Genomic DNA, 141,540 nt, shown 5'->3' on the forward strand with positions numbered 1-141,540 from the left:
GTTTCCCCATGATCCCCATACTGAAATAGTGGCAGGGTTAAAAAATAAATGAGGACCGCAAGGTGGTGCAGCAGTTAACAGTGCTTCTTCACATCTCCTAAAAACTAGGTTAAAATAACAGGTTGGGCATTAGCTGTGAGATGTTTTGGGTTCCCCTTCCTTTTCTGTCTGGGTTTCTTTGGGCAGTCCATGTTAATCTCCAAAAATCTCAAAGATGTCAGGATGATTGGAAAGTCTAAGTTGGCCTGGTATGGTTTAGTGGAGGTGCAGGATGCTCTCGTCTGTCCTATGATGGACTGGCACTCTGTCTACATCTATTATTTAATGCTGTGGGCATTGTTCCCAGTTCTTCACAACTACAGCACCGGAAATAGGCAGGTTCAGCCAAGAGAAGCAATGGGTGATGAATGAAAGATTTGTCTTCTTTGTCTGGTTTCCTCCTGCTGTACAAAAGTACATTATTGTGCAAAATTTGGACTGCTGTTCTTCATTTTGGCAGCTGATGTCACTGTTGCATCTAGTTAGGTCTGTTCCAAAGTGGATTTACTTGTCTGAAGGACACCAGCGTTTACCTCCAGGAGTAACAGTTGTGTCAAATTGTTTTAATATTTAAAACTTAACAAAGCCTTCAACAAACTTAAAGAATTTAATTTTTCTCCACTGGTACCCGGTTTCTGTATTGGTGTCTGCTGATAACAGAATTATTTTTTTATTTACAGATTTTCGGATGTCAAAGAAAACAGAAAGCCCCTTTCAGTAAGGTAGGCTTTTTCTATGTTTTGTTCTGAACTTTGTCTTTTTTTAGCCAAAATGAGGAGTCCGAAATGCATGTTTCCCTGCTCTGGTTAAACATGAAAGAGTTCCCTCCTTTCAATATTCCACCAGACAGTCGCTGGGGGGATTTGGTCACGCACCATTGTGGGTTACAGCGCAGTTTAACCATTTTGGACACTTCAGCTGCTTGCATTTGGTGCCTTTCACAATTATTCAGGCATCTCAAATCTCACATTTCACACTGTGTCCACGGGTGTTTTTTACCTTGGGATTTTAATTAACCGCAGTTTTGCTTTCTGTTTGGCAACTTGGTGTAGCTCACCTTATTTTCATTGACTTTATATTATCATTTATTTATATTGCCATCTTCAAAAGCCTCAAGAGGCTGAATAAATGCAAACACAAACTCACAGGGTACATAAGAATAGTCCGTATTTATATTTGTATTTTTCTATAGCATGCTCTTGTTCCATTTGAATACTTCATTACAAACTCCATTTGGGATCAGAGATCTTTTCACTGCTTCAAAGAAGAACCGAGGCAGCTTTAACAGGCAAATGGGACTTTTCCAACTGCCATTAAACTTTAAATTTAACTGTACAGCTTTTCCCAAGATGCCGCTGATCTTGGACTGTTATTGCTAACCATGACTGTCCTGCTGCTCAGTTAGGCTGATGGTCTAATATAGTTAACAAATGGGTGGCATATGCTGAAGCTTTAAGTCTGTAATATGAGTTTCCGTATCCTTACGGGTGTCTGAGTGTGAAATTTCTTTGTAGTTTTTCTGAAAGCTCCTTTATCTTGGCGGCTGCTTGAAATTATGAAATACATTATGATACACTGTACATAATAGGGATGTTTGTTCAGAAATGATGTAATCAGGCATTATTGCCTATGGTGTGACTGATTTATTGCCATCCTTTGAGCTGCTTGGATTATTTAGGCTTGCTAAGGCGCAGAAGACGTATACGCATTGCAGGCAGTGTGGAGTAGGGGCTGAGGCACGACGCTTTAAACAACAGGGACGCTGGTTCAGTTCCCACTTGTGGCATACTGTGTGATCATCTGCGCAAATCACTCAATCTGCCTGCGTTTTGAACATTTATAAAAATTGTATAAACGGCTCAAATGCTTAGAATAGAAATAATTAGAAATACACAACCACTAAAATTCATTTGGACTTTAGAACTTTGTGCCTTGTTAATTCCAGATATGTGACAGACATTAAAATTCTTTGAGAAGGTACATCATGTTTTTGCATGACTCAGTGTGTTTTATGTGTGGCACTACATTGTATCTGTTATATATTACAGTATACTGTACCGTACTGCCAACCAGTATCTTTACTGAAATCTTATACTGTGAGAAAAGGCACATAAAGAGACACGTGGATCTGCTCTTTGTCTTAATCACGACCTTTCCTTGCAATTCTGTGTTTGCAGGAGGACTGCCTTAAGAGCATAACAAGTGACATACTGATTTACAAAGAAGAAATAAAGAACAATGTGGAATTCATTCCAAATGACTTTAAATTGACAGACAAACTGGATGAACTTGTAAAGGTATGAGATTTTTTTTTTTTTAATATTCATGATAATGTTGCCTTTGTGCTGTTGTTACAACCAATTATTTTTTAATTGTCAACCCTCAGTTGCATATCTGTAAAATATAATAATACACCTTTGGTCCAGTATGTAAAGAAATAAGTACTTGTTTCCAATTATTTATTTAGATGTCATTCAGATATTAAAGTAAATTCACGGTATTCATATCTGTTTCCAAAACTTTTCTGTAGCACAATTCTGGTGCCACACGGCAGAAACAATTCAGAATGTTAGGGTTGAACTGGACTTTTTGTGTTTCACAAAGCAAAGCCTTGATCACCAGGTTGCATATTCAGAATACACCCTTACTCAGGGGATCTTGGAAGATCAGGATGTGTTAGTTATTCATATCCTCTCACAATTTAGGCAAAGAGGGCTTAAATGACTTAGTCAGGGTCACATAGGAAGTATGTGCTGGAGACTAAACCAAAGTTCTTATTGTAAGAAGTCCAATGCCTTGGCAGCAACACCACACTGCCTGCTAAGAACGTGATCTGTTTGAAATAAGAATATGTGAATGAGCTTGTCCCAGTCTTGATCATTAAACCACAGTCTAAAATCCAGCTACATTTAGGAGTCTAACAGAAATGCTCTTTATCATTTGCAGGCTTTGGGAATCTCTACTGCGGCAAAAATTCCCCAAAAAGAGGAAACGGATGAAAACTCTTTCAGCAAAAGGTGGAACTTTTGTAAGGTCCTGCAGTCTTTCAAACTTCGGATCATAACTGTTAGTCGAGCACTGAACTACATCAAAGCTACGTCATAAATCTGGAGTTTGTACTCTTAGCCTTGGGTTGGAGGGTCATATTCCACAAGAGTTAATGTTTGGATACTCAACTGTCTAAAATAAGCTAATATTCACAAGTTAAAAAAAAAAACAATAATGATGCTATATTTATTTTTTATTGGATAAATTATTTTATTTATTCAGCATATGCTGAGATTAAGTTATTTATTATTTATTTTTTACTTCTTTGATTTGTTTTGAAAGTTTGATGTCATGTGAAGTACTCTAAAAGACAGATTGCTAGACAACTTATGTTCTTAATGCAATTATGTTTATTTAAAAAAATGCACTGTGTCTGAAATATTGTTTGTAAGATTAGTTTGTAGTCCACATTTATTAAATTACTGTTGTTCAAAATGCACAGTGAATTATGGACTAAACTGACAAATCATGTATTTATTTATAAATTGTATGGCTAATTTATTAAACCTTTTAAAAAACAAACTATACTGCTTTCCCCCCTGTATTTCTTTATTAATACATTACTTTTGTACTATGTACGTATATACATTATAACAAACATTAAGCTGTGTGTTGTGCAATCAGTTAACTTGGTGGAAATGTTGAGTAGCTGGTCAGCTTGCACTTGAATGTATCTACTGTACAGCTAGTGGCAAAGGAGACAAGCCAGCATCCACAGTTCAAAGGACTCAGTTCTACTCAAGCTTGTTTTACTCTAGAAACCCAAGAAGAGGAGTATTATCATAATGACATTGGGGTCATATACAAACAAACAACAATGGCCATATACGAGTAATAAAAACCAGTGACACATACAATATATAAATACTTGGTGTAGGCTTCAGTAATGCGGAGACAAATTAATTTCTGGGGTACTGTGCAAGGATATGATGCTTTTTGAAAAGATAGTATGAATGCTCATTTAACTTGAATCATGGCACCATATAAGGAATGAAGTAGACAAAAAACAGTCAGTGCAGTTTATTTACTTTGTCCTAAAATAACACTCTTTTAAAATCACTTTTTTCAAATGAGTCCCACCTTAAATAATACAATAGTAATTCAAACAGTTCAACATATCAGTTTTCTTTTAACTGTTCAATAATAAAGTATTCCTAAAAATGGGAGCACTATTTGAGTTGAACTCTCCAATTTAAACTATATAATACTACTAACTGACATTATGCTGAATGTCTACAGCTTGCCACAAACTTGGGTATTTTCTGATGTTCTTACATCACCTCAGTGGTCCTGTCCTTCACACTACCAGCAGATTGATATTTATCGACCACTTTATTAAAGTTTGGTTACAAGAAGGAATCCTTCCTCACTCAGGCACATTAAATGTCAAGCAAAATCATCTTTGCACCTCTATTACAGATTTGGGTTCAACAGATACCATAACAGCAAACACACAATGAGGCACCGACCAGTTGTCCATGGCCACTGAAACTGCTTTTACTGTACAACATACAGTGCATCCGGAAAGTATTCACAGCGCATCACTTTTTCCACATTTTGTTATGTTACAGCCTCATTCCAAAATGGATTAAATTCATTTTTTTCCTCAGAATTCTACACACAACACCCCATAATGACAACATGAAAAAAGTTTACTTGAGGATTTTGCAAATTTATTTAAAATAAAAAAATTGAGAAATCACATGTACATAAGTATTCACAGCCTTTGCTCAATACTTTGTTGATGCACCTTTGGCAGCAATTACAGCCTCAAGTCTTTTTGAATATGATGCCACAAGCTTGGCACACCTATCCTTGGCCAGTTTTGCCCATTCCTCTTTGCAGCACCTCTCAAGCTCCATCAGGTTGGATGGGAAGCGTCGGTGCTCAGCCATTTTAAGATTTCTCCAGAGATGTTCAATCAGATTCAAGCCTGGGCTCTGGCTGCGCCACTCAAGGACATTCACAGAGTTGTCCTGAAGCCACTCCTTTGTTATCTTGGCTGTGTGCTTAGGGTCGTTGTCCTGCTGAAAGATGAACCGTCGCCCCAGTCTGAGGTCAAGAGCACTCTGGAGCAGGTTTTCATCCAGGATGTCTCTGTACATTGCTGCTGTCATCTTTCTCTTTATCCTGACTAGTCTCCCAGTTCCTGCCGCTGAAAAACATCCCCACAGCATGATGCTGCCACCACCATGCTTCACTGTAGGGATGGTATTGGCCTGGTGATGAGCGGTGCCTGGTTTTCTCCAAACGTGACGCCTGGCATTCACACCAAAATGTTCAATCTTTGTCTCATCAGACAAGAGAATTTTGTTTCTCATGGTCTGAGAGTCCTTCAGGTGCCTTTTGGCAAACTCCAGGCGGGCTGCCATGTGCCTTTTACTAAGGAGTGGCTTCCGTCTGGCCACTCTACCATATAGGCCTGATTGGTGGATTGCTGCAGAGAAGGTTGTCCTTCTGGAAGGTTCTCCTCTCTCCACAGAGGACCTCTGGAACTCTGACAGGGTGACCATCGGGTTCTTGGTCACCTCCCTGACTAAGGCCCTTCTCCCTCGATCGCTCAGTTTAGATGGCCGGCCAGCTCTAGGAAGAGTCCTGGTGGTTTCGAACTTTTTCCACTTATGGATGATGGATGCCACTGTACTCATTGGGACCTTCAAAGCAGCAGATTTTTTTCTGTAACCATCCCCAGATTTGTGCCTCGAGACAATCCTGTCTCGGAGTTCTACAGGCAATTCCTTTGACTTCATGCTTGGTTTGTGCTCTGACATGAACTGTCAACTGTGGGACCTTATATAGACAGGTGTGTGCCTTTCCAAATCATGTCTAATCAACTGAACTTACCACAGGTGGACTCCCAATTAAGCTGCAGAAACATCTCAATGATGATCAGGGGAAACAGGATGCACCTGAGCTCAATTTTGGGTTTCATGGCAAAAGGTGTGAATACTTATGTACATGTGATTTCTCAGTTTTTTTATTTTTAATAAATTTGCAAAAACCTCAAGTAAACTTTTTTCACGTTGTCATTATGGGGTGTTGTGTGTAGAATTCTGAGTAAAAAATGAATTTACTCCATTCTGGAATAAGGGTGTAACATAACAAAATGTGGAAAAAGTGATGCGCTGTGAATACTTTCCGGATGTACTTTATACCCCAACTCTATTCACTTGCCTTTCATAATGTCCTGAAAATTGTGCCACAACCATTAATTTTTCTTTGACATTTTAAACTAGTGCCTTTGTCTTCACTTCATAAGTTCAACTGTCTCTCCCTCCTCTCTGCTATTTTTTATAGTTTTGTGCCATAGAAACAAAACTTTTCTGTGCTGTGTCAACAATGTTCTTTCACATACTACCACAATAAATAGCATGATAAATAGTTGGCAGTGTATCACTCACCACAGAATTCAGGTTTAGATTAACTAGGCTAAATTTACTGCACGATCCATCACATACATATCTGAGACTCAATTTGGGTCCCAAGCCTTAGTTTAAGAAATTCTGCTCTAGACACTTCTGACACACCTTAATATAAGAGTAAGTGTTTGTGTGTGTGTGTCTGTTTGTCCATCTGGTTGCAATGTCCCTGTCATTCCAATACATGGCACAGCACAAACATTAACACTGCTTTTGAGAATCCTATACTAAAATGGCATATTATAAATACATTTTATGCAAACTTAATTAGGTTATAAAGAATGACCTCAAGAAAAAAAAAAAGTTAGTCTCATTTCAAAAAAGGGATGTACCAAAGTATGCTTTTGTTAAAAGTAATGTAGGAGCATATACAGAAGGCAGGCTGACAGGAATTTATCTGGGGCGACTCTGTGGGATCACATTGTATTTCTTCAGATTTACCCAGTATGTCCTGTATTTTCTATTCTATTCTTCCAGTTTATTTATCTTCTCGTTATTTTAAGCATATACCACAACAATATCATTTTGTAAGCATTTAAGGATGTGTCACTTTTTTGGTTCCACCCTGAAATGCTGGTTTATACATTTAGTTATCTTGTACAGGGAGACTGAAAATTAGAATTACAAAAATATGTTACCCTACTATGTTTAGCCTTTAAAAAAAAATATTAAAAAAATCAGTATTTTTAGAAGTATGTCAGAACTGAAGATATTGCATTTTCATGGTTTCTTTATTGCAAAAAGTTACACAGGAGGCACACATTTGCAACCATTTAAAATAATTAATGCATAAAGGAAAGGCCATTTTTCAAACTAATCATGCACTTTGGATATCAAACCATTTGTGCATCACACTACTTACAAGAGCACCATATTTAGCTTCCTTTGGAGGGAACAGAAGAAATGTACAGAATGTCCTTTTATTTATTTATTTATTATCTACACTTGTGTTTCTCAAACTCGGCCCTGGGGACCCCCTGTGGCTGCAGGTTTTTGTTCCAACCAGATTCCTAATCAGTGACAACACCTCATAACACTGAGCTCATCTAATTAGCTGTTTTTTTTTTTCTTTTATTCGACATTCAGAAAAGCATAGCAGCATGATTTTTACATTTATAAGACATTTAGAAATATTTCTGCCTTTGCTATAGATTTAAATGCCTAACTTTCTTTTGTTGATTTCATTATACTTTGCCCTTTCTCTGTGCAGTTGTATCTTAATTATGACAACTTAAAAGGAGCAGATCAGACACCCAGGCAAACACCACTGAATAATCAAAGGTTGCAACTACTTTAGCGTCAGACCCACTAATTAGTAAAAATTGGATTAATTAATCAATTAGAACACCTTGAAAAGTAGAATGAAAATCAAGATGAAAATACTGTTAAAAAGAAAAAAAAAGGCATTATTTCTATATAAATGCTTGGTACATTTTAATATTTGTTTTTTTTTTTTTTAGCAAGTTTAGTTAATATATTGTTCCCTAAACACAGAACTTGGGAAATATCAGTTCACTTAATTAGCCCAGGAGTTCAATTAAAACCAGAAGCTGGCTGGGACAAAAACCTGCAGCGACGGGGGGTCCCCAGGGCCGACCGACGTTGAGAACCCCTGTCCTAGATAATGGCAATGGGGTGTTAGTGTTCTTCCTGAATACAGTACCTTAATCAGCACTGAACAAAACTCTACAATACTACAAGAAACACTGGACACAATTTTTTTATTGATTCCACAAAAACCAAATTCACATAAAGAACTCAAGTGTTAAGTTTTTAGATTGTTCAAGTATAAAAATATATTTTGTCAGAACTGAACATAAAAGGTTGAATTGCTACATTTGCAACATTCTTGTCTGAGCAGGAGCTGCAAGTGATTCTAAATAAACTCATCTTCCTAGATTCCAGATAAGAAAACAATATTTTCAATGAATATATGAACAATAACAAGTTAACATTAATTTCATCTTTCATGTGGAACAGGGCAGTTATACAAGTTGCAAAAAGCCAACTTGTGAATAAAAGTCAAACCTGGTTTTAAAGTGCTGATAAACACTTTTTCACAGCTTCACCAATTTAAAGAATATTCCTTTTTGTAAAGTTCAATTAATACAAGTATCTATTAAGCTAATTAAAGAAATGATCCTCTGCACAACATTAAACAACACAAAATGAAACTGCACAGAGCGTCTCATGTTTATTATTACCAGGGCAAGGAACAAGTTCAACAAATAAGTAAAAATGTCTGAAAACAGTGTAAAGTGAAAGTATTTCCTGAGGATAAAGACATAAAATTCACCAACAAATTTCCAGAAATCCAGCAGTTTTAATGCTTCGCATTGTCCTTTGTGTTTTTCAACATATCTGTAAAATATACAAAGAATTCACAAAGAATTAAAATAAAATGTAAAAAAGAAACAAAGACACAATTAATAAAAAATACTACATGTGTATTGCTGTAAAATTCAAGATGGATTCAAATGTAATTTTGTATATCATCGCTCTGATTATCAGTCACTATTGAGAAATACTTAACCCAGTTCAGGGTTGGATGGTGCGGGGTCAAACCTTCTTCCAACAACATGTGGCCCAAGGCAGGAACCAACCATGGAAGGAGCACTACTCCATCATAAGGCACATTCTTACAGTATAAATACCCACTGTAAGCTGGGGGCTGATCGCACCATCAGAGAATACAGACGTTCCTGAGAAAACCCCTGAAAAATATTGACAGACTACCATCACATTGCACCTTACTTTATTTGGCTCTGTCGCATGATAAACCTCTCGCGCGGTACTCCGCATACTTAAAAAGCATGTACAGCACCTGTCAGAATTGGGATTGATGGTTTGCTTCTTTCTCTCTCTCTGTCCTTTCTATTTTGTCATGGAGAGTATGTTTAAACATTTGAAAAAGAGACATTTGCAGTGTTTGTATAAGATTCCTGTCTCCAACCTCCTGTGTTTCTATGCAAATCTGTGACCCAAGTGTGACACCACGCTCACTCATAATGGACAAAGTGGGATGTGCTGATTGTGTTTGGAAAACTTGAGTACCCACACAGAAATGAGAAAAATATTTATACACCACAAAGGCATGGATTGGACTGGGATTTAAAACCGGAACTTAGTGACACTACTCCTTTAAAATGTGCAGTTGTCTTGTTATAACTGCCTCCATTTTCTAAAATTTATCAAAAGCAATGAATCGTTCATATTTGGTGTAAGGTGTACAGAGTCATCTGTGAAGCATCTCTGAATTACTCCCAGAAACTGCACTAAAAGTCTGACTAGGTGTTTTTGGGTGTGAAGTGTCACATTCAGAAGTACTAAGGTTCTTTTTATATTGGTGGGAAAATTAATACTGAAAATGCCTAAATTATTACCCTTGATTTACATATACAACCCATGAGATACATCCATCACTTATATCTCAAGCACACAAATCAAATCAAGCAATATGGCCAAGGCTAGTGACCTTAGCTTCAAAACAGAGCAAGCAAGAATACCTATACAGAGGCAAAAGGGAGGCACGTCCCCTGAAAAGGCTGCACAAATCAAACAAAGTAAAAGAGCAGAGGTTGGCAAACTTGGTTCTGAAATACCTTACAAGGGTTCAGAGAGATGATTAGTTCCTTTAGCTGAAAGGACTGCATAAATCAAACAAAGCAATCGAAGCTGGCAACCCCGGTTTCAAAACATTAAGTAAGGGTTAGAACCAGGCTACTTCATAACTCCTGAAAGGTCTGCACAATTCGAAGACTGAGCACGACTTGCTCCTTTAAAAATATCAAAAAACACACTCCGACAAGCCCAGATTGCTACCTTTTAAAGAACTACACAAATAAATCAATTAAACAATCACACTGGGTTCAGATGATCTCAATAAACAAGGCAAGTTTCAATTACGGCTGAACATACTGTACATCTGTGTCTCACAAATACGTGCTTTCTTTTATACCGTGGTTTGGTAGCTTATTTTTAATAACTGACATTAGCCAGAAATTGGATGAGTGGAAATTTACCCTTGGATTTTCTGTCAACCTGAAATTACTTTGAGATAATTAGGAGGCACAAGTTAAATAACAAAGTCCCCAAAGCCCCCATTTCACATTCCTTTACAGACATATACGTTCTGGTTAGTTTATCTTTTCTGTTCAGGAATTAACAAAATACATTGAATCAAAAAATCAAAATGTGAGCTTAAATACAACCGGTAAACAATTCTTCCTAAAGTTTGCTTTATATCTGTATATTTCTCCCAAAGCTCTCTGTATTAGCATAACTATTTGTATCCCAGAATTACCGTGTTAAAATACATTTTAATTCCCTTCAATTTGTTTAGCTGATGGGTTAAAAAGAATAACAGATCTAGTGGATCCCTTTTCTAAAGTACTCTCATAAATGGCCCACTCTGTCTTCTGAAACTTTTAACTGTTTTAGTAGCCCCCAGAATACTTGTCTTCATTCACCTGTATTTGCTCCCTCCTCCCTCAAGCTGTTCCTGTCAGTATGATGTCATTCTTGAGCTAAATCGCCTGCTTGTCAGAATTTCGTGTCCTACATACCCTTTTGCTAAAATCTTTGTTAAATCCACACAATTAAAAAGCAAAGCTAGTCTTCCCTTATAAGCCCTATAGTATAGCTATAGTCTTGGTCACACAGTTGATTCACTTAAAAGCTACATGGTATTTAAATAAAACATGCAAATTAAATATTATGAGTCCTATTTAACAAACTATTGGACCCCATTACACTAGTATAAAAATTAGTCCTACCCAAGAGTACGGCTGGAGAAGCAGAGCAGTTTTGCATCCTACTACCTACTTCCAGCTAGGAGTTTCAGTCAAATCAGCGTCATTTTTACGAGTTCATTGTTCAAAAACATTCAGCCTTTCCCAGAATGTGTGTATTGGTCTCTGCCTAAACGCCATCTTCTGCCAGCTCCTAGTTAGTTAGGATAGTTCACAAGATCTCCTAAATTCTGCTGAAGTTAAGAGAAGTTTCCTAAATTAGGAAAATTGATAAAATGCTTTTACTCCTATTCCAAATTTGCATCTCTCTGAGATATTTGAGCCAGTTAGAGCTTGATAAATATGAGCACTTGTTTCTTTTCTTTGCAGTGTTTGCAAGTCCTGACAATCCCAATATTATGTTAACTGATTGGTGAAACCATTTTGGCATTGTCTAACAATAACTGCATGCTGTAACCAAAAGGGCAAACAGTTTGTCTGGCAAGCTGAGAAAGGCTTAGCAGTACAGCACACAGCTACAAATCCAAACAGCCAAGCAAACTCTTCAAAAGTATCTGCAGTTTACGGTAATTTAGTCTCACTGCTCTTGCCATCACATAAGGTTAAACCTCTGATAACAACTGGCACCAAACTCTGAAGCAGAGAAGGTCCCAGAAATGTCTGGACTACTAGGCTCTAACAATAAATGAAACCTTTAAGATATCCTCGGTTATATTTTGGTTTGCCCCCCTTGCTTTTAGACAAAACAACACATCTTACCGGTCTTTACTCTTTCAGAAGTCTCATACTATGCTGGAAACCGGCCATTGGCTAGGGAGCTGTGGTTGCCTATGGGAAACAATCTCCATTGTGAAGCACCACTGTCCCGTTTGCTGTGGCAGTGTAAATAAAAATATCTATAGCCTCTGCGATCCATGTTTTGAGAGTAAAATGAAGTGTGAAATTGCATGCATGCATTGCATTGCACTTTCTGAAGTGTTTTAAGCACCACAGAACCCAATGTATTAATAAAATATAATTGAGCCCTAAAATTAAAATTCTAAATTAAACATGGGCAGGAGGTAAATAAGTATAAGCAAAGACATTTGTGAAAAAAAAGATGCAACAAAATTCAAAAATTATAGGAATAATGAAACTATGAATATCAAAGATTTAAAGATTGGTCTCTGAGGGATGGCCAAGGGACAATTCAAATAATGTATTAGATGTGTTTAAATAAGCCTCAGGTAACATCCTGCATCAGCAACAAGTAACAAGTAGGAGGCAGGACTAGAGACTAACAGCAGGCAGATGGTGAGATAGAACCCATGGTATTGTAAGTGTCTGAAGGTATAATCTGAGCAAAGTGAATCAGAGATGTAGAATAAAAACACGTATCCATGTTTCCATACCTTCGAGAAAGTTATTTAGCTCAACTGGAATTTCAGACTCTCGCAGAGACTTGGACAGGTTTCTTAATGTTGCATCATTTTTTTTCTTATTTCTCCATTCATCAAGCATCAAAAACTTTTGCATTGTAAGATCATCTTCCTCCCCTTGAATCCTGTCAATGTCCTTTTTTGAAAGATTAAGGCAAGTTATGGCAATCTCTTTCCATTTTTTGTCAAGTCGCTGGGCAATTGCCATAATCTGCTTGTCTGTTACACATGCATTAGTGCTTCTCTGTTGTCCATCTGTAAAGAACATATTACATATCTATGTTAACACAAAAGTCAAATGGTAACAGTTACCAAGTGCTGTTAAACTTCTGTATTTCTAACATACAATACATAAACCCTGTCCTATGCTATACTTGGACAATCAAATGAAGTAAACTCTCTTTAGAGTTTGCAATCTAGTCCTAAGTCACAAAATAACAACCATAATAACATCAAGTTAATGAACTGACTGTAGATTAAATTAAAAAAATCCACCTTATAATAATTTTAATTATCAAGCATTAATTTGACTTACAATATATGATAAAAAATTACAATACAATATAATATGAATCAGACAGTGTGAAGAGCCATACAGAAATCCTCAACAGACAAAGAAATGAGTGGCATAAACAAGGTTTCAAACGGTGAGATTACATTCAATAAGTGTTCAAAGAGAAGCAGTGACTCATTGTACCTGCAAAAAGTTTAATTGTCCTTCAAAGATCTAGGCTGTCCTGCAGTGTTTAACATAACTGTGGCCTAATTAAGTTTTAAAGAGTTTCAAGCAAAGTGACTTTGATTTTTTTTAACTTGTAGCACACCGTTTTTCTACTGCGTTATTGAAGGTGAGTTAGGATATTTCTAGTTAAGTAAGATAAAATGACATGATAACAATGTCGTGCAGGTCAGGAGACAGGCATAATGTATAATTTTGATTTAAAGAAGACTGTGCTTCTCACAAATTGATAATGCAGGTTGGAACATTTGGCCATGTTTCCTTATGTAAAAAGTATGGAACATGCATGTAGTGAAAGGAATTTTTTAAGTGTCATGTCTGGGGCAGAATTACTCACAAGGATGTTAACATTTTGTAAATAAAAAAAGAAAATCTATGAATGTCCCCAAACCAAGCACCTTCTACATGTTCAAATTGTGTAGTTTAAAGATGGTGAAAACACACAATTCTCTTGTAAGTGAACAACTGAAAAGTACAGCTCAACCTCAAAATGCTTCCTGCATACCTTATTTTCAGTAAATACTGAACCACTGGTGTGCTGCTTAGCTGTAGATAGTTAGGGATAAATGTGGCACAAAGTAAAACACTCAGGGATGAATGAGGGTTGGATTGCCTCTATAGAGCTTGGACTATTATATTTCTATTCCTTTCTCATTTCTTCCATAGTCTCAAACTGCATATATTTGCAATCAAATATGACAGTTGAAATTTAGGTAGCACCATGTAGGCTTGTGCTGATTGTTAATTGGCTAAATGTGGTGACACATCCTTTATTTGTGTAAAATATGACTCACTTTGATTAATAAATCAGTGCTTTCAGCATTGGTTGATTACATAATCATGCAGTAGCAAATAAAATGTTAATTTAAAAAATTAGCAGGAGTATTAAAAGATTAGTTCAGTATCTTTCAAGTTTAAGTTATTTCTTCACAATCATGGTATATGTTAATTTGCCACATAGAACTGAGTTCTTAAGTGAATCACATTTTATAAATTTATAAAAATAACTAACCCACATTTGTGTTGTATAATGGAGCTAATGGAAACTGGGATTACATTGTGAGAACCCTTAAATACTTAATATGTCCACTCTGAAGTAGGTTTTTCGATTTAAGAAAACGTGCCTTCTGTTTTTTTTGAAGCATGCTGTTGACAACAAAAGTAAACTGGAAATAATTAATTACCTTCCTGATTCTTAGTACTGTTTTCTCAAGATATGTTTCTTTGTTACTTCTCTTGTCACTGTGAGTGTTATGGGTGTTGAGTTAGACATTTTAAAAGCAATACTATGCTTATTATTTTAGTTTTGATTCTGTAATTCTGTTTCTTCAGCAGTTATGGTCTGCCTTCGCTTGTCATAACATAGAAATTCTTACACAAAGCATACAATTACTTTTTTTAAATGGTTCCTACTTTCACCTATTACATTCTGTGTAGTTATTTTACATAGTAAATGGAGTGAGACTGAAAAGAGCAAAATGAGTTTCCTTGTACAGTACTTTGTACTGATAATAGTACATTTGAACTGAACTGATTACACTTTTTTTAAAAGCCTTAGATTTTTGAAAGAGCCAAGCCACCTGCACTTTCCATGGCATGATAAAAACAATATTTAGAAAATGAAAAAGACAGAGTGTGCAATAGAGCAGGTTGAACCACCACAGACCTACTTATCAATAGCACCTGATGACCCTGACTCTTTCGATACACTAACACAATGTCTTACTGGTATTTCTGAATGGATGAATAGTAATTTTCTCAAACTAAATAAAGAGAAAACTGAAATTTTAGTAATTGGCAATAATGGATTCAGTGAGGTTATCAGAAATAAACTTGATGCACTAGGATTAAAAGTTAAGACAGAAGTAAAAAATTTAGGGGTAACCATTGACTGTAATCTGAATTTTAAATCGCGTATTTATCAGACCACTAGGACAGCATTTTTTCACTTAAGAAACATAGCTAAAGTTAGACCTCTTATATCATTGAAAGATGCGGAGAAATTAATTCACGCTTTTGTTTTCAGTAGACTAGATTACTGTAATGCACTCCTCTCAGGACTACCCAAAAAATACATCAATCACTTGCAACGAGTGCAGAATGCAGCTGCTAGAATCCTAACTAGGAAAAGAAAATCTGAACACATGATGTCACTACACTGGTTACCTGTGTCTTTCAGGGTTGACTTTAAAATACTGCTTATGGTTTATAAAGCCTTAAATAATCGCGCTCCATCTTATATATCGGAATGCCTGACACGTTATATTCCAAATCGTAACCTTAGATCTTCAAATGAGTGTCTCCTTATAATTCCAAAAGCTAAACTTAAAAGAAGTGGTGAGGCGGCCTTCTGCTGTTATGCACCTAAAATCTGGAATAGCCTGCCAATAGGAATTTGCCAGGCTAATACAGTAGAGCACTTTAAAACACTGCTGAAAACACATTACTTTAACATGGCCTTTTTATAACTTCACTTTAACTTAATACTGATACTCTGTATGTTCAATTCATCATAATAACTATTCACAGTGGCTCCAAAATCCATATTGACCCCTACTCTCTCTTCTGTTTCTTTTTCCGGTTTCTTTGTGGTGGCGGCCTGCGCCACCACCACCTACTCAGAGCATCATGATGCACCAACATTGATGGACTGAAAGCCAGAAGTCTACGTGACCATCATCATCAGGTCCTTCCATGAAAACCCTAAATACAAAGAGGACTGTTTGACTTATGTTAGGTAGATTGCCCAGAGGGACTGGCGGTCTCTTGGTCTGGAACCCCTACAGATTTTATTTTTTTCTCCAGCCTTTGGAGTTTTTTTTGTTTTGTTCTGTCCACCCTGGCCATCGGACCTTACTCTTATTCTATGTTAATTAATGTTGACTTATGTTTATTTTTTATTGTGTCTTCTATTTTTCTATTCATTTTGTAAAGCACTTTGAGCTACATTTTTTTTGTATGAATATGTGCTATATAAATAAATGCTGATTGAAACCAATTATCGAATTTTTGGATGCATAATGATTTGCCTTTGCTGTGGATATGGTAATGAAAGAAAACTGAGGACAATGTTTTTGAGTGAAGACTCACAGGCTCTCATTGATGCCGATTAATCCATAAATACTCTGGGAAAATAGGCAGACACCATATAGAAGATGATGCTGTGAAGCAAGAATGAAAGCTCTGTGCTACCACTCTGCCTATGCTAAAAACTGTACTAAACTTACTGAGCTTCAGCCTAAATAAACCTCAGGTGATTGGTGTTGCTAAAGAAGCCATTGTGTGTTTGTGTTTGCCCAGTGACAGCCTACCGTGCTATCTGGGAATTGTTCCAGCCATGTGCCCAATGCTTGCTTTGATAACCTCAAGCTGTCCTGTGAACCTGCCCTTAGGAAGATGGATGGTTAGGAAGTAGGATGCCCAATGTCTGTTCTATTCTTTTTAGAACATTGGAACACTATAAACAAGAACAGGTCTTTCAGCCCAATAAAGCTTGCAAGTCCTATCCACTTAATTCTTCTAAAAAACATCAAGTCTAGTTCTAAAAGTCGCTAACACCTTACTGTCTACCACACTAATTGGTAGCTTATTCCAAGTGTCTATGTTTGTCTGTGTAAAGAAAGACTAACTTTCATATCGATAATCAGGGTGACCTGAAAGCAAAAGAATTCATGAGCCTCCTGCACGTTTTTGATCTGAGCCAGCACATTAGCCAGCCAACACACATTTGGGGCACACAATGAATTTAGTGATTACTAAAGGATTAAAAGTTGATGTGAGGCAGTAACCTACCTTTCTTGAATAAAATTCTAAAAAAGACAGTCATTACACAACTAAATGATCACTAATAAACATTCTATTCTTAACAAGTTTCAATCAGGTTTTAGAACAAATCACAGTACAGAAACTGCACACATTAAAGTAGTAAATGACTTGTGGGTAAATGCAGACAGTGGGCATTTATCTGTTCTCATCCTTGTAGAACTGTGTGCCACATTTAATACCATTGATCACAATATTCTTATAAATTGCCTTAGTCAATGGGTTGGCCTCACTGGCAGTGTCTTAATTTGGTTTGATTCTTATTTAACAAGCAGAAATATCTTTGTTAGTTGTGGTAATTATACCTTAAAGACACGTGATAAGGTCAGATTATCTCAAGGCATAATGTGAGCTACCACAGCTATGTTTTTGACACACAACTATATTTATCAATAGCACCTGATGTTTAACTTGTGTTTCAGAGTGGATGAGTAGTAATTTTCTTAAACTAAATAAGGAGAAAACATAAATCTTAGTTATTGGCAAAAATGGATATAGTGAGAGTATTAGAAATAAACTTGATCCATGAGGCTTAAAAGTCAAGACGGAGGTAAAGAATTTAGGGGTAATTAGTGACTCTGACCTAAATTTTAAATCATATACTAATTAGATTACCATGACAGCATTTTTTCACTTAAGGAATATAGCAAAAAATAGGTCCCTTATAACTTTGCAAGATGCTGAAAAATTACTTCACACTTTTGTTTTTAATCAACTTGATTACTGTAATGCACTCCTTCCAGGACTACCCAAAATAGGTTGCAACTAGTGCAGAATGCAGCTGCCAGAATCTTAACTAGGAAAAGAAAATCCGATCACATCTCTCCAATTTGATGTCATTACATTGGTTGACTTTAAAATACTGCTTATGGATTACAAAACCTTAAATAATCTCGCTCCATCCCATATTTTGGAATGCCTGTTACCTTATACTTTAAAACGTAACCTTAGATCTTCGATTGAGTGTCTGCTTTAATTCAAAGAGCTAGACTTAAAAGAAGTGGTGAGGCAGCCTTCTGTTGTTATGCACCTAAAATCTGTAATACCTTTCTGGCAGAAATTTACCAGGCTACTGCAGTGGAGCAGTTTAAAGAACTGTTAAATGAAATTATTTTCAAAAGGCTTTCTCATAGCTACATTTTAGCGTAATCCTGATAAACTACATATGCATTGAATTATCATTTTTATTATGTCTCCGCAATCCATACTAATCCCTACTTTTCTCTGCCTTTGTTTTTCCATTTTTTTCTGTGGTGGCAATCTGCGCCACCACCACCTGATCAAGGCACCATGCAGTCCCCACATTGATGGTTTGAAGGCAGTACCCCTGATGTCCACATGCCCATCATCATCTAATTCATTCACGTGAAGCCTGAAAACCATGAGGACTGTTTTAAATCATTTATGTTAGGTAGAATGCCCAGTGGGAGCTGTCTTGTGGCCTTGGAACCCATGCAGATTTACAGGTAGTTTTTTATTCCAACCTCCTAGAGTTTTTTTTTGGTTTTTTCCTGTCCTCCCATCCTTTGGACCTTATTTTATTATATGTTATTTAGTATTGACTACACTTATTTTTATTTTTATAAACATTTCTTTCTTCATCTTGTAAAGCATTTTGAGCCACACCATTTGTATGAAAAAGTGTAATAAAAAAAAAAAATGTTGTTGGTGTTTCACATTATAAAGCAAAATGACAAATAAAGAACATAAAGACACTGGTAGAGCCTTTAGGAAAACTAATAAAAACACTTAAGGCATTTTAAAAACTACATTGTTTAATTTCTTATGTATTAACATTACCAAAGAAAAAAATGCAACTAATTCAGAAATAACAAAACATAAGAATAAGCCTCTAAAAATGTGTAAAGTACACGCAATACACTTCTCACACTTGCATAACAATTAAAAAAAACTGAACATCCTTTGCTGACAGAAAAAAAATATAGATCTTGCTATTTTGTATTACTGAACTACATAATCTATAATTAAAACTAAAGGCAGCTTTAAATCATGTATTGTATCTTTGATTACTCCTCGAAGATAACAGTTACTTGGTAACAGATTCTGATAACAATTTAGATGGTCTATGGATTTGAATTTGGAAGTAGAATTTCATTTTTATTTTCTGTGTTATGGCACAAATTGGTGGAAAAGTGATTAGCACTATTGCCCTACAACTCTAAGTATGAATATGCTTTAGACAACTGCCAATATGGAAGTTGCACAGTAACAATGTATTATATGCTGCTCTTATAGGATTAAGTGTGCTCTTAAAAATATATTTAAATGTATCATCAAATGTATTTAAATGTATCATATTTGCAACAAGGTATGTCCGTAAAACAGTACTACCTGTCATATCATTCCATTTGGGACTTTTAAAATTATTGTCTTCTTCATCAGATGTGTTGCTAGAGCGTCTCCTTTTAATCCCTGCGAATAAAAGGCTGCGTCAATGGACAATACTCACAACACTAATAATAAGGTAAATATCTTCCTTGAAAATGTGCTAAGCATCTTACTAAATATTTCAAGCAATTATTCATATGTTACAAATATCTATATACTATAAGAAAAACAAAACACATTTATTGTAACTCTATACTACCAAAATTAAAAACAGAAATAAAAAACCGGAAGTAGTCTCCCATATACTTTCTTGTATACTCAGATATGGGGATGGATATTTGATTATATTTTTATATTATGTACATTAAAGAACCATTAACAACAAATCAAACCAAATTAACAATATATTGAACAACTATTATAAAAGTATAGTTGAATAAATTGGACTATACCACTTCCAGTTAACGGAAATAGCCGAAAAGTTGATAGATATCTACGTTTTGTGCATAATACTTGTATGCAAATTTTGGTTGACCTAAAAGCGTACTCAAGTTACATAATTAAGTTACATAATTCCAAAAATGGTATTTTTAGACTCGGGGAGGTCTAAAACAATGAGATTCATCAAAATCTCGACATCAAATCTTTGGATGATGATTTGGATAAATAGATCAAGAACAATCCTATCAACACAAATCACTCACTTGTCCTAATACCAATCTGTCTCTCTGTCTTGGGCTCTTTCACAAAGTAGTTGAGGAAGTGAAGAGGTGCCCTATCTCTGCTCTATTTTCTTGGCTAGACTTAATAAACCTTGAATGTAAGGTGGATCTAAATCCAATGTTAGGATCACTTCTGACAAAGCCTTAGAATCTAAAGTGGCCCTGATTTTGTTAAAAAGAAAAGAGCTCTTTCTAGAGGCTTCTGGTGTTTCTGCCCCCACGGCCTTTAGTTGTCCCCTAAAGAGTAAAGTGTCCCTGGCAGAACTTCAGCTGCCTTTTACTTAAAAGGACAGCACATTTTTTATACTAAAGTATGCTTTTCAGTAGATGAATATGGCTGCTAATAATCACTGAATTTGTCCCAAAGGTAAGCAGTCTAGCACCTGCTTTCCTAGGCAGCAGCCATGTGCTTGCAATTGCCTACTATCTGTCCTTGCCTCATGACAAACTGTCCTACAAAATTGTATCCATTTCAGTGTCATCCTGATGATGCCCTTACCCAGGGCAATTATTTGTCAGATAAGCATCTCTTCAAAATATTTTACATAATTACAAAATATTATATATACACACACACAGTACTGAGCAAAAGTGTTAGACCAGCTTGTGAAAACACTCTACAACATCACAATAAATTTAATACAATGAAAAGAATTTCATGTGTTTTCCAAAAAACAATGATATATTTAAGATAACTAGAACATGTCAAGTCAAATGTTTACTCAGCATTTGGCAGAGTTTATTTGGTACCAAAGTACACACTTTGACTGTATGAAGAAGTCTTAAAAATATATTCTTGTAAGGTTTCAGCTGCATGGCATACCATAAAGCAACAAGCAACAGCCAATGGCAGAATCTTTTATGAAGTGATGAGTATAAATCTGATTTTTTTATTTTGCAAAGATGCTAGTATGACTGAACTGATAATGTATACACTTTATGACTGTCTATAATGCACAGTAGCACCTATGTCATGGTGTATATATACAGTGCATCCGGAAAGTATTCACAGCACTTCACTTTTTCCACATTTTGTTATGTTACAGCCTTATTTCAAAATGGATTAAATTAATTTTTTCCCTCAGAATTCTACACACAACACCCCATAATGACAACATGAAAAAGGTTTACTTGAGGTTTTTGCAAATTTATTAAAAATAAAAAAACTGAGAAATCACCTCAATACTTTGTCGATGAACCTTTGGCAGCAATTACAGCCTCAAGTCTTTTTGAATATGATGCCACAAGCTTGGTACACCTATCCTTGGCCAGTTTTGCCCATTCCTCTTTGCAGCACCTCTCAAGCTCCATCAGGTTGGATGGAAAGCGTCAGTGCACAGCCATTTTAAGATCTCCCCAGAGATGTTCAATCGGATTCAAGTTTGGGCTCTGGCTGGGCCACTCAAGGACATTCACAGAGTTGTCCTGAAGCCACTCCTTTGATATCTTGGCTGTGTGCTTAGGGTCGTTGTCCTGTTGAAAGATGAACTGTCGCCCCAGTCTGAGGTCAAGAGCGCTCTGGAGCAGGTTTTCATCCAGGATGTCTCTGTACATTGCTGCAGTCATCTTTCCTTTTATCCTGACTAGTCTCCCAGTTCCTGCGCTGAAAAACATCCCCACAGCATGATGCTGCCACCACCATGCTTCACTGTAGGGATGGTATTGGCCTGGTGATGAGTGGTGCCTGCCTTCCTCCAAACGTGACGCCTGGCATTCACACCAAAGAGTTCAATCTTTGTCTCATCAGACCAGAGAATTTTGTTTCTAATGGTCTGAGAGTCCTTCAGGTGCCTTTTGGCAAACTCCAGGCGGGCTGCCATGTGCCTTTTACTAAGGAGTGGCTTCCGTCTGGCCACTCTACCATACAGGCCTGATTGGTGGATTGCTGCAGAGATGGTTGTCCTTCTGGAAGGTTCTCCTCTCTCCACAGAGGACCTCTGGAGCTCTGACAGAGTGACCATTGGGTTCTTGATCACCTCCCTGACTAAGGCCCTTCTCCCCCAATCGCTCAGTTTAGATGGCCGGACAGCTCTAGGAAGAGTCCTGGTGGTTTCGAACTTTTTCCACTTACGGATGATGGAGGCCACTGTGCTCATTGGGACCTTCAAAGCAGCAGAAATTTTTCTGTAACCTCCCCCAGATTTGTACCTCAAGACAATCCTGTCTCGGAGGTCTACAGACAATTCCTTTGGCTTCATGCTTGGTTTGTGCTCTGACATGAACTGTCAACTGTGGGACCTTATATAGACAGGTGTGTGCCTTCCCAAATCATGTCCAATCAACTAAATCTACCACAGGTGGACTCCAATTAAGCTGCAGAAACATCTCAAGGATGATCAGGGGAAACAGAATGCACCTGAGCTCAATTTTGAGCTTCATGGCAAAGGCTGTGAATACTTATGTACATGTGCTTTCTCAGTTTTTTTATTTTTAATAAATTTGCAAAAATCTCAAGTAAACGTTTTTCACATTGTCATTATGGGGTGTTGTGTGTAGAATTCTGAGGAAAAAAATGAATTTAATCCATTTTGGAATAAGGCTGTAACATAACAAAATGTGGAAAAAGTGATGCGCTGTGAATACTTTCCGGATGCACTGTACATTTCAGCCAGTGGTGAAGGTAATCCGGTAAAACAAATTCATTGAATAATGATTGTTGAGATGGTGACTCATTACGTTGTACCTTCAGGTAAATGATTTAATGACAAAAATGTTGCCTTTCACCAGGATAATATACACCATAAACACAATTAAGAACTAATTAGAGTGGAAGTCTACAGATGGAACATTATTAATATTATACTCCAACTACAAGTCCCAAAACTGTATAGAATCTATGAATGCAATGATTCACAAAATTGTTCAATTGATTAGATACATTACTGTCACCAATCAATACATTAACACTAAGCCAACCTACTAATGTGGCGAGCCAACATAAATAAGGTCAAAACGCCCTGTAAAGATCACCTCACCCACAGCAAATCTGGTCATTGACTTGTTTGTCTCATGTGCCATGAACAGTTCCCCAAACAGCTCAGGCATGGCAGGCATATTCTACTTAGTGTTCACAGTTTATCTGGTTAGGACACAATATTGTTTTCTGATCATTCAAAGAAGATGAGCAATGCAGCTCACTTCTCAGCTAGAATAATAACATATGCGAAACATCCTGTTTGTGGCCTCAAAACATAAATCACTACAGTATTCCCAGTATTTCTGGCATTGTCAATGATCACAGAATAATCATATTTGCTCTTTCTAGTTTCCACGGTGTTACTGCCTCCATTAGCTCTATGTGGTTTTTCATTGGTATGACTCTCAGGGTAACATGTCTGATGTGCCAGGTTTTTTTGTTGTACTACTGTATTGTACTGACTACTGTAAGGCAGAGTGCCATTATAATCAGGTAATTCTCTGTAGCCCTGGATGTCAAACGTCTGTAGGTAGAACAAAAGCACATATTTCTGAAAATTCACTTTCAAGAGAAGCTTTTGTCTTTCTGTACAATGCAGGAATTATAGTTGTAATAAAATATTTGTAAGATGGAATAGTGTAATATGGTCCAAGCTTATGAAACATATTCTTTAATCATATATTCTTGACAAGTGCAATATCATATGTAGCATGACAACCATGTCACCATCTGTTATAGTGATTTCTTTAGTGCTGATTGAATCATCTGAGAAAGGCTGCCAAAATGCTGGGTGGAGACTTTTATTGTTGCTTTGTGCTTCCTTAGTTTCATCCATCTTGGGTGAGGTCTGCACAGGAAAGTCAATATGTTTTTGTTATTAGTGTTATTAACATATTTGGTACACTGTAATTTGTTGACTCAATGGTCATCAGGCCGTAATAATGCTGAGAAAAGCAAAACTGCTGCTAAATACACTGCAGTCTTCAATGACACAAACTATACTTGCCACTCAGAGCATGTTTTTCTCCTTCTGCATCCTGTTGTGCAGTAAAAGGAAAAATATTTTTTTTTCAAGGTGACATGGGCTATTATAGACTTTCTTGTATACTTTTTAATACACCTAATGTAATTAAAGTAGCACTTCATTTTATTAATGAATACTGAATGATGAGACACAATACTGTGCATTGTTAGACACCTAGTGAGATCACCTGGAAAGGAAAGAGAACTATAAGTAAGAAGAAGAATTACAGTAAATCCTGCAACATATTTGAAAGAATATGGCACAAGACTACTTGAAAAAAATTAAGAGCGCAACCAAAGTAAATTGCTTAAGTTTTGCATTCTAAGGAACATCACAGAAAATACTGATTCATTTTTAAAACACAAGGCATTTTTGTTACATTTAAATGTATCAACATTCATTTGTGTTTATTCTAGTGTTACTGTAAACAGTGTTTTCACAAGCAAAAAAAAACACTTAATATAAGTTCAAATTCTATGCCCAGTCACTGTTGAATCTGGTAGTAGCACAATATAGTTTAAATTCTTGTAATTACATTAGTTACTTGACTTTACATAATATATAAATAAGTGATGTTCCTCACAAGATTAGTGCCTGACCTGCTGTTCTTTTTAATATATACTTAAGTAATCCTAATAAGACATGTTACTTATATATACAGTATACAGTATATCAGGTAAAGAAGACAGGATTGAGATTAAGTATTGCAATATACTGTTTGCAATGGTATAATAAATATTTTCAGAGTTGTTTTAAGGCAGGATTATTGTGAACAAGAAACAAAACCCGGATAAAAGACATAGCCAGGACAGGCAGGAGTGTAATCTGGGAGACAATAAACAGCTGGCAAGCCAACAACAGAAGGAAAAGATATGAATCAAGAATCAGCAACCAGATAGTTGTAACCAAAACTAACACTAGGGCGGACTTGGAAATGAGGCTAACTGTACTAAAAGTTTCAAATATATTTATGCCACAGAGGAAAACCAAATACTGAAATCAAGTCGTTACTATGATAATCGTGATTATATGATGCATTCACCATGTGTCATGTAAACATGGTAAAATAAAATGGAATAAAATTAAATTTTCATCATAAAAAATATAAACTCAAATTAAACATCAGGAACAGAACCTTTTTAATAAAAAGGCAACAAAATACACATATAAAAATATAATTTCACAATTATATTCATTAATCACAGCAACAGACAATGGTAAAATTTTGCACATTGATTACTGTATGCAAGTGAGAATTTCACTGTACGCTGTATACGAGGCAATAATTACCCTATAAATGTTATAAATGTCTTGAAAGGGCTGGCTACTCCATATTTGCAAGTATTCAAGTGGTTAAGTCAATTTTAGTTTTAAACATTAAGATTTATTTTTTGATTAAGGATTCTTTTTGTAAACTAAATGCCTCTGTTTTTTAGTTGGTATGTTTGATATGGCACGATGCTAAAGAAAATCATGTAGCTTACATTCACTGTTAATTCCTCCTTATAAAATACTAAAAGAACATTTGAATGTCATTCTTATATTTTCCAATCGGTGTAAATTTGAATGGGTTTTTGAGAGTAGTTTAGAGGTTGTCTTAAAAGTAAAAGGAAATAATAAGTAATTCCATAACAATTTGAGACAAGTCATTTTTGATGGATTACTTTCTTTTAATAACTCTCCAATTCTGATCACTGTACATGTGGAGTTTGTACGTTCTGCCCATGTCTGTGTAGGTTTTCCTCCAACATCCCAAAAGACTTTTTTTGTTAGGATAACTGTTGATTCCAAATTACCCCTTGTGTAACCCTGATTGTGGATGTGCATGAGTGGATCATGCAACAGACTGATACCTTGTGGGCAATGCTGCTGGGATAGTAGCTCCCATGATCCAGAACTGAATTGAGAGAGAACTGAGAACATTGTCATACTGTGAAAGTGTGTCTATCTTAAGGGATGCCCATTTATATCTCTACCCAAGGTTTAGGAATTTAATATATTCTTCCTTCTTTATACAGTATGTTTTGGCCTCTCTCTCGTAAAGGTTACTGCTATACATTATCTAAAGTTGCCCTGCATTACCTTGGTGAGAAACAGCAAATATAAAAAGTTATTAAAAATTATATAACACCAAACTTCATTACCCTTAAAATTGTTGCATTTAGTACAATAATGTTAGAATTTTGTATTCAATATTTGGAGAACCCAATAAATAACTGCAGACACAATATGGCCACATCTGGGTTGGCATGAGGTCATGACAGAAATACAGGGAAATGGTTGATTAAAGCAAAAGTTGAATATGATGAGCGGGATTTCTTGGTTAAAAGTGTTTCAACCACCACATCACCATGACCACCAGCAGAGCACTCTTTTTCTGTCAAAAGATGCTGTAATCTGCCTTACCACTCACTTTGACTCTAAGCCACCCCTGCTGCCCTCCAAGGACAACATTTTAAGGCAAAACCTGAGATATAGTGAAAACTACATGTATGCCAAATTGCAAGACTGTGGCTAGAAAAACAAACCTGTGCAGAGAAAATAAACAAACAGTCTGTGATTTATAGATAGAAAAGAAGATTAAAATTAATATAACAGAAAAGAATAACTAGCTAGATATTGATTTCTGTTTGTCTGGTTCAGAGGGTTCGTTCACTTTCCCTCCAAAGTACTACAAAACCACAACAAAGTCTCTCTCTCCATCTCACACCAGTCAAATGCTTACCTTTACTACCTTTTACAGGGGAAATGTGATCACTGCTTTCAATGTCTAGGACCATATCTTGCCCTGTCTCATCTCTGAAGGTACAGTATAACCTTCTCCCTGCCCTCGGTCAACTACATCTGAAGGGTAGGTATCCCAAAAAAAGGTTTTCAGTTACTTGCATGTGCTAGACTTGTCAAACACTTAGATGCTGGTCCCTGACAACAATATTAAGTGACAACAGAATAACAACAACAAAAAATTCAAGGTTTCAGTAAAAATAAATACGAACTGATGAAAACATTGAATCCAAACATCTCACAACACCATTCTTTGCTATCAAACATGCTGAGACTGTGACAGAAAGTGTGAACTCAAACTCTTTAATTTATAAAATTATCTAGATTGATCATTCAAGCTGTGATTACTACAAACATAAAGAAGCAATCATTTGTAATTACCATGATCTACAATGATTGGAATTAAAACCTTTAAAAGATAGTATAATTATTTATTACATAACTTTACTAGCACCTGCCAATTTTAATGGACTAGACAAATCATATTAAAAATTATCATATGAAGTAACAAGAAAATGTTACATAGGCTTGTTATCTAATAAATACAAAACCGAAAACGCGTTCAGGAGTAGTGTGAAAGTTAATAAAGATGGCAAATGCAAATTTAAAAATGACCTTCCTTATGCTTGATCCACATACCTTTTAGATAACGTTGATCAAAATCATCTGGGGAAAAATGCAAAGAACATGTTAAAGCACTTATGGAAATATATTTACATGAGTATTTACTGGATATTTTTATATACAATTACACAGTGGAAAATTAGAATACAGTATGCACAGAAAATAGAATGTATAATATGATTAAGCACTTATTTCAATTATGCATTTGTTTTACTATATGTTTCAGCATCTTATAATATATTATTGTTTTCAAAGTATATTGTAATCTCACCAACAGAGTTTAAGTACTGTTAAGCATTGAATTGCACTGAGCCTTAGATAGTTAAAACACTGGATTGCACTGATATACACTGAGACTTACATGTAACTACTCCAACAATATAAAATGACAACCTAAAAGCTGATGCCAAGGACCGTGTTGAGGATTTACATAATGAATAATTGGCACGAAGAAGCATAACATAACATAAAACCGAGCAAAACTGAAAGTTACAGGACAAAGATTGCAAAATACCAAAAGGTGTTGGATAACAGAATAATAAACAATGGAACGGCGTAACCTAATGAAAAGTGGACTTGACTGAAAGGTGATTGGACAAAGGTGGGAAAAAACAATTAGATGTTGTCCGATACCATAAGCATTAATGTCAAAGCATCTTATCTAGGTTAAGCTATGTATAAAAATGTCTTTGAGCCCAGGAATTGCATATTTCTCCACAGACACAGCACAGTTTTATTACAAGTTAATATAGTGACTGAAAACAATGGCTCCTGACTATACTTGATTTTCCTTACTTTGGATATTAGTGGTTTGGAATTTTACTCTGCAACACAGTAAGCAGATGAAAATGTCAATATCAATGTTTCTTTTTCTTTTTATAACAAAGTTTTCAGAATTTATCTGTACTAGATAAATACAAAAGCTGTTGAAACTGAGAAATTATTCATATTTGCATACTCAATCAAAATAAAAAAAAAATAAGAAACCAATACATTGTATAAAAATCTCTAACAGAACATTTATAGAAAACATTGGTCATTTATTCTGTGGGAAAAATGAAATGAAATCACTGTGTATTTTACTACTATGGCCAACACGATGGCAAAGCCCATTGCTTCCGTTCCTGGTAAATGGCTTCACTGCAGATTATAAATATACAGTATAAGCAACAGAAAGCAAAATGAGGTGGCCTTATGAATTAAGTTATTTGAAAATATTATGTCCCTATCTCACTATTATGTGCTGTAAAATGAGCAGTAGTTACAGACAAGTTTAAAATCTATAAATAGTTCAGATAAAAAAGAAAATATTATGAATTATAAAATGAAAACACAATACTGTACACCTAACAAGTTATGAGAAAACACTTTCTTTAATCAGCAAAAAACATGAGTACTTTCAGACAACAGTAGGTGACTGTTTTATTTTAGTGGTAGAAAAAAATCTCTCCATCCATTTTTGAACCCACTAACACTATTAAGAGTGTGGGGGGCCACAGTCAATTCCAGGTATATTAGGCAAGAACCAACCTTGCAAAAGCTCACCAGTGAGGTTCTGGGCATACTCAGGCAGACATTAACATAAGGGCAATAAGGACTTACCATCCAACCTAACATGTGTGTCTTTCAGATGTGGATAATATGGTACATCCAGAGAGAAAACTTGCTAGATTCAAGGAGAATATTCAAACTCCATACAGACAATGACAGGGCCAGGATTTAAACCATAATCCCAGTACTTATAGGGAAAAGCTCTGGACAGTACACCAGTGATAGAAAAAATAGTCCAGTAAAAATGTTCTTACCCTCTCTTAGTGCTGTTGTCCAGATAACCTGGTCAGAATCAGCTTCTACTAATGATATTTTAAATGGAGTTGGTTGTTCATAATAAACTTCAAAGTAAGGTTTAATTGCAAGAACCTCTGTCACAAACTGTATTTCCTATTAAAATAAAATATCTACCGTAAGTAACAACAGAAGGCACACAGCAAATCTAGAAAGCCTAGAGAACAGAATGAAGCAATCTTTATTTACCACTTTAGCACTTTATATATATATATATGTGTATATATATATATTTATATATATATTTATGTGTATATATATATATATATATATATATATATATATATATATATATATATATATAGTCACTTTCAAGTTTCTCATTTATTCACTTTCCAAAAACACTTACTTCAGTACCGGTTAATGGAGAGCTGGAGCCTAGCCCTGCAACTTCAAATATAAGGCACAAAAGCAATCTGGGACATGCACCAAAGGCATTACTAGGCACACTTGCTTCCTGCAGGGACAATTTTCAGATGCCAGTCATCCAAGGCTGAGCAGCAGCAGTAAAAACTGCATGGCCAGACAAAATTTAATAAACAAGCTGGTTCTAAAAGACATACTGCTGTCTTACAGAACTTGTTAGTTTAAATAATTCTTTTTACATAATGCATATGTAAAGATGATAAAAATTGTCTATATGTTCTCCTTTCTCATTTTTGTTGTTTAAAAACTGGTTCACTGTGTAATACATCTGGTGTTCATAGATGTGATACTGAGTATGAATATACTATACTGTAAGAGTTAGAAAAACCCTGAATTTTGCAAATTATTTTATGAGTGAGTTCAAAGTACCTTTAAAAGGAAGACAAGCATACTGCATTTGGTTTGAGTAATGTAGGAGAAGCACTTTGGTTTTGGCTGAGAAGAAAGGCAAGTTTGTAAGTAAATTTATTCTGATATGGATGTAGTTTGATTCAACTTCCTAGTTCTCAGATTGCTGACTTCAGATGTGGAACACAAGTCAATGTTTTCTGATTTCCTAATTGGTATAATCCTGTTTCCTCCTTCACTAGTTTAGTTTTTCCAAAACATGTATCCCTCATTTTATAAACTTTTGTTCCTGAAATCCAACTGAAGAGTGGAGTAAGGAGCTAAGAAAACCTGACTTTGTGCAGTTATGGATATTATTCATTTTGACTACCCTGATGGCTGTGCTTGTTTTGTGTAGTCAATGAAGATTGTCACTGTAGTGTCATTTACATCTACTGAGATTTCTTTTCTTACTTTGATTGAGATATGAATAAAATAATTATAAAAGAGATCTTTGAAAAACAGAATTATGGAGCATTCATCATCCATGCTATTTCTCAAATAACTGGGGACATGTTTAACCTATTAAACAGGCTTATAATTTAGTAAAACCTCTGCAAACGTTAGTCACTGGGAAACCTGAAACAAGAGTAATGTGTTTCAGGGAGTTTATTTTCATGGTTTTAAATAGTTCTGCATAAGTCTCAATGAAACCAGTGACTGTGATCACTTGGGCAGAACTTCCCAGAATGGGGACTAATATGTATCAGTACTTCTAGAATTCTTTATGTCATGCTTACTAACCAGTTTCTGTCCTTTTCGCAAGTGTCACCCTCTCACTTTGTGTTGCTAATTACCTCGAAACTCACAGCTGTACTGAATCAGCTGTACCATACTTGAAGAGTTCTGCTGCACTGTAACAGAAGTTTCAGTCCTTGTATGAAGCCTCTCTATGTGAGACCACCAATTATGGACATAGAACAAAGCAGCAGCCTCTCTTTCAACTAGACAAACAGTTTCTCTTCATTTGCTCCTCCTCCTTGTTTAGAGTACATTTGTGTGATTCATACTAAATGCTTTTCTCGTCCCTTTAACCAGGGAAGTAGACATAATGATGACAATCTTTGACTTCATCAAACCACAGTTACAATTACTAGTTTGTCATTTGGAACACTGTCAGTGTGCAGAATTTATTCCTAAATTTACCATTCAACTGGCACTACAAGTTGTAGCACTCACTGAGATCTGGATCCAACTGGAGAATAAAGCAACAGCTTTTCCCAGCTTCAGCTTCTCTTAAACCTGTCATTCTACTGGAAGGGGAGGATTTTGCTATTCTCCAAGAACTACAAATTCAAAACCACGCAACAATGTTACTTTTAGTATCTCCTATTACTGTATACTGTATTAATATATATATTGTTGTTCTCTATCACCCTCCAGGTCTACTAAAGAATTTCCTCGATAAAAAGGACATGCGTCTCTTCTATATCCAAGACGATAGCACTCCACTTTTAATCGTTGGGGTACTGAACATTCACTTGGATAGTCCACCTGCTAAGACTTTCTAGCTCTTCTTTACTCTTTCAATGTGAAGGACAGTCACACCCCACCAACTCACAAAGCTGGTAAACTTCTGGACCTTGTTCTCCCATGGATCTGCAACCCCATAAAGGCAACTATCACTCACTTACAACAGTGTTTTAAAATCATTATGCTGTGGTTTCCCAGGCATGCAGTGCAAATAATAGTGTAGCACACTTTGGTCTAAACCTGAGAGGGAAAAAGTCCTCAGGTGTTCAAGTCCAGAGGAGGACAGAAATACCCGAAGAAGCTTGATTCACTATATAAGTGATCACTATATTGCAGAAATAATGCTTGGTGTACTTTGGACATGTTTCCTGGCTGCTAGAGTCCATCTGCCTGGGAGTGTGGTCACCAGCAATTTTCAAACAGCTAGTGGATAGTGAGCATACGAGTTGCCTCTGAGACAAAGAGGGGTGAGCAAAGGTACAAAGCAGCTAGGAATGGCCCAAAGTGCTCAGTATGTAAGTCCTGTCTCTTTGGACAGTTGAGGACCCATGGCTACATGTGAAGATTCTTCTGCCCATGGCACTGTGAATTTGTATACAGCTCACAAACTGCACTTAGAAAAGCTGGAGGGAAAGCGAGGTGGTCACAGGCCCAGGCTAATTTAGATAAATATTTTTTTTTCTAATTCTCCTTCTCATCTGCCACTACCACTGATAGAGTAAATTTCTACCAGGCCAGGATTAGGAACACCACTGACATTCAATGTTTGTTCTCTGCTTTCACTTCTCTTTTCAAACTTTCACAACCTCCTTGACAGTCAATGACTTTAAAATGTTTTTTCACGAAAAAGTGGTTGCCATTAGTGTACAATTATCGTCACCCCTTACAATTAATTGTCCCCCTCCCAAACAAAGCACACATTCTAGATGCCAAACTAATCCTTCAACACTTGTTAAAGTAAGGAGGGCTGGTAGCAAGTCTCATAGTTTCACTACATGCACACTTTCAGCAACAGAATAACATGGCTATATTTTGCTACATTTGTGAGTACCTTTGATGATCAGAAAAAGAAAATATTTTCCCACTTGTGCCTTTCTTGATGTTAGATTTTGGAAAGCTAGGACATTACAAATGTAGTAAAATGCTCTTCAAACTGAACATTATGAATTACTTTAGGTGGCAAAGGTTGGCATTAATGACTAGACATTTGTAAATTAATACAATCTTTCCCTATGCATAATATAAAGAGGGACAAAAAAATACACTAAGTCAAAATACCAAGTTAAACTACTAAGTAAAATTTCATGGTGATCGATGTTGACAATTTTAGAGTTGCTGACAGTATTTTCGACATGCTTAAAAAAAAAAGCCCTCATGAACTGATTTTCACTGAAGGCATTGATGTGTAAAGGCTGTAATGTTTGTAAGATGCAGTCTTAATCTTCTCATCCTAGAAAAGCTAGACCTCATAAACAGACAATAAAGCTCTTTGGGTGTCATAAACACAACTATAAAAAGAAAAACTTCCTTCCCTGATTCTACAACTGTGGACACTGAAGCCAACTGGTGCCACTTTCAAGACTACTCATACTATTAAAACTTTGAAGTCTTTAAAAAGTTAACAGTACAGGAAAAGGTCAATGGCGAACCACCTGAATGATGCTGTTATAATAACCCACTGTGAGGCTTGAAAGGTGCCTCTTCAGTTCTACCATAATAAAACATTCCTTGGAGGTAAGAATCTTGAGAATGTCATTACCTCTTTATTGCTGAGTAATGAACATCAGAATAGATATAGATCTCTTAATCAAGAGTAGGGTTTTCATGTAGGGAGCCAGAAGCCAGCAAAAACACATACTCCAAGTGTCTCAATATTTTGAAAAATGAGTAGTGTGTTTTATTTTATGAGGTAAAAAGAATGAATGAGAGATTTATGGCACCCCTTAAGTGACATTGGTGAGAAAAATTTTTTTACATGGGTGAAAAAAATGGATCGGTAGGTATTTAACTATTTGGGTGAAAAAAATGGATTGGTAGGTATTTAACTATTTGGGTGAAAAAAATGGATTGGTAGGTATTTAATGCTCCTGTGGTCTGCTGTAGAATATATATGTAACAAATTGTGAGAAAATATGGGCCACATACATATGGGAGAAACAGATCACAAAAGGAGGAGACAGGACCAAAATGTACCAAACTGTCAAAACATACAGGCTTATTTTCCACATCTTCTGTTATTGGTCTGATTATAGAGAAGAACATCCTTTAAAAGTTCAGACTTAGATGGTAAAAATAGAAAAGTTTCTGAAATAGCTTCTGATAAAAAAAAATAATCAACTTACGTTTCAAATTGGGAATTTGTTCAAGATCATGGAATCTTAATGTGTGATCTGTAAAATTTTGGGAAGTTTGGTACAAATACAGCATACTAGTTCAACAATTTGCCTTAAAGAGTGCTTAGTAAACAGATGCATGATTAAATTGTCTTAGATTTTTAATTTTAAAAGATTTTAAGAAAAGATTTGTGAGTTTAAGTTCTAGTAAGAAATCAGACTTAACTATGGCACAGGAGACTAAAATACCTAAGAGATATACACAAGACCCTAGAACGAATACTTAAATTATCTCTGAATTTTCCAAAGGCACAATCCTAGAAAATGTTTAATACCTGAGGTGTTACATCAGCTTCGGGCTCACTGATTAGCTTGTACTTTTTGTTTTCTTCCAATAGTTTCTGACAAACAGGAGGTTTATCAATTTTTATGTATCTTTTGCAAGATGTTCTGCAGTCTTGATATATATCCTAAAAAGAACATAGAACAAATAATTTAGGATATTACTATATCTTTAGAAATATCTATTAAGCAAAGTCACATAATGAACAACACAAACATAAAAAGTGGATAACAACTGAGAGAGGAGGATGAGGGGTTATCTGAAGTACTGCAGTGTTTGTAACGTTACTTAACTCTACAGACGTTAACTGTCAGCAGAATGGCATTTGATGTGAGTAGAATACTACTTTTCATCTTTGTCAGTTCATTGAATGAAGAGAGCATATTAAATTTGGCATGTTAGCTTCCAACTTTAAACACGATATTAATACAACAATACAATCTATATTCATATATAAATGTGTAAGGGTTGTCTGTCTGTCACACAAACACAAACTCACACCTGGCCTTTAAAATTTGATGTTGTTCTCAATCGACAGCTTTTGCTGTGACACACACATGCCAGACAGCTTCAATAACATCATATACGAGCAGCTGTACAGATGAAATGCTTAAGTAAGCACTTTCATAGCCTACGATTACAGACATCTCTTCTCATTTCCTTATGAAACTACTCAATCTCATTCATGCATTTAACCCATCCATCCAACCATACATCATGAAATCTAGGGGGGTTGTTCACCCGGACCTGGCCAATTTCTAATGTACACTGATGTGACAGCAATTCCAGCAAAGCTGAGTCCACGAGAAAACTTTCACTTTAGCTTAGCAAAAACAATCCATGAACTATGCCATTTCTCAGTTAGTCAAATTTATGTAACTGATCCAGCAAACACACGTATCTTTATAATTCCTCATCTCCAACCTTTTAGTACTTGATGACTACAATTCCCATCATGCTCTATGGCAGATGATTTCATCAACCCCCACAAAGTTTCAATATGAGCACCAGCAAAACTGTGATGTCATCTGAGATAGTAGCTTCTATGTATTTTCTTTCCTTAAACTGTTTGTAAAAACAATTTCAATACCTTGCTGGATTACATTTTTTATTTTAGAGTACAACTTTTTCTCTCGTCGTTGGTTATGTTTAGCCAAATTGCATTAAAAAAACACATTTTCCCCTATATTTATTTTCATGTACATAATTTTCAGAAAAATGTGTAAATCCAGAACTGGCTTATGCAGTTATGTCAATCGATACCTATTATGATATTACATTTGATATCATCTATGCAGTGACATTTGCTCCACTGTTATACACTTGTTCAAGTATGCATTTTACTCTACTGTGTATACACACATGACAATAGCTCTGAAATGCACAGCCTTGTCATTTTTACAAAAAGCCTACACTGTTGTCCACCTGCATATCACCATTAACTTACCAATATGAATGAACAACCAGCATTACCTGCTTTTTGAAGTAAGCAAACTACGACGAAAATTATTAAAATAAAAAAAAAGTTATGTGATGGACCTAAGCTACCACTAAACACAGTGGACACTGAATTTTTCTGTAGCTCCTATAGATGCTTTTAAACTTACTGTATAATAAATTAATGTTAATTTTTAGCTTCCATGCCAACTTTTTTGGCCAGTTTCTTACTTTCAATGAATCAGCTTTAAATTGCCTTTATAGGATTAATGAATACAACTACTTGTGAAGCCCTGTGCTAACTCCTTTACACTGTAATAATATACAATTCCTCAGGCTTTTGGTTTAATGTTTCACCACATTATTGCATTGCTTCATCTTTGTGTTTTCCATGCACTTTTCAGTTTTAAAAAAAAAACTTTTGTTTTGGTTTTCCAAATTACAACACCTCTAAGTGCTTTCCCATTCCATTTTATTTGAGGACCACACAAACACATATACAGTATCAAGAACTCCCTCTCTTTGCCTTCCATTACAGCCTCTGTTGATGCTGCCCTAGGACATTTGCCATAAAACAAGCAAAACCTGAGAACAAAATAAGGAAATTATAACTGATAACACAAGAAGAAGAACTCTTGCACTGAAAAACTTTCAATATGACTTTTGCTATAACTCATGTAAATTTATCATTTTCTAATAAATTGGATTCTAAAAATGCAAAAGTAATAGAACTTTCATATTTAATGTATATTTTGATAATACTATCAACTGCACAACATAAGCCTGAATATTTAATTGGACTGTGTGATGAGGATTAGGAAACAAGGATGTGAATGCAGGGATAGGTAAGAAGCAGGCAGAGCAGAACAATACCATTGCAGAAAAACACAACTTAAAGGAATTCTGTCTCTGCAAGAAAAGGTGACTTGTAGGTAATTGTTTCCTATGGATGTGTGCTGTGTGCTCCAATAGAACAACAATAAAAGGCAATAGCATAAGAACGGTGGTTTGAAAGGAAGCAAATTATGCTTCCTAAGTCACTAGAGTACTAGTACTCACCAAGTGGCAGGGATGTCTGATGCTGTCCAAATAGAAGAGAATCCAAGAAAGAAATACTAGAAGTGGCAACATCTTTTTCCGCTTTAGGGTACAAAGCCAAAGAAAGCACAGGCAGTGCTGCATCTTATAGAGTGGGCATGTTGATGATGGTCTATGTGGCCCATTCTTTTCAATGTTACAGAAGGTAAAGAGGTAGTGAGGTCTCTGGATGCCGAAGGGAAATATGACTTGAGAGATTTTATAGAAACACACCCTGATCCTAGTAGTTTTGTGTGAGAACTGAAAGCTAAAGAGATCAAGTGCTCAACTGGTGGCAGGAAAGGAGGCCAGTGTTGGAAAGTGACGGGGTTAAGGAAGTATAGTAGGAAAGCTATTCCATTATACCGGCTAGGCTTACAATAGTGAGTTGACTTGAAATTATCACTTACTTTACTTTAGTACCATAATAATATCAGCTGCATGTCATTTAATTTAATGAGGCTCACAAAAGTAGCATGTAACTACAAGCATACAACATAAGAACAACAGCAAAACTTATTTGCCAACTGTCCCAAAACAACCAATTAAACAAAAAAATATTAAAGCACATTGGTCAAATTATTATAGAAGTCTTTTCAATTCGAGATATTAAGTAATGAGCCTCACTGCTTATAGGTAATTTCTATAACAAATTATGGTAATGTTTGTCTTGAGCAACAAAACATTTTTACCAAACATTAGATGTATAGGTAAATACTGGGCAGGGCCTAAAACATATTATATACATGAATGTTATCCTTGGGAATAGTGATCAGACAGTAATTATTTTCAGTTTATATGTTACGAATAAGAAATCTGATTGATAAAATGTATTGATTTTCTTTAATTTGCTGATAAAATACAACTGTACATATCAATAAAACCTAAAAATACATCTTCATTTAATTAAATGCTTTCATATGGAAAAATATTGAAAGACTGAAAATTTGTCTTAAATTTCTGAAAAAAGTGATTTCTTGAGTTTTAATGCTGCAAAAAGCAAAACAGGATTGATTTATTAATGACCTGAACTTTAGTTTGGCACTTTAGATACCACCTCCACAACATCTAACACATGCTTTCTCCAAGTTAGAAATGCAATATTGCAAAATTAAATTAATCTTTATATTCAGGATTCAGAAAATCTGTTTCATTATTTTATTAAGCAAAGTATATACTGTAATAGTTTACTATCATGTTGGTTAAATAATTTGATTAGTTCTATATGGCAATAAATTATCATAATTGGAAACAAGAACTGTTAACAGTTTTACCTTAGTCCTCGGACTGCCACATTGGGTTCCACCTATGAATTGTACTGGATTTTAAAATCCTTCTTTAAAGTTGTAAATGGTGTAGCCCAAAACCAATTTTCTTACAAAATTTATTGGCATGTATTTCATAAAAAACTTGTTTTTACAGCAAAAAGAGAACTTTTATTGAAAATGTCATTTTATGTTTTTTTAATTAATACTTAATTTATTAGCATCTAAAAATTTTATTTTCACTTTTTCATTATATATTTTTGTGTTGCTCAAAGGCAAAAGAATATGTTTACATGCAATATTATATACATAAAACAAGGAAAGGTGCAATACATTTTAATGGCCACTCTAAGGCTGTTATATTTCTTAAATAATATGAATTTGTTAAAATTTCAATTCGGTCCCATTCAAAGGAGTGACAATTCATAGGAGTGACATAACAAAGGAATGACATAAATACCGTATTAAATTAGTGACATTTACCTACCACACACAACTGAAAGTATGCACACCAAAAAAATCATTGTCGCCTCAAATACCACACACAACTGAAAGTACGGTCGCCAAAAAAATCGTTGTCGCCTCACCTACCACTTGGATGATTGGTTGGATGGTTGTCACTCCTTTGAAATTTATATCTGAGGTTTCACTCCTTTGTTATGTTACTCCTATGAACTGTCACTCCTTCGAAACAGACCCTTTCAATTAAATATTACTGTATTTTATTAACTAATCCAGAATTGTTAATCCTGAATGAGGTGATTCGATGAGATTTTCCTTTAAAGCCCATATGTTCAAAGATAGGCCATTACACTCACAAATGATTCTCATTACATCAAATTAATTTTTATGTACCTCCATCTGGTACCTGATGTGGCATAATTCACATTCATATAGCAAGTACATTTGGTTGATATGTTGTATTAGTCAAAACAGAAAAAAATTATAAATTCCTTTACCTGTATTTCAGAGTTATTATTTGCAGAAAAATGAATGCGAAAGGATGTTGAAGATCCATGCCCCACCACCATATAAATAAGAACAACACCGTGATGTCCTGCTGGCTCTGATGTCTCAGCAATAGGACCCATTGGAGACAGTGAAGTAACATTCCACTTGACATGGGACCCAGAATGGTCATGTGAGGGCTCTATTATGGCTGTACTTTTCTTAAAATGGAGAATTCTCAGCTTCATGTGTGCATCATGATCTACAGATAAATTATTAGAATTTTTAATAATTTCAAAACAAGAAATTATTCATACAACAAGCCTAATAAATACTGTATCATTGTTAGAATATTTCTATAATAACAAAAAAAATGAACAGATGAATGAAGAAGAAAATTATAACCATATATGGAGATTTTACACATATTTAAGTTCATTACTGATATGTTTGTGCACTCAAAATTCAATGGCTGCATAAACATATTTGGACTTGATGCAATCGTTTCAGTAATATACAGTGAGCTAATAATATCCTAAGAATTAAGTTTATTTTGGATGCCACTAAAGAACTGTACAGGAATTTGTAAAGCCTTTTTCTGTTTAGAAAGGTTTTTTTTTGGTTAAGAGTGGAGTTTCATTAGGGGTCAATGCTGGGGCTGCTGCTATTTTTAATATACTGTGACCACTGCCACAGAGGGAAACGGCCGATCTTCAGAAACTCCCTCTTAAATAGTATTTCACTTGGAAACAAACACACTCTTACACCTCCTCAAATGGCTTCAAACATTTAAAAGACCGGGCAGCAGCCATCCTGAGGTCTCACTCTCCTGTCCTCTCTTCCCCTAGGCTCTCTCTGCTCTGATCGCTGCTTCCGAGACACTATACCCCCTTGAAGAGAAAGACTTTGTGTTCTTTTGACCAGGAGTCAGGGCCGAGGTTTCACTTTTGACAGCTGTTGACAGTGTGGCAGGGCCGCTTCTGAAAGAGTTTTGTGTTTGTATCTGCTAGAACTGCAATAAATCATCTGCGCCTTGGAAACTCTTCTGTGCTCTCATGTGCAACTTTGTGACTCAAGTTTAACAATACATAAATTAACTGGATAGGAATATACAGTAAATAACAAGTTGATTAAATTTGCAGAAGATACCAAGCTAGATGGACTGGCAGGTAAGCTAAAATCCATTAATTCATGACAGAAGGACATGAGCAGCATACACTCTTGGGCAAGTTTGTGGCAGATGAAATTTAATGTATGTAAATGTAAAGTGTTACATGCAGGAAATAAAATGTTAGATTTGAATACACAATGGGAGGTCTGAAAACTGAAAGTACATCTTATGAGAAGGATTTAGGAGATGTAGTGGACTCGACATTATCAACTTCAAGACAATGTTCGTGAGCCATTAAGAAGGCTAACAGAATGTTAAGTTATATAGCACAATGTGTAGACTACAAGTCAAAGGAGGTTATGCTCAAGCTTTATAACATACCTCTGAGGCCTAATCTGGAGTACCGTGTATTGTTTTGGTCTCCCGGAAACAAAAAAGACATGGTAGCACTAGAAAAAGTCCACAGAAGAGTGACCAGGTTGATTCCAGGCCTACACAGGTTAAGTTATGAGGAATGATTAAAAGAGGTGAACATTTACATTTTAAGGAAAAGGAAATGAAGTGGTGACATGATTCAACTGTTTAAAATTATAAAAGGAATTAATTAGTTCAGTGCATTGAGACTGTTACTTTAAAATTAGTTCAACAAGAATGCAGGAACACAGTTGGAAACTTGTTACATGTAAATTTTGCACTAACATTAGGATGTTTTTTTCACAGAGAACCACAGACACATGAAATACTTAATCGAGTAATGCAGTAGACAGTAGGTGTTTGGGACTTTCAAAGTTAGTGCTGATGTTAATTATTATAATTATATTATTATAATATCAATGTAGGTAAATATCTAAAAAACTAATGAATAAGATCTAATAAAATTTTACATTCTTTGCTTTAATACTGTATGTTTCTCAAAATACATATTTACAATGCTACTTTTTTGCCTTTTAACAAATGAAGTTTTTGTGACAAAGGCAAAATCACAATAGGCATGTCTATGACGGGTCTGTATCGAAGGAGTGACATAACAAAGGAGTGAAACCTCAGATATAAATTTCAAAGGAGTGACAACCATCCAACCAATCATCGAAGTGGTAAGTGAGGCGACAACGATTTTTTTGGCGACCGTACTTTCAGTTGTGTGTGGTATGTGAGGCAACAACAATTTTTTTGGTGAGCGTACCTTCAGTCGTGTGTGGTAGGTGAATGTCACTCCTTTAATACGGTATTTATGTCACTCCTTTGTTATGTCACTCCTATGAAGTGTCACTCCTTTGAATGGGACTGTCTATGACAGTTATTGGGAATACTGATATATAACTTTCAAGCAAATTATTGAATACATACTTGTATATATTAGTTCAAATATTTCTTAAAATAAACAAATCACAAGAGATTGCCCCACAGAAGAGAACTTTGACATTTTAATGATAAGAATATGTCTGTTCCCAGTAGTCTAGATCTACTACTTTACTTTGAAACGGAGACACTATTTCTGAGCAATGCTTACCACTTTAACAAAAATTAAAAATTTAAATAAAACGTGCACATATTTTGTAATTTCTAAGTTACTATTTTACCTTACCTCCTAAACACAGAGAGTGGGGAAAATGAACTGCTATTAGAATGGTTGGATCACAGTCAATATCAAAAAGTGGGCCAACAATCTTCCATGGTTTTTTCAGATGCATACTGTATTTGCTCCAGGATAGTACTGAATATGTGATTGTAATTTTTCCTTCTACTTCAAATACTAAACCAGTTGCCATGCACTGGTATGTTCCTTCACTATCCAGCTTCAAGCTATTGAGTAAATCAAAACATAAACAATAATCATAAGGTTGGTTGATTTTTTCATTTTTTATCCAAAAATATAGGATTGTGAAAAGGCATTTCAAAATACTTACACAAAGCCCCCTTTGGAAGTATTTTTTGGAGATACTTCTTCACAGGAAAGAGTCTATAACACAATACACAAAAAGCATCCAGCAGATATATCATTAGAATTGTACAGGTTTTAACTTAGATCTGTTTATCTGGAGATATTCTTCATAACTTAAGGGGTAAAAAGATCCCATAGTCTCATTTGAACAATGAAGCTATAAAGTTATCATAACCTGAAAGTCTTGTCTAACTTGAAATGGTAAAATCCTTAGGTCTCTGATCAAGCTTTTTGATCAATATATACCTGTATAATTATTGAATTTTATATATTTAATATATTTATATTATATATTTAATATCTTAACATTATTAAAGAAGAAAAGCTTAACTTTCTGTCTATTATAAGTAAAATATGCTTTACATGTATTAAGTTTCAGACAGTACATAAGAAAAATTACATATACCTTCCCCTGCAATAAATACTTCACATGGATACTACCACAGCACTAATATAATGCTTTCCTGCTAAGAAAATGTTCAGAATCAGAATAATTGTGGGTCTGGTCAAAACTTTAACTTAAATATTCTTCAGTAAAAACACCAAATCCAGATCCACAAGGTGCACATATACAGTAGAGACATATTCCATACAGAAAATAATATTGTTTTAAAGCTAACACATAAAATTAATTTTTATATGCGAATGTGTTAAAAATTACATACTTGCAAGGCCTTGCATTTTTCACACCATGGCTTAAGATAGGTCTCTGTGAAAGAAAAAAAACAACTACAATTTATATAGTTGGTATTGCAGACATTTAAAAAAATGTCTAAATACACTATACCTTAGTATAAAATGTATTAAACCATTTCTATTTGTGCCTGACAAAAAGAACGAACCAAATCCATAAGCATGCTATAATAAATAAGAAAATCATAGCTCTTAAGGTGCATTTATCATGTGTGTGCTTACTTTCAGAAATAAGCTATTTTTAACCAGAGTTCCAGATTTTCCAAATTAAAATCTATCCTCCCAGCCATCTTTTACACGTGTTTCATACAGGAAACTGAAGCAGTAACTGGTGGCAATAAGTCAAGCTTTCCACATTGTTTGTGTGTTTATTAAAAAGGGGAACAAAAACATAGATTTTTTTTAAAATGGGCAACACTAATATAAACAGTGCTTGTCAAGAGAAGGCCCAAATTTGCTTTCAAGATCAGTGATGAACAGTGATAAAATGTGCAGGATCACAGTTCATTTAATTGCAACGGTAACAATTGAGTACTTTGACCCTTAAAATTCTGAAACCATATTTGAAAATAAAGTTACAACTTCTATATGTTGCAGTAAAAATAGGTTAGTTTTTGCAGTTTTACCATAATGTTAGTTAGGTGTTGAATATCACAATTGGCAAAACTGATTGATTCATTAACACCTTATTTCCTACCTTAGAGTGAGAAATACTCGAGAAAACCAAATCCATTTCTTAAAATGTCAGTTACTTCACAAAAAGTAACACAAATAAGGTACACTGACTATTAAGAGAATATCTTTATTAACACCATATGCATAAACACCTCAGTTCAAAATTGCTCCACTGGCCCGGTGCTTGAATAATAACCAACAACTGCAGAAGCGCTTTTTCTCCAAATTATAAAAAACCTAGCCACTGGAGCCCATCTGACTTGTAATTGTACCAGCTGCATCTGCTGATTTGAAAAGTTCTCCAGTTCATTTGGTGTATCTTTCATATTAACAATATTAATTGCATTAATTATCCCAAGTAATTAATTAATACCCAATCTACTTATAACTGTTGCCCTTACGTTTGGTATTCATTACTAGTTTTTATAGTATGCACTCTTTGTAATACTCACTGACTTTAATTATCTTGCACTTGAATACCCTGGGTCCTTAACATACTCTCTAAATCTATTACTATCATGACTAGTTCAATTATTGTACTGTATGATTTCTGGACTTGCACTCATCTTCAGCTCTTTTTCCTGTTTTTGTCTTCTGTCTTCTCCTTTGTTTTTGTTCTTTCTTTTTTTCTTAGTATTTTTTCCGCTCTGTGGGCAGGTCAACAAAGAGGAAGGTGACAAAGCAGTTTCTGTTCATCTCACATTCTTGATTGTCGGCCAGGTGACAACATTCAAACTTTACTTCTTGGTACTCACTGTACATTTTGAGTAATATTTTTCACAGTGTCAATCTACCCCAGTTTTCAAGTTGTAACCTGGTCACCTGCATGTATTTAACCCTGTCTGTCATTCTTAGTTACCTGCATAAACCCAAAGTCTCCAAATACCACAAAACAGAAGCAAGCACTGCTGCAAAAGATCAGGAAAAAAAAAAAGTTAAAATATCTTTTCTTCCTGACTTCCTGCACTAACTTCCATTTTTTTCTGTCATTGCCTATATCTCTTTTTTTATTGTCAGACTGTGGCCTGAAAACGTCAGATAAAACCTATCCAAAATTCAAGTGCCAAATCCAGCTGGTTAGTCTGGTTTCTGGCTGCTTAACCTATGGGTATATGCTCTCTGTCTTGACACATATAAGTAGACAAACTCTGGCTCTTACATTATACAGGAATAACCAGCATTAATGTCTTATCACTAAAACAAAATCTAGCCACTTTTCAAACTGGCCAATGCAATTCTTCCATTTTTAATTGTTTTTCTTTTATTTGTTTCATCTCGTTTTAACTCCACTTTTTTCTTCACTCACTTTCCAGATTCCACAATCCAGCTCACACACTGCAGTCAACAATGGCCATCCAAATTCACCAGCTGCTTTCCTTTCTATTTGATTTGGTTTTTGAAATCAATTTTTAAATGCGACTGTTTCTATCCTAGCAGCAGTTACTTCTTCTAACAAGTTATAGGTGTATCATATAACTGAAATACTGGACAGACCTCGGAATTATAGAAAATGCAGTGAATTTGAGAATAATGGAAGGAAACTCCCTTACTGTTCATCCCTCTCCTTACATTCCCTGTTGCACTCTGACATTTCATCTGAGCTCTTGTCAATCTCAGGTATTTCACCTGCCCATTTACTGTGGACGGGTCATGATTCTTTCTTCCCCTACCTTTGTTCTCTTTAGTGGTGGCTATTTTGCATGCTAGCACGTCACATTTTTCATGCTAACAGATGTGTCAAATGGTGTCTCTAAATTTTCACAGACCACCACATTGTCACTTTCCACTGTTCCTGCTTTTTTCCGTATACTGTTCTTCATATGGGCCAATTTTAAATTGTCAGTTTACTCAAAATGCATCTCTTTGGTATGTGGGAGTGGACTATATTCCAGTAATTGAAAATTATAGATTGTTACCCTACAGTGAAGCATTAAATGTTATCATGTAGCAATATTTCATAAAACATAAGAAAAACACACAGAAGCAAAAAAAAAATGTTTAGAGGTACATAGTGCTAAGTAATTAATACACTCTTACCTGTCTTGAGTTTATGTTTACTTTTCTGAGAATCTACTTCTTTTTCCTCTTCTTCAAAATTTTCTTCTGCTAAGGATGACGTTCCAGTTTCTGCATGCCCCAAATATAAAGAAAAGGGCAGATTGCAGAGATTAAAAAACAACAGTTAAACACTAAGATGTGTGACTAAATTAAAGTCAATATATTTAGCAATGTTCAGTGAATAGATAAAAAAATCATTTTACATTTAAACAGGTTCCTGTGAAAAAATGTCATAATAAAATATTAGTAAGATATTTATCCACCAGAATTTTCAATACAAGTAAAGTTAAATCTGTTATACCCAAGTATTGACATGATAGTTTGAATAATTTGGTACAGGAAAAATGTTTTAATTTTCTGAGTAGTTCTTGATAAAATTATTATTTGTCACTCCCAGTAGCCCTAAAATTAAAGGAACATCTGACATTGTATTTCATAATGGAAAGTGTCTGTCTGGTTATGAGATTGTTTATGCATTTGCAAATACATGTGCAAATTATTTCTTTGTGGTGTATGAAGTATTATCATAAACAGTAAATTTTGTGGTTTGAGGTGTAAAACATCCTCTCTGTCTGAAATACCATGAGCTGAAATGTGATTATGTTTCCATTTTAGACTTCAAGTAAACATCCTTTATCCAGCAAAGTGGTTTAAAGAGCTGCTTTTCTATTATTCCAAATGTTTTATCAGAATCAAATGTATTTTTCCCCAAAGACAGTAATTAAGTTGCTTGATCAAAAGTAATTACATTTTCTGTGATTCTTGGTAAGGACCATAAAAAAAGCAACCAAGAAAGTTTGCTGCATTTTTCAATCTTTAGTATGAAATAACGTGTGTAGTGTAGTTACACTTACCTGTGATGACTGTATTAAAATGTTCAAATGCATGTTACAGAAGAGTAAGTGAAGCCTGGAGTTCTTTAAAGTCATTTGATCCCCAGTGGCAGAAGAGGTCACTTACTGTTCAACAGTTACATATACAGTGCATTCAGAAAGTGTTCAGACCCCTCCACTTTTTTCACATTTTGCTATGTAGTAGCCTTATGTTAAAATCAAACATCAAACAACCCTTAACACTCCAGAAGCATAAAATGTATTTATTAAAAATAAAATATATCAAATTAACAAAAGTACCTGTACTCAGACACTTTACTCAGCACTTCTGGCAGCAATTACAGCCTGGAGTATTCTTAGGTATGAAGTGACAAGCTACACACACCTTGATTTGGGGTTTTTCTGCCATTCGTCACTGCAGACCCTCACAGGCTCTGTCAGGTGGAAAATAGACTGTTGATGGACAGTTATTTTCAGTTCTCTCCAGAGATTAATATTTTAGGAGGGCCATTCTAGGATATTCATAAGAGTTATCCTAAAACCACTCCTGTGTTATCTTTACTTAGTGCTTCTTGTCACTGTCCTGTTGGAAAGGGGACCTTCAGCCTAGTAAGAGTTCCAGAGCACTCTGGAGCAGTATTTCATTTTGCACTTTGTTCTGATCAGCTTCCCCTCAACCCTAAACAGTCTCCCAGTCCTTGTCACTGAAAAATAGTCCCCAGAGTATAATACTGTCACCACCATGATATACCATTGGAAAGGTATTGTGCAGGTGATGAGTGATGCCTGGTTTCCTCCAGACATGACACTCAGAATATAGGCCAAACAGTTCAATCTTGGTGTCAACAGACCACAGTATCTAGTTTCTCACAGTCCAAGAGTCCATTAAATGCCTTTTTACAACCTCCAAGCAGGTTTTCATATGCCTCTTACTGAGGAGGGGCTTCCATAAGGGAACTGTGTAAAGAGAAATATGGATGGGATGAAGAAGTGGAAGTTAAGTAACTCCAGCAATGGAAAAAATGGATGAACAACTTGCAGCTACTTGTGGATTACAATGTGATTACAAACTTTACTGGAGCAGAAAGAGAACTACAAGAATTAGTTAAAAATTCAGATCAAGAAAAAATTTGCAATGCCATGATGAAGAAATAAATCAAACGGATTCTTAATCCTCCATTGAGCTCCCATTAAGGCGGTGTGTGGGAAAGACAAATTAGAAGCATAAAAAAGGTTCTAAACTCAGTACTTAACCAACAAGTATTAAACTGACTGGCTTTGGTCACATAATGTCTGCACAAATGTATCATTTTGGAGACACTTCTGAAGATGGATATGGCACTGCTTCTTACCTTCTCCTAACTAATAAAGAACATAAGAAACATTGTTCATTTTTAATGGGGAAGTCAAGAGTGGCACCACTGAAACCTGTAACTATACCAAGTTTGGAATTAACAGCAGCTGTGGTAGCAGTCAAAATAGATAAGATGCTAAAACGTGAATTGCAAATTCCGCTGCAAGAGTCAACCTTTTGGACTTGACAGCACCACCGCATTAAAGTACATTGCAAATTAAAGTGCCTGCTACAAAACCTTTTTGTCAACAGAATTACAGTGAAATGGAGGACGCACAGCCCTTGCAATAGAGATATGTCACATCTTCTTAAAATTCAGCAGACCAGGCATCAAGAAGATCAACCATTCAAGGTTTCATCAAAAGAAAGACATGGATTCAAGCCCCAAAGTTCCTGTTAAAGCCAGAACATGAATGGCCAAAAAGACGAGATGAAGGGGACTTGCTTATTAAGGATGATCCAGAAGTCAAAGGCTGTGTAGTAAATTCAACAAGTGAGGAAAAGAAAGCCGAAGCAGTAAAAGAACTTATAGGCTACCAGTCAGAATGGCTAAGTCTGAAGAAAGCAGTAGCATGGTTCCTTAAGTTCAAAGAGGTGCTATTGCATCTAAAAGACAAAAGAAAGGCATTCCATGGTCAACTAAACTGAACACAACCCAGAAAGACAAAAACACTAATCACAGAACATATGAAGTAATATGAATCAACAATGAAGAAACAGGCAGTCCCCAGGTTACGTACGAGATAGGGATTGTAGGTTTGTCCTTAAGTTGAATTTGTATGTAAGTTGGAACGGGTACATTATTTTAATAAATGCTGTTGTTGACTGTAACCAAGTGCTCTGCCAATGAATGATGGAGTTTCACCTCTCTCTGACCTTTTTATTATTTCTACTTCCTTTTCCGCGGTGATAGTTTTTCTCTTCTTTACTGTATCACCAGTACTTGCATCAGATTTGTGTTTCAGAGACATTGTTGAAGGGTGAAGACAAAAGGTTAAGATGAGCTCTTCTGCACAGCACTGTACACGCTATCACAACAGGAAGGCAACCCTTGACAGCACATCTGGTGTACTGACAAGAGACAATTTCCTGCTATGTACGTAAGATCACAAACAGGCTTGCTACTTAGAATGAATGGGTGCAGCGAGGGGCGGTTCACCACCTGCCTACCACACAGTCACCTCCACTTGCATACAGTATGCTGCCTACAGTGTCAGCCCACCGAGTAGCGAATAGGGTGCGGCCAAAGGCGGGTAGTGAATCGCCCACCAGCGCCCCCATTAAACAGGCAGCCACCCGAGGCATACTACAATGCTGCCTCCCGCCACCCCATTCGCCTTCAATGGCCTCCATTCAGCCACAACCGAGTCACTGCTTGCAGCATCATCAGTCGCCCACCGAGTATGAATGGGGCAGCCGTTCGAGGGACACTGCAAGTCTGTGTGGTGGACGGGCAGTGAAACACCCCCCCTCTGCCCCATCAAGCCTCCGCCCTGCACACAAGCGCTTGCCGCGCACCCAGCCTCCAGATAAGAATGAATGGGGTGCGGCACCCACCACCCCACTCATCAACCGGAGCCACCCGAGGGACACTACACTGCAGCGAAACCGCCCCCTCCAGCAACCGCTTGCAGCGTCCCCAGGCCAGAGATGGTGGAGCAGCAGTTACTGAGGAGCCTGCATCACGTCCCCCAGACAGATGAAGGAAAAGCTGCGGCCCCGTTCGTAAGTTGTATGTCAGATGTCCGTAACTTGGGGACTACCTGTAAAGCCATTTTCCTTAGAAGACTTGTCTAAAGCAAAAAGGAGCTTATTCACTTCAGTCAATTACAAACTTATCCAGAAGTGATTAAAGCCTTACCAACATGTAAAGAAAAGTAGCCAAATCCTGTCCTGCAAAGTGGAATTCTAAAGGTTGGAGGCACACTCAGCAAAGCTGCTATGCCAGAAAAGGCTAAACACCCCACAATTCTTCACAAGAATCAACACGTTCGTGCCATTATTTTGCAAAACATCCATAAAGAACATGGACACTGTGGATGCAACTACATGCTATCACAGTTGCGTCATAAATTTTGGATCTCTCAAGCCAATTCAGCTATCAGAAAAATGATTTCAAAGTGTACAACCTGCAGAAGATACAATGCCAAAACCAAGATTTACCCAAAGATCATCTACTTCCTGACCAGCCGCCTTTTACCAACATTGGAGTCGATTACTTTTGGACCTTTTTAAGTAAAAAGAGGACAAAGATTAGTCAAGAGAGATACAGTAATTTCACTTGCCTAACAATAAGGGCTGTACATATAGAAATTGTACACAGCTTGGACACTGATTCCTGTATCAACGCCATACGTCAACCTATTTGCAGAAGAGGGCAAGTTAAAATTTTGCACTGAGATAATGGAACAAACATTATTGGAGCAGAAAGAGAGTTACGAGAATCAGTTAAAAATTCTGACCAAGAAAAAATTTGCAATGCCATGATGAAGAAAGAAATCAAATGGATTTTTAATCCACCATTGGAATCCCATTAAGGCGGTGTGTGGGAATGACAAATTAGAAGCATAAAAAAGGTCCTAAACTCAGTACTTATCTAACAGGCACTAGACAATGAAAGCCTTCACACAGTGATGTGTGAAGCCAAATCCATCTTCAACAACAGATCCCTTACATAGGTATCAGATGATTCAAATAATTTGTAGGCACTAACACCCAATCTTGCCAAATATCAGACTGGTGAAGTGTTGCAGTGATGGTTGTCCTTCTGGAAGTTTCACCCATCTCCACAAAGATTCTCTGGTGCTCAACTAGTGTGTGAATTACGTATAATTATGGGGACCACTGAATATATGAAGGTCATATAGCACCTTTCCCATGCTCAATGAGCTTCACAAAGTCTCAGAAGAACAGCAGGGTATATATAAAATTGGATACAAATATTTTCCTGCATAGAACACTAAAACAGATACAGGATAGACAAAGCATTAAACAGAATAAAAAACAATAAACCAGAGTAAAATAATAAACTCGATACAAAAAGAAAAGTCTGAACAAATGACATAATTTGTGATATAACATACACACAAATTATCCTGAACATCTGGACAGAGAGGTAAACTGAAAGAAGGTGCAGAATGTTATGTTAAGTTAAAAGTCTTTCCTGAGTTTTCCGTTGTTTTAAAAAGAATAAATGGAGTCAGCTGATCTAATTAATTTTGGAAGTTCATTCCAATGTCTGAGCGCTATACAGCTCACCCATTGAGTGCAGGTTAGTGTAAGGCACAACAGGATTACCAGAATCAGAGGACCTTAGTGGATGAACAGGAGCATAGTGATGGAGAATGTCACTGATGTAGTCCAGTGCAAGGCATTTAAAGCTTAAGACACAGGGAGCCAGTGAAGGCCAAGCAGGATGGGTATTGTGTTGCTGGTTCATTTAAGGACTCACACAGCAGTTTTGATGTCAACAACTCCCTTGTACAGGCTCTTCCTTCCTTCCATCTACCTCACCCTTTTTTCTGTACCTAGTCCTCCTTGATTCTTGGAATGTCCATCCACTCATGGATTTGACCACTACCAACCAACTACCTTAGAAAACATCCCCTGTAGCTTCATGGATCTGGCTAATCCTGAAGTATGGTGGAAGTTGAAAAAATTAGACTGATTACACAACGCATGCCTACGAAATCCAGAATGACAGGTGGATCAACTAGGCTGCTGGAATCCAACACAGCACCAATGAGTACAAAACATATGAGTTCTACAGTGTCATCAAAGGAATTTAGGGTCCTTCTTGACACATCAGCATCATCAGTTTTTCCTTCAACAACCTGCAGAAAGCATTTGACACCGTCAACTGTGAGATACTTTGGGAAGTGCTTTGTCAAATGTCCCTTGAAATTCCTCACCATGCTCTGCTTCTTCCAATGAATGAAGAATGAAGGTCCTTGTTGGATTTAAAAACTTCTGCTCTCTTCAAAATCAGTGTTGGTATCAAGCAAGGCTGCACCCTAGCTCCGCTGTACTTCAGCATTCCACATCTGCGGAGTCCAGAAGATCATGGGCATAACTTGGGAGGACAGGATTCCACACACCAAAATTCTGGACACTACTCAACAACCAGCATTGAGGCCATGCTACTCAGCCATGTCTTCCGCTGGATCAGACAAGTTATCCGTATGGATGAGTCTCAGCTTCCCCAGATAGTCCTGTATGGAGAACTTGCCGAAGGATTCCAACCTCGGGGAGGCCAGAGGAAACACTGGAAGAACCACTTGAAGTGTTCTCTCAAGGTCTGCTCTATTCAAAATGGGCAGCTTGAGACACTCAATGGTGATTGCGGTGTTTGGAAACAGGATACTTCTGTTGGCATCAACCTGCAGCACATGGGGGACAACTCTCCTGTCTGCCGGCCCCCCAGGTTTGCCTTTCCTGTTATCCTTTTCTGTTATCAAGTTACAATTGCTAATGCGGTGTGAGCAAGTAGAGGCATGGTTTGACAACGCAACATTTAGTATATGAAGTGTTGGTAAAATTTGTGATTTTATATTGTCAATTTTACCACTAAAGTCCAAAAACCCATAGTGGCCTTTGCATTGTGGTACAGTATTCCAATTTGTTAGATTAGCTATTGTTCTAAACATTTACACAAAGATAATTTCTGTTGTCATCTGTTAGTCTAGAAAAGTAGTCAGAGCGGTCCATAAAGAGAGGTTTTTAATACCTTTTAACACCATCTGTGCATACAGTTTATAAGACCAGTAGCTTTGCTGCTCTCTACCTGTGCTCTCATTTTCTGCATTCTAATTTAAGATGAGTATGATCTTCAAAACAGGGTGTGTTATCTAAGTGTTTAAATCATTTTTAAGGAGAACTACTACATCTAAAGTATCATTCAAAGTCACATTAAATTATATGTCAGCTGATCTATATGATAGATATAACTTTCTTTGTCCCCAAAGGAAAAACTGGCTTTTTACAGAAGCTCTTTAAATAAATAAATACATTAATAGATAAGTAAGTAAATAAAAAAATATGCACACACACTTTGGTCTGAATACACACTGGAATGACTATAAAGCTATAAAATGTAAAAGAATTAAATATTTTGACATGGCTGGCATAGTCACAGTAAAGCATTATGCAAATGTTTTGGTGTTGGAAGACAGGAGCACCAGTAGCGTTTCTTGATACACTCCTGCTGAATAATTCATTAGTTCAAAGTACTCAATGTTAGTATGTCAGAGAGGATATGCAACATTATTCATAATGGCACAGACTTTTGTTTTAATTCTCTTCTTCTCTACTACCTCCAGGGGTCCCAGAACGTGTCCTATAACTGAGCTTACCCTTTTAATTAGCTTGTTGATTCGGTGAGCCTTTCTTGAAGTGATATTTTTTAACCCATGACACCACAGCTTAGAAAATTGCACTAGCCATCAAAGAGTTAAAGATTTGAAAGGGTGTCAATTTCCACATTAAAGGAACACAGTCTCCTCAGGAAAAAAGAGTCTGCTCTACCCTTTTTATATAGTTCATCTGTGTCCCAAGAACAGTCCAATCTGTCATCGACGTAGACCCCAAAGTACTTGTAGGAGCACACTACTTCTACGTCCACTCCTTTAACAGAGATCAGACATAGAGGCTCTTTGGTGTGGCAAAAGTTAATAACCAGTTTCTTGATTTTGCTGATGTTAAGATGCAGACAATTCTCTTTACACCAAGAAACAAACTTTTCCACTATACTCCTATACTCTGTCTCATCTCCTTTATCAATACGCTACATATGTTCAGAATCACCTCAGACTTTCTACATGTGACATGCCCTGGTGTTATATTTATTGTCTGAAGTCTAAAGAGAAAAAATTGTTTTCCACTTCCAGTTATGTTTGACTTTATCTAGATGTACACTGTTCTTGTTATAATTGGTGGTTGTATAGATATTTGGCAAAATAAACCAAATGTAATTAAGAAGTAATCAAAGACCTTCATTTAGTGGAGTAATATTTATATTATGAATTGCAACTCCTGAGTATAATGTTAAACTGCATGCACTCTGCAAATGGTCCACCAACTTGCAGGGAAAACTTGGGGGTTGGTACTCCAGCCACCATAAAAAACTTTACACAGCTCCAAAACAACAGACAGGACTCCATTGTGCTCTGTGTGGGAGTAGCTCTGCTGCAGCCACCCATAGGAAGGTTGCTTTCATTATGAAGTTTGGTTTGATGGGGTTTAGTCCTTGGAAGCCTCATCCTCAGAAGAGTCAAAACCTCCGGAAAGCCAATGGGGTCAGACCTGTTGGGAATCAGAACTGGTGTGGTGCTGAGGCATTGCCTACTGTACAGCAGCATTCAGGTCCCAATTTGAGGCGGCCCATCTGGGTTGGCATGGGGAATGTTATGTCTCTTTGGCATGATGATCATCTTCCTGTGCTGTCAGAGGAGCTTCATAAACTACACATTTCAGTGGCGGCACTCTCTAGAGGTTCACAGACTGGCCAGATCTCTGTGTACACCTTTTATTGGTCTGGTCGCTCTGATGGTTGTCATACATGTTGCTGTGGCGGATCAGCTCCTTCCAATGGTGTCCAGTTTCGCTTCTTTCAATAAGCGCATTACAAAATTCAGAATAAGGCACTCTCTGGGTGCCTTGTCTGTTTTCTCAGTGTATGCTCTGACCTCTGGTCATCAGTGATTTCAAAGCAACCACTGGCACTCACACCGCTTGGCCATGAGGATTTTGTCGTTCCCCATGGGTCTGGTGACTGTTGTGAAAGTGGCTCTATGTTCCTTTACTTTGAAAAAGGTCAGGGGCTGCAGACCACTGGATCCTGGTTCCAGCTCCCTGAGTCGCATCATTGCACTTGATATTCCAACATTGGTGGTGCAGTGAAGGAGATCAATCACATCCTTAAGGGCAGAAGCTGGATGCTTACAAAACTGTATAGTCTACAGAAGTACCCAGTTTGAATTCTGACCACAGACTTGTTGTTGCTACTCTGAAGATCCAGCTTAGGTCCAGTAGGCTACCATCTACTAGGAGAATGAGGCTGGACCTGTCCAGACTCCAAGATCAGGCTATTTCTAATGAGTTTGCATAGTTTGTGTGAGGAACTTACAGACTTGGTTGTGATTGCTGATACTAATGTGATGTAGAAGACCTTCCATGACAAGACCCTGAAAGTTGCTGAGGGTTGTGTTGATGTTACTAGTGTTCCCAGAAGGAGGTGTTTCATCTCATGGGGCTCCCAGGTTATCATCATGAGGAGTGGCAGTGTATGGCTTGAAAGCATCTCTGGTCTGTACCAGAAACTGAGAAGGACGGCTGCGAAGGCTCTGATGGCAGATAAGGAGGCGTTTGTTAGAGGAATCTGTGAGCAAGTGACACACTATCTATGGTCTTGTGACCCACATCCTGTTTTCAGAGGAATCGAAGCATTACATACATCCAAATATGTTCCTTATGGATGACGTTGCAATTGTTACCTGCTTGGATGGCTATTTTGAGCAGCTGTTCAAAGCTGATCCTCCAATTTGCTGTGAACCACCTAGTCTCACTGAGATTGCATAGGTGGTGAACCAGCTGAGTACCTGTGGTATCCAGGGTGAATTTCTCCAGGTTGGTGGTAAGGCTGTCCTACTTTTCCAAGCAATTTTTGCCTCAATAAGGGAACGGGCATCATCCCAACTGACTGGAAAACAGGACTATGTGGAAAGGGAAGGGTTATCGTCTACAGGGGGTTAACACTGCTCTCGGTCATGGGTAAGGTCCTTGCTATGGTCATCCTCAATTGGAACCATGGTCACCTGCTCACCTACCAATGACTGGAGCAGTCTGGTTTCACACCTAAGAAGTCTACCATCCATCACATTGTGGCACTGACAGTTCTCATGGAGCACAAATGCAAATATTGACAGAGTCTCTTTGCAGGCTTTGTTGATTTTCGTAAGTCGTTCGACTCAGTTGATCGAGCTGTGGGACAGCCTGAGACTTTGTGTGAGCGCCCCAAGGTTGCTGGATATCATGGCTGGCCTGTATACTGATACTGTAAGTGCAGTGCAGAGTGCAGGCAGAACCTCTGTGTTTTTCCCAGTTGATTCTGGGGTTCATCAGTGGTGTGTTCTTGCTCCTACTCTGTACAATGCTTGCATGGACTGGATGTTTGGCAGGGTTATGGGGCCCAGCAACTGTGGTGCATCTGTTGGTGAACAGAAATTTACTGATCTTGACTTTGCTGACGATGTTGTGATCTTCACAGAGTCAATGGAGGCTCTGATTGGGGCTCTCGAGAGACTGAGTGAGAAGTCTGAGTGTCTGGGCTTGTCTAGAGTTGTCTAGAGGTTTATTTACCTCAGCAGCGACATTCATGTCATTGGTGACTCTTCCTGTAAAGTCCGTAGATGGGTTGGGAGAGCATGGAAAGGGTTGTTGGAAAGGGTTGTTGGTGCTCTAGATACTGTATGTCTGCAATATTTCTATATTATTGCAAGTCATGGACACTATCCAGTGACCTGAGACGAAAACTGGACTCCTCCCGTACTGTGTCTCTTCGGAGAATCCATAGGTACTGCTGGTTTGACTTTATTTATTCAGTATAATGTAGTGCAACTGTGTTATTCTGACCACAGAGTGTATGTACAGTTTAATGGATTGCACATAACAGAAACTTCACTAAATAATAAGAAAAAGTCATATAACTTCTTTCATGGCTGTACATACCCATACATAGATAACAACAACAAATATGCATTAAACATTATTACATATATAAATTAAACTTTTCTTCTTGTGTTTTGCAATTTGACATCAGGGAAATAAACTGTGTTATACATAGAATTACATCATCCTGCTCTTAAATTTCTCATCTATAAATATAAATTCTTCACTTATTACTTGAGAATGCTTGTTTTTAGTTTAATAACACACCGCTATCTACTGTAAAAAATCAAGGTTAAAATTAATTGCCTTGCTTGACTTGAGTAAAGTAAAAAGTGGGCCAAAGTAATGTTGCTAAAGAGAACAACTAAAATAGATCTGTGGCATAACTGAACAGACATTTTAATTAACCATACACTCTGACAACTTACTCTTACAAATATTTGCTACTCAGTAAAGATTCTCAGTACATTGTTACATGAAGTAATACAAATGCAATCACCTTTATTCATTTCCCTTAAAATCTTTTATGAAACTATTCATACAAAATAGTCTGACATTTTTAAATTTGCATTTTTGACATCTGGTCAGTTCATTTGCTCTCATCTGCATGCACTTTTCCCAGCCTGGTCACACTTTTACACAGAAAGTTAAAAATGAAAGTTAAAATTATAAACTGCAAAACACTGGCAGCTATTAGTCAAGGTTTTTTATAAGACATCATGGGAAGCACTAAAAAGCCCTTTGAAGATAGGTATGCAGTTTTCAAAAGATTAACTTAAATCTACTGTGCTTTAAAAAAGTATTCAGACCCCAAGACGATTATACTTTTTTGTTTCAACTTTAAATTCATTTGGACATTTTTACTCTGCAATTTATAAAGCTTTCAGCACCATTTCAGATGAAATGTAAAATAAAACAATTACCACAAAAAATGAAAAATAGATGCCATCAGATTAAAAACATTTTCATCTCTTTTGTAAAGGCAAATATAAAGTTGCTCAAATACAATATTTTACCTCAAGAGGACACCAAATATATGGCTGAACTCCTCCTGTATGAGAAGTAAGTGGATTTCAGATTTATGCACCATTAAAGTTCGTCCTATGCCTTTTCATTTTAATGTGTCTCAAACTTTCTTGGCCAGCACTTCCTCTATTGCTTTATCATAAAGCCTGCGTCTCAAACTCAAACATTTCTAGCCACCTTGTTGCTCACCTCTTCATTTTTTGACTACCACCAACATTAGACAGGCCCCCCATTACTCAGTGTGAAAATATCATTCATATTCTTGCAAATACTTTCCATGTTTGAAGGCAATTGCCAGTGTTCCTCCTATGCCTTTCCTCATGTGCGTCAAGCTCCCTACGGTATTTTCTGGAAATAAATTAATTTTACTTAAATTTTTTTATATATATATTATTGTAGCTTCATTAGGGTTCAGGCTGAAAATGAAATTGCAAATGGGGATATTTTATTTTAATTTTTGCACACAGACTTTGAAAATAAAATTGCAAAAAAGAGATTGCATTTTCATTTTAAAATTTTAATTTACATTTCCTTTTTAATAATTAAAAAATAATTAGTATCTCTTGCCCTTCCTGTGCTTTCAGCACCTTTCCTATGTAACCCCTAACCAGTGCTTATTTCATGACATACACAACATAAATTAAATATCTGATAGCAGTACATAGCATCTTTTTAAGTAAACTAAGCATTAATGTGACAAGAAGGGAACATGGCACTTATTAGCAGTGTATTTTGGGGGAAAACATGTACAGATAAGCAACAGAATTATAAAATGGCCAATAAAATATGCTGTATATAAGCCTCTAGGTCAGTGGTGGCGAACCAATGGTACACGTGCCAGAGTGGGCACTCAGAGCCCTCTCTGTTAGCACGCGGGCCGTCGCCCCAGCACAGAGGGATGCGGGGCCGGGCTGCTCCCCTCCCCCTCTCCACGCGTGCCTGAGGACATTTCTCACATCACCCGCCCCTCTGCCCAGCAGCCCAATGGGAGTGCTTCCTCCCTCTCCTGTCTGGGGTAAGGCGGGCGGCTCACATGCGGCGTGAATGTGCGGCACAGATGGCAGCCTGTTGAGTCTGTGGCGAAGGTGATTCCCGTGGTGGGACTGGAGAGGACCTAGGTTGGACTGGATGTGGTATAGCGGGTCCACAGCCCAAAATTGTAAAGGCCAGTTTTAATAGATAATTGCCGCACTCGCAGCTTATAGTGGGGTGTGGTAGTGCGGCGGAGCGTTTCCCGGGAGCTTCATGATGCAGGTGGTCCTCTCTTAAGTGCACAGGTGAGGAGTCATCCGCATCTGTAATTGTTGCCGGGAGCTGCTAATCGCCACACCTAATCCACGACAACGTAATATATAATAGAAGTGCGAGGCGGATGAAAAGGGGAAAAAAAGAGAGAGAGAATGGGAACGAAGGTTAATGGGGAAGATCTGTGTGAAACACCTTGAGAAGATAGAAATGATGACAAAGGACAGCACAGTTAGTTCTGAAAATTAAATTCTTAAAGTGTGAAATACTCTGCCAAATAATTTTAAGTCAATGAAAGCACAAGGGAATGCTTTCCTTACTTAGTTTGGATCATCTTATGCTTCTGAACAGCTGTTTTCAGCTTTGAATTATATCAAATCTAACACCAGAAACAGACTGACCTGAGTGCTGCATGTGCTGCTCTCAAACTTACTAGTATGAGCCAAGGTTAGACAAATTATCAGTATGCATACAACAGCAAAAATCACATTAATTGTTCAAAAGCATGCCAACTGCAAACTTTTACCTTTCAATAAAAAGTTGTTTATAACATTGAAAGCTCTATTATTGAGTTTTTCTTTTAAGACAAAAGATGTTACTGTATGAGTTGTTTTTTCTAAACTAAAACCTCAGTATTCAGGTTAAATTGCCGTGTTGGCACTTTGCGATAAATAAGTGGGTTTTGGGTTGCAGTTGGGGCACTCAGTCTCTAAAAGGTTCGCCATCACTGCTCTAGGGCTCTAACAAAAAACGGTACTGTAAAATAGGGCCATAGCAATAGAAGTAGGCCTAGCAGTACTAGACCTCGGTCAGCTAGTAATTTAGTAGACATAACTTTAAATCATCATTAGTTTTTTTTTTTTAAATCAATATAATGTAAGTTAAGAAACAAGAATACACAATATCTACTAAGAAGCGCATTCAGGAGTATTTTAGAAAAGTTTCTGATAACAATGAAAACCTACATATACTCAGGGACTTAAAACCATGTATTGGTAACCACGTATTTTGTACATTTTGAAAATAAAAAACAGAACAATGCAAACATTACCTTTTGATGACTGCACATTTCCATCACTAAAAAAAAAAAAAATTAATGGTAATGATAAATAAATTGGCATCCATGAAAAAAGCATCACAAGAATTCTCACAATAGACAATGCCATATTTTAAAACTATAACCAAATTCAACATTTATTTGCTATATCTCAACTACATGTCAACTTGATAATCTTGCTTTTCCAATGTCAAACTCACAGAATGGTAAAACATTATAAGCTAAATGATACATTAAAAGAGTTCATAATATACAACATTTAAATTAGATCAATCATTTTGACCATATATGTTTAAACCTCTAACACTAACAAGTACCAAGTTGTTCACAGTAAAAGCCACAATTCAAAACATTTTAGGATACAATACAATGTGCTTTTCTCATTGAAAATCTCATTGAAATGGGAGCTCATGTACTACATAGAGCTTTGAAAACACCAGTGCAAATAATGACTTGAAAGAAAGACCATGAAGTGGCGGGCTGTGTATGCAAGACAGCGGACAACTAAATGAACCAATGAATGCTCATCCTAAATTACAATGCATATAATGTAGCAACAAAGAATAAGGATCATTGTGTGTTTTGAACCTCACAACAGAGGTGTGACTAGAACATCATGTGTGGGTGGGCATTTGGCTTGTCTGGGGGGGCAAAAAATATCCATCCATCCATCCCCATTTTTGTAGGGGGGTCAAATAATAATAACAACATAGTTTTATATAACACTAGCAAAATACCCGCACTTCGCAGCGGAGAAGTAGTGTGTTAAAGAAGTAAAGAAAAAGAAAAGGAAACATTTTGAAAATAACCTAACATGATTGTCAAAGTAATTGTTTTGTGTATTTGGCCGCAGCGTCACAAAGTTGTTTTCGTCTAGCTGCATCAGAAAATGTACCACGACGTCTGACACGCATCCTTTCTGGTGTTTTCTCATAGCTTGGATTGCTGCTGTTATAATCGGTTTGAGTCTACATATATATATATATACTGCTCAAAAGAATTAAAGGAACACTTTTTAATCAGAGTATAGCATAAAGTCAATGAAACTTATGGGATATTAATCTGGTCAGTTAAGTAGCAGAGGGGGTTGTTAATCAGTTTCAGCTGCTGTGGTGTTAATGAAATTAACAACAGATGCACTAGAGGGGCAACAATGAGATGACCCCCAAAACAGGAATGGTTTAACAGGTGGAGGCCACTGACATTTTTCCCTCTTTATCTTTTCTGACTGTTTCTTCACTAGTTTTGCATTTGGCTACAGTCAGTGTCACTACTGGTAGCCTGAGGCGATACCTGGACCCTACAGAGGTTGCACAGGTAGTCCAACTTCTCCAGGATGGCACATCAATACGTGTCATTGCCAGAAGGTTTGCTGTGTCTCCCACGGCATGGAGGAGATTCTAGGAGACAAGCAGTTACTCTAGGCGAGCTGGAGAGGGCCATAGAAGGTCCATAACCCATCAGCAGGACCAGTATCTGCTCCTTTGGGCAAGGAGGAACAGGATGAGCACTGCCAGAGCCCTACAAAATGACCTCCAGCAGGCCACTGGTGTGAATTTCTCTGACCAAACAACCAGAAAGACTTCATGAGGGTGACCCAAGGGCCCCATGTCCTCTAATGGGCCCTGAGCTCACTGCCCAGCAGCATGCAGCTCAATTGGCATTCGCCATAGAATACCAGAATTGGCAGATGCACCACTGGTGCCCTGTGCTTTTTACAGATGAGAGCAGGTTCACCCTGAGCACGTGACAGAAGTGAAAGGGTCTGGAGAAGCCATGGAGAACATTATGCTGCCTGTAACATCATTCAGCATGAGCAGTTTGGTGGTGGGTTAATGATTGTCTGGGGAGGCATATCCATGGAGGGTCACACAGACCGCTACAGGCTTGACAAAGGCACCTTGGCTGCCATTAGGTATCAGGATGAAATCCTTGGACCCATTGTCAGACCCTATGCTGGTACAGTGGCTCCTGGTGCACGACAATTCCTGGCCTCATGTGGTGAGAGTATGCAGGCAGTTCCTGGAGGATGAAGGAATTGATACCATTGACTGGCCACCACACTTTCCTGACTCAAATCCAATAGAACACCTTTGGGACATTATGTTTTGGTCCATCCAATGCCACCAGGTTGCACCTCAGACTGTCCAGGAGCTCAGTGATGCCCTGGTCCAGATCTGGGAGGAGATCCCCCACAACACCATCTGTCATCTCATTAGAAGCATGCACAGATGTTGTCAGGCATGTATACAAGAACACAGGGGCCATACAAAGTGCTGCGTACAATTTTGAGTTGCTGCAATTAAATTTTGGCAAAATGGACTAGCCTGCCACATAATTTTTCAGTCTGATTTTTGGGCGTCTTTGAATTCAGGGCTCTGCAGGTTGATCATTTTCATTTCCATCAAACGATGTGGCATCCTTTCATTCCTAATACATTACCCAGTCTATATCAGTATAGATATCCAGGAGGATTTCTTTTTCCCATTGAGATCTGATGTGTTTTCAAAGTGTTCCTTTAATTTTTTTGAGCAGTTTTTTATATATATATATATATATATATATATATATATATATATATATATATATATATATATATATATACACATATACATATATATACACATACATATCTTCATATATATATACATACCTATCTACATCATATATACACACACATACATGCATACACACACACAAATTATATATATGTGTGTGTGTGTGTGTGTGTGTATGTATGTATGTATGTATGTTTGTGTATATATAATGTAGATAGGTGTGTGTGTGTGTGTATATATATATATATTGTCACAAAACGAGACAAAGACAGAAAAAGGTTTGGGGCAGCCACCCATGTAATTTGGTATCCTGGCTGCAAAAGTCGTTTTCTTTTCAAAATACCAGCACTGAAGTGCTTACAACAGAGTCCAAAACAAGACTGTCAGAGAAGGGAAAAGAGAAGGCTTTTAAAGGGGGAGGCAGGAAGTGAGGTCATAAGGATTGGGCACGTGTTCATCATTCATTGGATTAGTCCCGGATGTGACATCAGGGGGCCCGGAGCTGGCAAGGTCCGTCTCCATTGGCTCGGTCCCAGAAGTGACGTCCAGAGAGACAGGTGGAACCTCCCGGGTTAGGTCTACAGGGAAGTGAGAAAGAGAGTTAGTGCACTCTGCCACATCCCGGCATGGCTCAGAACTGCCTTCACTCGAGCCCTTTAGCTGCCTCCCATGCGTGCGTGTGTGACAATATATATATACATACACATACATACATACATACACACAGGAATATACAGTAGAGGCCAAAAGTTTGAACACACCTCCTCATTCAATGTGTTTTCTTTATTTTCATGACCATTTACATTGGTAGATTCTCACTGAAGGCATCAAAACTGCATGAACACATGTGGAGTTATGTACTGAACAAAAAAAGGTGAAATAACTGAAAACATGTTTTATATTCTAGTTTCTTCAAAATAGCCACCCTTTGCTCTGATTACTGCTTTGCACACTCTCTCTTTGCATTCTCTCGATGAGCTTCCCACGGCCATCAAAGAACTTAAAGAAAAGTCCTTCCTCTTCACCTACGTGATTGTGACCACGCTGAGCCAGTTTATTGACTGCAAGGAACTGAACGGCCTCCCCAATGCTTTTCAAATAATATCTATTCATTTCTATCTTTGGCTGGACCAAGCAGTTGAACTATGCTTTTACTCGTCTGTGCCCGGCGCCGATACTTTTGCCATACAGACATGGCTCTGGCGTGCGGGATACTACTGTTTGTGGTAGCCGCCACCATCTTTTTCTAGAGCTTTTTTCCAATTAGTGTAGCCGTGTTTGGTGAATATGTCCTCGCGGTCCGAATTGGAAACACTAAATTTGCGGCAGGCAAAGCAAAAGCTGGCATCACGGACAACAAAATATTCAAGCCATGGTCGAGACTGATACCAGCTTGCACTAAAACATCCGAGTGTCTTTCCGAATGCGCGCTTGGGATAATTAATTAAAATGGGCTGGGATGGGTTATCCATAAGTCAGGCAGACCGGACTGTATATTTTGTTGAAGGCAGAGGTTTGGAGTACCCGACACGGGCGCAGAGCTGGGGGATTGTGTAGGCTTACCTACATCTTTTGGAGTGTCAGTTCCTGACGTGGGTGCGCTGTGCTCCATGTTGGTAGCAGCGGTGCTGGGCTCAACCGTGGAGCCAGCAGCTTGCGGAGGGACAGAGGTTGAAGATGTCTGCTTTTTAAAAAGCCACCTATGCATAGCCTTTGGTGTTACCAACCAGAAAATAAAAGAAGAAAGGAACGTATACGCTGATTTAATTAAAGAATGCGGTCAACAGGTTCAAAACGTGCTGCAAAATGTGCGGCGAAGTGAACTGTGAGTGCCTGTCTAACTGGAAAGCAACTCAGTTTTGAAAATCAAATATTATTCTTCTGCAGAGTTTTCATTGAGCAGAGCATTTCGCAGGATGGGCACGGCTTGTCTCTGGGGGGGCAGTGCCCACCCCAGCCCTCCCCCGTGGTCACGCCTCCCCCTCACAAACAAAAGAAGAAGCTCTTCTGTCTAATGCCTCATATTTTACATACCGTAACAGAATGCAAAAAAGATTTAAAGGGCTGAGGTTGCTGCTGAACTCTCTGCAGCTGTTAACCCTTTGTAAAGAGCCACTCTGTCAGGCAACACACTATCAGGACTGACAGTTATGTAATGAACGACAAATCATATGGATATTTGAACCTTTAGTTTAAAAATAATTTTTTAAAATGTATGCAGATGACCAATTTTTTTTAATTGAACTAATTAGATGAATAACAAGGAGGAAATAACTTGTTGCTAAACTTATGTTTAGATTTCTGCTAGTCTTCCTATTAACTGGCTCCTCTGACATGCTGTATGCTTTTTTTACACATTACAGAAATATACAAAAATATTAGTATTTACAATTACATATGTAGTTGAGCTGCTGATCAGTCGCCATTAATGTGTGAGATTAATGCGTTAACAATTTCTATGATTAAATTTAACACAATCCCTAAATGTGTTAATTTAATCCAATAATTGGAACGTCATCACATTTAATGAAATGGCACCAAGTGAATCTAAGTCTGTTAATAATTCTTGATCATTTTCTTTATTGTCTCGTATTGGAATATAAAATATAACATGAGAACAATTAAAATCAAACCAGTTATACAAGTGAAGTGAATGAGTTTCATGTTTGTGTCAGATGGACAAGCACTGTGCACTGAGCAAGATTGCCAAGATCATCATCATTCTTACCAATATCCATCCATCCATTATCCAACTCGCTATATCCTAACTACTGGGTCACGGGGGTCTGCTGGAGCCAATCCCAGCCAACATAGGGCGCAAGGCAGGAAACAAACCCCGGGCAGGGCATTCAAATATTGAAGTCATTGTTTCTGTGATGGCAAGACAACTGTGTTGAAGCATCTCCAAGTGGGGTGTTTCCAGTATGCTGTGATTAGTACCTACCAAAAGTGGAACAAGGAAGAACAAACAGTGAACCGATGATACGGTCATTGGATCCCAAGGCTCACTGATGCCTGTGGGGAGAAAAGATCAGTCCATCTGGTCTGATCCCAGAGAAGAGCACACATTGATGAAAAAGTGCATTGTATCTTGTTGTGTATAGGGCTAAGTGGCTACAGACCAGTCAGAGTGCCCAAGCTGAACCCTGTCCACTGCTGAAAGCACCAACATTGGATACATGAGTGTCATAACTGCAGCTTTGAACAAATGAAGAAGACGGCCTGGCCTGATTAATCACGTTTTCTTTTAGATCATGTGGATAGCCGGGTGTGCATGCATTGCTTACCTGGGGAAGAGATGGCAGCAGGATGCACTATATAGGAAGAAGGTAGCTGGCAGAGGAAATGTGATGCTTTAGGCAATGCTGTGCTGGAAACCTTGGGTCCTGGCATTCATGTAGACGTTACTTTGACACATACAACCTACCTAAATGTTTTTACAGACCATATATACCCCACAAGGCAACTATATTCTCTGATTACATTGGCCTCTTTTAGCAGGATAATTCACCCTGCCACACTGCAAAATTTGTTCAGGAATGGTTTGAGTAACTTCACACAGAGTTCAAAGTGTTGACTTGGCCTCAAAATTCACCAGATTTCAATCTGACTGAGCATTTATGGGATTTGTGGAAAAAACAAGTAAGAGCCATGGAGGTCCTAACTTGAAATGTACAGGACTAAAAGGATCTGCTGCTAATGTCTTGGTGCCAGACACCACTGGATATCTTCAGTGGTGTTGTGGAGTCCATGAATCAATGGATCCGAGCTGCTTTGGTGGCATGAGGGAGACGAACACAATATTACAGTCATATGAAAAAGTTTGGGAACCCCTTTCAGCCTGCATAATAATTTGCTTTCAACAAAAAAGATAACAGTGGTATGTCTTTCATTTCCTAGGATCATCTGAGTACTGGGGTGTTTTCCGAACAAATATTTTTAGTGAAGCAGTATTTAGTTGTATGAAATTAAATCAAATGTGAAAAACTGTCTGTGCAAAAATTTGGGTCCCCTTGTAATTTTGCTGATTTGAATGCATTGTGGAGGATGGCCGGCTGTTTAACCCGGCCAATACCCCCAAGCCGCCAGGTGGAGCCGTCCTTGCAGCATGGAGTTCCCCAGAAGATCAGCAGGGCATCATGGACAATGGAGTTTTTATGCACCGCCCTGCTGAATGCCATGGGGGCCACGAGAGGCAGCTGCAGGGAGGACCGAAGAGTTCTTCGTGCCCTATGACCCGGAAGTTCGTCATAGGAAGAGCGACAGGCTTCCGGGGTGAGAAAAAGCATTGTTTACCCTGACCCGGAAGGAATAAGGACTTATGGACTGTTGGATTGGGAACACTTCCGGGTTGGAGGATATAAAAGGACTGTGGGAGCTCCCAGACGACGAGCTGAGTTGGGAGGCTGGGTGGCTAAGCGTCTGGGAGTGGAGGATTGGTTTATTGTATTTTTGTGATTTATTATTGGAGAATTGTGGAGAGGAGCGTGCTTTGTGCACATAATTATTATAATAAATAATTATTTGGACTTTTATCTGGTGTCTGACGTGTGGTCCGAGGGTACAAGGGTGCGAGAAAACCCCTAAACTGTCACAGCATGTAACTGCTCAATACTGATTACTTGTAATACCAAATTGGTTGGATAAGCTCATTAAGGCTTGAACTTCTTAGAGAGGTGTGTCCAATCATGAGAAAAGGTATTTAAGGTGGTCAATTGCAAGTTGTGCTTCCCTTTTACTCTCCTCTGAAGAGTGACAGCATGGGATCCTCAAAGCAACTCTCAAAAGATCTGAAAACAAAGATGATTCAGTATCATGGTTTAGGGCAGGGGTGGGCAAACCTTTTGGCTCAGGGGCCACATTGACTTTTAAAATTTGACAGACGGGCCTGGTCAGCACTAGATGCATACATATCAAATATAAACATAAAAAAGGCATTACTGTACAGTATTAATATTTACATTCACTTTTAGTGGGAACAGTGTTGTTGATCACCCTTTTTTGCCAATGCATCGAAGTCTGGTGTTAGTTTTGTTGTGGCAATTCTCAGAACAGATCTGAGGTGTTCAACGCTCAACTGGGATCTGTGGGGTGCTTTGTTGGTGTTCATCACACTAAAAGTCTGTTCACACACACACGTAAGCCAAACAACACCAGCATCCTCTGTGCCATCTTCTGGATGTTTGGAAATTTGGCTGCGCTTAATGAAGCATAAAACTCATCCAGTTTAAGAGAGTTGAACTGCTCCTTTAAGAAGGCATCACATTGGAGATCAATCAGTTCCAACTGCAACTCCCGTGGCGCCATTTGAGGGTCCTGTGTGAAGGGACATGACACCAGCTGAAGTGACTTGTAAATTTTTCCAAAATCAGAGAACCGACAGTAGAATTCTCCATGCAGGTCATTAAGTGATTTCCTGTATTTTTTCACAAGTCGAGGGGCCTCTTTCAGCGTAGCCAGTGTGGGGAAATGAACAAATGAGTTGTTTGACATTTGCTTTGAGAATAAAGCTAGCTTGGTTTTGAAGGCTCTGACATCTGTGTACATTTCATGCACAAACTGGTCTTTCCCTTGTAGCTTCATGTTCAGTTCATTCACGTGTGTCAGTATGTCCACAGCAAAAGCTAAATCACAAAGCCAATCTGTGTCACTCTGCTCAAGAAAATCGTCAGCTTTCTCAAGTAGCTCCAAAAATGAGATACAGTAATCCCTCGCTATATCGCGCTTTGACTTTCGCGGTTTCACTCTATCGCGGATTTTAAATGTAAGCACATCTAAACATATATCACAGAGTTTTCACTGGTTCGCCGCTTTCTGCGGACAATGGGTCTTTTAATTTAGGTTACATGCTTCCTCAGTTTGATTGCCCAGTTGATTTCATACAAGGGACGCTATTGGCGGATGGCTTAGAAGCTACCCAATCAGAGCATGTATTACATATTAACTAAAACTCCTCAATGCTATAAGATATGCTTCCCGCGCTGTGCTTGTTTGCTTCTCTCTATCTTTCTCGCTCTCTCTGCCTGACAGAGGGCGTGTGAGCAGAGGGGCTGTTTGCACAAAGGACACGGACGCTCCTCTACAAAATGCCGCTTTATCGCGGTGCTTCTGTATACTTAAAAGCATGTATTGATTTTTTGATTGTTTGCTTTTCTTTGCGCTCTCTCTGACATTCTCTGCTCCTGACGCTCCTTTATGATGGCGCTCCTTTGAAGATAAGATATGTTTGCTTTCTTTTAATTGTGAGAAAGAACTGTCATCTCTGTCTTGTCATGGAGCACAGTTTAAACGTTTGACTAAAGGGTGTTATTTCATGTCTAGAGGGCTCTAATAATGTTAACAGGGTGGGAGAGTTTATAAGGGCTTAAAATATATAAAAATAACCACACAAACATATGGTTTCTACTTTGATTTTCACCTATCGCGGGGGGGTCTGGAACGCAACCCCCGCGATCGAGGAGGGATTACTGTAATCTCCTGTTTGAGCTCCCACACTCGTCGACATACTTTCCCCAAACTTAACCAGTGGACATTGGAGTGGTAAAGCAAGTCCTGGTGATCAGCATCGATTTCTTCAAGAAACTTAATAAACTGACGATGCTGAAGTCCCCTCGCTCAAATAAAGTTAACGAGTTTTACAACTGGCTTCACTACGTAGTCAAGCTGCAATACGGATTTACACAGTGCTTCCTGGTGGATTAGGCAGTGTAAGAAAATTACCTCCTGCTCAGGGTTGTCCTCCTTCACCCTCTCCTGGTTTCTTTTGAGCAACCCAAGGTTTTTTCCAGTCAGATTTGGCGATCCATCTGTGGTAAAGCTGGCGAGTGTACTCCAAGGTAACTTGTGCCTACTGATGACCCCCGACACGCTGTCATACAAGTCCTCTCCCCGCATTTTCCCCTTTACGGATTCCATGGCCAAAAATTCCTCCATTATCTCAAAATTGTCATTAATCCCTCTGATAAAAATTAAAAACTGAGCGGTGTCCTTTATGTCATTACTTTCGTCCAGTGCCAAGGAATATAATGTAAATGACTCCGCTTTTTTGTTTAACTTGCTAGCCTTTGTCAATTAGCTTAACACAGCGGGTCACTGTCCTGCGTGATTAGCTAATTTTTTTCAAATTTGTTCTTGCTCTCAGGACACAAGATACCTGCGGTCTCTACCATGCACTCTTTGAGAAACTCCCCTTCGGAGAAATGCTTGCTGGTCTTTGCTAATTTGAATGCCAGCACATAACTTGCCTTTGTGCTTGATTCTTAGATGGCCGTTTTGTCGGATAAAGGTGTTTTGCAGAGCCTGCAAACTAGCTGCCAACCTCTGAGCAGTAGCCGTCCGTTCTTGCGTTGACTGGTTGCTAGCATAATTAGCATGCTTGGTGGAAAAGTGATGGCTGATCTTGTATTCCTTTAAAACCGCAACGGTTTCTTGGCAAATAAGACATACAGCCTTTGACCGGACTTCAGTGAAAAAGTATTTAGTTGTCCATTCCTTATTAAACACTTGGCTTTCACTGTCGACTTTTCTTTTCTTTGGCCCACTCATTGTTGCAGATGGGTTCAGAGTAGTAGCAGAGTAATAACAGAGAGTAACCTGGGCTCCGCAAAATCAAGTCAATATATCACTGTGCCTAATGCGCCACCTGGTGGAATGCCAGGCATTACAGGACAAGGTCAAATGAACGCAGTCATAATTATGATATGATTTGATTTGGGCAATTCTGTACCAATCTTCGACGGGCCGGATTAAAAAGACCAACGGGCAGGATGTGGCCCGCGGGCCAAGGTTTGCCCACCCCTAGTTTAGGAAAAGGCTACAAAAAGCTATCTCAGAGCTTTAAACTGTCAGTTTAAACTGTAAGGAATGTAATCAGGAAATAGAAGGCCACAGGCACAGTTGCTGTTAAACCCAGGTCTGGCAGGCCAAGAAAGATACAGGAAAAGCATATGTGAAGGATTTTTGAGAATGGTTACAGACAACCCACAGATCACCTCCAAAGTCCTGCAAGAACATCTTGCTGCAGATGGTGTATCTGTACATCGTTCTATAATTCAGCAGAATTTGCACAAAGAACATTTGAATGGCAGGGTAATGAGAAAGAAGCCCTTTCTGCTCTCACACCACAAACAGAGTCGCTTCTTGTATGCAAATGCTCATTTAGACAAGCCAGATTTTTTTGGAACAAATTGCTTTGGACTTATGAGACAAAAATTGAGTTATTTGGTCATAACAAAAAGCGTTTTGCATGGCAGAAGAACAACACCACATTCCAAGAAAAACACCTGCTACCTAGTGTCAAATTTGGTGGAGGTTCCATCATGCTGTGGGGCTGGGTGGCTAGTTCAGGGACTGGGGCCCTTGTTAAAGTCGAGGGTCGGATGAATTCAACCCAATATCATCAAATTCAGGATAATGTTCAAACATCAGTCACAAAGTTGAAGTTATGCAGGGGTTGGATATTTCAACAAGATGATGACCCAAAGCACAGTTCGAAATCTATAAAGGCATTCATGCAGAAGAAGTACAATGTTCTGGAATGGCTGTCACAGTCCTCTGACTTAGATATCATTGAAAATCTATGGGATGATTTGAAGCAGGCTGTCCATGCTTGGCAGCCATTAAATTTAACTGAACTGGAGAGATTTTGTATGGAAGAATGGTCAAAAATACCTCCATCCAGAATCCAGACACTCATCAAAGGCATCTAGTGGCTGTTATATTTGCAAAAGGAGGCTCAACTAAGTATTGATGTAATACCTCTGTTGGGGGCCCAAATTTATGCACCTGTCTAATTTTATGATGCATATTACATATCTTCTTTTAATCTAATAAACTTAATGTCACTGCTGAAATACTACAGTTTCCATAAGACATGTCATATAGTAAAAGGAAGTTGCTACTTTGAAAGCTCAGCCATTGATAAACAAAAATCCAGAATTAAGAGGGGTTGCCAAACTTTTTCATATGACTGTATTAGGCAGGTGGTTTTTATGCTTTGGCTGATCGATGCAATGCAAAATTACATCTCTGAAATCTATGACTATGGCTATGCAATGTCATAAAACTTGACATTGTCACTTCAAAACATTGAAGATGTGTAATTGTCTTGGGAGGGGTGGGGGGATGGTTATGAATTATAATTAGCTCCTCTAATGTGGAAAGTGTCTACATGGGGTAGAGGAATTGGTGGATGGGTGTTTTAGTTCAGGATGCAGCTCACGTAATAGTATTTAGAAATATCATTATGATAACTCAAAAGTAATTCATTTCAATGTCATTTAAACCTGCTACAAATCACCATGCTGTATTGGCATAAAACACTAAAATGAGATCATCTAAAATGGATCTGAATATATGTCTACCAACAAGAAACTAGTTACTTATTATGTTTACTTACTCAGACTCTACCATCTTTTCTAACAAAAAATGCAATTCCCTATCCACTACAGAAAAAAATGTACTTTGTTGTTTGTCATCGTGGCTTGGCTATAGCGCATATTTTGTCTTTTCTCATCATGCAGGCAAACAACATGCTGCAAAAAGTGCATAACACTGAGTGTTGATTGGTATTGCAAGCTTGCAATGTACAATGTGCATGCAGAAAGACAGTGGCACTATCTTGTTAAAAAAAATGTAAGATACTGCCTTGATATATAGTATAATCGGTTTATTTCAGATTATCTCATGTACACAGTACAATTACATTCCTATTTTCCTTAAAACAGAGCTTGAAGTGGAAATAAGTTACTGTTAGTTTTCTGTTTAGTCAGCATCTTGTTCCTGCTGTCAATTTGTTATTACTTTTACTTGGAGGTCGAAGAATGTATATATTATTATATGATATCGAAGAGGAGCTCCTCTTTTAGCTCTGATTGCTCCTGGTAAGGGCCCCCCTCAAGCGCTGCCCGCAAGACTAAACAAGCAACACAAATCTTTACTTTCCTTGGATGTCACTCAAATCTCACGGCATAGGTTGTATAAAATATCACACCACTAGGATAGGCTCCAGCTTCCCCACAACCCTGCCCAAGATAAGCAGTTTAGGACAGCAAATGGTGAATTAAAAATATTGCAACACTGCTGACAAGTTGCATCAGTCTGGAGATCAGTCACCCACAGTACGAACTGACATCCAATCACACAAATAAGCAGCTTCAGAGGACACTTTAAAAGGGGTAAACCTGCCAAAGTCACAAAAGAATTTCAACTTGTGCAGCCACAGTGAGTGATCATTTTAAGGATAGTGAGCTACCTAAAAGAGTGAAAAAAAGAGCGAGAAACCATGAGCAGCAGTGCTACAAATATACATGCATTCTTACCATTCATTTGAGCGTGACACACTGATTAGACTCCCTTCCTTCAGCTATGGCACACTCCTGCTACATTAGCATAGCACATGAATTTCACACACCTCCTGCAGCGAATACAATTGCCTGATAGTCTTCTTGGGATGTGCACAAGAAAATAAAAGTAAAAGCTGCAGTTTGCCACTTTGTGCAAAATTCTCTTTAACTGTTATTATTTTATTTATATTGACAACTAGCAAAATGGCCATGCTTCGCAGCAGCGAAATACTGCCTTAAAATTTTTAAGAAGAAAAGTAAACTTTTTTAAACTGAGGGAAAATATACCAATAATTATTTGTTAAGAATCTCTTTGTATACCACGTTGTCAGTTCGGCCCTCCGGTTGTAATATGACCAAGGTGTGCGCTGAGCTCACTCTTGAGCATGCAACGTACAGTTGGCCATGTGAAAGGCAATCTTGCCTCAAATATCACAGCTTGGATTGCTGCTGTCATAATCGGTTTAAATTTCATGGTTTGTTTCAATTACGACAGTATTTGCAGGACTTGTGTTGAAGTGACATTCGGCATCTGTCAAGCATTGTAAGCATACAACCGGTTTCATCGATAACTTCGCATCCAGCTTTTGAGAGTTTAAACATTCATAAACATCAAAGTGTCCACTACTGAAATCGTCACCTGTGACTCTAAGATGTTTAAAAGGCATTGGCGGTTCTCCAAAGGTGTAAAATATTTGGCCATTTCGGTACACTTGAAAGCGACAACCGAACATTTCAGCCATCAACTCACATGCAGAACCATAGGTGAAGGGCTTAAGTATTTCACTCTTATTGTGCCCCTGTACAGAATAATTATCTCCTGTACCATCATCAGTCCACACCTTGAACCTGTCCCAGTCATTCAATACATAAGACACAATGCTCATCCGGATATCAAGAGGGAGTCTGATATGGCCGTGGAATATGTAACACAGAGAATGGAAAAGGTAGGTGCCATCTCCAGGCATGGAAACCACTCGGGAAGTGACAGTTCTTTGATCGATGGTGATCACCTCGATAACATGTTAATGGGGGTACGGTTGGAACGATAAAGGAAATGGGTACCTGAACAATGTAAAGTAAGTCTAAAATACCTACACAATAACTATAATCACAATAAATGAACAATAAAACAGCGGAGAAGCCGTGGAGTAAATAAAAAGGCTGCAGTTATCAGCAGGGAGATATGAATCCCGTGGCAAAGCAAGGAAGGGAATGAAGAGACCGGAGCGACGGGCGGCCTTATATAGGCAGGCAGCCAACAATGTGGGAGGCATTGGGATGGGGCACCCAACGGCGCCTCACAAAGCGACCGAGCTGCAGGCTATGGACGTATATATGTACGTAAGTAGGACTCAGTTAGCATTGGGAACCCGCATACCAAATTTCTTGAAGAGGGCCCATAAGTAACAAAAACCGTTGGAAAGTTCAATATGTCGGCCGACAGTGGCGTCATACCACCGAAATAAGTACGTACATCGGTTTCGGTTAGCGCAGGAATCCGCCTACCAAATTTTGTGAAGATGGGACCATAAATAAGAAAGCTCAACATGACGGACATTGTCGACCGTTATGTGTAGAATTTCGAAATGAAACCTGCTTAACGTTTGTAAGTAAGCTGTAAGGAATAAGCCTGCCAAAATTCAGCCTTCTACCTACACGGGAAGTTGGAGAATTAGTGATGAGTCAGTCGGTCAGTCAGTCAGTGAGGGCTTTGCCTTTTATTAGTATAGATATGTCCAGCCAATCGGTGATGGACGATATAGCTGAGGCCTACTGGTGACCAGTGTTATCTCTCTATTATAAAAGAAAATCTTGAGATGAGACTATTGCTAAGAGATTTTTTTAAGTTGGTAGAAGGGGTCCCCGCCCTATTTCCAGTTAACAGCCCACGCCCATGTTCCTCTCACCTCTCATTCGTGTGAATGCTTTTGTAAGACAGAGTTCCAGCGCTTTTTATGTTTTCCTCACTTTAAGTTCCCAATAAAAGAAGACTTATTACTGTATGTCCAAATCTTATTGAACAATTTCATCCTGAACGGTTATAAACAGAAGAAATGAGTACATGGGCAATCCTAGCACCGAGAAACGAACTCAAATGAATTAACGCGAAAATTGTTGATCACTTACACAGCAAATTGGTTAAATGTGTATCAAAAGACTATGCTGAAACAGTTGGTGGTGATTGTGCGGAAGCTGAAAACATCAACTTACAATATCATGTAGAATATCTACAACCATTAACACCGTCCGGTCTTTCACCGGCCGAATAACTGTTAAAAGAAGGATGTATTGTAATGTTATTGTGTAATTTATGTATGAGTGATGGATTATGCAATAGGACAAGATTAGTGAACATTTCTAACATGTAAAATTTTAACAGGCGACAAGAAAGGTAATGTAGTACATCTTCCACGAATAACATTAGACACCAAAGGAGATCTTGATATGCCATTCGTGTTAAAATGTTTACAGCTTCCAGTTAGAACAGCTTTTGCTATGACAATTAACAAATCACAGGGAACAACATTGAAAAAGTCATTTTATTTATTAGAGTGAAAGAAATGATATTCACTCATGGGCAGTTATACGATGCAAGTCCAAACATGGAATCAAAATTCAATATGATATTGATGAAAAGTTAATTTCAAATATTGTTTTTACTGAAGTTTTACAGTAAACGTGTAAGTTTAAAAAATATTTACGTGTTAATTTCAAAGCCAAACAGAACAAAAAATGATAAATGCAATGAATACCACTAACGCAACACTAAACAATTTTCTTTCAATTTATTACGTTTTACTATTTTTTTACTAAGGTTAATTACTTGCTGTAAACTAAAATAGTTAGTTCTATTATGCATATGTAACAATTCCCATGAAAATAATTTGTTTAAATTGTATATCCATATGTGATCGGCAGAGCTGTGTAGCACAGGCCCGGGGGATGACAAGCGAAGCGAGCAGGGGGCAGAGCCCCTTAGTTTCCATTAATGAAAACTAAAACAAAATATGTCACTAATGAAAAAATAATCACTTTGTTAACTAAAACTAAAATAAAAATATGAAAAACTAGCTGAAAAATAAAAATGAGAAAAAAAATTTAAACTAGTTTTTATAATTTTATTTAGATTTTCACCACACACTTTGTGCATAATGTACATGTGAGCATGCAGTTGCAAGTATATTTATTATACATTATTTAAACGTACGCAGTCATAAATTTGATTAGGAACAAGCATTGATTCATGCACATGTGCAAGTATCCCTTGATGCTGAAGTCTGAATCTATGGATTTAATTTGTCTTTTTCATCCATCAGTCCGTTTCCCTTCAAGACCTGAGAGGGAATACCAAAGCCTTATCAATGACTTATTGTGTGAAGTTCATTGTTCACAATTAACGATCAGTCACAGATGCACCAATGATAGCGAATGGCTTGCAACTTAAATAAACCTCAATGAAAAGGTGCTTAAATTAAAACATGACAAACATTATTTTGGAAGATACAGATAAATATTTTGAAAACTAGAGCCATGGAGGATTTGTCAAGTTTGATTAGTTGCCTCATGCTTCAAATTCAGTTAGTATTTAGCATGGAAAAAAGATTTATCATTATAACCCAAAAGAGGTAGACATTTCAGTAATTTAAACTTACATCCTACAGATATTGCTTGTTTATTGATTTTTTCTTTGCAGTGACATATTAAGCAGATGCGTAGCATGTACTCAGTGTTATCAACTGAGCCTTTGTTACACGTATATGTTTAGTTTTAATCAGGTTATTAGAACTGATGTTTCCATGTGGGTGATGCAGTGTCACAGAGCGTATTCCTGTCACATTGTCATAATGAAGTTTTCTACCTGTATGTTAAATGCTTCATTGATAGCAAACACATGGACTACAATAATTTTAATATATTTAGATGATGCAGTATTAAAAACATTTTAACACATGATCTCCTTCTGAGTGTTTTGCAAATGAAAATTGAATGGTCGATTATCACCCAGCATATTGCTGTAAAACTGATAATGAAATCTACTCTTATCTTATTTATTGTTCCTTATCCTTAATGCTCTGAGCGATTTTAACATCAACATTAACATTTCCAGTCAGCCTACAAATATTGTATTATTTGTTAATGACTTTCTTCTTTTTTCCTACATGTTCCTTGATCTATCCTTGACTTTCAAATATTTATTAATGTTTTATATTAGTTTGTATCCTGTGTTATTAGTATAATATTTGCTTTTCTTTTCTATTGTATTCCATTGAACTATTGGAGAAGCACTTTGAGCATTCAAAAGGTGGAATATAAAAATGTATTATTATTGTTTTTTTTAATTATTACTGCTATTACACAGTGCCATGATTTCAGGTTTAATTGCTAGTCTGGTCAGTGTCTGTATGGAGTTTGCATGTTCTCCCCATTTGTATGTCGACTGATTGTCCATCCATCCATTATCCAACCCGCTATATCCTAACTACAGGGTCACAGGGGTCTGCTGGAGCCAACACAGGGCACAATGCAGGAAACAAACCCCGGGCAGGGCGTCAGCTCAACGCAGGGCGAACACACACATATACACCCACACTAAGGACAATTTAGAATGGCTAATACACCTAACCTGCATGCCTTTGGACTGTGGGAGGAAACCGAAGCACCCGGAGGAAACCCACGCAGACACGGGGAGAACATGTAAACTCCACGCAGGAAGGACCCGGGAAGTAGACCCGGGTCTCCTAACTGCGAGGCGGCAGCGCTACCCACTGCGCCACCGTGCCGCCTCGACTGATTGTGTGTAACTTAATTTTGTTTTATAGCTGGATATTAGAAGTGTCTCATAAAGCAATCTTAACTGCTAAAATCTGTTTACTCCCACATGTGTTGTTAAACTACATCCACCTAGTTTAGGCACACAGGTTTTGCTTGTTGCTAATTAAGTGAATGATCTGAGATGTTGCTGTAGCAGATGTTCACTATTTATTGCAGAAATGCACTACAGGGAGTTCAGAATTATTAGGCAAGTTGTATTTTTGAGGATTAATTTTAATATGGAACAAACACAGTGCTATCAGTCAATCCAAAATGTTAATAAACCTGAAACCTGAATGTTTCACAACGGAAATGTGAGTGTGAACATCATCAGGGGAATACATATGTGCGCACAATTATTAGGCAACTATTAGTGTGCAGATTTATTATGCAACTAAAGGAAAAATGAAAATTTTCCCATCTCACTTGTTTATTTTCATCTGTTATAGTGAGACTAATAAACAAACACCTCAAAATTTACAAATAAACATCTCTGACATTTCAAAAAATAATAAATCAATCAATGACCAATATAGCCACCCTTCTTTCCAATAACAGTCATAAGCCTTTCCATTCATGGAGTCTGTCAGTTTCTTGATCTGTTGACGATCAGCTTTTTGTGGAGCAGTGACTACAGCCTCCCAGACACTCTTCAGAGAGGTGTATTGTTTTTTTCCCCCGTAAATCTAGCGTTTAAGAAGTGCCCACAAGTTCTCGATAGGGTTTAGGTCAGATGAGGAAGGGAGGCCATGTCATTATTCCTTCATCTTTAAGGCCTTTACTGGCTGGCCACGCAGTGGAGAACTTCGATGCAAGTGATGGAGCATTGGCCTGCATAAAAATCATGGTCTTTTTCCTGTATCACTGTTTGAAGAAAGTGTCTTCGAAAAACTGGCAGTAGGTTTGGGAGTTGATTTTGAGTTCATCTTCAATGCAAAAAGGTCCAACTAGCTCATCTTTAAAAATACCAGCTCATACCAGTACTCCACCTCCACGTTGGAGTGGAGCTCTGTGCCCATTACTGATCCACAGGTCCATCCATCTGGTCCATCAAGAGTCACTCTCATCTCATCGGTCCATAAAACCTTTGAAAAAATCTGTCTTCAGATATTTCTTGGCCCAGTTTTGACGTTTCAACTTATGTTTCTTGTTCAGTGGTGGTTGGGTTTCAGCCCTCCTTACCTTGGCCATGTCTTTGAGCACTGAACACCTTGTACTTCTGGGCACTCCAGGTAGGTTGCAGCTCTGGAATATGAAAGTACTGGAGGATAATGGGTTCCTGGTAGCTTCACGCTTGATTCTTCTCAAATCTTTGGCAGCTAATTTGCGTCTTTTGTTCTCAACACGTTTCTTGCGACCCTGTTGACTATTTGCAACAAAATGTTTGATGGTTCTGTGATCACACACCAATATCTTAGCAATTCCAAAAGTGCTGCATCCCTCTGAAAGACTTTTTACAATTTTTGACTTTTCAGAGTCAGTTAAATCTCTTTTTTGGCCCATTTTGCCTGAGGAAAACTAGCTGCCTAATAATTCTGCACACCTTGATATAGGGTGTTGATCTCCTTAGGCCACACCCTCCCTCATTACACAAATACACATCACCTGACGTGCTTAAATCCAATAAGCATTCAAGTTAATACAGCTTGGAGTTGGAATATACGCATTAAAAATGATGATATGGTCAAAATACTCACTTGCCTATTAATTGTGCACACAGTGTATTTAAATTAAAGCAGTGACTTCAATAGTATTAAAAAATAAGCAAATTTAAGAATTCACAGAATAAAATACACTTTTTAAAGTTTTGAAATGGGTAGGTGAAATATAGTCCACATCTGAAGTTCTCAAAAATAAATATAATATAAGAGTATATGTGTGTGGTGATCTAACTGCTCTGAAACAGAATCTCAAAAATAAAAAAGAAACTGTTTTTAAAATTAAATAACCATTTGCTTATATTTGTTGAATCTTAAGGTAACATATCACAGACAGTAAAATTGCATGCATTAAGTTGAAGGTACAAAATATATGATATACCACTTGACAACTATAAAGAATACTGTGTAACATACATAATACATAATAAAATGTAACATAAACTCATTGTCGAAAAACTAAAACTAAATAAAAACTAGAAAATTAAAATCAAAGACTAAATAAAAGTTAAAAGTCAATCTCATATATATTTCTCTTCTGGTTCGTCCTGCTTACTCACTGCCGAAGTGAAAGGTCACACGGTCAGGCTAGATATAAGGCGGTGACGTGACACCAATGGGGTCATGAGAGAGAAGAGGGGAATGCGGTAGTCCAAAGGAGGAATAGGGATCGAGAAAAGCGGCGTGGGGGTGTATGGGAAGCCTCATGCAGCATGGGAAGGGTGTGGAAGAGGAGGAATAGGAATCGAGAAATGCTGTGTGGGCTGCGTGTTGGGGGGGGGACTGGGTTTGAACAGGAAGCAGGACAAACCAGAAGAGAAATATATATAAGAGACTTTCTCAACATTTTCTGTTCCTATTCTTACACTGCCGTATTCTACGGCAGGCTTCGGCAAGTAATATCTTAAAACTAGAAAAACACTGGTGGTGACCTATTATAGAGTGACTGGAACACAAGGGAACATTTTCTGATTTGATGGAAGAGTCCAATAACAGAAAAGGATAGGAAGACTTATCCCTAGCATATTTTTAAAATATGTATGTGAAATATCTTTTATTTACTGTCCAATACAACACATGCAAGATAATAAGTAGCTATATTGTAGTATTGAAAGTTCTATTAGGTGAGAAACAAAAGTTGTGATTTAGAGACAGTTTCGCAAGGAAGCAGACAGACCCAAATAAGAGATAAAAAAAAAAAACTTTTAGCAGGCAGTTTAAAGTGAGTTGGTGGCAAAGGGAAGAACACATCTATTGAGACCACTTTAAATAGTTAATACAGGGTATTATAAAGGGTCAATGAGTATTAAACAGATGCTGTAGTTTGTTAAACTTATAATTAATTTGTTCTTAATTTTAACAGGGCTTGGCTGTCACCTAACAAATTTAATCATGAGGCCAGTATAATGCAACTCCTTTATGATGTTGGACCTTTGGGAGATGACTTTGACAAAGTCTCCTCCCAGAATTCTTACATCTGCTGGAGATGCCAGCTGATCCAATACTTTGAGCTTAGTGTTGCTGACTTTGAGGAGGATGTGGCTGCCTACATTATAGTAAAGAACTGGCAGATCTTGCCCTGGTGTCCTTTAGGGAGATGCAGTGCATCTTCAAAGTGGTGCAGTAAGAGGGAGGGAAAACTAGGTGGGTGACAGTCAGATGTAATCACAAGGCAAGACGTGCATACTGGTCAGGGATATCAACCCCACAGTTTAATGTTTTCAACTGATTTCAGTACCTTGGGTAGAAGGACAGTATTCTGATAATTCTGAGATGATAGGTAAGGATAAGGAGCCTAAATAGAATCCAGTTGTCATTGTTCATGCTGGAACATAACATACATAAGGACGTGTTGTCCGGTCTGCAATACAAATATTATTAGTATTAAAAATAAAAAAAAATAAGTTGGGATTATAGCAGGGATTGAAATTCACCACAAGACTGCTGGTATACCACACAAATTTAGTAATTCCCACAAAAATTTTAATGTTTTAATTTCCCAAACATATTTTTTTGGTAAGAAATATTTTGTGGTTGTTGCTGCAAGATTAAAAATCTTTTTAAAATTACTATTTTATAATTGTGCCTAATTTGTTACTTATGAATTAATTAACTTTTTCATTGTGCACATTTTGTTAGGCTAATGTGAATAGGATTTTAAATTGATTCAGATCTGCGGAATTTGGCTGTTAAGCGCAACTGCGCAATTGCACAGATAGAGACGAAGATGGTACACAGTGCCCTTTGTTTAAGCTAAGCTTTAGAAGAAACTTGATTAAACTTCCTTAAATTGAAGGCTAAAAACAGACTAAAGTATATTTTTGTGCTAAAATCAAAACAAAAATGACAGAAATTGACCTGTATTATTTATTGAATTTGTACTCAGTTTAGCTTGCTATTATTTGACTTTATTGAGATGCATAATCGTCATTTCCTTAAAATGTTTATGGTAGGCAAGCTGCCTTTAAATCTGAATGTGAAAAGTAAATTCAGTGACACATACAAACAAATAAGAAATAATGCTTCAGGATAACTTTCAGGAAAATCTGCGATAGGTACACCCATGGCTAAAGCAGCCACCTAACTTTGTAAATAAGGACACCATCCCCCATGATAACACAACTAACCTTTATTTTCTCGTATGGACTTTTAGAAAAGTTATTTGGTTTTGGCAAAAGTTAATTGTTATCTTAAAGAAAATGTGTTATGTTCACTGGCAAGCTAATAATAGTCTTCAGGGAAGCCAGGAGAAACAGTCTATCCTGGAAGCACTGCGCACAAGTAATGAAAAAGGCATGAGCAGCGTGCCAGTTTATCACAGGGTCCACTAACACACATACTCACACTTGTACTGGGACCATTTAACCAAACCTGCATGACTTTGAGAATGCAGGAGGATATTTTGTGTACCAAAAAGAACAGCATATAGACAGTACAAACAAAATCCATGCAGACAATCAGGTGCTGGTATTTAACGTAGTATGCTGGATTTGTAAAGTGAGAGTGTGAATAATTCTGCATTATTGTGCCACCTAAAAATATATGTTAAATATATTTCAACTAAATAATTCAAATTTCTTAATTTTACTACATTCAAGCGTACAGCCTCATGACTACTTAACTGTCTTAAAGCTACAGAAAAATTAAACTCCAACAAGAAAAAACAGTATAGTATGGATGAAAAAAAATTAGACAGATTTTTCTTACCTTATTTTACTGTACATTCTGTAGGCTGTTTTGTGTTATTTTACTTATGCATTTACATGGAAAGTCTGGCTGTTTGGCTAAATATGAATAGAAATCTCTGCATGCAAAATTAAACAATTATTTATTTAAAGGTAAAATAGTGAAAATAAAAAATATGAAAGACTGGATGATAACTTTATCGATTAAAAATGTTATCCACTGTAAACATCATAAACAACCACCTATGGAATTAAAAAATGTCTAAAATATTAATATCAAGGTGCTTTTTAAACTGTGGGTTACTGACATAGACCTCCCATTCCCCCCACAGAGTTTGAATCTTAAAGAAGTGAAAGGCAAACTGTATTAAATAAACTGAGCATTATGGGTTTCAGGTGAATATGGCACTCTGATTGTACATTATAGGGTTATCAGAAACTGGGACACTTCTGTAGCATGTAATTCCATAGGAGCTCATACAGTGTTTGAAGTGTAAACAAATAAATGGAATTGATGTCTATTGTTGTTGCTCCTTAGTCTTCCTCACAATGCTGCTCAAACAGAACAAAAGTTTTTAATTTTGAATGGCACAATAATACATGAGAAGAACTGCGTAAAAAAACCTTTGGTAATGTTACAATACTACAATACATTAACACATGTGGAAAAGAAAAACATCAGAGGTCATGTCTAGAAATGCTTTTGTGTTTGTGCATGAAAACTTCAGAATGCAGGAATCTTATGTTATTAAAAAAAAACAAAAAAACATGGAATTAATTCAGGAACAGATTTGTGCGTGATCTGAAAAAAAAATGTTAACGATCAAATGAGCTGTAATGTAATCATTTAACTAGTATTGTCACGCACTTGTTTTTAAATAGTGCCCTACCCAGCCTCAACATAGAGTTAGGTCCATACGTATTTGGACAGTGATATAATTTTCATTGTTTTGGCTCTGTATGCCAACTAAATTTGAAATGAAGTATTAAAGATGTGATTGGAGTGTAAACTTGCAGTTTTAATTTAAGGTATTTAAAAATAAAACATTGTATGAGCCATTTAGAAAAGACGGCAATTTCTATACATGGTCCCCTCTACAGTATTTTCAGGGGCTCAAAAGTATTTGGACAAACTAACATTATCATGAATGTAACGATCATTTTCAGTACTTGGTAAACAGGGCTGAACCCAATTAAGACACTCACAGGGTGGAAAGGGAGTTGGAATTAGTAAACATAGCCCTGATGGGGTCTTTGGGAGGTGCCTGAGGGTGCTGTCCCGTGAGGATTGCCCTGGTTTCAGTACGATCTGAAAGAGCTCCAGACGACTTGCAAAACACCAGAAGAAGTTCCCGGGTAAGATTTAAAAGAAAGCAAGCAGCCTAACTTATTTCAGTCAGAAATGTGAGGATGTGGGCGACATTCTGTGGGAGGTGGAACGACAGAATTTTTATTGATGCATTTTGGCTGGTGTTTGAGTAAGAAAAGTGATGGTGATGAATAAAAATCTTCAAATCTGGAATTGTGCTTGTGCATTACTGTGCCTGTGGTTTGGAGATCAGTGTGGCTTTCCCCTGTGGTTACAGTATTACAGAAAAAGGCACAATATTGTTCACTTCAATAAACAGAGGTACTATAATAAAAAGCTATTGAATGGGATTTCTGTTTTTGCCATGGTATCGAAAGGTAGTGAATATTGTAAATTTTCGTTGGTACTGATATTAAGTAATTGATTAAAATTGGCCTATTTTTAAGAATTCTTGCATCTCAACTAACCACCTCAATAACATCCAAAAACCATGGCAATTAAATGAAGCAATTGCTCACATGATAGGCCTACAAGGCACTGCTCTTTTAATGCGCCACAACGCAAATGTATGGAAAAGACCACGCATGAGAAAGTTCTGAGAGGTTGTAGTTTACAACCATTTTAATAAAATCCTTTGACTACAACAGTTTAGAATATCAAAATCAATGTATGAAATGCTGTGTAATTGCATGGGATTATTTATCAGGAAACTGGGTAACCACCAACCAATAGTTCCAATCCTAAAACATAATGCCATATAGTAAGTACACAGCTGTGATAGAGATATTTGAGGTCAGTAAGACTACTATCCACCACTGTGCATACACTGTGTTCACAGCCATTCAAAAGACAATGATACATAAGTACATAAAGTTACCAAACTTTGTGGAAGTAAACAAGACCACACACCTCAATTCTTTGGCACACCTCGTGCCTCAGATATATGGTATTCTCCCTTCCCCAAATGAAGGTGGCCGAGATTACATTAAGCATAAAGCATGGCATCTACAATTTTTCACGCCCATTTTAAGGATGTGTTTAAACCAAGACAATGGCACTGGCCTGAAAATGCATATGATGTAGCTGTATTCATCATATCAGACTTGCACAGGTATGTAACAATTTCAAGACACCTAACTTTTATAAACACCTAGATGGGCTATGTACACAGTAGACTATTTTTTAATTACATTAATAGTGCCCATTTTATGATTGCCCAAGAGGAAATTTCCAAAGCAATGTAATTTATTATAGTCTATGTTTTTATTATTATTATTATTACTATCATCATCATTTGCATTAATTACAACAACAACAACAACATTTATTTATATAGCACATTTTCATACAAACAGTAGCTCAAAGTGCTTTACATATTAAAGAATAGAAAAATGAAAGACATAATTATAAAAAATAAATCAACATTAACATCGAATAAGAGTAAGGTTCAATGGCCAGGGGGGACAGAAAAAACGAAAAAACTCCAGACGGCTGGAGAAAAAATAAAATCTGTAGGGATTCCAGACCATGATACCGCCCAGTCCCCTCTGTAAATATACTGCCTTTGTATTTTACAAGATAAAGTAAAAAAGTAGATGGAGCTTACTTAGGTTGGCTCATTTGAAAGCAAACTTAATTTAAAATAAAGTATTTATGCCAATACAGAACAGAGGAAATGTGCAAGCATGCAAACATGGTTTTTACTTTCATTATGATGTATTACCAGAAATAAAAACATTTTAGCAAGCTAAGCTTATACAGACAGGAAGTGCAGGCTAAAAGTATCTAAATATAAACTTTATGTACACTTTCAACAACCACATACATGTCAGGGCTGGTTTTTTTTTCCAAAGAAAAACAAATACTGTTAGATAATTAATTTAAAAAGTTACATTTTTATATCCAATTGAATTAATTACTGTCTTTTTTTTCTAGCTGCAACTAAAATTAAGGCCTCCATTGGGTATTCACTTGCTAACAGAAAACAAATGCGTATTTTCTATAAAGATTATTCGGACAGGAAGTTGGTGTCTGGGAAGTGGCATTTCAGAAGCGTAGCTACAGTACTAGTTCTCAGCTAACAAAGATAGCACCTGCAGGCTACAAACAAGAAAGCAAAGAAAAAATGTTTGTTTTATCCATGATAATGAGAAATAAAGTGATTCTTTAAAACACCCCTTTACAGAGAAGAATATCCATGCAATTAGCCAAAGGAAACCATGACTCAGGCTTTAGTATTTCTGAATGAGAGTAAAGTGAATGAAGGGAATTTAGGGGTAAAAAGCCTACATGAGTAAAATCAGAAAATGATATAAATTACAATTATGGTGAGTTGCTGTTTTTGTTTATTTTATATACACATATGTCCAGGATTGTTAACAAACCAAAAACATTATGGTAGCTCTCTCAATCCCACTTATAGTTCCTTTTTAGGGAAACTGCTGTGGATATGGTCCATGCTCAGTGATGTATAACAAATAAAATGGTCAAAACAAAAAACACATTTTCACATATTTTCCCATATGGCATATGGAAACTTCACTTTTGTTTGGTAAGTTCTGGCATTTGTGATTTACAGTCAGGTGTGTGAGACTGTGGTATATGACACTATATGGTAGATACAGTTATATTAAGTAGCTCTAAATGACTTACCGAATTCACAAAAACTGGATTAAAAAATAAAATAAATAGGATATCCTACATGTATTCACTTGCATGAAGTGAATTGGCTCTGAAAAAGAATAATACAAAGACTACAGTCTTAAATGGCCATTAAATTATTTTCATGCTGCCTGAAAAAGTAATGCCCTTACTGACAGATAACCTTAAATTGGTAGAGTACAGAAGAGTAAAATTATTTTAATTAACCACAGCAGCTTCTCTGTTGCTTTTTAAATGTTTTTTCAATTTCTCTTTTTCATTTGTCTCTATCTTTAAGAGGTAACATTGTTAATTAAGTATATAAAATTATATATTTTTACTTAATTTTACTGCTATTTACCCTAAATAGTTTGTAGTTTACATATGGAATATACAAATGCAAAGGAGGCCCTGCAGTGACCAATTCTGGACAACACAAACAGTGTGAAAAACAACCATGGGAAAAAAGAAATAAATTCTCACATAACTTGTGTGGCATTATCCAAATGTCCAACATACATTTATATGGTGAAATAACATGCAACATGTGAGCATTTACTTCTACAATAGCATTAACAGTTACTTTCTGAAATAATGGCATTCATAGTAAACAGGAAAGATGTAATTTCCACAATGCCTTGTGTTTGAATTGAAGACATGAGTCTTGACAGTCTTGACCAATGAAAGAGGGGGTGAGGCACATCTTCAATTTGAAGATCTTTTCCAGTTGCTGCTTCTGTTACACTGCCTCTTTCCAGCAACCAGTTGACACAAGATGAGAATTAAATGGTCATTGACATCTCAAGCTTCCACCTGTTCTAAAAGAGGGCAGATCCCTTGCCTTATCAACCCTCCATTTCCACTTTTAGCACTGGATGAATGCACTACTGATTGGAATGCCTCTTACCCCAACTGCTCAGGTACCTTGACCCATCTTTTGATGCTGATTGGTCATTTGATTACATTCAGTTTGGGCATAATTATTACATGGTGTTAAATAGTACTAGGGTGTTGTACCGTGTTAGCCATTATGAATGTAGAGAAAAGCCAAGCAAAAATGACACCTTTTATTAGCTAACTAAAAAGATTACAATATGAAATCTTTCGAGGCAACTCAGGCCTCTTCTTCTTTCGCCTTGAAAGCTTGCATATTGTAATCTTTTTATTTAGCCAATAAAAGGTGTAATTTTACTTGGCTTTTCTCTACATGGTGTTAAATAGAAATGCAATTCACCCCAAACAACTGCTAAGCAAAATGCCATACATTTGCATTGCTTTTAGTTATGACATGTGATCTATGGGCATCAATTAAAATGAAACACGCTTCTCTATTGCACTTTAAACTGACTCAAAAATTGCATGCTGTAGTGAAAAGGAATTAACGATTTGGTTGATATGTTTTTAATTATGGCACTATGAAAGTGTACCAAAATTAAATGCACTACATGTATATAAATTACTTTGCAATGCAGTTAACATGTTGAATTGCATTTAATTTTTTAATATATAACATTCCATACTTTTAAGGCAAGAAACACATGTATTATCACATTTATCCCATTAAGGAATTAGTTAAGAAATAAACTTAAATGATTTGTGTTGGGTTTGAAAGTGGAATGATGTGTCCAATCAGCCATGAGTATCATTTTAACCTGAGTCATTCACTTGAAGTTAATTACTTTATAACACAGCACAATATGTAGCCCCGATAATGGAATGGAGGTTATGCATTCATCCAATAAATGTAATTGACATAGATATAGGCCTGGCTCCAGTGGGTGATTTAGCATAGTTAAGCTTCCAAAAATATGTTGAGCTTCTCCACCAATGCTATTTACTATGATGTTACTTGCTTGATTTTTGGGATTGTATCACATCATTTCCCCACTTATTTATTAATATTTCACATTTATTTTTATTAATAAACTAGCAAAATACCCGCGCTTAGCAACGGAGAAGTAGTGTGTTAAAGAAGTAATGAAAAAGAAAAGGAAATATTTTAATAATAACGTAACATGATTGACATTGTCATGAGTGTTGCTGTCATATATATATATATATATATATATATATATATACATACACACACAAACATATATATACATATACACACATATATACAGTACATATACACTCACCTAAAGGATTATTAGGAACACCATACTAATACGGTGTTTGACCCCCTTTCGCCTTCAGAACTGCCTTAATTCTACGTGGCATTCATTCAACAAGGTGCTGAAAGCATTCTTTAGAAATGTTGGCCCATATTGATAGGATAGCATCTTGCAGTTGATGGAGATTTGTGGGATGCACATCCATGGCACGAAGCTCCTGTTCCACCACATCCCAAAGATGCTCTATTGGGTTGAGATCTGGTGACTGTGGGGGCCATTTTAGTACAGTGAACTCATTGTCATGTTCAAGAAACCAATCTGAAATGATTCGAGCTTTGTGCATTATCCTGCTGGAAGTAGCCATCAGAGGATGGGTACATGGTGGTCATGAAGGGATGGACATGGTCAGAAACAATGCTCAGGTAGCCCGTGGCATTTAAATGATGCCCAATTGGCACTAAGGGGCCTAAAGTGTGCCAAGAAAACATCCCCCACACCATTACACCACCACCACCAGCCTGCACAGTGGTAACAAGGCATGATGGATCCATGTTCTCATTCTGTTTACGCCAAATTCCGACTCTACCATTTGAATGTCTCAACAGAAAACGAGACTCATCAGACCAGGCAACATTTTTCCAGTCTTCAACTGTACAATTTTGGTGAGCTTGTGCAAATTGTTGCCTCTTTTTCCTATTTGTAGTGGAGATGAGTGGTACCCGGTGGGGTCTTCTGCTGTTGTAGCCCATCCGCCTCAAGGTTGTGCGTGTTGTGGCTTCACAGATGCTTTGCTGCATACCTCGGTTGTAACGAGTGGTTATTTCAGTCAAAGTTGCACTTCTATCAGCTTGAATCAGTCGGCCCATTCTCCTCTGACCTCTAGCATTAACAAGGCATTTTCGCCCACAGGACTGCCGCATACTGGATGTTTTTCCCTTTTTACACCATTCTTTGTAAACCTTAGAAATGGTTGTGCATGAAAATCCCAGTAACTGAGCAGATTGTAAAATACTCAGACCGGCCCGTCTGGCACCAACAACCATGCCACGCTCAAAATTGCTTAAATCACCTTTCTTTCCCATTCTGACATTCAGTTTGAAGTTCAGGAGATTGTCTTGACCAGGACCACACCCCTAAATGCATTGAAGCAACTGCCATGTGATTGGTTGATTAGATAATTGCATTAACGAGAAATTGAACAGGTGTTCCTAATAATCCTTTAGGTGAGTGTACATATACATCCACATATATATACATTGTGGTAGATAGGGGGCGCTCTCGCTCCCTTGAACCCCTGTCCACGACTCCAGACACCAGGTAAAAGTCCAATTGTTGACTTTATTTTGTTGCCACAGTGCACAAAGCCTACTCTTCACCACAATACTCATTAAATACACACAATAATTCAATAAATAATCCTCCAGTTCCCAGACGCGTTGCCACCCTTCCACCCAGCTCAGCTCGCCGTCTGGGAGCTCCCACAGTCCTTTTATAATCCCTGACCCGGAGTGTTCTCAATCCCCAGTCCATGTGATCCTCAATCACTTCCGGGTCAGGTAAAAGTTCTTTTCTTCACCCCAGAAGCCCGTCGCTCTTCCTATGACGAGCTTCCAGGTCATAGGGCACAAATGAGTCCTCGGTCCTCCCTGCAGCACCCTCTTGCGGCCCCTGAGGTATACAGCAGGGCTGAGAATAAAAACTACATCATCCATGATTCCCTGCTGGTCTTCGGGGCACCTCCATACTGCAGGGAGGGCTCCATCTGGCGGCCGGGGGGTATTGTTCCACAAGGCTCTATCCTGGGTCCGCTGTTATTCTCAATCTACATGCTTCCGTTAGGTCAGATTATCTCAGGTTACAACGTGAGCTACCACAGCTATGCTGATGACACACAGCTGTACTTATCTATATCACCTGATGACTCCGACTCTTTCGATACACTAACACAATGTCTTACTGGTATTTCTGAATGGATGAATAGTAATTTTCTCAAACTAAATAAAGAGAAAACTGAAATTTTAGTAATTGGCAATAATGGATTCAGTGAGGTTATCAGAAATAAACTTGATGCACTAGGATTAAAAGTTAAGATGGAAGTGAAAAACTTAGGGGTAACCGTTGACTGTAATCTGAATTTTAAATCGCGTATTTATCAGACCACTAGGACAGCATTTTTTCACTTAAGAAACATAGCTAAAGTTAGACCTCTTATATCATTGAAAGATGCGGAGAAATTAATTCACGCTTTTGTTTTCAGTAGACTAGATTACTGTAACGCACTCCTCTCAGGACAACCCAAAAAAGACATCAATCACTTGCAACGAGTGCAGAATGCAGCGGCTAGAATCCTAACTGGGAAAAGAAAATCCGAACACATTTCTCCAGTTTTGATGTCACTACACTGGTTGCCTGTGTCATTCAGGATTGACTTTAAAATACTGCTTATGGTTTATAAAACCTTAAATAATCTCGCTCCATCTTATATATCGGAATGCCTGACACGTTATATTCCAAATCGTAACCTTAGATCTTCAAATTAGTGTCTCCTTAGAATTCCAAAAGCTAAACTTAAAAGAAGTGGTGAGGCGGCCTTCTGCTGTTATGCACCTAAAATCTGGAATAGCCTGCCAATAGGAATTCGCCAGGCAAATACAGTAGAGCACTTTAAAACACTGCTGAAAACACATTACTTTAACATGGCCTTTTTATAACTTCACTTTAACTTAATACTGATACTCTGTATGTTCAATTCTTCATAATAACTATTCACAGTGGCTCCAAAATCCATGCTGACCCCTACTCTCTCTTCTGTTTCTTTTTCCGGTTTCTTTGTGGTGGCGGCCTGCGCCACCACCACCTACTCAAAGCATCATGATGCACCAACATTGATGGACTGAAAGCCAGAAGTCTACGTGACCATCATCATCAGGTCCTTCCATGAAAACCCTAAATACAAAGAGGACTGTTTGACTTATGTTAGGTAGATTGCCCAGAGGGGACTGGGCGGTCTCTTGGTCTGGAACCCCTACAGATTTTATTTTTTCTCCAGCTTTGGAGTTTTTTTTTTGTTTTTCTGTCCACCCTGGCCATCGGACCTTACTCTTATTCTATGTTAATTAATGTTGACTTATGTTTATTTTTTACTGTGTCTTCTATTTTTCTATTCATTTTGTAAAGCACTTTGAGCTACATTTTTTTGTATGAATATGTGCTATATACGTAAATAAATGTTGATTGATTGATTGATATTGGCCGGGATGATAAGCCGGCCAAATATCACAACATATATATGCATACATATGTATATATATGTGTACACACACACACAAACATATATACTGTATACATATACACACATATATACAGTATATATACATATACATTCACATATATACATATATATGCATACATATGTATATATATATGTGTATGTGTGTGTATATATACATATATATGCATATACATATGTACATATATGCGCATATATATATACATATCCACATATATATATTTGGGGTGGGACTCGATTAAAAAAATGAATCTAATTAATTAGAGGCTTTGTAATTAATTAATCTTGCTTTGTAATTAATTAATCTTGATTCATCGCATGTAATCGCACACGTAAATTTGCCCCAAAGCGCAAATGTTTTTTTTAATTTAAAAGGGTTTTAGTGGGCGACAGAATCAAATGATAGACATGGACATGAATATTGTAAACTCAAGCTCTTTTAATTTCTGAAAAAAAAAATGCATTTAAGCTGCATTTCAATTCAAATAAGAATCATCATCCGTGGCTAAAATTGGGCAGACTTAAAAACAAAGTGGTATTCTAAGTACTTTAAGTACATGTTCAGAATGGTATTGTCTTTAAATAATAAGAAAAATTTTAACATAAAGTGCAGTTTTTCATCTTAAAAAAATAAGGCAGAAACATAAAAGTTAATTTGACCAGCTTCACCTTTAAACTCTGAGTAACCTTAGCCAAAATTATTTTGTACATTAGGCTAAAACAGTGTGATCATTGAACATTTTGTAATTAGATGTAATTAGAATTACTAACGGTCACGGAAGTCCAATGATCCCCAATAAGAGCCACAAAGTCCGATTTCTGTAATGCATCTAATTTTGCTTGCTTTTCAGTGTCATAAAGCTGTTGAATTTTACTTGAAATAGTCTCTCGGCACGGCAGTTGAAAAGTTGGATCACCTGACGGTAACTGTAGCACATTTTCTAACCCCCTATCTTCCACCACTGTTAGTGTTCTACAGTCCAAAGCAATCCATTTTGCAAGAGATGTAAGTTTGACCGATGTTGACTTACTAATTTTGGTCCTGAAACCAGTCATTTCATCAGTTTTGGGCTGCCGACACCTTTTGTTGATACTCAAACTCGTACTTCTAGTACTAACAGCATACACAGTTTCTGTGTTCGCTGTAACATGTTTTGCATTTAGATGGTACCGGAAGGTTGAGGTGCCTCGGTGTTATGCAAACTCCTTTTTCCACAGTTTGCACAAAACCACGCTTTTATATTTTATATTTTTTTTAAATGAAATTTTCCTCCAATCAGTCGTAGCAACGCGCTTTCTTCCGACTGTTACATTTTTGTAGCTCTGATGTGTGCATCAATGTGATCGGTGTACCAGGAAATCATGCATTGACAGAAGTTCCCCTTTGCTTGGAATGCAAAGTGTGATTAAATGCGTTATTTTTTAACGCGTTATGGAGCACATGCATCGAAGCTTCTCAGCTGTACTTGTGCTAAGAAAAGGAAACATTTTAAAAATAACGTGACACGATTGTCAATGTAACCTTTTGTAAGTAGTGCTTGGAGGTTTCAGAGTGTGGAGAAACTCTAGAGACAGCGTGTGTATTACTTTGTGGATTTTTCTGTGAGTATTTGGTGGCAGCGTCACAAAGTTGGTTCCGCAAGACTGCGTTAGCTGAGGAGCTCAGCTCAGAGCGAAATGAGGTGAATGGGAGGGGAGATGATGACGTGACTCAATCACCCGCCTTAACTGTCCATCTCCCCACAAACACAGTCTCTCAGAATTTGCATAAGCACAGCCCTTCACCTGCAATTTTAGCTTAGTTACAAAGTGATCAAAACTCTCGTTTATATCCTGCGTCCTCTCATTAAACTTGTATTCCGCATTAGCCGTGGGCATGATAAACGCCACTGGCAGCCTGTCTATGAACTTAATTTAAAGTTTAGGTTTACACCGTGCTTTGTTTCCGAAGTAGCAGCACTCATGAATATGGTTGTATATGTCACTCGCTTGCTTCTTATTGTTTCGCTGCCTTCTCAATTATATAATGCATGTTTTCTTCAGCGCTTTTTGGAGCTCTTCCTTGTTTTCTATGTACTGCGTTGACAGTCAGTTCACGTGATTACGTGGGAGGCATGATGATGTCACACGAAACCCACGGCCATCGAGCTCAACTCCATTAAAGTATATGGAGAAAAATAGCTTCCAGTTATGACCATTACGCGTAGAATTTCGAAATGAAACCTGCCCAACTTTTGTAAGGAAGCTGTAAGGAATGAGCCTGCCAAATTTCAGCCTTCTACCTACACGGGAAGTTGGAGAATTAGTGATGAGTGAGTCAGTCAGTCAGTGAGTGAGTCAGTGAGGGCTTTGCCTTTTATTAGTATAGACTAGCAAAATACCCGCGCTTCGCAGCGGAGAAGTAGTGTGTTAAAGAAGCAATGAAAAGAAAAGGAAACATTTTGAAAATAACGTAACCTGATTGTCAATGTAATTGTTTTGTCACTGTTGTGAGTGATGAGTGTTGTTGTCATATATATATATATTTACACACACACACATAAACATATATATATATATACATATCTATACATATACACATATATACATACATATATATCTACATATATACACACACATATATACACACATATACATACATACACACACATATATACACACAAATACACATATATATATATACATATATACACACACACACATATATAAACATATATATACATATACATACATATCTACATATATACACACACAGCTATTTCAGATCAGTGCAATACGCTGTTTGTTAAAACGGTTGACTCCGCTCTTACTTACGCAATAACAAATCAAATCATTCAGTTGTCTTTGCTCATATGTCATTTTAGAGCTGGACGCCTGGCATCTTATTGGCCACAGGTTCGTTTCTGTTTGCTGTGAGGTTCTGTGTTGTGGAGATTCTCAGGATGGATTGCAGGTGCTCATCAGTGAGGCGACTCCTGTGTGCTGTTTTGTTAGTCTTTATCACTGAGAAGAGCTTCTCACACAGATATGTGCTACCAAACATGCACAAGGTTCGAGCCGCATGTAGACGGACTTTTTGTTCATCAAAGTCACCAAAGCGCCGTGCAAACTCAGTGCACAGTGCGCTCAGTTTATCAGCAAAGTGCGATTTGGGAACACCGTAGTGACGACTTGGTTTAACAGTACTTGGCAACAGGGAAAGTGGGGCAAGGTGAACTGGTGCATTTGTGTCTCCCATAAAAGCAGCTTCACTTGAAATCACTTTGTGATTGTGCACGGGTTAAAACGTCCGCTGAAGTGTCAGATTCTTATTTAATTATGCTGTTTTCTGTATCTTCTGAATTGCATTCAGGTTACCCTGATGCAAGGCAGCTGAAGCGCTGCATTATGGGATCTGTAGTTTATTGTGTTACCAGCGCTTCATATACCCGGCTTTAATAACAATAATACAGTATATAAAATGATCTCGGGCGGATATAATTACACGCCGGGCGGATGTGGCCCGCGCCCTTGAGTTTGACACATATGGACTAAATAGAACTTGAAAAGATATGTTTTTCAAATGTGATCGCAATTCAGATAGAGTTGACGCAAGACTACAGCCTGCATGCCTCAATGAGTCATCCTCCCTCGCTCTTACTTTTTACCGCTCATCTAATGAATACACTGAGTATGGCTTTACCAAAACAATCATTGATGGCTAATAAAGTATCCATTATTCGAGTATGTAGAGCGGGATATATATATATACATATATATATATACCCGATCGCAGCGGAGAAGTAGTGTGTTAAAAAGGTAGAAAAGAAAAGGGAACATTTTAAAAATAACGTAACATGACTGTCAATATACAGTATTTGTTTTGTGAGTGTTACTGAGTGTTGCTGTCATCAAGGATTTGATTATCATTATTTCTTTCAATCAGGTTCGTATTTGTAGGATGTGTTGTGTTCAAGTTACATTCCGTGTTTGTCAATCGCTGTAAAGATGACAGGTTTCATTCATCGATTCGTTTCTTACTGCATCAATAAACAGCTCGTCTTCTTCTTTATCTGAGACCTGACACACTGCATGCACGGGTTTTTTACACTGTCTTCCTTTAGCGGGACATTGACTTTTTCCACCGTGTGCTTTGTTTCCGCAGTAGCTGGATTTATGAATATGCTTATCAGACGCTTCATATTTTTGCTGCCTTTTCAATTGTGTAATTCGGTTTTGTTCAGCTCTTTGGAACTGTTGCCTTTTATCTGTCCACTGCCCCAGTTCACGTGAGCCGCTCGGTGTACATGCATCGAAGGTTCCCAGCTGTGCTGGTGCCATCTCGTGCTATGTCCGTGGCTGTATTTAATGTTACCTTAGTCCTGGCACTTAAAACTTTCTCTCGCAGTTTCGCTGAGTTTGTGTCAAACACCACCCTGACCATCTCATCTTCCTCTCCATAAGCACAGTCCTTCACCCGTGAATATTTACCCGTGGCAGTTTGCTATTGGATTGCCGCTGACGGACGGCCTTATATGGGCAGGCACTAAATTACAAACGCCAGCGCAGCCTGTCTATGAACTTAATTTAAAGTGTAGGTTTACATCGTGCTTTGTTTCCGAAGTAGCAGAACTCATGAATATGGTTGTATATGTCACTCGCTCGCTTCTTATTGTTTCGCTGCCTTCTCAATTATATAATGCATGTTTTCTTAAGCGCTTTTTTGAGCTCTTCCTGGTTTTCTATGTACTGCGTGATTACGTGGGAGGCGTGATGATGTCACACGAAACTCCGCCCCCACGGCGTTGAAGCTCATCTCCATTACAGTAAATGGAGAAAAACTGCTTCCAGTTATGACCATTACGCGTAGAATTTCGATATAAAACCTGCCCAACTTTTGTAAGGAAGCTGTAAGGAATGAACCTGCCAAATTTCAGCCTTCCACCCACACGGGAAGTTGGAGAATTAGTGATGAGTCAGTGAGTGAGTCAGTGAGTCAGTGAGTGAGTGAGTGAGTGAGGGCTTTGCCTTTTATTAGTATAGATTACAGCTGTGTAATGCATTCTGCCAAAAACCATACAAACTTAGAATTTTACAACAGTTTAAGGAACTTATTTCATAAAAATGTGCTGAAAGTGGAGGCAATTCGACCAAGAATGCTTTATTTGAATAACACAATATATGAGTATCACAGAACAAAACTTAACTTGAATGAGAAAAGACAGAATCAGGACTGAATGGATAATGCCTGACATAGAGATGAATGTATATTAGAAAAGGGCTCATGCACTTTCTGAAAATTGTTTTAACATCATCTGAAAAGCTTTAACTATGAAACAAATATAGGTAAATGAAAGGGCAGATCACGGTAAAAAGGAAATTCACAGCCTCCATGTATGTTTTCTCAGATAACATAGTGTCACAGATGAGCAGGGACACTGCCCGGCCAGGACGCCTGGATAGTCATCGCGTTGGACACTTCTCCTCGACCATGAGAGGGCAGCCGCCCGGGTCTATTTGGGGGCGACAGGGACGGAGCTGGGACGCTCATTATGAAAGAACGTGGACACCGCCAGGGGGCGACCGGACAATTAGGGAATCCTGTATGGCAGCACTTCCGCCACATCAGAAAGTGCTGCCGGAAGAAATTCCAAGGACACCCGGAGTGCTTCCAAGTGCTTTCCTGACACTTCCGCCACACCAGGAAGTGACATCAAGGGGAGCACCTGGGGCTCATCCGGGTCATGATAAAAGGGGCCGCCTCCCTCCAGTAGACGAGCCAGAGTTGGGAGGAAGGACACGAAGCTTGTGAGGAGAGGACAGGATGTCAAGAGAGAGAAAGAAGAAGAAGAGAAAGGAAGAGAGTTGGTGGTTGAAGGCATTGTGGTGCTGTAAAGAATAAAGAAAGTGTGTTTTGGACATTCTGGTGTCGGTCTGTCTGTGTCTGGGGGTATGCTTTTTACAATAGATAGGTAGATACTTAGAAACCAATTCAAACTTTTTTGTAAAGATGCATTACCATTAATGTATTAAAGAAATGTTTATATAGTAGCTCGGTTTACAGTTTCTTATCTGAAGATAGCACATAAAATCACCAATATATAGTCCAATTCAATAAATTCATAACTACCAACATGCTCAAAACACTAAAAGGAATTGCGTAAGATTTCAAGGTTTCTGTATTTGTCACATACACAGTTACACATTTACAACGTGCAGGAAATGTCAACCTGGTTCACTATTCGGGTTATGCAAAAGAGAATAAATATAGGAATGTTGAAATAGAAAAACAAGTAAGACTAAATAGAACACCTATATACAATATATAAGGTGTAACATATAGCGATAAAATTACATAATATTATGTTATTTATTATATTACTAGCAAAATACCCGCGCTTCGCAGCGGCGAAGTACTGCATTAAAATTTTTATTAAGAAGAAAATTTAACCTTTTCAAACTGAGGGAAAATATGCCAATAATTATTTGTTAAGGATCTCTTTGTATACCATGTTGTCAGTCAGTTGTAACATGACCAAGCTGTGCACTGAGCTTACTCTTGAGCATGCAACTTACAGTTGGCCATGTGAACAGTAATCTTGTCTCAGATCTCACAGCTTGGATTGCTGCTGTCATAATCGGTTTGAGTTTCATGGTTTGTTTCAATTACGACAGTATTTGCAGGACTTGTTGTGTTGTAGTAACATTCGGCATCTGTCAAGCGTTGTAAGCACACAACCGGTTTCATCAATAAAATCACATCCAGCTTTTGAGAGTTTAAACATTCATAAACATCAAAGTGTCCACTACTGAAATCGTTACCTGTGAATCTAAGATGTTTAAGAGGCATTGGCCATTTCGGTACACTTGAAAGTGACAACCGAACAATTCAGCGGCAGCCATCAACTCACATGCAGAACCATAGGTGAAGGGCTTAAGCATTTCACTGTTATAGTGCTCCTGTGTAGTATAATCATCTCCTGTACTGTCATCAGTCCACACCTTGAACATGTCCCAGTCATTCAATACATAAGACACAATGTTCCTCTGGATATCAAGAGTGAGCCTGATATGGCCGTGCAATATGTAACAAAGAGAATGTAAAAGGTAGGTGCCATCTCCGGGCATGGAAACCACTCGGTAAGTGACAGTTCTTTGATCGATGGTGATCACCTCGATAGACATGGTAATGGGGGTTGGAATGATAAAGGAAATGGGTACCTGAGCAATGTAAAGTAAGTCTAAAGTACCTATACAATAACTATAATTGTAATAAACAAACAATAAAACAGAGGAGAAGCCGTGGATTAAACAAAAAGGCTGTAGTTATCAGTAGGGAGACGTGAATCCTGTGGCGAAGCAAGTAAGGGAGTGTAGAGACCGGAGCGATGGATGGTCTTATATAGGCAGGCAGCCAACAACGTGGGAGGCGTTGGGATGGGGGACCCAACGCCACCTCACACGGTGACCGAGCTGCAGGGTATGGACGTATATATGTACGTAAGTAGGATTCAGTTAGCGTTGGGAACCCGTGTACCAAATTTCTTGAAGATGGACCCATAAGTAACAAAGACTGTTGAAAAGTTCAATATAGTGGCCGACAGTGGCATCATACCACCGAAATAAGTACGTACATTGGTTTCGGTTAGTGCAGGGAAGCCGCCTATCAAATTTCGAGAAGATCGGGCCATAAATAAGAAAGTTCAACGTGGCGGACGTTGTTGACCGTTATGACCATTATGCATAGAATTTCGAAATGAAACCTGCTTAACTTTTGTAAGTTAGCTGTAAGGAATGAGCCTGCCAAATTTCAGCCTTCTACCTACACGGGAAGTTGGAGAATTAGTGACGTTGGAAAGTTCAATATGTCAGCTGACAGTGGCGTCATACCACAGAAATAAGTACATACATTGGTTTCGGTTAGCTCAGGGAAGCCACCTACCAAATTTCGTGAAGATGGGGCCGTAAATAAGAAAGTTCAACATGGCGGACGTTGTTGACCGTTATGACCGTTACGTGTAGAATTTCGAAATGAAACCTGCTAAACTTTTGTAAGTAAGCTGTAAGGAATGAGCCTGCCAAATTTCAGCCTTCTACCTACACGGGAAGTTGGAAAATTGGCAACGTTGGAAAGTTCAATATGGCGGCCGACAGTGGCGTCATACCATCGTAATAAGTAAGTACATCGGTTTCGGTTAGCGCAGGGAAGCCGCCTACCAAATTTCATGAAGATGGGGCCATAAATAAGAAAGTTCAACATGGCGGACGTTGTCGACCGTTATGACTGTTACGTGTAGAATTTCGAAATGAAACCTGCTTAACTTTTGTAAGTAAGCTGTAAGGAATAAGCCTGCCAAATTTTAGCTTTCTACCTACATGGGAAGTTGGAGAATTAGTGATGAGTCAGTGAGTGAGTGAGTGAGTGAGTCAGTCAGTCAGTGAGGGCTTTGCCTTTTATTAATATAGATGACTTTTACTGGGGGATACATCGAATATACTCGATGCATCACGGCTTATTTTGGGATGTAGTAAATGACGATTGTATACAGAGTATACTAATTGTTGCAGTTTTTTTTTTTTAAGATTCTTGCATGAGACTCACTTTGGTGTTTTGCTTCTCTCCTTTCATAGACACAAAATGGAAAAAACTCACATATATCACTGCCACATCCAATCCAAACCATTCTCCTGTGTTAATGCAAATGTAAGTGATGCATATAGTTGAGATGTGTGTTTTTGTATCTACATGTGAAAGAATCAGCAGAGCAAAAGAAGTTAGGCATGAAACTGAGTTTTTTGTTGAGTTCAGATAATGGAGGCGGACAAATTGATTCAGAAAAAAAATTGCACTGGATCTATTACTTGGTAGTGGTTTGGCTATCAAAAGGAAGATGTCAGACAAAAAACAGTTATCTGTAAAATATGCATCAAAACCATTGCCACAAAAGGTAGCAGCACCTCAAATTTGTTACAAAATTTGAAATGTCAAACCCTACAAAGAAGAATGCCTGAAATTCACCATATAACACACATCAAATAAAACACCAAACCACCTGGCCCAGAAGCAAATAACTTTGGCTCCTTCATTTTCCAAATCAATCCCATATGACAAAAAAGGCCAAACTGGAAAAAAACATTGGCCACAGTAACCAATTACATCGCCAAAGACATGACACTTGATCCAAAATATGAATTGCCTGGTCGCAATTTTTGGCAGAGTTATACATTTCAATGAGAGAAAGCCTGGCCAACCAGCTAACAAATCTTCTCCACAACTACCGATTTGTGGTCCAGCAGAACGTGTGAGCCATATGTGAGTGTCACTGTGCATTATTACATCAACAAATGGGAATTTGAAGTATTCATGCCTTCAGACATTTTCCCAGAGGATCATACAGGCAAGATTGTCGGAGAAGGCATGCAAGATGCTCTCAAGTCATGGAACTTAACAGGAGCTTATCAAATATGCATTACCACTGATAAAGGCACTAACATAATTAAAGCTGGGAACATGAATAAATGGACAGGACTGCAGTGTTTTGGTCATCAACTGCATCTTGTGATTGGTGAGTTTTTGTTTCTCCCTAATTGTAAAATTAAAACCATTTTTATTATAATCAATGTCATAAAAGCCTACATGTAATTAAAACATGTGTGCACCTGTGTATGCATACACAGGTGTGTATGATGTATTTATCAAAAAATTATAAAGTATATATTGCCGTAAAGTATATATTGGCTATTTGGTTAAAGTGGGTTCAAAATGTGACACAGATCAGTAAGAAATACATACAAAATAATTGCCAAAATTATTTTTGCTGTTAGGTAGGAAAATAAATTGTTGGATTTGTTTCCAATTATTATAACATTTTAAATGTTTGTTGTTATTCTGAGAGAGAAGCAGGAAAGACCCCTGTATTAAGTATGCAGTTGATGTTTGCAAGAAGATTGTGCGAAGCTTCTCATTCAGTTGGAAGAGGAGAAGAGGCCTGGCCATGGTACAGACTGAGGTAAATATCCTCAATAGACTTGGAATTTGGGCTACAGTGGAGGTGCAAGAAAGAACAAATAGCTGCCGGTGAATTGGGGTGGATTCTGCTAATCGCATTATGCGGGTTGGACTTAAAAGTCCAAAATATAACTATACTGTAAAATGTGGGCAACTTAAACAGAAAATAGACAACTTACAAGAAAAACAAATTATCTCTTGAGAGTGCATGGAAAATGCCACGTCCCGAGCGGACAGGTGGAAAATAAATGCACTGCTTTAGCAGTACACTTAGTGCAGGATGAAAGATGAAAAAAAAAAAAAGTTTCCTCTTTAAAAGTACAAGCCATAATGCAAGGTGACTGGAATCCAGAAATATGGGATGGAGCTGTATATAATTCTAATTAGTTAAGATGTCTGGGGGGTGAAAAAAGACAAAACTGAGCCAGACGCGATAAGTAGTAAAATAACAGTTTTGAAATTATAGTCATGACACCGGTTGTCTGGAATAAAGCAAAACGGGACCCGGGTGGACAACACAGAATAATCAGCTGCCATACGGATTTTCAAACCCTGCTAGAGAAAATAAGTGTTGTGTTGGGGAACATTGTTATTCAATAAGTTACACCGTTAGCCATTAAAAATAATGTTTTGTAAAGTTATTAACAACTGTGCGTTATTAAGAGTCGATGCATGCAGGCATGCATTTATGTTACCTTGTTGTCAAATGAATCACCCGTGCAACAGGGACTGGCAGTCAGTTACTTAAAACTGAACAATGTTAATACCGATAAAATACATAAAGTCTCGATCACGCTCACTAAAACTGTTGTAGAAATCTTTAATAGCATAATAGCAGCCCGATATAATCCAAAATACGTGATTCGTCCGCCTGTTAAAAATGCAGTTTATGAGCTGTGCAGCTGTTCTTGTGTCCAAAGGTTAATGCAGCAATCCCAACACTGGTCTACAAAAAAATTTTTTTCTCAGGTGCAAAGGTTTTTTTGAATGGATTTAGGGTATTTTGAGGATGCTGAATTGGTTCTAGTTTTTGAGATAATGGACATCCATGAAAATAATGCATTCCCCGAATGCGACTTGTGTGTGATAACAAATGCAATACCTTTTGGTCTGTTTTTTGGCTCTTTAACAGTGTCTTAGGTAATGAAATATCCCATATAATTATTTTGTATTTCAATTTGTAGGCCTACAATGCTATAAAAGAGACTTTCTGAAGCCAGAATTCTACTGTGAATTTGCAGATGAAAGAAGTCGGCTACAGTATAAGTTTGTCAACCCAGTCTTGGTTTATACCCAAAAAGTTCTGTCTTAATAAGTATATAAATACATGTAAAAATTATGACTTCATCAAGAAGAGCCTGCATCAACAATCCTGATGTATTCTGCTACATCTGTGGAGAGTACATGGTTGAAAAACAAAGAAGAAATATCACAGACTTTGTGCATCGAGTATACCTGGCTTATTTTGGAGTACAGCTTGGAGACCAGGATAAGTCTTGGGCTCCACATATGGTTTGCAAAACATGTGTGGAGCACCTACAACAGTGGATAAAAGGTGAAAGAAAGTTTAAACTTTGGTGTGCCAATGGTATGGAGAGAACCGAAAAACCACCATGACGATTGTTATTTTTGTGTTGTAAAGATTAAAGGCTTTAATCGTTACAAGAAAGCTCGGTGGGATTATCCTGATTTGGAATCAGCAAGACGACCTACTCCACATGGCAATGATGTTCCCATACCAGTGTTTACCAAACTACCAAACCAGCCACTGTCAGACTCTGAAGAGAGGCAGGGATTGGAGTGTATGGCAGGTAGGAGCAGTGGAAGTGAATTTGAGGGAAGCTCTTCAACGCCTCAACCATTAAGGCAAAAAGAACTCAATGACCTGATTCGAGACTTACATCTGCCCAAGCAAGCATCTGCACTTTTAGCGTCCTTATAAATCTTATAAAGGCAGAAGTTAAAATTACAGGCTATCAGACAAGAGAAGAGAGGCTTCTCCCATATTTCAACTAAGAGGAAGAACTTGTATACTGCAATGATATCCCAGGCATTGTACTTTAAATGGGACTAACAGAATATTGACCAGAAGACTGGCGGCTTTTTATAGACAGCACCATTAGAAGCTTGAAATGTGTTCTCTTGCACAAATGGTAACTGTTATGTGTCTCTTCCCATGGCTCACTCAGCAAAACTTAAAGAAAAATATGAAAATGTACAAATTGTATTATAGAAAATCCGTTATCATGAACAGCAGTGGTCGATTTGTGTTGATCTGAAGATGGTGAACTTCTTGCTTGGATAGCAATCTGGATATACAAAATACCCATGCTTCATGTGCCTCTGGGATAGCAGGGCAAAGCAAGATTATTGGACAAAAGTGTCATGGCCTACAAGGGAAGAAATGATTGTTGGCGCTGCGAATATCATCAACAAGCCGCTGGTGGACAAGAACAAAATCATTCTCCCACCGCTTCATATTAAGCTAAGATTGATGAAGCAATTTGTTAGGGCTTTGGATAAAACGGGTAATTGCTTCAAGTACATTTGTAGATCATTCTCTTGACTGAGCATGGAAAAACTAAAAGCTTGAATCTTTGATGGTCCTCAGATTTGTAAACTCATGAACGATTCCAATTTTACCAAATGCATGAATGACACTGAGGCTTCGGCCTAGAAGAGTTTTGTCTTGGGTAATCACAGAGCAGACAATTATGATTAATTGGTGCAAGATATGCTTGCTAACTTCAGAAATGTGGGAGTTAATATGAGCATAAAGATGCATCTCCATAGCCATTTAAACAGATTTCCAGATAACCTTGAAGACTTCAGCGAGGAACAAGGCGAGAGGTTCCACCAGGATATGAAGGTGATGGAGGAGAGATATCAAGGCAGACGGGACATACTCATATTGCAGACTACTGTTTGGGTCTCCAACGTGATTGTCCTGATGACACATATAAAAGGAAATCGCATAAACAGCGTTTTTTGAAGCATTGACATTAATAACAATTAATAACTAATTAATATTGTATTAATTAATCGAATCATACATAACTTTTTTCCTGTCACTGTTAGATATTTTTAATTTCTTCTTTGTATGATGCTAGACTGTTTACTTACTTGTTGAAACTAAAATAAAATATTCTTGCAATTCTGAATGTTTTTCAAATATGTTGTGTTAATTAAATAATTAACTATTGTGATGGACAGCCGGGGCCCATGCCCAGCCAGGACACCCTGCTGCATATGTTCCGGGGGAGCCACCATGGACAGCTCAATACCTGTCCCAGGATGCTTGGTGCCAGTCTCCCTATTCCGATGTTGATTTCCCAGTATCCCGCCTGGCTCCATGGGACATGGAGTCCTCCACAGCCTGGCACCCCAGCCTGGAGCTGGGGTGGCCACTAGGGGGTGCTGCCGAGACTCAAGAATCCGGCTGGACGAGTCATCAGCTCAACCTGGAAGTTCAATTGGGACCAGGTTGTCAAGCACCTAGAGCACTTCCAGGTGGGCTGTAAAACGGGCCAGCCTCCACCACTAAAGGGCCAGAATCGGGAGGAAAAGGACAAGGTTGCCTGGGAGGGGTGGTGGTGCAAGGTGGAGAGGTGTTTGTTTGTGATTAAAGTGCTTTTGGGACTGTGTTGGGCCTGTGGGACACGGGGAAGACGTGCCCCACGGCTGAAGAGAAAATAAAAGCCTATGTGATTTTTACACGTGTCTCTGCGTCAGTCTGTGCCAGGTCAGGTGCTATCTAGTGCCTTTATCACACTATTAAATATCTCTGAAACCAGAGCCAATCTGGCAAAACCAAAGTCATATTTTTAATCAGCACCATAAACTTAATATAAAACCGGTGAGACATCGCTGGCACCAAATTCACTGTATACCAGTGTAAGTGTCATGAAATGTGTGCTAAAAAATGTTAATGTACCAATCTGTAGGATATCGAAAACACACAGAAAGTTTAAAATTACTGATGTTATATGATAATTATTGCTTAAATTACAAACATGCGTTATAAGCTAGTGTTAAAAAGGAAACTGAAGACTGTGTACACAAATAGCACTAAAATATAAAGAGCTCTAACTTAAATTGGAAAAAGAACAAATAAAATTGGGTTTAACTTTGTAATGAGAAGCATGCCCCTAAGTTACCTTCCTGTGAGTACTGGCCATACATTAGGAAGGTATGAATTGAATAAGTCTGGATTTAAAATGAGACAACTTTTCACATGATAAAGAAATATGAATATATATATTCAAACACACAATTTTATATATAAAATTGGGATAAAGTAAATAAAAATGTCTCCACATTTGTTTAAAACTAGTCATAAACATGCAAAACGTTTTTCCTTTCAAACCCTGATCAAGGTTAAAGGAAAAATGCTCTTTTTATAATAATAAAAGAGAAGGGAGACAATTTCTTTCAAGAAGCAGAATGTGCCTGATGTGCGTCAATGGAGGTTGTGTATTTCAGGAAATCTTACGATAAAGCATGTGGTGGCACAGTGGTTAGTACTCTTGCCTGGTGATACAAAGTAAAGGTTCAAGCATGTATGTTTTCCTTGTCGAGTCAGTATATTCTCTGTGGCTGCGTAATTTTTTCTGGGAATGCTTTCTTGTTGTGGAATTGTGCCACGTGATTTCCCAATGGTTGGATTCACCTTGTTGTTGCTGAATCGGATCACCACGGACATATTTTTCCTTGATTGCTGCTGCTGCATCAGTTCACCACTGAGTTTTCATGATCTGGAGACCTGCGCTATATGAAACTGAACTAGATGTGCTCCTAATTTGACAAAAGTAATACCAGCTTTTGTCCTAAGAAGCATTTTAATTGTCGTGATAAGTAAATATAAGCATGAAGGGCAAGGAATGTTTACATTGAATGGTGAAAACATATAAAAAAAAAGCACAACCTCCAGTGAGTTTATAGTACATGTAATAGAGATCTCTGTGAATGAACTACAGTTGTAAAAGAAAAATGTGGGTATGAGAATGTTTTGTTAAAAAAATGTATGAGAATATATGATATTTGAAAGAATGAAGCAATTGCTAAGTGTGTAGAATTGACTGCAAAGATGAGAGGCTGCTTTTAAGAGAGAGAGGAGGCTGTTGTTTTTGAAAAGTTGCTTTCTCCAATATGCTGTATGATATCTAAAGAACTTCTGTCTTAGCCAAGTAAGCTACTTGGGCATGAAGTGGAATAAAATGTACTTTAAAAAATAAAAGAAAATTAAACACTCTTATTCGGAGTCTGGGGTAACAGATGCTCTCATATGTCATTATTTATAAGTCTGTGTCTATTAAAAGTCTGTGCTTCTTTGTCTGCCAGCTGACTAATCAATAATGTGAAGCAGATCCCAAGGGTGGGGACACCATACATAGTAACATAGTAATAGGGGATCATATCCAAATTTTACACATAGTAATACATGTGAATGTCTATAAAATGCTATAGCTAGTAAAATTAAAAGTGATAATAAGAATAATATGAAAAACTGGTTAGTAATTCATTCTGTACATAGTCAGTGAGCCTGGAATGTCACTGATGAAGCCTGATGAAGCCTGATGAAACAGAAGCAGTGTTAAATAAAGCAATGACCTACTAACCTGAGTCTTAATGAAGCCAGAAGGACAGTTTGTAGTGTGATCAGTTAGGAATTATAAAATCTGAATTTCAATAAAGTATTATAAGCATAAAAGATATGCAACTTCAAAACTATAGATGTTCCTTTTCCCCAGATTCAGCAAACATCATGTGACCAATGGACAAAACACACAGGATATTCATACACAAGCTGCAAGAAATTGTAAACTGAAGGGTAATAGAGAATACTGTATAGAGAATCCCATAGTGAAGTTGAGGAGGATAAAAGACAGTGGACAAATTATGCAATAATACTGGTAAAGAACAATTATTGATAATCATAGCAATAGATCTGGAATAGCATCTGATTTGTGTTACAACTGTTATAACTCATTAAAAGGGATCAGACACCAAAGGGTGGGTAAATATATTAACACCAGTAACAGCGTACTGCACGATAACGTGCATTGAATACACTTGACTTGTACGTTTAGCATTCATTTGCTCAGAGGTTGATGTGCTTCCTGCTTCCTGAGCAGCTCTTCTTTTCTCCACCCTAGCGGTTCACTGCTTCTCTTCTTTCGCCGGCATCTTTTCGCGTTAAAACTGATTAAGTTAGTTTTTGTGTTGCAATTACCTAGTATGTTTTCTTTAATTTTTCACTTAAGCTGGCACTTAAGTCTTCAATCTGCCTCAAGAATGATTAGCGAAGGTGGTAAAGAATGAGAACAGTGCCCATACGCATGGGCCGCACAGCCGTCCTGCTGCACACTGCCGAGAGTTAATTCTACAATAAAATAAAAAAAAATCATCACCCCAAAAGCGGATAGTAGACATCATGTAATACATCTCCGCAAAAGTTCTTAAGAAGCTGTCTATACTGTGAGGGGGGATCGAGTACCTTTTGGTTTGTGGACAAGGCCCTCAGGAATTGTTTTTATCTCAGACACAGTGACAAAGGGTGGACTGTAATAAGTGTATAAGTTTAGTATGTCACTGTGCTCTATGCAAATATATTTTATAAGTCTGCCTTTTTCTACTCACATACATAGTTGACACAGAGCCAGATTTAGCACAGTGGTTCACCATACAAGAAATGCTAGGCAAACATTATAAGACAAGACAGTTAGGGAGGATCATTATATATTATTTTTGCATGTCAAAGTCAGCATAAAACTGTATCCTCTTTTCCCTTGTTTGGAATGGTGATTCACCTAAGTGGGGGCCTGCACATGAAGAAATAGTATAAAGCCTTGGAACATTGCCCAGCACACTTTTGAAGCCGACGGATGGATGGATGATAACGTCATCTGATCCTGAAAATCCTTCCACTGTAAGGCGAAAATGGCACTCTACACATCGGACCCCGACTCCTGAACTGGGTTCTTGCCATTGGCTCACTTCGTCTGTTATGCAGCATAAGCCGTCATTAAAGAAAGCTAAGTTATTTCTCCAATGTTACTGCTGTATCACTACAGGAGGGGTTTCGCCTTTTTATATTATATCTATATAGATTCAAGTTATGTAACACACTGCACTTATAAAAGAACTCATTCCCAGGGAGCTAATGTCCCTGCTGGATATAACTCCTCATTGGAAACACAGGGAAAGTGTATACTGTAGAATGCCCAGAGGATTGTTAGTGGCCAAGTCTCCAGGACTCTGACTGTGTCTAACTTTGCCATTTGACTTTTTCCCTTAGAGGTTTATGTTTTACAAAGATAATCTTAATAGACAGATACTGTTAGGATCCTTTACCGGCTTTGAAAGTAATCTATATGCTTATATGCACCATATGTATTATGCAATTTGTAAAGTCTGCAATAGTATGTTACCTATGAACCTGATAAAATTCTAAGCCAGTAGTCAACAAAGCCCACCACAGATTATGATGGATTAGAAGCCAGATTTTATTATTAAGGTGGCAATTTTAAAAAATCACATTTCTCCTAGAGGTTAGTATATTGTTTTATAATCCAATTAAATGTTGCTCATTTTTTTTATCTCCCAACACATTCAGACTACACTGTATGATTTCTATCTCACAGAACACAAATTCCAAGTTAATTCCAAGGGGGGATTGCTTTTTAAATGTATTTTCCCCATGCTCGAATTTCCTCTGCTATCCTACATTCCTCCTACAATCAATAGACAGGCTCTAAGTTTGACTGGCAACATTACTTTGGTCTGATGTTAGTGACTGGCATTTTAAGTGAAGATGATTAATATTTTGTACTGTTGAATCAGCTCTGACTTCCAATGTGATAATCAAATATATTTTGCATGTGTCCCTTATGTGGGAACCCCCAAGGAGCACTTTCCCAGTACTCATGTTTCTTCTAAAGTTCAGTCACATGCTGGCATATTAATTACAGACAATACAGTAACCTGATGTACACAGGCAACCTTAAATCTGCTCAGAGTATGTGAGAGTGCATGTGTGCATGGACATGCAGTGCCAGAGAAGCAGCAACGCGCTTGGGGAGATTACTGCCTTGATCACAGTGTTGCCAAGTGAATATGCTGCAGCGTCCTGAAAATCTTTAAGGGACAAAGTGGATTCAGCCAATAGATTAACGGACTCTTAGTAGTATTCATAAAATCTGCATTCACTGGACAGTGCCATCTGACTACATTTTCCATATTCTCCAATATGATGCATCTTTCTGCAATTAACAGGAGCCATTGTTCTGTTCATACAATATACTGGATTTCTGCCACAGAACAATTGCTATTGGTAACCCAGTTACTCTAAAGCAGGTACTGAAAAAGGAAGGATGATGGAAGCTGAAGTGACAATGACAAACATCACAGTGGATTCAGAAAGCATTCAGACCCATTCACTTTCCACACTATTGTGTTACAGATTTAATTTAAAACATATAATTTCAACATTTTTGCTCATTAATCTATGCACAATAACCCATAATGACAAAATCTGTTATCTCTGATTTGTGCAAGTATTCAGATGCTTTCCTGTGGTCATGTGCATCCTGTTTGCTTTAATTATAGTGTGTATAGAACTTGATTGGAGTCCACCTGTGGCACACTTCATTGACAACATCATTTAGAAAGGCACACACCTGTATACAGTATATCTGTACTATCTAAGTGTGCATTTTTTTGCATTATATTTACGCATTATTTTTCTTATATAGTTTGGTTTTCTTTGCATGTAATTACTTCTTTGACATCTTGTAAAGCACTTTGAGCTGCATATTTTCTATGAACATGTGCTATATAAATAAAAGTTGTTATGTATATGGTCCCACAATTCACACTGTGTGCCATCACTAAAACCAAGCCATGAATTCCAAGAAACTCTCTGTAGACCTTTGTGTTAACACTGTACTGAGGAATAGTTCAGGGCAAGGGTATACAACTATTTCTAAAGCTTTGAGTGTTCCCCAGAGAATAGTGGCCTCAATAATTGTGAAATGGAAAACATTTGAAACTACCAGAACTCTCCCTAGTTTTGGCGGAGTAACTGGACAACACGAAGTGTCTTGGTCAGTGAGTCCTCTGCTGTGAAAGAAAGAACTATTGGAAGTGTATAGTATAGTGGCTAGAAGGAGGACATTCTTCCCAGCAACAGGAACAGGGATACTGGTCAGAATTATAGAAAGGATGAATACAGTATAGTCAAATACAGATGCTGCTGAAGGAAACCTGCTGCAGAGTGCATGAAACCTCAGACTGTTGGGGCATTTCACCTTTTAGCATGACAATGACCCAAAGCATACAGCCAAGATAAAGCTGGAATAGCCTCAGGACAAGTCCCCGACTGTCTTTGAGTGGACCTGCCAAAGACCAGACTTAAACCTAACAGAACCAGCCTATTCAAATGGCAGCAGTATTGGTAATACTGTTGTGATAGACATCTGGGGGCCTTGCCTGGTTGGAACACCCTCCTGATGTAAGGACCGGGGGAGAGGACATGTCCACAGCAATAACTCCCCTGAAACACGAGAGGGCAACCTCCCTGGACTGCATCGGGGCCACAGGCTTGGAGCTTGGAGGGTCAACCCTGCGTCAGAGGGCATCTGGACAGTTCCAGAGCCCTGGATTGCAGCACTTATGCCAGACCCGGAAGTACTGCTAAAAGAGGATCTGGGTGCACCTGGAGCACTTCCGGGTGCACTATAAAGGAGGCTGCCTCACTCCGTTCAGACAGCCGGGTGGAAGGTGGCAATGCTTGCGGGAGTAGAGTCGAGGTAGTAGAAGAGAAAGAAAGGAGAAAGGAGAAGGGCTGAGCTGCATTATTGTGGTGTTTTGTGTACTCTCTCCTTGAGAGAAAAGGAAGGAAAATAAATTGTGTGTTGTTGGCACTTATGTGTGTCTTACTGCCTGTCTGTGTCTGGTTTGGGGAGCTGTACACCTCTGGCATATCACACTGTGAACTTTTTTTAATTTTATTTACTATGAGATGTGCATGGGTCAGATGTGAGTGAAATGTTTATTTCATTTCAAAAGGAAAAAAATTTGATTGCTAATACTGTGCACTATTTTGCTTTTATGCACTTTGAGATCTGGCTAGGTCAGATATGACCAAAATGTTTATTTGTTGGAAAAAAAGTATTGCTATTACCTCAGATTCTGTTCATTTATATTTTTTTTATTGTTTTTTGTGCACTTTTTGACGTGCCCGTGTCAGGTGTGACCAAAATTAAAAGGGAACCAATGAATAAACATTACTTGTATTTCAATACATTCCGTTGGTTTAAAATTTGTTATTACCTGCTGCTTACTGGCTGCTGGAAATGTTTGGCCCAGATAAATTTCTTGGTTTGAAAATATGGCCCAACTGAATTTGTAACTGAAAAGCCTTGCCATAGTGCAACTATGGAGAGACCTTATGACAGCAGTTTACACACATTTCCCATGCAATTTAATGGAGATTGAGAGGATCTGCCAGTAAAAATGGGACAATTCTAGATGTTTCTAGAGACTTACCCAAAGAGACTCAAAGCTGTAATCAGTGCAAAATGTACTTCTTCAAAGTAATGCATTAAGGGTCTGAATACTTACATGAATGAGATTTATTTTTTTAATTTTTAACAAATTTGCAAATCTCAGTGAAAAAACTGTTTTCATTTTGTTATTATGAGTTATTATGTGTAAACTGATGTGCAAAACTGCACATTTACAAATTTAAATCTACAACAAAATAAAATATGCAAAAAGTGAAGGGGTCTCAATACTTTCTAATATGTCTTGTCGAAGCTAAGAAATAACATAAACTGGAAAATAAAGTTCCAACTGGCAAACCCAGGCCACACCATGACCCTTTGTTCCAACAGGTGTACAATGCGATTTTTGCAGGGATTTTATCGCCACTTCAAATAAAGCATGTGGACAACTCTTGCACGGGGCACACGCAAAGCGTTCGTGGAAAGCCAGGGTACTTAACTTCTGATGACATCTCAGTCTGGGAAATTCATGACAATTGCCGTATCCAAATGCTAAAAAGCTACGAAGAAATTTACAGCAGTAGAGCTACATCAAGTAACACTTTTATGTTTGTGTTGTTAACTTGCTTCGCCGGATCTGGGACTATCGAGAGCGAGGACGTACAGTCGCCTCGACGCGCACATTATTTTTTAAGGATGTGAAGTTCCTGCATTAGTAAAAACAATATCGAAACATCATGGCGCCTTATGTGCAATTCGCTCTATTGGCAAAGTTTAAATGAGTAGAGCAGAGTGCTTCTATGGCTCATCACAAAAAATAACTAGAAAACAGCAACAATATGCCGCGACTGCTCGAACGATGCTCCGCGCCGTTAATCACGAGGCACCGTTGCCTCAAGCCCCTCGTCTCCCAACCTCTCGAGGAGGACCTCACATGAACTGCTCCTCTAACTTGTCACTTTAGACGTCCGCTTACCTCTCTGTATGATCACTCGTGTCGTCTCGCTCTGAGGTGACAGCCACCGTCCCGCTTTCCTCCTCTTTCTCGTCCGTGCGAGTTTCCTTGTAATTGGCCATCTTCTTCCCAAACCGTTTCACGAAGACCCGCCGTAATTCAGTTACTTCTGCAGCCCTCCAGGCTAGCCTCACCTGGTGACGTCACTCGTCGCGCGCCACCCTGACTGTCACTGACAAGGAGGATGTTGCCCGACAGCGTGCTGATCGCTCCTTGGTGCAGGAGAGGAAATAGGCGAAACAATGGGATGCACTTAAAGGCAAAATGGCCAGTCCATCCTCGGCAACCTGCCAGGCAGCTCCATCCCAGTTTCCTTTTCCACCAGAACCCAAAATCCACACCCTCATACCGGACTGTAATCGAATTTGCATAAAAACGACATCTGCAAGATGGGCTCTTACATTACATGTATTCGCAAAAAACACTTGTAGATGATCATATTACACAAAATATAAACGTACAACTTTTTAATCTGTTGAAATCAAATAATAAATAAAAAGGAAAAACACTGGTCGAAAAAAACAGCAGTGAAGGTCAAAGGCATTTTTAACAGTCAGTATAACAATATGCACCATTTACAGTAGCATAAAGAGCATTCTGTAACCTTATACAATTACATGGCTTTAGAAAACTTATGCCTTGGCCGTGTGCGGTACGGTGGCGCAGTGATAGCGCTGCTGAATCACAGTAAGGAGACCTGGGTTCGCTTCCAGGGTCCTTCCTGCGTGGAGTTTGCATGTTCTTCTGACTGCATGGGTTTCCTCTGGGTGCTCCAGTTTCCTTCCATAGTCCAGAAACATACAGGTTAGGTGCATTGGTGATCCTAAATTGTCGCATGGTGTGTGGGCTGGGTTTTTTCCTGCCTTGCTCCCTGCGCAGACTGGGATTGGCCCCAGCAGACCCTGCGACCCTGTGTTAGGCTATAGTGGGTTAGACAATGACTGACTGACTGTCTTGGCCGTAAGGGGCACATGGCAGGAACAAGACTTAAATGTAGCACCCTGCTTTCACTGGGTCCATTCTCTCACCCCAGTCGGACTAACTGCACTGGAAGGAAGCCCTTGGAGACACAGAGAAAACAGTCAAACGCCACACAGTCTGAGCAGAGAATGCTGGATCTGTTAGTCAGCTCTGCTATCTTCTGGGCCATTTTATCATCTAATACATAGCCTGAAATAACAAACAGAAAACAGAGCAACATGTATATTTGGTGTTGAGACATCCTTGGTCTTTTAATACAATTTTATTTATCAGCAGTTCTAAAATTTACTCCTGGGTACAGATTTTTACTGCACCCAGTTTTTGAAATCAATGGGAAACTCCTTTGTCTAATTGATCTAAATTTTTAATTAGTTGTTCCTTTTTCTTCTCTTATTTAGTATTCAGAAAAGTAAATCATACATAAGTATGATATTTATAAGAACATTTAGGGGAAATTCAGAAATTTGTTAAGTTTTATATTTTGAAATGCATAACATTCTTTGACCATTTTTTTCAACTTTTTAGGGTACATTTCTACTATAATCATATCCCAATTCTGGTAGTTACTAATGAGCAGTTCAGGCGCAGGTATGAATGGCTTTAGCAAGAAAGAAACTTTAAAATCCAGAACATGAAGAAAGCGCAACTTAAAAACAAAAAAAAAGAATTCACACACACATGCTTTGTACATTTAAAAATAAAACCTCAATTTATAATTCCAGGAATGACAAACAAAAGGTAGAAATTGGGAAATAAGAGCTTAATTAATGAAGGTAGGAGTCCAGTTTGAAGTAGAAGTCGATAGGGATGAACACCTGTAGCCACAGTGGCCCACAAGACTAGTGTAATGCCATTTGAACTGGGAAGTTGGAATTTCCGAGTTCCAAGTGGAATTTTTCAACTGAAATTTTCAATTGGAATGCAGCCTTAAGTCAGATTTTCAACTCGGAAACTTGAGGCTGATCTGTCAAGTCCAAGTTTGTCCGACCTCAGATAATGATGTCAATCCAAAATGGTGACATACACCACAAACTTTAGTGAAAGCTGTAGTATTATTCTGTTAATTAGCACTTCTGTCTATCTGAGTCTCATTAAATTCAGTTGTACACACAGTAGTGTCCAACCTGCTGCTATGCGGGTTGGATGAGCAAAATACTGCATAATGCTTTGTTCAGTAGTTGTCTGTATTTTGAAAGAGTAAGCACAAGAAATATTTTCCTTGAGGTGGCCATATTTTTTCCATATGTTTTACTGGAACACAGTGAACACAGTTGTGGTGTCATTCCCTGTTCAAGCATTCAACTTCCACATGGTGATGACACTAGCGATGAGTCACCAACACAAGAAGACCAGCAAGGCTCATAGTCTGGTCTTGCAATATTATGTTAACATCCATCCATCCACCCATTTTGTAAACCCACTTTATCCTGAGCACAGTCACAAGGAAGCTGCACCCAGTAAGCACAGGGTGCAAGGCAGGAACAATCCATAGAACAAGGTACCAGTCCTTCACAGGGTGAAGACACACTCACACACACACACACACACACACACACATAGTAGGACCAATTCAGCATCCCCAATCTACCTTGAACATGGGAAAGGTGCTATATAAAAATGTATTATTATTATTATCATTATTATTACCTAACCTGCATGTCTTTGGACTGTGGGAGGAAACTAGAGCACCCATAACATTCTCAAAACCAGTGAATTCAGGGGTTGCAGGAGCTGAACACCAGCCCAGCAGCATCAGGTGCAAGGCAGGAGCCAGTCCCGGGCAAGACAGCAATTCATTTTGGAGGCCCATTCACTGATCCATGTAGTTGTAAGGGAAATTTAGAATTGCCATTTATCCTGAGATGAACATCTTTGGGTTATTGGAGATAGAACTAATACCATATATCTGGAGGAAATGCTCCATACAGACAGAGGAAGCATTAACAAATTTCACACAGAGAATGGTCAGACACAAGACATAACTCAAGATATCAGATCTGTGAAGCATCAACCCCTAACTATTGTGTCACCATGCTGTCCAACATTATTTTTATGTCTACAGTCGTCTTCCTCAAACTTCTGGGGGAATTTCTCTACTCTACTCTACTCTACTTCTGTCTTTTGTAAACCAAAACTGACAAATGGCTAAAGATGCAAACTAATAAAAATTGCAGGACCTGTCAACACCAATATGAACTTTACTAGTAGACAAGTTAAACATATGGATCTATGGTTCTCAAATAAAATGCAAAGAACTTAAACATATTATGAATTTTGGTCACATATGAAACAAGCCTGGGGAACTATAAATAGATGGGCTTGTGAGAACAATGGTTTAATTACAATAAACTATTCTTTCAACAGTAAAGTATCCACAAGGTTGCTGCTACTTAAAATGTTTTAACTTTCTAGAACATATCATATACAGGTAATTAACATTTGGTATCAGCTGTTGTACAGTATCTGATTGTGCCTGGATTTTTGAACTGTTTCTCCATAACCAAGTCATATGATTCTTGATTCTGTTATGCTCAAGGTGAAAAGTAGGAAGTCTGGAGGATTAAAATTGGTTTAAAGACCAGGAAATTAAAGTATTCTTTATGAGAAAATCAGAAGGCATCACCTATAAACAGGCAGTGGTCTCTAATACTAAGTAAAATCCAGAAATGTCTCTAATACTAAGTAAAATCCAGAAATCCAAACAAAAAATAGCAAAATACAGTACATATCTAATCATTTAGTTAGAGAGCTTTATTCAAGCAGATTTAAAGCTAGGAAACATGCTGTAGCACATCACCATCTTTTATTGGGGCAGGTTGCTAACCATGTGACAAGTAATGGGGTCATTACTGAAAAAAACTTTATCGTTATGGATATCAAATCACTCCACAACATGTTCAGAATGGTTCCAGAAGAATGTCCCTACTGGCAATGTGAAGTGTTCTAACATACATGGGGTGAAGTTGATCAATGAGACAAAGACATAATGCTATCCATGTTAGATTGCGTTCATGGCATCACAGTGCCAAAACAGTTTCAACAATGCACACCATATTTGTAAACTAGTTGTACAGAAAACGTTCAATGATGATTCCTTTAACGTTGTCTCTTCTGCTTCTCATTTCAGTGCTTGCCATACTACTTCATTGTATTGACAAATTTGAATCAATGGGCATACATGATTAGTCTGTGTGCTGCAGCCTGACTGTGCCCTTCATTTCTGAAAGCTACTCCTGGAAGAAAACATTCATGGATTTTGAACTCAGTTAATTTGGGAAGAGGTTAGCGCTCTCCCTGATAAAGACAGAAAAAAATTGTAATAACCTTCCAATGCGTATACAATTAAGGCATTACCAGCTCCTTACATATCAAAGATAATTTATTGTATAATTATTTCTTTCTTTTTCTTTTTTGATAAATTGTTAAAAGGACAGTTTAAAAGATGTAGCCAGCAGTGTGTCTTTACATTAATTATGCTGCAAATATTATTGTTTCATGTTAAACCGTTTCTTTTATAATTGTTTGTAGTGTATCACATCTCCGATTTTACAACCATATAAATACAGCTTAACAGAATAAACCTGCAGTTTATTTAAATGACCACCAGCTGTCAATACCAACATGTATTAAGTTATTTTGGTGATTTTAAATTCAATCACATTCTCATGTGAATGAAGGTGTGTACATTAATGTAACCTGGGTTAGACAGGTGCCTCATACCGGGTTGGTTCCTGCCTTGCACCCAGTGTTGTCAGGAGAGATTTCAGCCCCCTGTAACCCTGAATAAAATTAAGCATTCTTTAGAATGTTCTGTTCTTTTCTTTATATTCTGCATTATATTCAGCTGTGTGCATGTGTTGAGAGTGTATGGGGGATAATATTACATTCCTAAATGGATAAAATTGGTGTGGGGGGATAATTTTTTTTTCATTCTTTATTTCACTTTATACAATTTCTTGTATTAGGAATTTGTTAGTTTTCGCATATCCGTTGGGGTCAGAGTGCAGGGTCAGCTATTGTACAGCGCCCCTGAAGCAATTGCAGGTTAAGGGCCTTGCTCAAGGGCCCAGCAGAGTAGGATCTCTTTTGGCAGTGACGAGGATTTGAACCGGCAACCTTCGGGATACCAGCACAGATCCTTAGCCTCAGAGCCACCACTCCACCCCACAATTTTGTTTATAACCTTCCTCTATCCAATTTATTCTTTATCTCTGAAGCTATAAAGTTCTGCCATGTTTCACACACTTGTGAGTAGGGGGCATTATTGGGGCAGGTGTACAGAATGTAATACCACTCTGGGACTAGAGAGGGCACTGCCACTCACATCTTCCCCCCTTTTACCTGCTCACCGGAGCCTCCAAGGCCTGATGGTATACAAAGATCTGCCTACTCCTGCAGAAAGCCACTCCCCTTCTTGGAAAGAACCTATATAATGGCCACAACTACGCCTAGCAGTCAGTCTTGTAATATACTGAAGTTTGGAAAAATGTCCCTCATTAATACGTTTTTCATTTTTCAATGCACATGTTCTCCAAATTATACAGGAGGCACCTCTGGTGCCCAAACTCTTCCCCTGTGTATTGTCTTCTGATTTTTACACATATCATGTTTGCTTTCCTAACAGTAATCCCTGGGAATAGTATTGGTATAACCACAGTCAAGAATCATATGCCAAACAGTTAGGTTGGCCATTAAGGTGAAGGAGTGGTGGAACTGCAGACAACCTAATTCAATATGTCTTTGGTACATGCCCTTTTTACGCATTCATTCATCAATGTTATGATTGAAGTTTTTTTCTTTTAGCTACAAGGTTCAGTTTTGATCATTTTTGTTTATATTTAATTTGATTTTAAGTTAGTTGTTTAGTTTTATTGCTATCCTGACAATGACACTTTTTTACCTATTGTTTACAGCTGATATGTCCATTTCCAAGGAGGTCACATGATATACTGCATCATCACATCTGCCTTTTTAAAGTGGTGGTGTGGTAAGGCCAGTCTTCTAGCTTTGGGATAATTTTCAAGTACTTCTTGAATTTGAATTGAGCAATCTCTTTTCTACTTCATTCTATTGACTTTTGGCAATATTTTTAAACTGCCCTCTCATGGGTTTTGTTTTGATTCTGATGCTGGTGTTTCTGTCTTCCTGGTTACAGACCATTCCGTGTTATTTCACTGCTCTTGAACCAGTTCCTTTTCAGTTTCTCATCTCCTGATCGTTTTTTCACCTTTCACTTAAACAACTTATGTGTAAGGTGAATCCTTACAATCATCAACTTCATCATTAATATATACAGATATGTATATTGTATATACATACTAGCTATGTTACCCAGCTTCCCTTGGGAAATTTCATAAGAAAATAGATCATGGTTATAGTGGCGTCACTTTATAAAAGGCATTAGAAGTACTGGACTATGAGTACTCTTCTGTATATGATGGTAGTTTTTATTTTTAATCTAGTGCCTAATATTACTAGTTAAATGGAGCTCCGTACTACAGTACATACATTTGTACATAAGTGAAATATTTATGCTGTAGATTAGTTCTTGCTTTTTCTAGTAACTGACTTTGGCTTTTGTTGATGGTTACTGAAAACCATATTTTAGAAGAAATTATTTTGAACTGAATCAAGTAATTAGTAGAAATAAAGGGAATAAGAGAATAAATATAATCTCACCCTATAGCACATCAACAAAGGTAACTTCAATCAGATTTGAACATAATGCTTTGATCTGTAATTTTGTGCCATTACAAAGTCTTGGAGGGTTTAGGTTTATAAAAATAAATACCCAGTATACACTGAACTGTGGTTTCCTTTAACTTTTTACATAAAGCACTGATGCTTTTACAGGCTGTATATTTTTATGGCCCATGGAATGAACTGAATGTTATAAGGATTGTACAGAAATGAACAGGTGAAAAAAATGTAGTGACCTATGTATAATGTTCACCTCCTTTATGTTCTGTACCACGGGGACCACTTTTCTGAACTTTGCAAATATTTAAACTTATCAAGGCAACCCATCACTCCTTGTTTGTATTGTACCCAGGGCTTGAAGTGGGCCGATAGTGATACTTGTGGCTGATGCACAGGACCTCCAAGTGGACACCCACAATATTGCTATTTCACCACCACATGCTTGTTGTTCTCTCACCCCATTGTTAAAAATATATACACTGTATATAAGCATGCTCAACAATCCACATGGATCAACTTCAGATTTGTATGTATTTTAGTATGAAGAGGCTCAAAGAATTGGAAGTATTGTGTGTACCCATTGATACATCTTGCTAAGCACATCTTTTTTGACCTTTCCCAAATTTTCTTCCTTCCACTTCACTTTTGGTAGTGACATTCATTTGCATAAAGTGGTAACCTCATTTCTCTCTTCGATTGCAGCCAAGAATGTGTTGCCTAAGAATAGCCCACTCTCTACAACATTAATACTGACAAATATCAACAAATGAAAAAACATGAGCTGGCTAATTTTCTTATTTCTATAATGTCACAAAGTTTCAATTAAATCAGTCAAGGCATTTTTGAGATTTGGATGTAGTTAGCTTTTCTATGGTGTTGGTTACCCCCAAATATTAATATATTTAAATGTCATTTTTTAGCAGATACCCACAGCCCTAGATGTAACCTCCTGCTTTATAGCTAAAAGGGAAATTTTGCTGATGTGTGCGTGAATGAGTGAGTCATTCAGCCAGTCAGTGAGCTTTCCATTTTATTTATTTATTTATTGTATATATACAGTATATATATATATATATATATATATATATATATATATATACATATATACATACAGTGGTGTGAAAAACTATTTGCCCCCTTCCTGATTTCTTATTCTTTTGAAAGTTTGTCACACAAAATGTTTCTGATCATCAAACACATTTAACCATTAGTCAAATATAACACAAGTAAAACAAAATGCAGTTTTTAAATGATGGTTTTATTATTTAGGAGAAAACAAATCCAAACCTACATGGCCCTGTGTGAAAAAGTAATTGCCCCCTGAACCTAACAACTGGTTGGACCACCCTTAGCAGCAATAAGTGCAATCAAGCGTTTGCGATAACTTGCAATGAGTCTTTTACAGTGCTCTGGAGGAACGTTGGCCCACTCATCTTTGCAGAATTGTTGTAATTCAGCTTTATTTGAGGGTTTTCTAGCATGAACCGCCTTTTAAGGTCATGCCATAGCATCTCAATTGGATTCAGGTCAGGACTTTGACTAGGCCACTCCAAAGTCTTCATTTTGTTTTTCTTCAGCCATTCAGAGGTGCATTTGCTGGTGTGTTTTGGGTCATTGTCCTGTTGCAGCACCCAAGATTGATTCAGCTTGAGTTGACGAACAGATGGCCGGACATTCTCCTTCAGGATTTTTTGGTAGACAGTAGAATTCATGGTTCCATCTATCACAGCAAGCCTTCCAGGTCCTGAAGCAGCAAAACAACCCCAGACCATCACACTACCACCACCATATTTTACTGTTGGTATGATGTTCTTTTTCTGAAATGCTGTGTTCCTTTTACGCCAGATGTAACGGACATTTGCCTTCCAAAAGTTCAACTTTTGTCTCATCAGTCCACAAGGTATTTTCCCAAAAGTCTTGGCAATCATTTAGATGTTTCTCAGCAAAATTGAGACGAGCCCTAATGTTCTTTTGCTTAACAGTGGTTTGCGTCTTGAAATCTGCCATGCAGGCCGTTTTGCCCAGTCTCTTTCTTATGGTGGAGTCGTGAACACTGACCTTAATTGAGGCAAGTGAGGCCTGCAGTTCTTTAGACGTTGTCCTGGGGTCTTTTGTGACCTCTCGGATGAGTTGTCTCTGTGCTCTTGGGGTAATTTTGGTCGGCCGGCCACTCCTGGGAAGGTTCACCACTGTTCCATGTTTTTGCCATTTGTGGCTCTCACTGTGGTTCGCTGGAGTCCCAAAGCTTTAGAAATGGCTTTATAACCTTTACCAGACTGATAGATCTCAATTACTTCTGTTCTCATTTGTTCCTGAATTTCTTTGGATCTTGGCATGATGTCTAGCTTTTGAGGTGCTTTTGGTCTACTTCTCTGTGTCAGGCAGCTCCTATTGAAGTGATTTCTTGATTGAAACAGGTGTGGCAGTAATCAGGCCTGGGGGTGGCTACGGAAATTGAACTCCAGTGTGATACACCACAGTTAGGTTAGTTTTGTTTATTTTGAACAAGGGGGCAATTACTTTTTCACACAGGACCATGTAGGTTTGGATTTTTTTTCTCCCTAAATAATAAAAACCATCATTTAAAACTGCATTTTATGTTTACTTGTGTTATATTTGACTAATGGTTAAATGTGTTTGATGATCAGAAACATTTTGTGTGACAAACATGCAAAAGAATAAGAAATCAGGAAGGGGGCAAATAGTTTTTCACACCACTGTATATATATATATATATATATAGAGAGAGAGAGAGAGAGAGAGAGAGAGATAAAAACAAAGCATCTCCATCAGCCTCCCCCAAAAGATGGCGCTGGCTTAAATATGTGATAAGTTGTTCTTCTCATCTTTCCAGCTCTTTCACAGTCTATAGGATAATTTACAACTTTCCTTATCTTGGAATTATAAAACCTAAAGGAACGTCTTTGTTAGCTGGAGAAGCTTCGGTTGAATGTAGAGTTCACTTGTCTCTCTTCAGTGGACTATACAGTGTCTTTGTTTGTAGTTTAAAATGGGCCCTAAAAGGCATGAGTCTAAATTTGAAACAAGAAGTTGGGTAGTGCTCTTCACATCATTTCCTGTCTCCCCCTACAGTAACCTTTCACCCCTTGCACTGTAGTTTCCTGCATATCATGAATGCTGCAATTGTTATACTGAGTATTTCTAGCATTTAGACCAAGATTGTTCTTTAATTTCAAGTTTACTGTCATGTTCAATGACTTTCGTATTTGCAGGGGTCCTCTGAATCATAATAGTAATGCAAAATCAATGAAAAACACATTCATAGATGCAATCCTAATATACAATTTGTATACAATTATGTACAATATACAAGAGCATATATAACATTTGTGATTATGACTGGCTGTTTGGTAACCTTACTACATGTAGAAAGAAACTGCGTCTGAAACTACTGGTGTACGTTTGTATGACGTTGGACTGTTTGTTGGAAGGGGAAAGTGAGAAAAGCAACTGTGCATAATTCCTGGTGTCTTTAATGATCCTATTTGCCTTTCTACAAAACAGCATATCTTATAGATGACCTGAACAGAAGGCCACTTGGTACTATTAATGATCTGTGTAGCCTACAATCCTCAGTGCTTTATGATCCTGAGTCAGGCTCCACTGTACACTCATAAATGTTAGTAAGAACAGACAGAGAAATTCAAGCTTAATCTGATGTATGAGGAACTAAAAGCATTAGTGATTCTTCTTAATAATAATCCAAATGCATTTTATTCCAAAGGTATGTCCATTTATAAAGATGAGGATACATGTAGGCTCCTCAGTTAACTGTATTGTTCTAGAGTTTTGAGATCCTCATTTGTTATCTACACATTTGTAAATTACTTAATTGCTTTTGCGCCCTCAATATATTATGTCATTATGAAGGTCACATTTTTTCTTATAGGCACCACTAATTTATTCTACGTAGTTTTCCATGGCCATCATCATATTGTTTATATTGACAATGTCCGTTGCTAGTCTCATGATCTGACATAACTGCTATGCCGACTTTATCATACACTTCTTATTCAAAATTGTGCCGTGGCAAGTATTTTACCCGTGGATTCAGAAAACAAAACAAATGTTTCTGTAGCTTAATTAGAGGAAAACAAATCTAGATAATGCAAGGACCTTTGTTACTTGATCTCTTTTAACTTCTGTGTACTGGGATTTTGACAATCAATTTCTTAGATTTCTCAGTGGTATTTTGACTTTTATGCCTATCTCAGACTTCATCTCTGTTCTGTTGTGCATTTTTGCACTTTCTTAGTGTTAGAAAAAGGTAAAATGTGCTTCCTATAAGAGTTCAGTGCTTGGACATTTAAATATTCTATTCATTGTGACTGGTATATACAGTGTCTACTGCGGTGGGCTGGCACCCTGCCCAGGGTTTGTTTCCTGCCTTGTGCCCTGTGTTGGCTGATTGGCTCCAGCAGACCCCCGTGACCCTGTAGTTAGGATATAGCAGGATGGATAATGGATGGATGGATGGTATATATCTATAGTCCGCTCTTGTTCTCCTGTGTGCAGATAAAGGACCACTGCCTGGTTCAGTCACATTCAGTGCAATTGCACTGCCTCCCTGAGATCACAGAACATTTCTGTGGAAATGAGAATAAAGCAATGAGGAGCTGTAAGAAAAAAAAGACTGAATTAGATAAGAGAAAAAAAATCAGATTTAAAGAGACAAAATAAAAGAAAACATGTAACCTGAAGCTTTGCAGAGGCTTCAGACAACTGATGACATAACCTCAAATTATATCAATTATAGTAAAGGGATTGGTGGAAACTGCAAAAACGTTTTCATTTTATATTCACATTTTGGATATCTACATTTTCAAAGCATTTCATAGAAAGCAAAGCCATGATAAACAACTTGATACAAAGCAAGTTTTAAATCTTTTGTTCTGCATGTGTCCTTGTGTGTTTTGGACATCACTTTAAGCTGAGAAAACAGGCACTGTAGTTTAAAAATGTGTTAGAAATGCTTTACTTTAGAAAACAGCTTCCTGTAGCAAAATAGATGCATGCCACAATTGTTAAAAATTACTTTTACTTAAAAAATACTGAACTTTACTTTTAAGTTCCAGCTATCAGGGTTGCATTTACCTGAGGGGTATTTAAATTATCTGCGGCCACAGTTTCTTTGCTATGGCATTAGCTCCATGCAGCAGTGGCTTTTAGTTCCTCGTGGCTCTCAATATTTAAGTGAATGTGCATGATGATTCCTGGTTTTGTGTATTTTTCGGCTTTATATTAGTAGGCAAGTGATTGAAATTCAGATTTTTTTCCTTATATACAAAAAACCCTATTATTTTATCAGGTAGCAGTTTGTACCTTACTTTCAGGCCCAACAACTGGCTTTTAGGCTGAGCAACAACCAAGCACCCAATGATGAAGAAACATGTATAGAAAAGATCTAGAGGGTGGTGCTCCTAACCAGATTTCTGTAGTATCCCTAGCTTGCTACAAAAAAGTGATCTAAATAACCACCCTTCAATTAATCCTCCAAAGTGGTATACAGTACATGGCATAAAGTCAATCAGTATGGGGCTTCTAGTAGTCATTCAGTGCCTAAGCAGATATAATGTTCTTTTGTTACAGGAGCACCAGGGTTTGTCCAAGTAGGGGGTGCACTGGTATGTACCTTTAGTATGGTAATTACAGTAAATAGTTCTTGGTTATGGCCTTTGGGTTTTCTTCCATCTGAGTGGGAGCATTCCGTCTTCTGGTCTCTCTGCCACTGTTGGATTCTGCAGGTTCAAAGTGTTATTGCAGAATGTGCTTCCACCCACCTTGACAAGTTTAGAATGTGATGCTACCATGTATAAGCAGCTGCCCAATTTTCACTAAACTATTTTGTTTGCACCCACCCCGTTTGCTGTAGTGGGAGAACTCTGTGTGATGAGATGCCTCCTGCCTCCTCTGATGAAACTTGTCCTGGATTCCGGTCACAATACAAGGCTGAAGAAACTTGTCTGGAACTGGTAATGAAGGCATCAACCTGTAGGTCCTTAGATGCTGCACTTCTCCTCTGTAGGACAACTGACACTGTCTCTTAAAGCTTTTCTGCAGGAATTCTTGACTATGTTTATAGATTATACTCAGCTTCTCCATTCCAATATGGGAGTCAGGTGTCATGAACTGGAAGTTCAAAGCACCAGAGAGTCCTAGTACATTTCAAAAGCACTTCCAAAAATCCCCAAAAAATGGGGAAATCCTGTCAAAAACACTGCCTAGACACAAAAATGAGCTTGTAGATTCTTTATGGAAATAATGTGGCTTTTTTTCACAAAATGCTTAGAGGCACAAAAGAATGTCCCATGGAGTACAAAAGGCAATATGGAATTGCATGCAACACAAAGGCAATCCAAATTAAACAAGTCACAATATAGATATTTAGAGGCAAAGTCAAAAAAGCAGAGCAAAATAGTCAAAATTCAGAAAATTCACAAAAAGCACAGCAAAAAGACAAAAGAACTCACCAATTCCAGAGTGCATTCACAATAAACAGCTAGGAAGGGTGCCCCACCTCTTGGGGGATCTCCCACAAAACATATGGAACATAACACAGGTAAAGAAAATGCAGCAGATATTAACAAAAGTAACATAAAACTAAACACATGTCTCAACAAAGAACAAAAAGGACATACAAACAAGACTTTGAACCCCAACCAGGGGAGGAAAACTGGCTCAGATATATCAACAGGGGTAGAGGTTGACGTACTTAAAGATATCATACAGTATGGTACTCCGTGACTGTGCATCTATTAACTGTTGACAAGTCAGGGAGCTCCTTGATCTCACAGAATTCAGTACAATGGTCAACAATCAGTCTTTATCATCATACCAGAAGTTGTCCCTGCCAGTGGTTTGCTAGGGATGTTACAGGAGTTGCTGAGATATTGAGGAGTATTTTTGCTGTTCATGGGCACAATTGTTTATGCTGTGCACCAACTGTCAAAATCTCTGATCTCTTCTTACACATTTGGCCAAAAAAGTGTAACACGTCTACCCATGACAAGCATCTCCCACCATTAAGGCCGATACAGTTTCACTTCAGCAGGTTAGGATGCAAAGGTCTATAGTTTATTACATGGTGAGCTTTGGGTGGCACACCATTCTGTACATAAATCCCACCTCTGAATGCCCAGAATCCTCTAATAGTGATGGGAATTCAATATTTGTGTGTGGCCATTCTCTAAGGACTACGCCTGTCTTCTCTCTCTCTCTCTTCTCTTTCTCTGTTAGCTGTTTCATCTGAAGGAGGCTCTGGCTGCTTACACAGTAAGCCTGTTTGACAAGTTCTGCCTCTTTGTTGCTCTTGCTGTTAAATCTATATAGCAGCTTTTCATTCCCAAACTCTTTTATGAATTAACATTGTCACTTTTCAGAACCTCTGTGCTTAATGCTTTGAATTTTTAAATATGTACTTATTTTTACTTATTTTATAGTTATTACAGGTACATCACCATTTGTGTTTTTTTGGATCGTAGCCATCATTTCATGACTATCTCTGCACAGTGGCGGCATGTTGTTTACAGTTACTACACTCATTGAGATCCACGTGACACAGATGTAACATGATATATTCCCTGCCTAAAGAAGATAGTGGCACAGATCTGCTGTTATCCTAATGTTGGATGAAAGGTTTATTAATGGTACATGCTTCACTAGAGTAAATTAGGGGAAAGAAACTCAACCTTGTAAAGGAACATTTTGGTTGAAACTCTCTCCTCTTTCTTAACTTTGAAACTGCCTTGTATTTTGGTACCTCAGTTTCTCTGACTTCCAGGTTTATGAACATTTGTTGTCCCCTTCTATCAATTTCATTTTTCCATTTGATGCCTACCATTCCTCAGTATCACAAACTATTCCAAATAAAATTTCTTGTCTTTTTAAAGACATGGTACCTCTGGGCCGGCCTGGCAACATCTTTGGTGTACTATGAAGAGGGTTGTTAAATATGGAGAAAATCAGTTTGTGATCAGTATTTACTGTAAGGTTGTTCCATCTGTACAAGTAATAGTGGAAAAGGCAGCACATAAACACAATGCTCAAGAGTCCTTTTTGTCGTTCTGCTCTTTTAGGATTAGAGAGCATAAAGCAAATGTGACAGGAGGCAGCACTCCAAACTATTCTGGCTTCTTTCATTCTGTGTTGTAACAGGCTAACGGTGTTATAATACCTAAGAACAGGTGCTACAGTGGCTAATCATTTAATTTAATCCCCTGCTGAATCTTGTTTGAGTACCCAGTGCCACTTCATATCCTTATCCTTTGGTCTCCTCAGTAGTTCATACCATATGCATGAGAGGTGGGGCAGCAAATTTGGAAAGTCATGTGTCAGAAGGGGACCTTGTTTTTCGATTTCCTGGATAATCCAGTTACTGATTGTGTCAGGGTTGTCTGCAGGATGTAGGTATTGCTGTCTGGCAAAGGAGTCACCGCTTTGAAGTCTGGCTGGTTGAGTATACAAACAATACAAAGTTGTGATAATAGACCTGCTTCTCCCTTGGAGGATGTGTGTATTTACCAGACTTGGATATTACATGTCTGACGCTATTGGTTTCTAATCAGCATATCTGTACTTATTCATGATTGGTAACAATACATTTTGTTAACTTGTGTTTTCATTAATTGTTAAACCCAGGAAATGAAGATGTGCCATTGTTTAATCCGATTGTCCAGAACTGATAATTGCAGGGACTGAAGGAGATTTAAGCTTCTGGGCAGCAGAAGGCAAGGGGAGGGACAGTCCACTGAGAACACTGCCAAAACTTGCAGAGAGCACAGGGGCTCACTGGCAGACTGGGGTATGAGGCTGGTGCGACGTGAGGGAGACAGATGGCTACACTTACCCCAAGGGAGGAAAAGACAGTTCCACAAGAAGACGGTTGTGGGTCCAGCTAGAAAGGGAAGCTGCATGAAAGGACCGAGCAAAGCTGGCAGATGAGAAGTGAGGCGTGCCTAGGTCACAGCAACACAAGGAGCCCAGAGTGGAGAAAAAGAATGACGAGGAGATGCTGACAGGAATTCAATGATGTGACACAACTTCTGTTGGGTAACGAGTGTCCGGTGAAAAGAGTGCATCGGTGGACAGTTGAATGATTAAGTGTTGGGATAACACAGTGCGCAAAATGGACTCTGCACCACTAAAGGTTGTATCCTCTAATTCTGTTTTTGACGGACTTTAGAGTGTGGACTTTGTGTTTTCCTTTTAAAAAAAAAAGGAAATTCGTTCTTGATAGTGTTAGATTTTGTTTATGTTCATTTATAATAATAGAAGTTACTGTTGCTTTTCCTGAAATTACTGTTGTCTTTCATTGTGTGTTTACTCACCGCCAAATTTAAAGAAACCTTTTTGCAACTGGTAAATAGATATTGCTATTGATGTATGTTTTGAATTGTTCATTTTGGGCTGCCTTTTTAGGCGTACCTTTTGCACATTTTTTGCTTTTGTGTGTTTTTTTTTTTATTTTTTATTTATTTATGAATAAATCCTTCATTTATAAAGATATTTCATTGGACTTGTCCTGAGACAAAGATATGCCAGTTTATCTTCTTTGAAAGGAAATTTTGTGTATTTTGAGCATTTTAAATTGTTTTTAAACTTTTAAATCCTGAGCCCTTTTTTTGGCTTGAGCAGAAAAGGAGGCCTGCTTGTTATGTTTGAGATCAGGCTGCCTTTGGAAAGGCCATTTATGGAATCAGAATGAGTGAAGTTTTTGTCTGGTATTTTTGAGTTATGCACTCTTTTACCTAATTTGTGTTGCTTCTCACAATACAGCAGATATCAGCATGAGCTTCTGTTCTCAAAATAAGCAGGAGTGTACACTTTCATCTGCAACACCAAGCACAATCCAAATTTCTCATCACTTCAAAAATATGTTAATTGATTTTCACTCCCACTGTTTATACAGTGCCTTCTATGATTGGTGTATTTTAAATTCACATAATATATTTTGTATGTGTGCTCAGTACATTTTCATCACTAGCATTATATTTTACAGATGTTTTATAGTCACATGACATTTGGCAATTTTCTTTAGCAAATGCTCATAAATGAGCAATATGCATTTTTTAAGTGTTATGAATCAGAGCACACAACAATGGTAAAATGTGCGAGGCCTCGAAAAGCAAAGACAAAAAGCAGGCCAGGCTCCCTACGCCTGACCAGATTAAGTTCACTCCTTGGCAGCCTGAGTGCCTACTCCATTGGTTGGGTCTGGTCTACACTGGAGCAAATGGGACTTTGGCCTCAGAAGTAATTACATAATGGTCCAAAAAATACCAAAATGTCGAGACAGGGAGGGGATTACTGCCAACACCTGACTTGTGCATGAAAGGGCAACAAAAAGTTAAACAACAAGGATGTAATGACAATAATGGAAATAAATAACAAAAAACTCAAAAATATAAGAAAGCAAAAGGATTTGCCTAAATGGCAATCCACAGTGACAAGTACAAAAGTCCCAGTACAAAATACAGTAATTGAAATCCAAAGACAGGCAAAATTTACAGCAAATTGAGTAATTAAAAAGAAAGGCAACACTCATAATACAAAACTCCCCTCCAAGGCACATTTAAAGGCCTACAAGGAACTTGTTCTGCCAGCTTGCCTTCATAGGCTGGGGGTGGTGCCTTAGCAGTGAGGTAACGGTGGCCCTGCCTCTTAAAACTCCACCCACATAAAAACTACATATTAAACAAATTAAATTATCCGAGAATGCATAATTAGACAAATCATATAAACAAATAACAATATTAGCATAAACTATAGTAATTAATAAATAAAAAATGAACAGAAAAATACATGAAATCAAAATTTAAATGTTAAAATGAAGCCAGGACAGGAAACTTTGCTTAAACATCACAGTATGTGCACATTATATTTTGAGTACAAAGAATATGTTTTGCATGTCTGCTTTTGCATTTGATTTCTTTTGGCTGTAATGCTGAGCAAGAAGAATGCCAAATGTTTCATGACCAGAATACTTTCCAAAATGTAAAATGTTTTGTGTGCCCTAAAAATGAGCTGAGTATTTTTACAAAACATATTGCTCTCACTCGATGTTTAACATGCACACACAAAATGCATTTGTGCTCGCCTAACACACTTTTGATAATAGCATTTTGCAGGAACACTGGCCAATACATGGCAACAAACCTTCTGCAAAATATATTGCTTGCATTCAAAATGTCATACATTTGCTTGGAAAATGTGTTATGAACTTTTGACAGTAATCTAACTCCATAAGACTTGCCCAGGACACAGGACTGTACACCTTCGTCCAGAGTTGATTCTTGTCTTACTTCTGCTGTTCCTGGAGTAGGCCCCACCCAAAAACCCAAATCATCACTCAGTACTGGAAAAAGCAAATCTGAAACTTGAATAAATGAGTAAATTAAATACAATTATTTGATGGGTGCATTTGTAACTCTTTTACCATTGCAAGCTAACAGCCTTCATTACCTCTTTGTTTTGGAGCAACAGAATGGAAGAAAGGCGGCTGGCTCCCAGAGCAGCAAAAAATTAGCACACCATGATTGACCATTTTAAAAGATAAGAAGCCACAGGTTTAATAAAGGGATGAAAATAGGCCAGTCAGTAATTGCAAGATTCTTAATTTCTTTGCTGAGTTCCATATTCTGCCCATGCCCCCCTGAATTTTGGCTGATTGGTTAGGAATCCTTTCACAGTCACTTTGGGAGCAAGGAGTTTAGAGTACTTTCCTTATACGACATTCAGATTGTCGCATTTCACTATGGCTTGCTTGGTTGACATGCAGAAAAGGATACTGTATATGTAGTTGGGTTCAAAGGGAATATGTGATGACCCCAAGGCATGGTGCGAGTTAGGGATGCTTACTCATAGTCAGACAGCTGAGCCTGCAATACGTCTTAGCTATTATGTTGAGAGGACAAGCCACATCAACTAAAGAGAACATATTGCACTATCCCACCTATTCTGAATTGAACAAGTAGTTTTGTGGCTTTTTGGATAAATAGGGACCAAGAATACTTGCAGCGTAGCAGGATCCAAAAGTACCCTTGGGTTGAACACAGTGCCCTGTGAGAGTGAGTTTTGTAAGCAGCATAGTGCTTACCCATCAAGGTTACAGTAAGACAGCTGGGCTCAGGAATTGGCTCAGGTAGTTAAGCTGGAAAGTAGCCTTTGGGCAGACTGACTCAGCCAAGAAAGAGGATGGGATAGTGCAAACTGTTAAAGCGGGCTAGGGTCTTCCAGATAATTAAGTATAGATAACATTATTGATTGTTAATTAACTTGTACATAATAAAGAGTGAATCCACAATATTCAACAAATAGTGTCTTTGGGCAGGTCATTTGGGGGCAGGAAATGATAGCTGCTAGGATCTCCATACCTTAGTTACCGTAGTTGGAGCCTTTGGGACTCAAGTCTACCTTAGGATTAAGGAAATAAAAGTCAGGTTGCTCTATGCTAATTTGGGCGCTGAAAGGTCAGAGACAGAAAGAATAAAAGGATTAGAGAACAGTGGTTTGGTTGTGGTGTGTAGATGCAAACGTGCATGTCACAGACCAAAGCGATTTTCGAACATCTCTGAGAGACAACCCTGAAAAAGTGATGTCAGAACTCAATTAATACTAGCGAGCTGTGAAGAGACAACAGCAATAGCAGAGTCAGTGCTGAAAGGACAATTTGGGGATGCAGGATGACTGGTACCAAAAACTACAAACAGCTGTAGAGTTGGCAGTAGCAGCAGAGGGAGGTGGAAGAGTATCCATAAGACTAGATCACCGATTGGTGTACTATGGGGCCATTAACACCCGGGTGGATTTAAAAATGGTTTGGCATACACCAGGACCATTAACACCAGAGTGGATTACGTGACTGGATGAAACAGAATGGAAATGGAAAGGCTGAAATGGTGACAGCATGCTCTGAAGCTCCAGCACCTGGAGCAGGAGCTTCTGGTGTCTCCGTAAACCAAAACAGTTGGTCAGTTGGCTCTTAAATGTCAGCTTTTAGAGCAGTGTGGTCTAGTGGCAAAGGAGACAGTCTAGCATCCACAACTTATAGGAAACAGTCACAGGTCGAGCTTCTATTTCTGTCCTACTATCTTAACTTACAAGAAGATATGCTAGTAAATGGTCACATTTCATGCAAGGTTAATTAGGTTATAAGGAACATCTAAGTTCTTATTTAGGTATAGTTTGCCCCATTACTACAAGTGATGAACAAAGGTAAAGTTCTGTTAGCTCTGTTAGGTGTAACTGTAACCAGAGCAAGATGTAGAAACTAAAGAGGGCATGCAGAAGGTAGACTGGGAGAGATGTGTCTATGACAATAGTTTTGGAAGGAAGAGAAAAACTCATTGGGATACCTTTAATACTTTATTATTTAACCAGTATGTTCTATATTTGTTTTCCTCATATTTTCCTCTTCTGTAGGTGTGTCATGATCTAAAAATGTAAATAGTAGAAAATGAAGATGATGCTTTACACTTTTTAATGGCAAAATGTTAATATCAGAAGCACACAGCAAAAACCATTTAAATACCTGTTTTATATGAGGAAGCTTCTGATGCAATCTAAAAGTCAAACCATTTGCACAAATCACATAGCCACAAAAGCAATAAAAGCACTGTATTTGGCATTTTCCTGTGGGACAAAAGTAATGCACAGAACGCTCCTCCTTTTCTGACAACTGATCCTTTTCATTATTCCAAGATAATGGCAGTGAGATGTTAGTGCACTTGGCTGCATTAATCAGCTTTGAAACACGAGTATGCAAGACCTTTGTAATTTTGTAATTACACCTGAGACCTGAAACAGCATTTATATAAAAAAAGAAGCTTTTGTTTTGTAATGACTCCACATGAAGGAAATTCAACAGTGTAAAAATGCAGTGGGATAATAAAAATGTTCATTTACTTGAAAAAATTTTTTACATTCCACTCTGTTGCTTTGCAGCTATGCAGATGATAAAGTAAGTGCATGATGCTTAAAGAATAAATGTAAATCCTAAAATATTGTGTGGAAACATTCCTGTATCTGCTATGTTTAGTGAATTATGTTAAACAAAACACCTTTTTCTATAGAATTGAAAGATTTTCTTTTTTTTTGCAAGACATATTTTGGTTTGCTGCACTATAGCTTTGTTTGTGACTTCATTGGTTGAACTACAATTACAAATACACAGAATATTTACAGCAGGAGCTTGAACTTATTTTGAAATGTAAATGATAGTTGAAAAAGGCTATTATCCAAGTTTTCTACCTGCTCAAGTATAAAACTACATTTTACCAAAATTAAACAATGGTCAAATTGCTTTTGTGACACTGTAGTCCACAGAAGTTTTAAATAAGCAAAGTGGTGTACAATTCAATACCACAAACATTTATGGTTTTTTTTTTTTTCTAGATTAGAAAATGGAAACATCTTCATTGAATATACAGAAAATAAATTAGTTTAATGTTCATATGCAGAACAGATCAGTTATAGAAGGTACAACAGACCAACTTCTTAATTAAAGTCAAACCTGGTTTTAAAGAGGTGATAAATGTTTAAAAATATTAAAAGTTAATTTAATATTTTAAGCATACAAACACCATTTAATCAAACTTGTTAAATTGTCCAAATTAAATTGCAGAGCATGTTCCACGTTTACAGTGAAAAGGGTAAAGAACAAAGTAAAAAAGAATGTAAAAATGTCTGCAAACCATTTAGTTTCTACTAATGTAAAGTGAAAATGCGTTTCCACAAATCTAGTAGTGTATATGCCTCAGTTATCCTTTTTGTTTTTTAGTACATTTATTTAATATGCAAAGAAATAATTGGGAATTAATTTAACAATAAAGACAAAACCTTGAATATTTGAAACTATCATTTGATAACGACATAACTAATATACATATACAGTATAGTGCCATCTTTTGACAGCTAACTTCATGAAGATCTAAATATAATTTCCTGCATTCTGGCTCCAATCATCAGCCATTAAGAAAAAATGCTTAATTTGTTTCAGGGACAGGAGATGTGGGCATTTTTGAGAAACTGCAGTGAGGTTCGATATCTTAGAGTTCAGAACCACCATTATTAAAAACCAGAGGGTTAAACCGCAAATGAAATCTAAACAAGAACAGCCAGGAGTTAACAAAAGTTTCCACCTGAGCCAATATGCTAAAACTGCAAACTGAATCATGAAGTGAAATACTATGAATTGTTACAGAGAAAGCTCAATGCTAAGACCGAAAGATTAAGGCTGTTTAAGGTTTCAGTCCATTCATAAACTTTCACACAGAGCTTGAGCACTTATAAGAACAAACAGCTAAAAACAAAAATAAAATGCTTATTTCCAAATTGCTAACACCCAATGTGTAAGGTTACGGGTGACAAATTAAACAAACCCATTCCTAATAGGTCCACCATCCATAGGATCAATTCTTAAATTTTGATGAATGGATATTTTGTGGCAGCAAATTTGTTGTAAAAGGGTTGAGTTCACAAAATTTTCCACTCATTATGAATCTGTTAGAGCAGACAGATCAAACTGATTAATTATTGTTACAGGTGCATAGTAAGATTTTTTGTTACTAATAGATCATGAGGTTGCCCCCAGCAAGTGATGCACTGCCACTTTTTCTATAATATCCAGCATTTGACCAGAGGATGCCCTGAATCCTCACAATATACACACAACTCTTCCACAATTTATCTGTTTCCTTCCTTATTGCTTAACTGTACTCCTCTAGTAGACATTTTTACCTCTTTCACACCACTCATAGCCTTAGAAAAGATTTGCTGTATTCTCGAAGCTGTCTTAGCAATTTCCTCATAAATCGTAAAAAGAATTCAGAATGTCACATAATTTACTCTGTTAAAGACAAATACTGTATGTTGCCAGTGCTGTAACTCAGACTAAACCCAAATCATCTCAGGGTAACCATATCTAAAGGTGCAAGATAATGCACTGCCAACAAATGATCACATGACAGCAACAGAGCAGTGTCCCCAAAAACAATATTGGTACCACCTAGAAAGAAAATCCAAAACAATGGAACACATAACACAATAGAAGAATAAGGATAACAAAATAAAAAGTTAAAATTAACAACATGTCTAAAATAAACACTTGCCTACAAACATTCATAGCACCATCTCAATGGCCAAGTACAGTCTTAGCAAATGAGTGTCTCATGATTAATCGCTATATAATTATAACTCTCACACTGTCAGGCATCAATATACATACAGTTGCAAAAGAAAGAAAACCTCTGAAGTTAAAACCTTCCAATCTATCATTTTTCTAAATCTGCTTTTTTCCATTATATGGTTGCAGAAAGCCACAGTAGCTTTGCACACTGGGTAAGAACCAAACACTAAACAGCATCACAAGAATTAATCTAACCAGTTCATCTCAGGATTTTGGGAAGAAACTACTAGACTCAAAGAAGACAGCTGTGACTAATTAATGATCTGTAATCGAATGCTGAAAAATAAACGGTCTAAATCACATTTATTCAGATTTATCTCCAGTGTATTGCTACAGAATTATCAGGTAGCAAAAGTTACAAATCAGAAATAAATTAGCAATTATAATAAAGTATATTCAAATGAAGAAGACAATTACCCTAAATTTATGAACCCTAATCTATCCTGTAATTATAAGTACTTATCAATATATAGAAAAAAAATACAAGAAAACAGAAAATAGTGTGAAGTAGCGTCACAAGCATTTGTGTTGCCATGCCACCCACACATACCGTAAATACTCGCATATAGGACGATACCATGTATAGGACGCAGTGGATTTTTGACCCTAAAAACCATGGAAAAACCTGTGTACCTGTTTATAGGACGCATCCCGATTTTGAGTTACTAATTAAAAGCTGCTGCCGCCAGCGCCAGTGATTGTATCCATGCGTTAGTGTTAGGCTGGAGTCTCTCTGAACAACAACAAAGAGCGAGAAACATACTAGACGGCTGAAACGACGTATCAGTGACATGAAAATTCAAAATAAATCAATTCCAAACGTTACAATAAGGCACACAGGTGGATGTATTGTAAAATGAGCTTTCAAACGGCGTGTCATTCTCCAAAATTGATACAGTATTAGCGACGCTACACCTGAAAAATACTTTAATTTAAAATGGTGTGAAATGCCAGTGCGGGGGCGACGGCTAATTGCGCGTGGACTGAGGCATACCCCGGTAGCTACAATTGCAGCACTGCTAACCGACTATCGCTTGAAAACAAACCTTGAAATTCAAATTTGATTCAAACCACTACTCTCTGTCCCCGTCACACAGCCATCGAAGGTGAAGGAGAAGGAGAGGCACTGACACATGCGCACACGATCATAAAGTCCCATCTACACGCCGAAAGCATCACGCATATCGACCGGCTCAAATTGAATGACTGTGACAAAACTTTTGCACCACACTGTAAGTCTCGTCGATATGTGTTCAGTGAGACTCCAGCCGACGATAAATCGATAATAAATTTTGATTCAAATACTTCTCTATGATTGGTTGATATTACGCTTCCATGTACACACCGGTAGTATAAATATCCCATTAGTTTTAAAGATAGCTGTTTATTATTACCCAGTGAACATGGCGAAGACAACACGACAGAGCTATACTGCAAAGTTTAAACTGGAAGTAATCATGTACGCGAAAGAACATGGGAACCGGGCACCTGTGCAGCAATTTGGTCTGACAGAATGTGTAATCAGAAAATGGAGAAAAGCCGAAAGTACCATCAAAGAAATGCGAAAGGTAAAGAGGGCGAACAGAGGCTCGAAGGCTCACCACCCTAACCTGGAAAAGGCGCTCATTAAATGGACTGAAGATACCCGTCGAGACTGCCTGGGGGTCAGCACCACTACTGTTCGTTTACAGGCTCTAAGATTGGAGAAAGAGCAAAGCATCATAGAATTCAAGGCGTCAATGAACTGGTGTCGGAGATTCTTTGGAAGAAATAAGCTTTCAATAAGATGAAGAACTACTATTAGTCAGTGACTACCTAGTGACCACGAGGAGTTATTAACGAAATTTCAAAGTTATGTCATCAAGATGTGTCAGAAATACGACTACGGCATGAGCCAGATTAGAAACGCCGATCAAACTCCGTTGACATTCAACCTGCCATCCGAGAACACAGTAAACATTAAAGGTTCAAGGACCATCACTATGCAATCAACTGGAAACGAAAAGAACCATTTCACTGTGATGCTTGGGTGTATAGCTGATGGTACAAAGTTACTATCGTATGTCATCTTCAAGAGGAAAACCATGCCCAAAGACAAGTTCCCGAGTCGTGTGATAGTCAGGGTGCAAGAACAAGAATGGTTCAATGACTGCATAATGGACGACTGGCTGAAAATAGTATGGATGAAACGTGACAGTGGTCTAGGGAAACAACAATCGATGCTGGTGTCAGATGCCATACAACCGACAAGGTTAAATTCAAATTGAAGCGACACAATACAGACCTCGTCATCATCCCCGGCGGCATGACCAGTATTCTGCAACCAATGGATGCCGTCGTGAATAAGCCATTCAAAGCAGCACTAAAGAAAAAATGGGCCGAGTGGATGATTAATAGTGAACACATTTTCACCAAGGACGGCAACATGAGGAAAGTCGACAAGCCTACAATCTGCCAATGGATAGTAGATGCCTGGAAAGAATTGCCAATCAAGACCGTGGTGAAGGGATTCAAGAAATGTTGCATCAGCAACATGTTAGACAGCACGTAAGACGACACTCTTTGGATGGATGACGCTGACGACGATGATGATGACCAAAAGGAGGAAGAGCTGGACTATCATGATGACTGTATAGCACAGCAGGAGTGGGATGCTTTGTTTAATGAGGACTGTGACGACGAGGATAAATATTGATGAATACGGTATTGTAATTTGAAATTTTTATAATAAATTTCTGATATTATAATAAACTATATAGATAGACGCCGCATTCACTGTGTTGCCCAGTCAACACGATAAGTCAGCGCGTCCGCCCTATTGCGAGTGGTAAAAGTGCCATTTAAACTAATACAGGTAGACGTGGAAACAAGTTTTGCTTATGAAAAAACAATAACGTTTTAAACAGTATCGTTTACATACAACAGATTTTGGTGAATCGTTTACATGCAATTATTTATTTCCATTTATACACTAAGTGCGTGCGTATCCCATGGTCTTAGAGTTGGTGGGCGGGGCTCTCTGTCTTGCGTGCGCTCTCTGCCTTGCTTGCCCTTAGTTAGAGTTTGCGGGCGGGCTCTGTGAGCTGGCAATTGCGGCTCTCTGTCTTGCGTGCGGTGTAAAGTCAACGTGGCTCAGAAGTGCAAGTGGACTTTTGCATAGACGAAAGTGACTGAGGCTGTGTTTGATGAGTTGTTGCATGCCTTGAGAGCTACACTGGACTTGGGAGTAGCTCCTCCCGACAGTTACAGTTGCCGTGCGTGGCTCTGTTATGCGTATCCCTCTGTCTTGCTTGTGCTCATTGTCTTGCATGCCCTCAGTGTCTTGCTTGTGCTCAGTGTCTTGCGTGTCCTTAGTGAATTATATATATAGATTTATAATTTTTGTAATAAAAGTATCCATGTATAAGACGCACCTGGGTTTTTAGGCCTACTTCTTAAGAAAAAAAAATGCATCTATATATGGGTATTTACGGTAGCCACAAAAATACAAATAGCCATAGCCACAAAAATAGCCACACTTTTAAAATGTAAGAACTTAGATCTTCCTGTTCTCTACTTTATGTTCAGAATTTACTTCTGCTGATAATACATTCTGTGTTTCTCAGTAATATGGGGTAACAGGCAAAAGTATATAGAAATAAAATGTTTTAAGAATACTGTAATGGCTAAAATAATTGTAAATATTTATCAATGTACAGCAACCACACTATAAACTCCAAATGGATAACATTTTATTGGGAACAGCTGATTAGGCATTTATTCACAAAGATTTTCAAATACAATTACAAATACAATTTAGTTAAAAGTGATTTAATATAGTATTAGTGTGTATATACTTGTCACACATGCACACTGGAGGATCACCTTTCAGGTTTATTGGAGGTAAGTGATACCACCCCTGGGCAAGAGTGGGGGGCAGTCACTAATATTGTTGTCTCTTTTGTCATCCAGTGCAGCAAGTGAATGCCCACTGGGGCCAATTGAGTCCATCCTTAATGGCCAGAGGACTATAAAAGAGAAGATGCTCTAGAGAATGTTGTCTTACATCAGAGTCGAACTACAAACAGCATGAAGCTTGCCAAAGAAGACCCATTTATTTCCCGTTAAAGGCGTCACAAAGACTCCTCTTTAGTTTATTTAAAATACCTCCAGCATACACTATCAAGAGTTCTTTTTTGATTGAATTTATTTACGTTTGGATTAAAAGAGGTGACCTGGCTGGCATCCCAACACTTCCACATCATTTAAAGTGTCCTTCCAACTGTACACATACTGTATAGTTAACACTTTGAATTTTCTGTGTAGTATGAATTGATATTATTTTTCACAGCCAGTGGTATTTAGTACAGCATTAAAGTATACATGAAACAGAGCCGACATTCAGAAGCAGTACAGCATGCCAGAATAGTACATCGTCACCTGGTTTTGAAACTATTCAGGTATTTGTAAGTTCATGAACAAATGATTTATTTGTGGTTTAGAAGATATCACCATAGACAGAACATCTTGAGGTAAAACATTTGTTCTATTTGAACTATGATGAGCTGAAAAATGACTATTTCATATTCTAAGTAAATTTTCAATCCATCGGTGTTTTAAAATATTTTATATCCATTATTCCAAGGTTTTGTCAAAATTAAATGTTCTTGTCTGTCAAAGACCATGATTAAACCGCTTGATTTAAAGAAAATGCTTTATATATTTTTGTGATAACTACTGACCGACTGACTGATTAATATGGACAAATTCTTTTAGCCCGTTAATTATGCATGTAGTGCAGTTAAATGTGCCAGTAATGACTGTATTAAAATGTTCAAAAGTATGTTACAAAAAAGCAAGAACTCTTTTAGGTCAAATGCTACCATATGACTGCAAAGTTTAGTCAGGAGCTTAGAGCAATATGTAGTGTGTGAAGACTTGTCCAGCAAGAGCATCACTAGGCTGGCACAGAGAAAACCTAAAATCCACCATCAGACCTCCAGAGCAGACACATAGACATACAATGACTGTGGAAATTATTCTGAATGTACTAGTGGAGTAATGCTGGGTCCATTAGGGGGTGACATGCTCTTTACGTGTGCTGGTTCCCTAAAAGGACATCAGGCAAAGACACCATAAGAAGAGGTTCAGTCTGGCTAGACTTTTCCTCTAAGATGTGGGAGAGCAGAAGACCTAGCAGGCTAAGTACATGACATTTTCTCATTTGAGTCACAGAGGGCCATAGAAAGAATGAAGCCAGGTAGGGAAGGCAAGTGTTTGGAAACTTTTGTGCTTTCTAGTGGCACATGGTCTCTCTCTCTGGATCTTCTAGGCCCATACAGTCTTTTTAAACAGGGAAGATCAAGCCTTTTAAGAGCAACAGACGATTCACATAGATAAATAACAGGT

The 141,540-nt window shown here is 37.8% G+C and overlaps 2 protein-coding genes across 2 annotated transcripts in view; one reads left to right on the forward strand and one right to left on the reverse strand.

Moving 5' to 3' along the window:
• The window catches only part of il12a (interleukin 12a), an 8,658-nt gene extending 5,397 nt beyond the window's left edge, over positions 1-3,261 (forward strand). Inside the window, exons 4-6 of the mRNA XM_039756528.1 lie at positions 720-761; positions 2,217-2,336; positions 2,986-3,261. Of these exons, the coding sequence (XP_039612462.1) occupies positions 720-761; positions 2,217-2,336; positions 2,986-3,144 (321 nt within the window). The 3' untranslated portion in view covers positions 3,145-3,261. The remainder of the gene's footprint in view (positions 1-719; positions 762-2,216; positions 2,337-2,985) is intronic.
• Positions 3,262-8,210: 4,949 nt separating this feature from the next.
• Positions 8,211-113,488, reverse strand: si:dkeyp-97b10.3. Its single transcript, XM_039756540.1, has 13 exons — positions 113,229-113,488; positions 59,843-59,868; positions 45,649-45,738; positions 42,909-42,952; positions 42,209-42,261; positions 41,887-42,104; positions 39,202-39,452; positions 34,456-34,590; positions 29,462-29,597; positions 27,672-27,698; positions 19,589-19,669; positions 12,649-12,930; positions 8,211-8,867 (listed from the first exon to the last, which is right to left on the reverse strand). The coding sequence occupies exons 1-13, from the start codon at positions 113,327-113,329 to the stop codon at positions 8,830-8,832; spliced, it is 1,482 nt and encodes a 493-aa protein (XP_039612474.1). The 5' UTR covers positions 113,330-113,488; the 3' UTR covers positions 8,211-8,829.
• Positions 113,489-141,540: the final 28,052 nt, after the last annotated feature.

The sequence above is a fragment of the Polypterus senegalus genome, chromosome 1, assembly GCF_016835505.1.
Source record: "Polypterus senegalus isolate Bchr_013 chromosome 1, ASM1683550v1, whole genome shotgun sequence".
NCBI lineage: Eukaryota > Metazoa > Chordata > Cladistia > Polypteriformes > Polypteridae > Polypterus > Polypterus senegalus.

Excerpts from the sequence above, each read along its gene's own strand:
- si:dkeyp-97b10.3 (XM_039756540.1), bottom strand. The coding sequence starts at position 113,329 with ATGGCCAATTACAAGGAAACTCGCACGGACGAGAAAGAGGAGGAAAGC. Across the intron at positions 34,591-39,201 it reads ATAATAACTCTGAAATACAG|GATATATATCAAGACTGCAG; the intron begins GTAAAGGAATTT and ends TGTTCTTTTTAG. Across the intron at positions 8,868-12,648 it reads GCTAAATAACTTTCTCGAAG|ATATGTTGAAAAACACAAAG; the intron begins GTATGGAAACAT and ends TATATTTTACAG.